The following is a 142,234-nucleotide window of genomic DNA, read 5'->3' on the forward strand; positions in this document are numbered from 1 at the left end:
ACATCATTTAACACTAAAGAAAGAAATTGAAGAAGACAGTAGAAGTTGGAAAGACCACTTATATTCATGATTTGGCAGAATTAACATCGTGGAAAAGGCTAGAGAGCCAAAAGTGTTCTACGGATTCAATTCAATCCCCAGAGAAATTCCAGTGACATTCTTCACATAAGTAGAAAAGCTAATCCTACAAATGAATATGGAAGCACAAAGGACCCTGAATTACCAAAGCAATCCTCAGCAAAAAAAAAAAAAAAAAAAAGCAATGCTGGAGATAGCACAATATCTTATTTCAAATTACACTCAGATCCATAATAACAAAATTACCATGGTACTGATACAAAAAAGGACACAAAGGCCAAAGGAACAGAATAGAGGACCCAGAAATAAAAGCATACAATAACAGCTATCTGATTCTCAACAAAGGTGCAAAAACATATGGGAGGAGAAAAGGAAACTTCTTCAACAAATGGTGCTGGGAAAATTGGGTATCTACATGTTGGAGATCAAAACTATATCTCTAGTTCTCACTCTGTATGAGTATCAGTTCAAAGTGGATCAAAGACCTGAATATAAGACTTGAATCTAGAGGAAAATATAGGGAAAACAATTCAAGATATAGGCATAGGCCATAACTTTCTGAGTAGGACTCAAAAACTCAGGAAGTAAGAACAATTTCATCAAATCAAAAAAGCTTTGCACAGCAGAGAAAAAATTACTAGCATGAACAGATAGTGTATTTAATGGGAAAAAAATTCTTGGCTGGGAATGTGGCTTAGTGGTAGAGTGCTTGCCTAGCATACATGAAGCCCTGGGTTCGATTCCTCAGTACCACATGAACAGAAAAAGTCAGAAGTAGCACTGTGGCTCAAGTGGTAATTTGCTAGCCTTGAGCAAAAGAATCCAGGGACAGTGCTCAGGCCCTGAGTCCAAGCCCCAGGATTGGCAAAAAAAAAAAAAAAAAAGAAGAAGAAGAAGAAAGAAAGAAAGAAAGAAATCCTTAGCCAGCTAGTCATGTGACAAGGGATTAATATTTAGAATATATAAAGAACTCAAAAAAATTAAACACAAAAGAACAAATAACTGAATCAGTAAATCCACCAGTGAATTGAATGGATAAATAGCTAATAAATAAATGAAATAATGCCCAACATCCTCAGCCAAAGGAAAATGCTAATGAAAATGACATTGAGATTTAATTTTTTAAATTTTTTGCCAGTCCTAGGGCTTGGACTCAGGGCCTGAGCACTGTCCCTGGCTTCTTTTTGCTCAAGGCTAGCACTCTACTACTTGAGCCACAGCGCCACTTCTGGCTTTTTCTGTTTATGTGGTACTGAGGAATCGAACCCAGGGCTTCACGCATGCTAGGTGAATACTCTACCACTAAGCCACACTCCCAGCCCCATGACATCTTGAGGTTTTATCTCAGTCAGAACAGCTATCATCAAGAAAACAAACAACAGATGCTGAGGGGGACACAGGGAGAAAGGAACTGTTGATGGGAATGTAAACTATTATAGCCATTCTAGAAATCAGCTTGGAGGCACTTCAGAACACTAAAAATAAGACTACTATATTTACATATGCACATTCCTAAGCATATATCTGAAAGGATGTAAGTAAGTATATAAAGTACAGATATCTGAACAGCCATATTTATTGCAGCACTATTCACTATAGCGAAGTTATACAATCAGTCTTAGTGCATCAATGGATAAATGGATTAAAGAAAATGTAGAGAGCTGGGAATGTGGCTTAGTGGCAGGAGTGCTTGCTTAGCATGCATGAAGCCCTGGGTTCGATTCCTCAGCACCACATAAACAGAAAAAGCCGGAAGTGGCGCTGTGGCTCAAGTGGTAAAATGCTGGCCTTGAGCAAAAGAAGCTCAGGAACAGTGCCCAGGCCCTGAGTTCAAGCCCCAGGACTGGAGAGAGAAAGAGAGAGAAAAAGAGAGAGAGAGAGAGGGAGAGAGAGAGAGAGAGAGAGAGAGAAGGGAGGGAGGGAGGAAGGGAGGAAGGAAGGAAAGGAAGGAAAGAAAGAAGGAAGGAAGGGAAGAAGGAAAGAAAAGAAAGAAAATGTGGTTATATATACACAATGGAGTTTCATTCAGCCATAAAGAATAAAACTATGTCATTTGCAGGAAAATGGATGGAAAAACCACATAGTAGATGAAATGAGTTAGACTTAGAATAACAAATGTTGTAAGCTTCCTCACACATGCAAAAATCTAGATTTAAGAAAGACATGAAAGTAGAGGGGTGGCTATTTGAGAATAAGAATGGGTTCAGTAGGAGCAGGAATAGGAACAAGAGAGGGCAATGAGGTGAATATGCTCAAAGTATGTTATGTACATGGATGAAAATGACATACTAAAGCACTATTTTGTATAATACATTAAAAAGAGTAATATTAAGCCAGGAACAGATGGTTTATGCCTGTAATCCTAGCTACTCAGGAGGCTGAGAGCTGAGTATTAAGGTTCAAAGCCAGCCTGAGCAGGAAAGTCCGTGAGACTCTTATCTCCAATTAACTACCAAATAACAAAAGCCAGAAATTGAACTGTGGCTCAAGTGATCAAGTGCTAGTCTTGAGCAAAAAAGTTCAGGGACAGTATCCAGGCCCTGAATTCAAGCCTCACAACCAGCACCCAAGGAAAAAAAAAGTAGTATTACTTATTGACCTGAATTTATCTATTTATTTTTTCATATGATTTTTTCCCTTTTGATAACTACATAAATTTCACAGTACACAGTTTAACCTTCCCAATAATGGACATCGTCATTCTAATCTACAAAGCTTATGAACTCTAGGAACATTAACAATAAACCTATTTCTTCCAGATCAGGTGATATGTACATTTTTTTTACTTAATATCATCTGTCCCCTCTTTTTCTCTCATTTCCTCCCTCCCACCATCACCCTTGAGTTGCTTAGTTTGCTTTCATCAATTTGACTTGAATTTATTAGAAAACAAAAAATGAAACAACCAAAGCAAAACAATAGGATCCTGGAAAATTTTTGTCCAAAACCCAAGTATTAAACCTAGATACCTTCTAGTCTAATGACTTAAAAAAAAACTCAAGTTGATTAGATCCATATAAGAAGGAAATAGGAAGTGGCAGAGAAACAAAGTTCATGAAAATATCTTTTACAAGGCAGGCCATTTAAGACATAAACCTTTTTATAAAATAGATATACTTTGAAAGAATGTCCAGAAACACATCCATTGTCAAAAACCATCCTCCCCAGATTACCTTCAAAAGGGTGACGTTTCTTCTCCCCTTGTTGGAATGTATGTAGCAATGTTTCTCTTACGATAAATCCAGTTAAAATGAGCAGGGCATCTCAGAAGAAGGCTGTATTCAGGAAAGGGGAGCACATTTCAGGCTCTTCTTGTTTTCTTTGAAATACATTTCAGCACCTTAGCCAGGTATTGTTTTTTTGAATCTAACCACTCCCTGTTGAAGCCTGCTCTGGGTTTCATGTTTGTAGGTTCAGGAAGTGATGTGTTTAGATGGATTTGTGAGTGTGTGTGTGTGTGTGTGTGTGTGTGTGTGTGTGTGTGTGTGTGTGTTGCTGAGGTTCAAACCCAGGGCCTGGTGCATGCTAGGCAAATACTCTACCACTGCCATCGCCCCTAATCTCTAGATGGATCTTGATCTATTTGTTTCCAAATGATTTCAAGAGAACTTCTTTCTCAAAAACTCCGTGAGCTAACACTGCTTCCTTTGTGCTATAATATTAAGTGAGTTACTATAGTCTGAGTAGGAATGGACTTTAGGTCTGATTGACCCTGGGTATTCATCATGTTATGTCATGATGAGGTATGGTCTAGGTTTGACCTTCCTGTAATAGTCAGGGTGGGGGCAGTGCTAGTGCCAGCATATTATGGCCCATCTTTTGGTCCGGGTCTGAAGCATTCCTTGGCGCGAAGCATAGGAATGAGCATGTTACCATCCTATAAGCTAATCTGAATGTCTGATACTTGCTGATGTGACAGTGGCAACTTGTTTACATGGGCTTATTTCAGTCTAGTCAAATCTTTTTATCCCGTTACATGGCTCCCCATCAGGGAGTGGCAAATCAGCCTGAGAAATGGAAGTTGGAGATAGAAAACCCAAGAGAAAGTGAAAAATGCCAACAGCTTTCATAAGTCTGCAGAGAGAACACAATAATAGAAGCAAAAACAAAAGCAAGTGCCTAGTGACACTGAGCTTGTACCAGTGCATCACAGACACATGGACACACACCACACACACACACACACTTTTTAGGAGTTTGTAGTTTATAGATGAGGCTGACCTCAGACATGGATGACTTACCCTTATTTCCTTCCAGTGTTAGAATGTGGCATGCTACAGCTCTACACACACACACACACACACACACACACACACACACACACACACACACACCCTTTGGCTTGTCAAAGATGACACTCACATCAATGACAGAGTGACCAATCCTCTTGAGGTGATCATAGCTCTCACGCTGAGCCATGCCACCCAGCCATCTCCACCTGTCAGGTGCCATCTCCCTTCCAAGCCCACTCTCTTCTTCTTCTTCTGTCTGCTTTCACCCTTCTCCCTACGGGCTTGGCAGTCACACGTGGTTAGGCAGGTTTTATTTCCTTTTCTAACTAAAACGCATTTCCTCTTGTTGGCTTCCTAGAACATCAAACAAATGGACTTCTTGTCCTTAAGAGGGCTCTGCAGGCTAGTGTAGTGTCTTTGGGACTCACCCGTCTGTCCTACCTAAAAGGTGGGGCTCCCAGGGCCTTTGGCTTATGCCATCACTGGCTTCTGGATAGGTAGGAAAATGATTTTTTTTTTTTTTAAAGTCTCTGGATGGTGTCTCTGAGCCATGTGGGACCCTGAGGAGAGATGGGGACGTTGTAAGACAGTCCCCTTCTGAGGAAGGATTTTGGAAAAGAAAAGGCAATGTCTGTGTTGGATTCTATGTTTCCCTTGAGAGCGACAGGAAGAGGCTCTGATGTCTTCTCAGAATGCAGTGAGTGAGTCAGTTCGCTGTTTGTCGGCCTCTGAGAGTGGCAAACCCAGCATCAATGAGTTTTTCCAATTAACGGCAGCATATTGAAACCAAAGGACCCATTTTGTTCAGGGCCTCCCTGGGCACTGATCGAGTGAGGTGGACAGAGGGAAGTCCCAAGAACCCCTGGGGTGTGGGTGTCTCTGTGCTGTCTCTCCCTGCTTTTGATGAGTGGAAAATCCCTCTTCCTGCATCAAGGCCCATTTCCCATCAGGTTCTGCCTCTCCCTCCTTCCTCTTTCTCTCTTCCTCTTAAGTATTTACTGAGCTTTTAGTATTTCTGTGCATCATATTTTTTTCCTTTTTTTGCCAGTTCTATCATTTATTATTACTTTATTTTTTTCAAAATTTTATTATCAAACTGATGTACAGAGAGGTTACAGTTTCATATGTTAGGCATTGGATACATTTCTTGTACTGTTTGTTACCTTGTCCCTCATACCCCCCTCCCCTCTCTCCCTTTCCCTTTCCCCCCCTGAGGTGTTCAGTTCACTTACACCAAACAGTTTTGCAAGTATTGCTTTTGTAGTTGTTTGTCTTTTTTTTTTACCCTGTGTCTCTCACATATTTTTTTCTTCCACCATTCCCTGCCCCTAGGTAGCTTATAATTCATGAATTTTCATAAGTTTTCTTCAGATGAGAAAGATGTCACACCCATTCTCTGTCTTGGCAGGATAATGTAGAGTTGGTTAGGAAAACGGTCACATCTCAGAGCTCAAGCAAGACAACTTAACTTGACCCAAGATAAATCCTCAGATGGTCAGGGTAGAAATGGGGTGGTAAGCCCAATATCACACATCCCAAATACATACAGAGTTTTAAACAAAAACCAATCTTGAATCATTATTGCTATTCTCTGAAAAATCAAATCAAATAAGCCATGTAGTAAACCCATAGAGAAGAAATCATTTCAGTAAAACACCTCATTTCTCAACCAAGCACATACGTACTCACCTCTTTCAGCAGCTGCGACGCTGAGCAATCAGTAGAAATGAAAAGAGCAATTCTGATTTAGCAAACCAGATTCTAGTCCTGGCTTCCTGTTCTTTGGTCACATGATCTTGGAGAAATTACCTTTATTCTTTATGTCCTTATCTATAAAGAGAAGTGGATATACTAAACAACAAAAAAAATAGGCTCTGGTAGCCAAAATTGTGCTGTGAACCATCAAATGGGGGCGGGGGGGCTAGATCCAGTCTTTCTCTGCTCCATTGTACAGTTCTGTACACATCAAATATTCTCCCATTCTCTTTACACATTCTCTTTACCATGATCAGAGTCCTGCTATCATCCTTAAGAGCAGCTAGGAAGTGGTAGGAGAACCATTTTCCCCAAAGCCGTTCTCCTTAGTTCCAAGGTCAGCCAGAAACAAGAGAATGGGAGGAATCTTATTGAGAAAGAGGAAGACAATGTGTTCTGCAGGAAATGTGCTCACTCTCTCAATAACTCACATTGGAAAATGGGGAGACATCGTGGGCTCTTGTTCCTTCCCCTTTCCTCCTTTTCTCTTCCTCCCACCTCACCAGGCGCCACATGCCCTCCACTTTCCCTTCAGAAATCTCTCATCTCTGTGTCTTCCTTTAGTCATCTCCATGCCTCACTCCAAGTCCATCCCCTTCTGTCCCCTTCTCCTGCTGCCCCTCCCCCTACTCATAGCTCCTCCTCTCTGTCCACAAACTTCCACTATCCACAGGACAAGTGTCAAGTGTTAGCTAAGGTTCTATACTGCATAAACATCTATTTATCAAATAGCACATGCCTGTCCTTTACTGAAGCTCTTCCTTCCAGAAAACCTGGTCATTCTTCCCAGACACAATTCTTACTTCTATACCTTTCCCTCTACTACCCTCCATGCCTGGCTCACCCTCTTCCTCTTCCTTTTCCTGCCTCCTCCCCTCCCTCCCTCCCTCCCTTCTCCCTCCCTCCTCCCTCCCTTCTCCCTCCCTCCTCCCTCCCTTTGTCTTTGCTCCTCTCTCAGTCCAGTGTCTAATCTCAAGGGCTATCTTCTTCATAAAGTCTTCTTGGTCTGATAAGCTTTGAAAGTCCATTGGTTCTTTTCTCTTCTCCTCTTTGTGCTTACACTTTCTTTTCCTTCCCCCTCCCTCCCTCCCTTCCTCTCTTCCTCCCTCTCTTCCTTTCTTTCCTTCCTTCCTTCCTTCTTTCTCTCTCTCCCTTTCTCTCCTTCCTCCCTGCCTCCCCCCTTCTTTCCCCTCCCTCCCTCCCTTCCTTCTTTTTTCTTTCTTTCTTTCTAGCTCTCTCTTTCCTCCCTTCCTTTCTTCCTTCCTCCCTCCTTCCCTCCCTCCCTCCCTTCCTCCCTTCCTCCCTCCCTCCCTCCCTCCCTCCCTCCCTCCCTCCCTCCCTCCCTTCCTCCCTCCCTCCCTCCCTCCCTCCCTCCCTTCCTTCTTTCTTTCGTTTCTTCCCACTGTTACATTTGGACCATACCTTCAGCCTGCTTTTTTTCCTTCTGGTTATTCATGGAGACTGAAATATCTTGAGAGTTGAGAAGTCCACAGAGGCACGGTTAAAAATGACAAAGGCGTTTTATTAGCCAGCCAGCAACTGTCCTGTCCTGTACTCCCATAAAAATCTGAGAACAAAGGGCAGCCTCGACCCCTAGTGGGGCAGGTTTATAAAGGCCAAAAAAACATAGGCAGGTGCAGGTGGTGAGGTGAGTTTTTCAAGCAAGCAAGCTGATTCATCAAAATTAAATTTGCAGTTAGCCTTATCATAAGCAATTTTTGTAAACAACTTAAGGTCATGCAGCTTCATTGAGAGCAGGGGACCCTTCTGCAGCTGTTCCTGGACAACTGAGATAACACATGGGGGGGTGTCAACAGCTGTGGTCAGACCCAGGTGGACAGCATTTTGCTGCTGCTGCTGGAGGCTAGAGGTACGAGCTGTTTCAGGACCAGGGGAGGGGAGGGTGTTAACAAAGGCTACCTTTTCTAATTCGGGGAAAGGGTTGAGGATCTAAGATGGCTTATTTATTTATTTATTTTTATTTTTTGGCCAGTCCTGGGGCTTGGACTCAGGGCCTGAGCACTGTCCCTGGCTTCTTTTTGCTCAAGGCTAGCACTCTGCCACTTGAGCCACAGTGCCACTTCTGGCCATTTTCTGTATATGTGGTGCTGGGGAATTGAACCCAGGGCCTCATGTATATGAGGCAAGCACTCTTGCCATATTCCCACCCCTAAAATGGCTTTTTTAAAATGACATCTAAAACTGGGTTCTTACAGAGAGCAAGTCTCATGAACTTTTCTGCCCAAGATGGCTTTAAACGGAGATCCTCCAGATCTCAGTCTCCTCAGTAGCTAGGATTACAGGTGGGAACCTCCTTCTCTTAGCATCCAATTTTGATATGTATCTTCCCTATTGTCTCAATTATGTCAGAAATTCCCCAGGAGCTCTAAACTGTGTTAGGCAATCAATAATCCTTGATGATCAAGATGATGACACTGGTATAGAATCAACTTTTGCTTAACCCAGTCATTCTAGTCTTAACTACTGGTTCTCAAACTGTGTGTGGAAACCACGTTCTAAACTGATTGAAATGATATAGCTATGTAAAGTATACAGATGGCATCATCACAGCAGTTTTCTCTTTTTCTTCCTTTCCCCTAAGAGGTTCCCCACCCCTACTCCCCACCCCAGTTTGTCACAGAATCAGAGAGAACCAAGAGCATGAGGAGGAACCTTTGAATCTTGGTGCACTTGCATTTGGAAGGAAACAGCAGCTGGAACCCATTTATCAATCTAAGAAGGAACTTCCATTTCGTTTACCAGATGCCCCAAGAATCTTTCAGAAGCAGGGGGACCCATGTGCCCTCACTCTTGTGCAGATGCTTTCTCAGACCTCTGAGCCCGATGGAGGCTGGAGTTCTGAATGGACATCCCCAGAAGGCTTCCTGCTTGCTGCTTATTAGCCGACCATGTGGAAGGCTGCTGGCTCTACAGTAAATGACAGGTCTCTCTCCTCCCCTGCTGGGACCCCACCCCATGATGCTGAGCACACCAAGTAATTGCTCCTCTGGAAGACTGTGGTAGGAGCTGGCATGAAGTGAAGAGCTGGAACAGACTGCAGTGGAATTTCTTCTATTCTGTTAGGAACTCTACTCACGGTGCTAAGAAAAGGATGGAACCCAGGCAGGGGAGTGGTAGAATCATTACCATCCTGCCCTGTGTTCTTCCAGGCTTCCTCCTTTCCTCCTCCTTCTCCGATTCCTCCCTCCCTCTCCTTCACCTTGTTCCTCCTCTTCCTTCTTTTTTGTTCTCTTCTTCTTTCTCTCTGTCTCCCCCACCCTACAAGTACCGGGGTCTGAATTCAGTCCCTTGCACTGGCTAGGCAGATGCTCTACCACTTGAGGCATTCCCATAGTCCTTTTTAGTTGTGTGTGTGTGTGTGTGTGTGTGTGTGTGTGTGTGTGTGTGTGTGTGTGTGTGCTCATGGGGCTTGAACTTAGGGTCTGGGCACTATCTCTGAGCTATTTTGTTCCAGGCTACCACTCAAGCCACAGTTCCATTTATGTCTTTGGTGGTTTATCGGAGATAAAACTCTCATGGACTTCCCTGCCCAGGCTGGCTTTGAACTATAATCCTCAGATCTCAGCCTCCTGAGTAGCTAGGATCGCAGGTGTGAGCCACCATTCTCAACCTCCTGTTTTCTCTTAGTGAATACTTGTAAACATTTGGGGGGGGGGGATGTCACTCTGCTCTGTGAACAGCAGGTAGTGACAATGTTTTCCAAAAAATGGACTCTAATGTAGCTCAAACAGAAATGGACTGGGATTAGGTGCCTTTGGAAAGAGCTGAGATTCCAATTTTGTGTGTGTGTGTGTGTGTGTGTGTGTGTGTGTGTGTGTCCTGAGGCTTGAACTCAGGGACTGGGTGCTCTCTGAGCTTCTTTTGTTCAAGGCTAGTGCTCTACCACAGGGCCACGTCTGGGTTTTGCTGAGTAGTTTATTGAAGACAAGAATCTTAACAGACTTTCCTGTCTCGGCTGGCTTTGAACTGCAATCCCCAGATCTCAGCCTCCTGAGTAGCTAGGATTACAGGTGTGAGCAACAGATGCCCAGCAGTATCTCATATTTTTAACAAGAAAAACATTAATTCTAGGGCTGTTTTGGACACATAGTATGACTACAAAGATTGTACTAAGAGATCTGGACAACACCACCCTTCTTTTCTACTATCATCAACATCTGACTTTAATATGGTATATTTGTGACAGCAAATGAACAAATATTATTGTTTCTTTGTTTTAGATTGGCCTCAAAAATTATAATTTTCTTGTCTCAGACTATCCAGTGTTGGGGCTTCAGGCATGGTATCATTGGAGTTAAGAGTCTCATTCTCGGGGCTGGGGATATAGCCTAGTGGCAAGAGTGCCTGCCTCGGATACACGAGGCCCTAGGTTCGATTCCCCAGCACCACATATACAGAAAACGGCCAGAAGCGGCACTGTGGCTCAAGTGGCAGAGTGCTAGCCTTGAGCGGGAAGAAGCCAGGGACAGTGCTCAGGCCCTGAGTCCAAGGCCCAGGACTGGCAAAAAAAAAAAAAAAAAAAAGAGTCTCATTCTCCTGCCTTAGGCTGGCTTTGAACTGTGATCCTCAGGCTAGGATTATAGGCATGAACCACTGTTGCCCAGCTAATTTCTCCTATTTTAACTTAAGAAATTATGCTTCTGTGGCCCACTTGAGAACTTACATGTTTTCTTTACACAGATATTTAAATTTTTCTTCACAAGAAGCCAGGCAACAGTGGTGCTTGCCTATAATCCTAACTACTCCAGAGGCTGAAATCTGAGGATCAAGGTTCAAAGCCAGCCCAGGCAGGAAAGTCCGTAAGACTCTCATCTCTAATAAACTACTCAGAAAAAGCCAGAAGTGGCACTGTGGCTCAAGTGATAGAGCACTAGTGTTGAGTACAAGGAGTCTCAGGGACAGCATCCAGGCCCAGAGTTCAAGCCTCAGGACTGGCAAACAAAACAAACAAAACTAAACACAGGGTAATATGAACGACATATAGCTGGCACTTGGTGTTAACTGGGTCATTACTGTGGTCCTCTGGGAAAGCGTCCAGCCAGCTTGGGCAGCATGAGTTGCTGAAGGTGAGCTCAGGGGTCAGGGAAAATCTCCCTGGCCCCTGACAGTCTGGTCCACAGTTATGGGAGTCCAGGAGAATGATGTGGTCTCTGAAGTTCAGTTTCCTCTCTGACAAGTGAAGGTGCTAACTCTCAGGGTGCTGTGAGGATCAAGTGGGATGCATATGTAGACACATGATGTGTGATTCACACACGACAGCCTGGTTATCAAAGTAATTTTGGAGTCATGGGAAGGGACTGGGTCCTGGGGGGTGTTCCATTTCACACTATCGGAATCTCCACTTAGTATTCGGATAAAGGTCAGAGCGAACACTGAGAAGGAAATGGCATACACCCCTGGTCCTTGTTGCGGTTTTTGGATTTCCTTTGCATCCTCATGAATTGTACATCTCCTGTGGGCTGCTTGCTGTCGGATGAAAAGAAAGAAGGTGTTGAAGAGCACCTTCTCCCGTCTAGGTTTTCTTTTCTTTTCTTTTTTTTTGCCAGTCCTAGGCCGTGAACTCAGGGCCTGAGTTCACTGTCCCTGGCTTCTTTTTTGCTCAAGGCTAGCACTCTACCACTTGAGCCACAGCGCCACTTCTGGCCATTTCCTGTATATGTGGTGCTGAGGAATCGAACCCAGGGCCTCATGTATACGAGGCAAGCACTCTTGCCACTAGGCCATATCCCCAGCCCCTCCCTTCTAGGTCTCCTTTCCTGAGTGTACATGGGAATCTCTAGCCTGAGCAGAGGCCCCAAGCAGCTTGAACCCGGGAGTCTAGGCTACCTGTTCCCACTGCTGAGAAGAACTTGCGTGGCCACTTGGCTGTTGCACACCTGGTGATGCCAGACCTCAGAATAAAACCCAGCAGCAGCTCTCAGCCTTGCATCCGAGACCTAGCTCATCTGACTTCCAGTAACTCACATTCCTTGCCCTCTCTCCCTCTCTTCCGCCTCCCTTTCATTCCTTCTCTTCCTTTCTCCCACATTCCTCTACTTCTTTCCCTCTCCCTTTCTCTCCTTTTCCCTTTCTCCCTCCCCCTTCTTCCCTTTTCCCTTTTCTCGATTTCTTTCTTCCCCCATCCCTTCTCTCCCCTGTCTTGTGCCAGTCCCTGAGTTTGAGCTCAGGGACTGGTGCTCTTACTTGGCTTTTTCGCTTACTGCTAGCACTCTACCATTTGACCTATACCTTCACTTCTGGATTTTTGGTGATTAATTGGAATAAGATTCCCATTGACTTTTCTGTTTGGGCTGGCTTTGATCCTCAATCCTCATATCTCAGCCTCCTCAGTAGATAGGATTATAGGCATGGTCACCGGCCCCCAGCTACCATGTTTTCCTCCTTCTGGCTGCAAACTTTCAGGGGCCCATCTTAATCTAAGCATTCAGGCCCTGGGATCAACAGCTTCATTGTTAGCCTCTCTTGTCAGAACCTCTTGTCAGAACCCTGGACTTTTGCCCTGACTCTCAGCCCAGTGCTTGGGGCAGTGTTATTCCTGATAATCTACTTCAGTTCAGACAATTCAAATAATTATGTTTCAAGTTTGGGCTTACGCAAGGATACAAAGATAAACTGAGCCTGGATCTTCCTTTTAGGAAGCTTATTGATTAGTGGAGCAGAAAGACATAGGAAAGAATTGTTCACTTGTTCAATAAATACTTGCTATGTGCCAGGCGCTTAAGTTCAGTGGATGTCAGAAAGGCAGGATTTATGTCACCATGGAACTTGGAATTGATAGTAATTAAAAAAAACAAACAAACCACATGTCCATGACATAACTAGCTTAGAGTTGATAGTAATTGAAAACAATAATAAACCACATATCCATTATATAACCAGCTTAGAGTTGATTGTGATTTTAAACGATAAACCACATATTCATTATATAACTCAAAACTGGGAAAGAGGAGTACCAATAGTCTAAGGGCACATAACAATCAGTCTCACCAGTTGAGACTGAGACTGTGCTGATTAATAGACATCTGAGGTAAGAAGGGAAAGTGGAATTAAGTAGGGAGGTAGAGGAAGGGAAGAATATCAGGTGAAACATGCATGGTGAACTTACGGTGGGATAGGAATACCCTTGGGCCAGGCACTGGGGGCTTATCACTATAACCTAGCTACTCAGGAAGCTGAGGCCTGAGGATTAGGATTCAGAAGCCAGCCTAGGCAGGAAAATCCATGAGACACTTATAAACTACTTAGAAAAAGCCAGAAGTGGGGCTGTGGCTCAAGTGGTAGAGCACTAGCCTTGAGCACAAAGAGGTTCAGGGGCAATGCCCAGGCCCTGAGTTCAAAGCCCCAGAACTGGCAAAAAATAAAAAATAAAACAGCTGAAAGTGGAGATGTGGCACAAGGGATAGATTACCAGCCTTGAGTGGAAAAAGTTAAGGCATAGTGCCCAAGCCCTGAGTTAAAGCCCCAGTACCAGCACAAAAACATAGAGAGAGAGAAGAAAGAAAGTAACTGTGGGTACTGGAGAGACACTGGAGGCTACCCAGAATGGTGGGAGTGTGGGTGAGATGGCCCAAAGACAGTTTACCTATTTTACCTAGTTACCTACTTTTCTTCCTTTTAGCTTGTGCTATCTGCCGGAGCACATCTTTCTGGCCTTCCTTTATACCTTTTTTTTTTTTTTCATTCACATTATCACCTGCAGCCCAAAATGGTCCTCACTGGATTCCACATCTTTCTAATTCATATGGCTCTTGTCTTGACCTCTGGTGATGGGAACAAACCCAGTTTTAACTTCTACAACACGGTCCCTGCCACCTCCACGAGTATTTCTTTACATAGCTGTCAAAAGAGGGAATAAGGATGGCGACTGTGTGTGTCAGGTGAGTTTGCATCATGGTGACAAATACCTGAGGCAACAACTTGAAGGGAAGTAAGAGTTATTTTGTCTCATGGTTCCAGTGCATGTTCAGCTGGCTCCATTTCTGTGGGCAGCCTATAGTGAGGCAGAGCATCATGGCAGCAAGAACACAAGGAAGAGTAAGGTCCTTAATCTCATTGTGGCCAGAAGGGAAGAAGGTGGGGCAAGATCAAACCTCCAAGGACACACCTCTACCCTGTGACCTACTTCCTGTAGCTAGGCCCCACCTCCTCAAGATTCCAGTACCTCCTCAAATAATGCCACTAGTGAAAGACCAAGCTTTCAACACATGAGCCTCAGGGGGACATTTCATATTCAAATAATAACAGTGGGTAAGAAAAACCTGAATTGCTTAAGCCTACCATATGGTTGTGCAGAATTAAAATTCTCTAAGTTCCACTTGGGGCTCAGGGATTCTCTCTAGCACAGCTATAGCAGGAGCCTGAGGCTCTGACCCCTGCCAGCTCACTTTGGGCGACTGATTCTATTTGTGAGGTGTTTTCAATGCATCATACAACTCCATAGCCTTGCTTTTTTTTTTTTTTTTTTTTTTTTTTTTTGGCTCTCTGTGGAAAATTCTCCAAGAAACTCAATGTGGAAGTTCCTCTTCCTCTTTCGAACATAATTATACAGAATCATTATGGATTGAGGAAGCTGAAGAAACTATTAACTGAGCTATTTTGAGAGCACAATGTAAGTCTGATCAGCAGCAAGATAGAAAAGGCTCTTCTCTGGAAAGGGGCCAGGGAAGGTCTTAGGAATCATACACAACAAGGAAATGTTCTGACCCTAGTGTTATTGATTTAAATGTAGCAGAAGTTTAGTCAGCCTGGCTTTGTGCATCATGATTAATGTTTGTGAGATTTTTAAGCAATTATTGGAAAGTTTATTTTAAAAATACAGGTGTCCAGACCCTGTTTCTAATCGATATAACTAGAATATCTGGCATTGAAGCAGGAAAACCTTTATTTCAGATAAAACATCTGGGCAAGTCTGACATACAGGCAGGTTGGAAACTACTAACCCAGCTGAACTTTCTGTCCAGTGTAGGTTTCACCTCTCCACAGGTGCTATTCAACATGTGGTCCAAGGATGTGAGATCTTCTGGAAGCTATCAAAATCTGAATCTACAACTTTACAAGATCTTTAGGTAGTATCTGTTCACGTCAAAGTTGATAAATGGCCACCAATTTACTGCCTGAATACTTTTTGGGGTTTTTGCCAGTCCTGGGGCTTGAACTCAGGGCCTAGGCACTGTCCATGAGCTTTTTTTGCTTAAGGCTAGCACTCTGCCACTTGAGCCACACTGCAACTTCCAGCCTTTTCTGTTTATGTGGCACTGAGGAATCCAACTCAGAACTTTCTGCATGCTCAGAAAGTACTTGAGCACTAAGCCACATTTTTTCACTAAGCCCAGCTCTTCCTTTAAAATAAAAAAATTGTTATTATAAATGTGATGTACAGAGGAGTCACAGTTATATAAGCCAGGGAAAGAGTACATTTCATTTTGGACAATGTCACCTTTTCCCTTGCTCTCTCCCAGTTATTCCCTCCCATCTGATCTCTTTTTCTTATAGTGAGTTCATTGACTTAGTCACTCATGCACTCATTCATTCTACAAAAATGTGCAATTTCTAAAAAGTTGACCAAGATAGGATCATATTGTTATATTCCAGCCCCCCCCCCCTTTTTTTTTTGGCAGTACTAGGGTTTTTAACTCAGGGCCTCATACTTTCCAGCACTCTGCCATTGAGCAATGCCCTCAACCCTTTCTTCTTGGCTTTATTATTATTATTTTTTGATAGGGTATCACTTTTACCCAGGGCCAGCTTTAGATAGTGATTCTCCTGTTTCTACTTTTCTGAATAGCTGGGATTACAATCATGTCCCACAACCAGAGAGAACCTTTCTTTACAAAGATAGGTTTCTCTTTTGTTTTCACATGGGCCAGTTGGGAAGAAGGAGAATAAGAGGAGACTTGTGGATTCCTGACACCTGCAGTGATGTAGGAATTGCTTGTTTTCTTATCTTGGAGACACAGGACCAAGAAATAGGGAACTTCAACTCCCATGCAAGTTTCCTGAGTGGAGCAGGATCTTCAATGAGGATATACATGGATATCTGGGACTCAACCCTAGGGACTGTGGTCTCTGGGCAATCAAGTTGGTCATGGAGAAGATGGACATGATGAGCAGAGAGCCACCTGCCCAACTTTTGAGTTTGGGCCATAGGCCATCCTAACACCACCCAGGATAGCACCATACCACCATAGCATAGGGTCTCTACATTGAGTGCAGGAAATGAGAAAGGTCACAATACTGACTCACACGAGCACTTTACAAACTTTGCTGAGAGAGAGCATGGAATCAGAGTTAATCTAATCATATATATATATATATATATATATATATATATATAATTACAATGCAGATGAGTGTAAACATAATGCATACCAGTACCTTACCACCTGGTGTTGTCTGCTGGAATGTTTTGGGGTTTTTTTTTTTGGCCAGTCCTGGGGCTTGGACTCAGGGCCTGAGCACTGTCCCTGGCTTCTTTTTGCTCAAGGCCAGCACTCTGCCACTTGAGCCACAGCGCCACTTCTGGCCATTTTCTGTATATGTGGTGGTGGGGAATTGAACCCAGGGCTTCATGTATACCAGGCAAGCGCTCTTGCCACCAGGCCATATCCCCAGCCCAGAGAGAACACATTTTTTTTTTTTTTGCCAGTGCTGGGCCTTGGACCCAGGGCCTGAGCACTGTCCCTGGCTTCTTCCCGCTCAAGGCTAGCACTCTGCCACTTGAGCCACAGCGCCGCTTCTGGCCGTTTTCTGTATATGTGGTGCTGGGAAATCGAACCTAGGGCCTCGTGTATCCGAGGCAGGCACTCTTGCCACTAGGCCATATCCCCAGCCCTGTCTGCTGGAATGTGAAATCTCCAGACCACTATGTGACTACTTCCTCACTGTCTTCAGGGATTTGCTTAAACAACATAATTTCAGTGTGAGTTTCTTGATTCCCTTTTAAATTTTCTAACTCTTCTCCTCCCACAGTTCTTACTATCTATCCTTGCTTCACTTTTCTTAATTGAACTAACCACCATATAGTATAGTATAATATATGTCCCTTCTTAGTTTCTCTACTTCATTTATAATGTAAATTCTATGAGATTGGAAACTGTTTTGTATACTGCATACCCCAAGACAACTAATCAATAAATATTTGTTGAATGAAATAATGACTTGTGGAGCAAACCTTTCTTTTTTGTCAGTCATGGGGCTGGAACTCTGGGCCTGGGCCCTATCCATGAGCACTTCAGCTCCAGGCTAACACTCTACCACTTGAGCAACAGCACTACTTCTGGTTTTCTGGTGGCTAATTGAAGATAAGAGTCTCACAGACCTTCCTGCCCAGGCTGGCTTTGAATCTTGATCTCAGATCTCAGCCTCCTGAGTATCTAGGATTACAGGCGTGAGTCACTGGCACCCGAATGGAACGCACTATTAACTAACACTTCTCATAGTTTCAGACAGGATTATGGAGGGTTTGCACTCAAAGTAACTTGAATCACCACCAAATTTAAACTCCAATTGCTACAGACAAATTATTCTTTAGGAGCATAGCCAAAACATTGACTCAAAGTCATAGTAGTGGATATAAACTTTTTTTGGTCAGTCCTGGGGCTTGAAACTCAGGGCCTAAGCACTGTCACTGAGCTTCTATTGCTCAAGCTAGCACTCTTCCACTTGAGCCACAGCATCACTTCTGGATTTTTCTGTGTATGTGGTACTGAGGAATCAAACCCAGGGCTTCATGCATGCTAGGCAAGTACTCTACCACTAAGCTACATTCCCAGCCCTGGATATAAATGCTGATTTTGAAAAGACTCCTCATGATTTGGAGCATCTGGGTAGGAATGTAATGCAATCAAACTTGGAAGTATCCTACAATTGGCAGAAAGTTACAGAATAAGAAACTGAGACCACCAACATTAGTATTTTATTGAAGTGTTCTTTGAACTCCTGGAAAATATTAAGAAAGAGAGAAGCATAGAAAGTGGATATTTATTTTGTGCCAATCTTGGGACTTTAACTCAGGGACTCAAGCTCCCCTTGACTTTTTAGCTCAAGGCTGGTGCTGCCATTTGAGTCCCACTTTCACTTCTAGCATTTTTTGTTGTTGTTGTTAATTGGAGATAAGAGTCTTTTGGATTTATCTGCCAAGGCTGGCTTCAAACCTTAGATCTTGAAGAGCTAGGATTGCAGGTGTAAAATACCAGTGTCCTAGCCAGCTGCCAGTGGCTCATGCCTGTAATCATAGCTATTTGGGAGGCTGAGATCTGAGGATCACAGTTCAAAGCCAGCCCAGGCAGGAAAGTCCGTGAGACTCTTATCTCCAATTAACCACCAGAAAACCGGAAGTGTCGCTTGGCTCAAGTGGTAGAGCACTATCCTTGAGCTGAAGAGTTCAGGGACAGTGCCCAGGCCCAAAGTTCAAGCTACTCACCAGAGGATTCATCCTTATTGAGAAAGAAGGCTTTGAATGTGAATGGATAGGAGAAGTAGGGCACCTTAAACTTGATTTGTTCATGGAGTGGCTACTTTTCGCAACTGTCAATGGTCTGGCCCATTCTTGGGTTCTATCCACTCTCAAACAGTGTGACTTCCCTGAGTGACACTGTTCCTGAGTCACACTTTCAAAGGAATCTTTTTTCTTTGCTTTCCTTTCCTTTTCCTTTCTTTTTTTTTTTTTTTGCTAGTCCTGGGGTTGAACTCAGGGCCTGAGCACTGTCCCTTGCTTCTTTTGCTCAAGGCTAGCACACTACCTCTTGAGCCACAGCACCACTTCTGGCTATCGCTGTTTATGTGGTGCTGAGGAATCGAACCCAGGGCTTCAAGCATGCCAGGCACTGTACCACTAAGCTACATTCCCAGTCCTCAAAAGAGTCTTGGATATTCAGTCTAACCAGAATTTTGAGACGTTGGTTGCTGTACCTTCTGGTTATAGCTCTGGTTGGGGCTTGCCATAGGAGGATGAGAAATCCTGGGGTGAGAGTGTTATACTCAGAATCTGGGGAATACTCAAGACCTTTCTTTGTCCCCCCCCACCCCGACCTCCGCCCCCAGTTCCCTTCTCTCTACCCACCTCAGTTCCAGTGCTGGAGGAATGCCTTCAGTCTCTGGAGAGCCCTCCCTCTGTCCCGCCCCACCTCCAACACAGAGGGCATAAAAGCTCTGATTCAGTGAGAGGAGATGCCACTATCAGGTGAGCTGTGGAGCTGAGGCCCTGGGGGACTGGCGTCTGGCCTGTCTTTGCCTATAGGCCACGGAGATGGGGCTGGGGGTGAAGATGGGAGTAGAGTGGGAGGGGGGTGCCTATCTTCTCCCACACACACTCAGGGTACTTTCTGGGCTGGACTGTCATTCCAGAGATGAAGCTGTTGCTGACTGTCACAGGGCTCCTGGTCCTTCTGGCCATGCCCCACAGGGTCACTCCAGGTAATCACTCAGAAAGGAGGGCAACAAGGGTGCACTGTGGGGGTGGTTGTGGGTCCAAGGGCTCCTTCTCAGGGCTGGTCCCCCTGGTTCTGGAGCCTGGCGAGGGGCTCTGGACCCACCCCTGATTGTGTGATGTGCTCTGGGCAGCCGTCCCTGGGGAAGTGGAGACCTCAGTGGTACTGACCTGCATGGAGGAGGCCAAGCGGCTAGTGGACAAGGCTTACAAGGAGCGACGGGAAAGGTGGGGGTCCTAGCCTTGGCCGGCCCTGGTCAAAGCTGTCATAGGCCTTTCTGAGGAGCAGGCAGTGGGTGGGGAGTTGGCTGTGATGAGAGGTGAGGGCTCCCTGTGGGGGAGGGGAGCTGAACCCCATGTCTCTCTGTTGTTACATCTGTGGGATCAAATCATCTTAAAGAGCCATCTCTCCCATGTTCTTGCTTCTATCTATACACTTGGGTCTCCCCATCCCCCGCCGTGTATGTGTGTGTGTTGGAACTGGAGCTTGAACTCAGGGCCTGGGTACTGTCCCTTAGCTTTTTCATTCAAGGCTGGTGCTCTACCACTTGAGCCACACCTCTACTTCTGACTTTTTGCTGGCAATGGAGGTAAGAATCTCATGAACTTTCATGCCTGGGTTGGCTTCACACCACAATGCTCACCTCGGCCTCTTGAGTAGGTTCTTTGTCTTCTTTGCTTTTTTCAAACCTCAGAATTACCCAAACCTCAAACATTTTGTTGTTGTTGTTGGTTGATCATGGGTCTTGAACTCAGGGCCTGGGCACTCCCTCTGAGCTCTTCAGCTCAAGGCTAGTACTGCTCTACCACTTTGAGCCACAGCACTACTTCTGGTTTTCTGGTGGTTAATTGGAGATAAGAGTCTCATGGACTTTCCTGTCCCAGCTGGCTTTGAACCACAGTCCTCAGATCTGTTTCCTGAGTAGCTAGGATTACAGGTGTGAGCCCCCAGGTCAGGCACTCAAACCTTGTTATTAAAAGAATCCTTGGGGCTGAGAATATGGCCTAGTGGCAAGAGTGCTTGCCTTGTGTTGCCTCGTGCGCCTCATGTACATGTAGCCCTGGGTTCTATTCCTCAACACCATATATATAAAAAGGCCAGAAGTGGCACTGTGGCTCAAGTGGCAGAGTGCTAGCCTTGAGAAAAAAGAAGCCAGGGCCCTGAGTCCAAGCCCCAGGCCTGGCAAAAAAAAAAAAAAAGGGGATCCTTCCCATCAGTGGGTCTGTCTATACTGTCCCCCTTGCCCCCTCCACCCTGCCCTGTTTCTCTCCTGAGTGTCTCTGCACCCCTTCTCTGGTCCTCCTTTTGCAAGCAGCATCAAGCAGCGGATGCACAGTGGCCTGGCCAGCCCCATGGAACTCCTATCCTACTTCAAGCAGCCGGTGGCAGCCACCAGGACAGCCGTGCGGGCCGCTGACTACCTGCACGTGGCCCTGGATCTGCTCAAGAGGAAGCTGCAGCCCCTGTGGCACAAGCCTTTCAATGTCACCGGTATGCGGCTCTGTCTAGGCCCAGGCCCTGCTCCCAGTGACCCAGGGACGCGACCCTCCAACCCTTCAACTCCTAGACAGCCGAGCCATCTCCTCCATTCCTCGGCTCTGCTCCCCTCCCAAGGGCTTGAGACGGGTGCAGCTCCCATGATCCTTTCTTCACCTTGCAGACGTGCTGACACCTGCTCAGCTGAACCTGCTGTCTAAGTCAAGCGGCTGCGCCTACCAGGACTTGGGGGTGACGTGCCCCAAGGAGGACGAGTATCGCACCATCACTGGGCATTGCAACAACAGGTGTGGGCCAGGGGGCCTGGGGTGGGCGTGAGGGAGCTCAGTGCAGGGCCGGTGTGGGCTTGGGGGAGCTCAGTGCCGGGCCGGGGGTGGACTTGCGGGGCTCGGTTCGGGCCCAAGGCTCGGCTTGTGGGGGCTCAGTGCCGGCCCAGGGGCCGGGGCACAGCTTGCGGTTGCTCAGTGCGAGGCCGGGGATAGGCTTGCTGGAGCTCGGTGCGGGGCAGGGAGTGGGCTTGCGGGAGCTCAGTGCGGGGCCGGGGGTGGGCTTCCGGGTGCTCAGTGCGGAGCCGGGGGTGGGCTTGCGGGAGCTCAGTGAGGGCCCGGGGATCCATTTGCGGGGGCTCAGTGCGGATCCAGGGACTGGGGGGTCGGCTTGTGGGGGCTCAGTGCGGGCCCGGGGGCTGGGGGCCGGGGATCGGCTTGGGGGAGCTAGGTGTGGGCCCAAGGCTCGGCTTGGGGGGGCTCAGTTCGGGCCCAGGGGCCGGGGATCGGCTTGGAGGGGTTCAGTGTGGCCCAGGGTTTGGCTTGGGGTTGCTCAGTGCGGGGCCGGGGGTGGGCTTGCGGGAGCTCAGTGCGGGGCGGGGGTGGGCTTGCTGGAGCTCGGTGCGGGCCCCTGGGGTCCTTAGCGAGGCCCGCGGCCGCCCCCTGGCGTCAGCATGCTGCGTTCCGGTGCAGGCGCAGCCCCACGCTGGGCGCCTCCAACCGCGCCTTCGTGCGCTGGCTGCCCGCCGAGTACGAGGACGGCGTCTCGCTCCCCTTCGGCTGGACGCCGGGTGTCAAGCGCGGCGGCTTTTCCGTTCCCCTGGTGAGGCGATGTGTCCCCGGCGGCCTGGGGGCCCTGGCACCGCGCCCGCCCCACGCCCAGTGACCCCCCCCCCCCCCCGGCGTCGGTGTCCCCGCAGGCCCGGGCCGTCTCCAACGCCATCGTGCGCTTCCCCACGGAGCAGCTGACCCCGGACCAGGAGCGCGCGCTCATGTTCATGCAGTGGGGTCAGTTCATCGACCACGACCTGGACTTCACCCCCGAACCGGCCGCCCGGGCCTCCTTCCTCACCGGCCTCAACTGCGAGACCAGCTGCCTGCAGCAGCCGCCCTGCTTCCCGCTCAAGGTGCTGCCTTCTTCCCTTCCTTCTGGGGCCCGGGGAGCAGAGGAGGAAGCTGGCTTTGGAAAGGGACATGGCCCTTCTGTGCCCACGTTTTCTCCCAAGGCCCTGAGTGAGGCTGGCTCCAATAATGTTCGTCCCCAAGGTCTCGCCTGTCCCCCTTGGCAGGGCCCTCTGTCAGCCAGGGCAGCCCAAGCCAAGGGAGCACAGTGTGGGGGGGTTGGCACTCAGAGTGGTGAGGTGACAGGGTCTCTGCAAGGCTGGGACAGATCTGGGATGGGGTCATGGTCGCCGGTGTCCCTCACACCCTCAGTGTAGGAGCCCAGTGCCCCAGCTTTGTTTCCTCCCCACTGAGGGTCCTTCCCCCAATGCCATAACACAGGACTGGGGCCTTGGGGTAATCAGGTTGAAGTACCTGCTTCGTAGAGGAAAGGGAGGAGAGAGGTTTGAGAGGGAGGCAGAGAACAGACAGGAGGCAGAGGAGAGGAGAGGGAAGGGGAAGGTAAAAGGAAGAAAGAGAGCAGAGGGGACAAATCCACAGAAGAGGGAGGGAGGAGAAAGATAAGAAACTTAATAAGGAGGGCTGGGAATATGGCCTAATGGCAAAAAGTGCTTGCCTTTTATACATGTAAGCCCTGGGTTCGATTCTCCAGCACCACATATATAGAAATGGCCAGGAGTGGCACTAAGCCAGGGACAGTGCTCAGACCCTGAGTCCAAGGCCCAGGACTGGCAAAAAAAAAAAAAAAAAAAGAAAAAAAGAAAAGGAGGGATCAGATGATTGGCTCCCCCCCACACCCCATTCTCTGTCCAGTGTCCTCCTCATCATCCTGACCCTCAGCAGTACTGTGCTTGTAGAGGCCCAGACAGGAACTTGAGAGGCCTCCCTGCATGCTGAAGGGACCAGAAGTCATGGGGTCAAGGTGCATACTTCCTGCCCTCAAGAGCAACCATTCAGCCTCCCTCTGTGCTGCAGATCCCTCCAGATGACCCCCGTATAAAGGACCAGCAGGACTGCATCCCCTTCTTCCGCTCCTGTCCAGCTTGCACCAGGAGCAACATCACCATCCGCAACCAGATCAACGCGCTCACCTCCTTTGTAGACGCCAGTGGGGTGTATGGCAGTGAGGGGCCAGTGGCCATGAAACTGCGCAATCTGACCAACCAGCTGGGGCTGCTGGCCGTCAACACCCGCTTCCAAGACAACGGCAGGGCCCTGTTGCCCTTTGACAGTCTGCATGATGACCCTTGTCTCCTCACGAATCGCTCTGCACAAATCCCTTGTTTTCTGGCAGGTCAGCTCAGGGACTTGAATCTGGGGTGCTTCTAGGAGGTGTTCCCTGTGGGGAGCCATGGGGAGCCTGTGTGTGAGCAGCTTGTGGGTTTGTGATGAGAGACACTGTCCTCACCAATTTCATATTAGTCCAGTTGCCTTGGAGACAAGTTGAATGGAGACACACAGGCAAAAAAAAAATTCAACCCATCCCCAATCTAAGATGGAGTCGCAGGGATTGCTGGGGAGCCTGTCATCTATTCTTGCTTCTGCTCTGCATTCTGGAGGACAGGAGCATTGAGTCGCTCAGGACCAGAGAGAAATGTGTGGTACTCACCCTCTTGAACCCATACTGTCTAATAGACACATGTGGCGATTTTAACTAGTATTATTTTCCGAGTGTCAGACTGCGGTTTGAACTCAGGGCCTTGCACCCTTGCTTGGCTATTTTGCTTAAGACTAGTGCTCAACCACTTGAACCATATCTCTACTTCCTGCTTTTTTTTTTTTTTTTTGCCAGTCTTGGAGCTTGATCTCAGGACCTGGGCACTGTCCCTGAGCTTCTTTTGCTCAAGGCTAGCACTCTACCACTTGAGACACAGCAGTACTTCTAGCCTTTTCTGTTTTTGCAATTGATATATGGTAAGGGTGGGATGAACATCTCTGTTGCAATGGTGGCGGCCTTTTGGGATTCTGTGTTGAGAAGGATTCTGAGGCTTGGGGCTGGGAATGTGACTTAGTGGTACAGTGTTTGCCTAGCATGTATGAAGTCCTGGCTTTGATTCCTCAGTATTACATAAACAGAAAAGGCTGGAACTGGGCTGGGAATATGGCCTAGTGGCAAGAGAGCCTGCCTCGTATACATGAAGCCCTGGGTTCAATTCCCCAGTACCACATATATGGAAAACAGCCAGAAGTGGAGCTGTGGCTCAAGTGGCAGAGTACTAGCCTTGAGCAAAAAGAAGCCAGGGACAGTGCTCAGGCCCTGAGTCCAAGGCCCAGGACTGGCAAAAAAAACAAAAACAGAAAAGGCTAGAACTGATGTTGTGGCTCAAGTGGTAAAGTGTTAGCTTTGAGCAAAAAGAAGCTCAGTGACAGTATCCAGGCCCTGAGATCTAGCCCCAGCACTAGCAAGATGGGGGAGGGGTGGATTTTTGAATTTTTGTCTGATTTGAGCAGAAACAAATGCTGGCATCATTATCTGTGCCAATATGAGCATGGAAATTGGTTGTGCTAACATGCATGCTACTTTCTGGCTTCACTTGAATCATGACGAACAGCTGACTAGAAGGTAGCATTGGTGGAGTTTACACTTTTTGCTCACCCCCATGTGACAATGTGTGTGGTAGGAGGAAGGGAGAAAAACCAAAGCCTCAGAGAGCTGCTAGGATCAGGAATAGGATGATGGCCAGTCCTGGGGTGGGCCTAAGGCCTCCTGGATGGGGCATGATGAGGCAGCAGTGTCTCTGAGTAGAGAATGAAGACTCAAGCAGACTGGGACATCAAGGGTGGCCTCAAGAGTGTAAGCAAGCCTGGGGGGAAAGGATGATGTCTGGGAGACATTGCAGGCCTTGGCTGGATGGGGAGCTTCAAACAAGCCAGTGTTTCTTGGATGGAGGCCATGGGAATGCCGGTGGCTCTGCTTCCCTCCCTCAGGGGACACCCGCTCCAGTGAGATGCCCGAGCTCACCTCCATGCACACCCTCTTTGTTCGAGAGCATAACCGGCTGGCCACACAGCTCAAGCACCTGAACCCCAGGTGGAGTGGGGAGAAGCTCTACCAGGAGGCCCGGAAAATTGTGGGGGCCATGGTCCAGGTAGGCTGTCCTGAGCGTTGCACAGACTTGCCACCGACACCCAGCTACACATAGCTTTTGATGATCCAATGCCCCTCTTCTCCTGGGTTCTGTTTGGGGAGGGGTGCGGTGAAGGTGCTGTGGGTTAAGTGTATTATCCACATTAAACATACGGTGTGGTTCCTTTCAGCCTCAGAGGAAATTCTAGAGTCTACAATACCGATTGAGACTGTTCTCCATCTTCCCTCTGTTTTGGGAGAAATCTTGCTAGAGCAGCCCCCTTTGTCCTTCTTGCCTCCTTTCCTCCCACAGAACATCATTAACCCTTCCTATCATGAGCTAGACTTTTGCTGGCCACTATGAACAATTCATTTCCTGTTTCCCTGGTTCTAAAGGACGTGGTAATAAGATAGTGAGAGAAATGAGACATTAATAATTCAAAGGTCATTAGTAACAATGACTAATAGCATAATCATTCCTAATTTACATTCTGGGTGCAGAGAGGAGAATAAGTGACCCAATGTCACACTGCCAGCAAGCAGCAGAGCTCTGTTTATGCCCTTCAGGACCACTCTGTTAGTACCAGTGCCTCCAATGGCAGGGATCCCCCCATGCTAGGGACAGCAGAGACTGCAGGGAGGAGGGGTAGAGATGCTGTTTCAAGTCACTTTTCTTTAGATCATCACTTACCGAGACTACCTACCCCTGGTGCTGGGGCCAGTAGCCATGAGGAAGTACCTACCCACATACAGAGGCTACAATGAGTCCGTGGACCCAAGGATCTCCAACGTCTTCACCAATGCCTTCCGCTATGGCCACACCCTCATCCAACCCTTCATGTTCCGCCTGAACCACCAGTACCAGCCCCTGGGACTCAACCCTCGAGTCCCACTCAGCCAGGTCTTTTTCGCCAGCTGGAGGGTGGTGCTGGAAGGTGAGAGGGGGGCCTAGGCCAGCACTGGGCCGGCCCCAGAGGGTGGGCGCATAGGCTTGCAGGCAGATTGCTGGGATGAGATTTCTCTTGATTTCTTGGGGATCTGGCCTGGCTTTGCTGGCGCACTGTGCCTACTCTGCTTCTGGACCCGAGTGGGGTGGAGATGGCAAACAGAGGAGATGCGTGTTTCCCATGCGTTATGGAGCTCTGTGATCCAGGGGTTTCATGGGGCATTCCCGTGCTGGCCAGACTGAAGGGCACAGTTCCCTGAGACCTCGGTGCTTCCTGGATCCTAACACCTGAGGGGAGGAACTTTCCCACTGGTGTTGCACAGCCTTCTCCAGTCCCCCTGGTTCTATCTGGACTTGACCGACTCTTCTTTTCCCCTAGGCGGCATTGACCCTATCCTTCAGGGCCTTATGGCTACCCCTGCCAAGTTGAATCGCCAGAACCAAATTGTGGTGGATGAGATCCGGGAGCGATTGTTTAAGCAGGTCATGAGGATTGGGCTGGACCTGCCAGCTCTGAACATGCAGCGCAGCCGGGACCACGGCCTCCCAGGTAAGGGCTTCAGAAATCTCCCTGCTCCTCCACGTAGCTGCTCTTTGCCCTCAGAGCCTCCCTCCTTGCCAGGGGCTCCAACTGCTCAAAGCTTCTTGACCCTACACCAGCACTTAGACCTCTGGAAGCTCCCAGGTCAGGCCCTGCCTCTCCCTTGGCCACGCTTCTCTCAGCTCCTCAGCCTGCTGGAATCTTCCATCTACATCAGTATTGTACTAACAGTAACTCACACTATGGAACCCCATCTCCATCATCAATTCATACTAACTCTGTTCATGAACTCTGAGGGGAAGGGATGATCACCCCCTCTGTTTCTTCTTTTCTTTCTTTTCTTTTTTGCAGCTCTGGGGCTTGAACTCAGGGCCTGGGCACTGTCCCTGAGCTTCTTTTGCTCAAGGCAACACCACAGAACCACTTCTGCCTTTTTCTGTGTATGTGGTACAGATGAATTGAACCCAGGGCTTCATGCATGCTAGGCAAGCACTCTACCACTAAGCCACATTCCCTTCCCTCATCTCCTCTTTATTGACAAGGACACCGAAGCCTGGAACCATTCAGAACCCTACCTGGGACTCTAGACAAGTCAGTGACAGATCTGGAACTTGGACTAGTATCAATCTAATCCTAAAGCCTGTGTTAGGGGGTGTTCCCCGAGATGCATTTCACCCCTCATCACTCACAGGCAGATGTAGGATTGCTCGAGAGGACAATCAGGTGTCTCTCTTTTTAATTTTTTTTAGGGTAGGTGGTAGGACTTGAACTCAAGGTCTATGTTTTGCCACAGGCCCTTTCACTTAAGGCTAGACTTTTTTTGTCAGTCTTGGGGCTTGAACTCTTGGCCTGGGCACTGTCCCTGAGTTCTTCAACTCAAGGCTAGCACTCTTACCACTTGAGCCACAGCACCACTTCCAGTTTTTCTGGTGGTTAACTGGAGATACGAGTTTCATGGACTTTCCTGCCCAGGCTGGCTTTGGTGTGAGCCACAGGCACCTGGCAAGATACATCCATTCTTGAACCTGGAAGGAATTATGACAATCTAGGGTTTGTCTTAGGGTGGGCAGGCAAGAGAAAGACAGTGAATGGCCAGAGAAGTCCTGCCATCCTCCTTGTCCTGAGGCAAGGGCTGAACTTCCTCTTATCTATAGCCCAGTGTGTGAGAAGGCGAGTCTTCTGGGTTGCAGACCTCCATGTCCTTGCCATCCCCAGAGATCTCCCCACCTTGCAATGAGGAGCTCTACCTACAGCCACGTCTCCCTTCCTCCATGCAGGGTACAATGCCTGGAGACGCTTCTGTGGGCTCCCCCAGCCCAGCACTGTCGGTGAGTTAGGCATGGTGCTCAAGAATCTGGACCTGGCACAGAAGCTGATGGAACAGTACGGCACACCCAACAACATCGACATCTGGATGGGTGGCGTGGCTGAGCCCCTAGAACCCAACGGCCGGGTGGGCAAGCTCCTGGCCTGCCTCATCGGCACCCAGTTCAGGAATCTTCGTGATGGAGATCGGTGAGTTGCTGGCATGGGCCACCCATCCCCGAATCACCTCCCATGCCCTGCTTTCCCCCAGTAAATAGAAGGAGGGAAAGAGTGGTTTTCCAGTGTGTTCAAGGAGGCTTGGGGTGGTCCCTGTGAGGCGCAGCAGGGGAAACTGGAACTCTGGTGGGGACAGGAAAAGCCTACGGCTCTTCCTCTGTCTTGGTCCATGTGTCTAGGAGCAGTCTCAGCTTTCTCACACTGTTTCTCATCATTTCACTGTGGTCCTGACATTGCTGTCTGGAGATCTTACTTAGCCTGTATTGTACCTCTGGGGATATTAGCAGAAAAGAAAGAAAGAAAGAAAGAAAGAAAAAGATCACATTGCCCCCTCCATGCACACTTGTGTATGTGCATGTGAGCACATGCCAGGGTTTGAATTTCAGGGCCTCTCCCTCAGCTTTTTCTGCTCACAGTGCAGCCAAGCACTCTATTACTTGAGCCTCCAGTCCCAGCTTTTTGATGGATAGAGAAATCAGAGTCTCCTAGGTTTGTCTGCTTGGGCTGACTTCATGGTCCGGATTCTCACATCTCAGCCTTCTGAGCAGCTAGGGTTATAGGAGTGAGCCACTCATGCTTGACTTCCTACTTGATTATTATTGTTGCTATCATTATAAGCAGTTGTACAGGTTTTTATTTTGGTGTGTGGGGGTCAGTCAGGGGCTTGAACTCAGAGCCTGGGTGCTGTCCCTGAACACTTTTGCTCAAGGCTAGTGCTCTACTGCTTTGAGCCGCACTGCCACATGCAGTTTTCTGGTAGTTAATTGGAAATGAGTGTCTCATGGGCTTTCCAGCCCCAGCTGGCTGTGATCTGCAACCTTCAGGTGGCCTCCTGAGTTCTAGGATTACAGGTGTGAGCTACCAGTGCCTGGCTATACAGAGGATTTTATTTTGACATGTCCATATATCATAGAACATACTTTGATCAGACGTATCCTTTCTGTCACCCCATCTCCTCTTTCTCTTTTCTCAAATTAATTTCCATAAGCTTCACTGTTCCCCCTTTTTCCACAAGAACATGAAGTCTTTTGGCCATATTTACCCTCTCCTCTGTTTTCCCTCCCTCAAACACCTACACCTGTCACATCAAGGACAGTACCTGTTGTTCAAAGGGATTGCACTGGTGGCATTCACACATCGCACATATACAGAACTTTAATCAAATCTATCTCTCACTAAACCCTTGCAGTGACTTTGTGTTGCTGTCTTTATTTATAGAGGAAATGGTTTGGGACATTGATTCCTCCTCCCATCGTTCTCTCTTCAGCTTCTTGGGGGACAAATTGGAAACTCACTCCTGTGTGGGCACAGCTCCAGGCCCAGGGCTTCAGGAGGGCAGGGTGGGGGTGGCTCCCTCCATAGCATGAATGATACCTGAAAGGATTTTTAGGTGGGAGGAGAGGCAGCAGGTAACTGTGCCCTCACTTTGTACTCAACGCCTGAGTGAAGAGCCCCCCTAACTTCCATCCCTAGGGTCTGAGGTCTGCCTTGTGCTGCAAGACAGAGTCTTCTGTGGTCCTCTTGCATCTGGGAGCAGCTCAAGTCAGGTGACACCTTCTCAGCCCAGGGGATACCAGGCCAGGACCCCCTTGGGCACAGCGCCTTTGGTGCTCCTCCCGCAGGTTCTGGTGGCAGAATGCAGGTGTATTCAGCACGCGGCAGCGCCAGGCCCTGGCCAGGATCTCCTTGCCCCGTATCATCTGTGACAACACAGGCATCACCACCGTGTCCAAGAACAACATCTTCATGTCCAACTCATACCCCCGGGACTTTGTGGGGTGCAGCTCTCTCCCGACGCTGGACCTGAGTCCCTGGAGGGAGGCCTAGGGGCTGGGTAAGGGCCCATTGCACTGCGGGTACACGTGGGCAGGCTGAGGGCAACCACAGGAAACTCCCTTCCCCAGGAGAACCCCAGGCCTGCATTTGGGTGCCAGCCGAGGAGATGTGCTTGTGAGTTGACGTGTGTGCAAGTCAGCCTTTCACATGCATGCATTGTCTGTGAACACAGGCGGTGTTGGATGTACTGTGGCATGTGTGTCATTTGTGTGAGTATGCGCTTGCTGCTTCTGAGAGTATTAAGGACATGGATGGGCAGCAGCCAAGGTGATTGGTGAGAGGCCCAGCTTAGGGCAGACTTCCTGGAGTCACATCCTTGCTCAATAGTGACCTGGAGCAAACTGCCCAATTCCCTTAAGCCTGGGTTTTCTTCCGTGTGAATAACTGTGGTTATGTCTCCTTAAAGGGTCCATTTGCAGCCCGTAGCCCTTCATTTACTGAGCAACTTCTCCATGTCAAGCACTGTCCTGGGCATTGGAGACATAGAGAGGCAAGAAAAAAGTTCCTCAAGGAGCTTACTCCTTGACCATGTCCTGGTTAGCAGAGATGACCAGGGGCTTCTGGAAGGATGACCCTTTAGCAGCTGGGATTATGGGAATTGGCACTTGAATTATGGGTCAAAGCTAGCCAGGCTGAATCCATGGCTCCCCCTTATTCTTGTTCTCTTGCTTATTCACAGGAACCAGATGGACAGAAACTGGGGCTCACTGGCCGTTTTGTATCATATGTTTGTACCTGACATTTATAGTAATAAAGCACTGCCGATGGGGATCTGCTTGGCTTGTGTCGGGGAAGGGGCTGGGGCCTTCGTGGGAGGCTCCCACTGAAACCTGCACTTGAGCAAAGGTGTTCGGGGTCCTCAGTCTCTGGACTGGGGTGTGGGTATCAGGGCGTGCTCCATACATGGAGGGTAGTCAGGCCCTCACCCCAGGCTTCCCACCCAGCCCTCTGTGATACAGGAACAAAGTCCCCAAGCCTTGGTGTTTGTACATGGCTCTAGGGCACGATTACTTTGTGCTCACCTCCTGTCCAGTCCTGGGACACAGAGGGGACAAAACACTGTCCCATGGGTGAGAATGAGCCAAGGTCTGGTTGGGAGGGATTCCCAGATGATGGGCGCCTCTATGTCCTACATACCGAGAAAGGTTCAGGGGACCTTCAGAGCAGTAGTCCCCTCGCCCCATGTTTCCAGTGACTACATCAGAGAGCAGGGACTGAGGGGTGGCAGGACTGCATGTCCCTAGTGGCCTTGCTTGGAGTGGGACCCCTACATCTAGCTGGTGGGCACCTTCCCCCTCCCTCCCTGGATTCCCCCAAGTGGGGAAGGAGCACGCACAGCTAGAAACTGATGGTACATGGATCATGGGTCTGATGTACTGTTGGGGTCCCTGGTAAAGCTAGGCTATCACAACGGTGAGCAGTAGAACAAATACAGGCAAAGAGAGATTGCTCAGAAAGGGCAATGCCTCTTCAGAGGTGGAGAAGAAGTAGGGGTGCAGGTCCTCTGCCCTGGGCACCTCCCCACAATGGCAATGTGCTTTCCACTCTCACCATGCCAGGCAAGGGGTCTTGAGAGCGTGGCTTCACTGGTCTTACTTGCCAGAGAATTTTGTGTATATGTGCATGTGATGGTGCTGGGAATTGAACTCAGGGACTGAGTGTTGTCCCTGAGCTTTGTTGATCAAGGCTAGTGCTTTACCACTTGAGCCACAACTCCACTTCTGGCTTTTTGGTGGTTATTAGAGATAAGAGTCTCATGGACTCTCCTGCCTGGGCTGGGTTTGAACTTTGATCTTCAGATCTCAGCATCCTGAGTAGCTAGGATTACAAGTGTGAACCACTGGTGCCCAGCTCCTGCAGAGTCATTTTAATCAATGAATTACCTATTTTTGTGTGTGCTACTGGGGTTTGCATAGGAGGGTCGCTTGAAAAGAAGAATGTAAGCTAGGTTTGTTAGTGCATGCTTGCCATCCCAGCATTTGGGGCGTGGCGGTGGGGGGAAGGAGAATGGGAGATATCCATCTGAAACTCAGGAGGATTGAGAATTCAAGATCAGCCTGGACTATGTAGTGAGACTCTGACTCAAAAAATTAAAATGAAAGAGGAATTATGAATAGACATTGGGCAGCGGCTCAAGGATTGTTCTAGAGCTGTCCTTTCAGAGACTTAGAAAAGGGTATTGCCTGGCACAGGTGGCTCAAAACTGTAATCCTTGCTACTCAGGAGATTGTGATCTGAGGATTACTGTTTGGAGCCAGCCTGGGCAGGCAAGGCTATGAGACTCCTATCTATACTAAAACACACACACACACACACACACACACACACACACACACACACACACACAGAGCCAGAAGTGGAGCTGCTGTGGCTCAAGTGGTAGAGTGCTAGCTTCAGCAAAATAAACTCAGGGACAGTGCCCAGGCCCTGAGTTCAAGTCCCAGGACTAGCACACGTGTGTGTGCACGCGAGCACACACACACACATACACACATACACACACACACCAGAAGAAGAAGACAGAAGAAAGAACAAGAACAAGAAAAGGAGGAGGAGGAGGAGTGGGGAGGAGTAAGCAGAGGGGGAGAGGAGGAAGATGTAGTGGTGGTGGTAGTGGAGGAGGAGGAGAAGGAGGAGAAAGAGGAGGAGGAGTAGGAAATGTACTTCCAGAGGGATGGAAAAGTGATTACTTTTAGCTGCAAGGAAACCCTTCTATTTTACTCTATGGCATCCACCTGCAATGCCTCCCCAGGCCCCTGTCCTGCCACTCCATGGCATTGTTTCTTTTCCCAAGCTTCCTCCCTTCTTCTAGACCTCTTGGCCCTCCCACCCAGACACCCCTCTTCCCCAGCAGACCCAGACATAAGACACCCCAACAGGAAGATACATGGGGACTGTAAACATGTTGTATCTTCTTTGGCAGTGGTCCTGAGTCCTGCCTTTGGAAAGGAACCGAGTCACTGCCAGCATCTTCGGTCAACACCAGATGTTTATTGAGCACTAAGCTACCCGAGTACCATGGCCAGGCCCCCGGCTGCACTCACACACAGGCAGACGTCTAGGGCTCAGGAAGCCTACAATCTAGTTTGGAAGGATGGGGGAAGGATGAAGTCTACAGCCTCAGCCAGGGAGAGGAAGGGTGGCACCTGTCAAGCCAGGTTAGAATGCCATCCCAGAGGGCCTGGATGTTGTCAGAAAGGAAACTTTCCATAGGCTAAGAGGTTGGAAGTGATGGGAGCCAGGTGGAAGACCCAGAAACGTGGCTACCATTGGCCTTGGTCCAACAAATGCAAGAGAGGTCTAGCTGGAAAGGAAGGTTGTGGGACTGAGATCTGCAGCTCTAAGGGACCGGGGTTATCTCACTTGCTTGAAATGGCAGCATGGACCAAAGGTAGATTCCCAATGCCACGTGGAAGGCCATGGCTTCTAATTCTCCACTGAGGCCCAGGGGGAGAGGTCCAGCTTGTCAATGGCTGAGCAGTCCACAAAGGCCTTGGGGTTGCTGTGGACCAGCAGTGGAGAGAGGCTCAAGTCCAGACCAGTGGCACAGGGAGGCCCAAGTCCAGGCCTGGGGAGAATGGAGGCTGGAGTGGCCTAGCTCTGGGCCGGGAGAGAGGAGAGGCCTCCAGAGCCGAAGCCTGCTGAAAGCCAGAGGCCCCAGGAGAACCGACAGAGAGTGGAGTCTAATGGAGCTGACAGAAGCGCTGTGCCTGTCAGAGGAGTACAGCAAAGCTAAGCTGGTCAGAGGAGCTGAGTGGAACCTGAGGCCTGTGAAGGAACCTGGAGCCTGAGGCCTGTGAGGAGTCCAGAGCCTGGTGTTTCTCGAAGGAGCGGAGATGGAGCGGAGCAGAGACAGAGCCTAGTGGAGGCCTGTGGAGAGCAAAGGCTGGTGGAGAGAAATGTAGAAAGTGGAGGCCCTCAGAGAGGGGAGAGGCTTATGGAGAACAGAGGCCTGTGAAGAGTGAGAGGCTCATGGAGAGCCCTGTGGACAGGAGAAGCCTGTGGAAAGGAAGGAAAGAAACTTGCCCCCTGGAGGCTGTAACTGCTCCTAGCTTTGGGGTAGCCCAGGGCAAGGCAGTTGCACACTGACTAATAAAAGTCATTTGTCACCTTTAACAGTGCTCAGTGGATTATCTCGCTCCCCAGACTACAACAAGATGATCAAGGAATCAACATTAGATTCCTGAGTCCAGGGGACAATAGTTTCCTCTGTTGGGGGAGCAGCAGACATCAAATGCTGATAGATGTTAGCTTTGCAGTGGTGCCAGAATTGAGGTTGCGTCCTTCTTTTGATAGTCCAATGAACCATTACTTTTGAATGTCACTTGGTTGGATTTTCAGAGGCCAGTGCATTGATGTAACTCTCCAGCAATAACACACTCAGGGGAAGAATAGGTTCATGAAAACATCTTTCCTTCCTTACTACTGAATTCCTTGTTTGTTTGTTTGTTTAAAGTATTTCTTTTTATTTATTTATGTTTATTTATTTATTTATTTTTGGTGCCAATCCTTCCTGGGGCTTGGACTCAGGGCCTGAGCACTGTCCCTGGCTTCTTTTTTGCTCAAGGCTGGTACTCTGCTACTTGAGCCACAGCGCCACTTCTGGCCGTTTTCTATACATGTGGTGCTGAGGAATCAAACCCAGGGCTTCATGTGTAGGAGGCAAGCTCTTTTGCCACTAGGCCATATTCCCAGCCCCTGAATTCCTTGTTGTTGTTGTTTTGTTGTTGTTGTTTTTAACCGTTGGCTTTCTCATTTGTTCTTTCTCTAGCTCAGTACATACCAACATGACACATTTTTTAAAATTCCAAACGTGTTTTAGTGCTTGCTTCATATCTTCCCTAACTGCTTTAAGAATAATGTGTGTATTATTATTATTATTATTATTGTTATTATTATTAACTATTTTGGCAATCAGTCATGGGGCTTGAACTCAGGGCCTGGGCGCCTGTCCCTGAGCTTTAGGGCTCAAAGCTAGTGCTGTACTGCTTTGAGCCACAGCTCCAGTTCTGATTTTGGGGTGGTTAATCGGAGAAATGAGGCTCACAGATTTTCCTGGGCAGGTTGGCTTTGAACCCTCATCCTCAGGCCTCAGCCTCCTGACTAGGATTACAGGCGTGAATCACCAGCGCTGGGCATTGTGTGTATTTTTTTTTTCAAGCCATATCCACCACTTTTCAGGCCAAATTTTCCAAGTGTTCAACGAAAGAAACCTGTGTCACCTGGGCCTGAGGCCCCATCATGAGGCCCCTCCTTGCGCCTGCGTGAGCGTCGTTCACGCACACTGTATGCCGGAGACGCGGGTTGCGCGCGCAGCCTTCCTAGCATCTCCGTCGCTAGGGAAACCGGCGGCGCGCTTTCCGGCGCCTCCGTCGCGCGTCGCCTCGGGGCTGTCATGGCGGAGACCATCTGGAGCACCGACACAGGAGAGGCCGTGTACCGCTCCCGGGATCCCGTGTGCAATCTGCGTCTCCGGTAGTCGCACCGCCCTAGCCGCGGGACCCCCCACGCTTTGTATACTGTTAAGATTGTCCGAGCCAAAACTTTTTCTGGTTCCCGCCGTTCCCACTTCCGCTTACGATTCCGACTACTTCCGGTCGGGTCTCCTCCGGTCCTGCTAAGACCTTCCTCCGCCCTCAGCTTCGTAGCACACCTTTCTCAGACCATCCAAGCCCGTGCTGTTCCCAAGCCCCTCAGACCCCCGTCCCCACACACCCTTTCTAAATCCCCAGCTCCCCCCCGCCAGGCCCGCCCACCGCCTCTCAGGGCCGTGCGTGCCCCCAGCCGTGGCCACTCCACCTCCTTTGCATTCACCACCTCCTCCTGGCTCGGTCGCCTGGTGGTGTGCCTTGTAACGTTCATTTGGAGCTTGTCTTTTCTTGACAGAGTGCATCTGCAGAGAATCACTTCAAGCAGCTTTCTTCACTATCAGCCTGCTGCCCAGCCTGGAAAGGACCTCATAGACTTGGCCACTTTTAGGACTCACCCAACTGCCAGTGGGTGTTAGGGTGGTGATGGGACTTCTTAGAGTTTCAGAAAGGGATCTGGGGCACTAAAATTAACTTTTAAAAGAATAAATGTGCTTTTTTTAAAAAAAAAAAGGAGAAATGGAAGGTATAAAGAGGTAGAGTTCTTTGCCTAACATCACATAGATAGTAAACGGTGGAGCTACGGCTCAAACCTAGAAAATTGTAATTACTACATCATATTATGTGTGAAAATTAAGACATTTCTGCTATCAAGATACTGATCCAGATTGTGGTCCAATGTAGAGAAATAACAAATACCATACATTTGATATGTCATAAACTTGCCCGACAACCTCAATAGCAGCTGTGACATTTTTTATGTAATAGAAAATATTCTCCAAGCTTTTAAGTGTACTTATAAACATTTTAGTTACTAGTCTTCCTTCATCCCTTACTTCTTCCCTCTGTTCCCTCCTCCCTCCCTCCTTTCTTCCCTCCTCTTCACTTTTGTGCCTGTGCCTGGGGCATAAACTCTGCCTTGAGCTCTTGCTTGGCTTTTTCCCCTCAAGTCTGGTGCTCTACCACTTTCATTACATCTCTGTTGCTGGTTAATTGGAGATAAGAGTTTCACATTTGTCTGCTTGGCTGGCTTCAAACTATGATCTTCAGATCTCAGCCTTCTGGGTAGTAAGGATTACAGGCGTGAGCCACTGGCACCCAGGTTGTTTTATCCTTCTATTCAGAAATATTCCTGGGAAAGAGGATGGGCTAATGGCTGTAAAGCACGTATCTCTAAAAATGGCACACTCAGGCAGGGATGTATTAGATTTACTTTAAAGATTAATTTATTAGACTTTCTTTTCTGGATGCTCAATCACCTTAGTGTTTAGGATTCTATATGTGGCCTCTGGAATAGGAAAGTTAAAAACAGCAAGGTTGTTTTTTGTTATTGTTGTTGGTAGTGGAACTTGTAATCATCCTGTTTGCTGTCTCTGGACTGTTTTTGCTCAAAGCTATCACTCTACCACTTTGAGCCACAGTTCTACTTCTGGTTTTCTGGAGGTTAATTGTAGATGAGAGTCTCCTGGATCCTCAGATCTCAACCTCCTGAGTAGCTGAGATTACCAGTGTGAGCCACCAATGCCTACATTACTTCTTGGTTCTTATCTAGCAAACACAGACAAGATTGAAGAAGGGCTGTCTTTTCAGCTTATATCTGAATCCCACTTCCTGATGCTGAGTTAGATAAACTTTCTAATTTTATCTAGAGGTATTCATTTACTAGGTAGGAAGGAATACCTTTTCTTTAGAGTAATGATAAATACTTTTCAAATTCTAATCTTGCATTCTGTTCTTATTAACTGGAGTATATACTCATAGCCTCACTAGCCCAAAAGATTGCCTAGGTTGAACTCTTAATAAATCACTGAAAAATACAGTAGATTTTGTAGCAAATATAAGAGCCATAACTTTGAAGCCAGCCACGTGATTCACACCTGTAATCCCAGCCCTCAGTGGGCTGAGGTAGGAGAATCAAGAGTTCAAAGCCAACCTGGGCCAGCAAGACCCTATCCCCCCAAAATAAAAAGAATAGAGACTTGGGCTATAGATGTGCATGGAGCAAGAAGTAGTGCTGATTTGATTCAAGTGTTTGACTGACTCGCTGTTGTGTTTGGAGGTGGACACCGCCCAGAGGAGGAGGAAGAGGAAGAGCTTGTGATTGGATGGCAAGAGAAGCTTTTTAGCCAGGTGAGCCAGCAACACTTTTGTGTTTAGTCTACTTCCCTGCCTCTCCCTGGCTAGTGATAAGTATTGTCAAACTGATTTCCAGAAAAGTTTGACAGTTTATTTTTTTCCCCTGTTGTGTTTATAAGGAGGAAAATAATATGGCTGCCATTGTCCTGTCACCCTTTAGCTCTTAATATTCTTGGATCTCCTGCTTTCCATTAATTAAACAAAGGAAAGTTGGTTATAAAAACATGTTAACCAGGGCTGGGGATATGGCCTAGTGGCAAGAGTGCTTGCCTCGTATACATGAGGCCCTGGGTTCAATTCCCCAGCACCACATATACAGAAAATGGCCAGAAGTGGCACTGTGGCTCAAGTGGCAGAGTGCTAGCCTTGAGCAAAAAGAAGCCGGGAACAGTGCTCAGGCCCTGAGTCCAAGCCCAGGACTGGCAAAACAACAACAACAACAACAACAACATGTTAACCAGAATCAACTACTTAGCCAGCATCACAGTTGTAGGAACTAAAGTCTGATATAGCTGTTTCTTTGTGGTGACCCCAGTTTGAAGTAGATCTGTACCAGAATGAAGCAGCATGTCAGAGTCCTTTGGATTATCAGTACCACCAAGAGATCCTCAAGCTGGAGAGTTCCGGTGGCAGGAAAAACCGACGAATCTTTACCTACACCGACTCCGATAGATATACCAACTTGGAAGAGGTATCATTCTTTGTGAGGCAGCATCGTTTCCTTCTTTGTCTTACTTAGTTTTCTGGCATCACTGGTTCTCTGTGTTAAATCAGAAGCCTGGTATGGGGATAGAGGTAGCTAGTCTCAAAGCGGCAGGGAGCTGATGGAAGCCAGGCTGGAGTAGACCAGGCATAGTTTGCAGGTGGTATGGCTACTGCACTCCTCCTGCTGGAGTCTAGGGAAGCTGGAAGTAGGTAGGTGCACCCAGGTGTAGACCTGTTTTACCTTTTTCTTCAGCCATTGTATCTGTCTTGTTTTCGCAGGGATATTTAAAACATCTTGAGGGTTGGGTGCTGGTAGCTCACATCTATAATCCTAGCTACTTAGGAGGCTGAGATCTGAGCATCGTGGTTTTAAGCCAGCCCAAGCAAGTATTTTTCCACTGAGCTACATCCCAGCCCCACTGATAGACTCTTATCTCCAATTAACCAGCAAAAAGCTGAAAGTGGAGGTGTGACTCAAGTGGTAGAGTGCCAGCCTTAAGCAAAAAAGCTAAGGGACAGTGCTCAGGCCTTGAATTTAAGATCCAGTGCTGGGAAAAACCAATAACAACAAAGGAGGATAGAGCCTGTATTTTTTAATTTCTTTTTCCCCTTATGGCCCTTTAGATGTCTGCAAGGAGCAGATGTTGAATGAATAGTTTTGAAAGATGGGCATGCTTTCTTCTGGAGTTGGTAGCATATAAAATGAGTTATCTGTTTTGGAAAAGCAAATTAAAACATATTTAGTGCTTTGTTATCCATGTGAATTCTTTCCCATTTGGCATTATCCTAACCACCCAGTTTATTTCAATATCTACTAAGAAAGTGAATCCAGCTTTTTGTCAGCATATGTTCAGAATATAGACCAATTTTAAGATGAAGGTGAATAACATTTCTAAATCCTAGGGCAAACACCTTGACCCCTTCTTGGGGTTGTTGTGTCATGGCTCCCCTTCATTTGCATGTGTAACTGTGAGGCTGTCCGTGTGAGGTTCAGGTCTGGGAGGAGGTCATAAGAGGATGGGCTCCCTTCAGGTGCTTGGTCCTATATGGTCCCGGACCAAATGGCCTTCACAGTATTTCTCTTTTTCCAGCACTGTCAGAAAATGACCACTTCAGCCAGTGAGATGCCATCGTTTTTGGTCGAGCGAATGGCAAATGTCAGGCGGCGGCGGCAGGACAGGCGAGGGATGTGAGTGCAAGTGTGTGGGGGGGGGCATGGAAGGCCTTTGTGGTCAGTCCTCTTATAACAGGGTTCTCGGCATTTCCACCAGCTCAAGCTCCTTATTCTGCTATGAGCCTCCACTGGGGTATGTTCCCCTACATTCCCCTTCAGGCTTTTCAGGAGGTACCCAGGGGAGTGACTCTTGCTCTGGTCCCTTCCAGGGAGGGTGGCATCCTCAAGTCACGCATCATCACCTGGGAACCCTCAGAGGAGTTCATCAGGAACAACCATGTCATTAACACCCCGCTTCAGACAATGTACATCATGGCAGACCTGGGGCCCTACGGAAAGTAAGTGCAGCTTCTCACTGTCAGCTCAGAGCCTGTCCTTTTCTACCACTCACCTTCTCCTTCCTGGAGCATGTAAGCGGGGGAGGGAGAAAAGTAAAGAGGAAAGGGGGGGGGAAGACCTTTTTCACTGTCCCTGTATCCTCTGTCCTCCCCCTGAAGCCTCTTTCTTATTCCCTGGAGAGAATCTTGATGGTGATTTGTGTGTGTGTGTGTGTGTGTGTGAGAGAGAGAGAGAGAGAGAGAGAGAGAGAGAGAGAGTGTGTCATGGGGCTTGTACTCAGGGCCCGGGTACTGTACCTGAGCTCTTTTGCTCAAGACTAGTTCTCTACCACTTTGAACCACAGTGCCATTTTCAGTTTTCTGGTGGTTAATTGCAGATAACAGTCCCATAGACTTGCCAAGGGCAGGCTTTGAACTGTAATCCTCAGATCTCAGCCTCCTCAGTAGCTATGGTTATAGGCATGAGCTACCAGTGCCTGGCTTGATCGTGATTTCTTGATTCCTAGGCTTGGCTATAAGACATATGAACACGTTCTCTGTACTCTGAAGGTGGACAGCAACGGTGTGATCACAGTAAAACCTGACTTCACTGGTCTCAAAGGACCCTACAGGTGAGAGGAAAGAAGAGGTGGCAGAAACTAGCATTCCTTCCTTGGATTTTTATTCTTTACTCTAGTTGAACAGACTTCCAGAAAGCCCTTCATCTGTTCCCAAATTCCCAGGCAGTGGTTCATAGTCAATCCTGGATCATATAGGCCTTTAAGGATCTACCAGAAAATGTGCAAGAAACTTGAAAAAAATCATATTAGCCATGTACATAAGTAGAAGGGATTCTCCACACTGCTGAGGTAGGAATGACCACAGTGGGGGCGGGGGGGACTCAGCCAGGCTGGGCCAACTCTTCTTCATCTCTGTTTGAGACAACAGAACTGTAAGTTAGAAAGCACTTACCAACTGTCTCTTTTCAGGCATAAGGACTGGGTGCCAAGGATGTTGTGCAGCCAAGGTTTCCCTGGGACTTGTTCTCTGGTGCCCTTTCTGCTTTGTCACTTTATTTCCTTCCTTCTCCTGATGATCATATTTTGACTGTCTTCATTGCATTGTACTTGGAAGTGAACTGTGTGGCCAGTGACGCTGAATCCCTGGGCTGGGTGTGGAGGGCCTCATCTCTTATCATCAGAAGTGGTGCTTTTGTGGCTTTGATCTCACAGAATCGAGACTGAGGGGGAGAAGCAGGAGCTGTGGAAGTACACCATCGACAACGTGTCCTCCCTTGCCCAGCCTGAGGAGGAGGAACGGGAGCAGCGCGTGTTCAAGGATGTGAGAGCTAGCTCATTCTGTGTCCCAGGGGGAGGAGTCATGGTGCCTGGAACTGAGGCCTGGTCTCAGGCGGGTGTCCATGGTTGCTGGGGAGGACCTTTGTTCCCCGAAGCCCATCCAACCCAGATGCATAGTTGACATAGCAGAAGGAAGGCTTTGATCTCACTGTAAGAGCAGTGGCCATACATTTATACATCAGCTATGCTCTATGCACAGCATATATTTCAATTTGATCTGTTAGCAACTGATTTAGGCAAATGCTTTTATTATTATCACTTCATAAATGAGACAGAGATTGAGTTGCCAGATTCGGTCCCAGACCAGCTGACTCCAGAGCCTCTGTACTTCACTTCAAAACATCAGTGGCTCAAGTGGCAGAGTGCTAGCCTTGAGCAAAAAGAAGCCAGGGACAGTGCTCAGGCCCTGAGTCCAAGCCCCAGAACTGGCAAAAAAAACAACAACAACAAAACAAAACATCAGTGGCTGGTGGCTGGGCTGATTGGGCCTCCTGCTCACCCTGGTCTTCTCCCTCCCATTCAGCACTGACCCCTGGCCTGGCTGGGGCCACATCTTGAAATTTGGCTTGGTTTGTTTCCTCAGCTTTATGGGCGACACAAGGATTATCTGAGCAGCCTCGTGGGCACGGACTTTGAGATGGTAGGTAGCGTGGCTTCCTGCAGCACTGTGAGCTGTGTGAACCAGAATATTCCATGGACATGGAATAGTATCTCTCTTAAAGGCCTCCAAGACACACACTGATGCTTAAAAAGAAAGTCAAAGACTTGATTTAAAACACTACATGCGAATAGGAAACTGTCACTGCATAGGGAGAGGCAGGATGAGAGGTTGTAGTCATATTGGGTGGTGAGAAGAACCATGAGGGCTTTTTGTTTCTCCCAAATTTAGGTGGCTTTGAATTTTTATCAGTAATGCATTTAATGTTGCTTTATCATTCATTAAAAATAAATATAAGGATGAAAACTACCTTTCTTACCCTTCATGTAGGTGTCTTTCTGGAATGTTCCTTTTGAGTTGAATGCATTTCTACTGGTCAAATATTTTGGCTCTTTCAAAACCAACATGGTTTAGGTCAGTTATTGTGTCCTGTTCTATCTCTTCCCTCTTTCCAGTTCCATTTCTAGATCTACCAATAAGGATGGAACTAACAACTGATTTCCCCATTCCTGTCTTAGTCTCTGAAAAATTAACTTTTTTTTTTTTTTTTTGGCCAGTCCTGGGCCTTGGTGAACTCAGGGCCTGAGCACTGTCCCTGGCTTCTTCCCGCTCAAGGCTAGCACTCTGCCACTTGAGCCACAGCGCCGCTTCTGGCCATTTTCTGCATATGTGGTGCTGGGGAATCGAACCTAGGGCCTCGTGTATCCGAGGCAGGCACTCTTGCCACTAGGCTATATCCCCAGCCCTGAAAAATTAACTTTTATTATTTTGTATTGCTTGTGCAAAAGACATTCTTGGTAAAAAGACAAGAGCCAGGTGTCAGTGTCTCACACCTGTAATCCTAACTACTCAAGAAGCTAAGATCTGAGGACTGTGGTTCAAAGCCAGCCAGACAGGAAGGTTCTTGAGACTCTAGTTAGCTGGCAAAAAAAGAGCTGGAAGTGGAGCTGTGGTTCAAGAGCTAGCTTGGAGCAAAAAATACCCGATTGACAGCACAAGGCCCTGAGTTCAAGTCCTAGTACCAGCACTCCCCCCCGCCAAATTATATGAGATAGACACACAAATAGTTTAAAAAGAAAACTTAAGTTTCTTGACCTCAACCATCTAAAGGGTTTGAACTTCCCTTTGCATGCGAAAGGTGCTGTTTTTTCTTACCTGGGTAATTTCCCATACTGCATTGCCCTCCCTGCCATTTGAGTGCTTTTCTCCTATGCATCTTAGAAATGGAGATGGTTCTGTGTTCAGAGTGGGGAGAAAGGGCAGTAGCGGGGTCCAGAATCTTGTGTCAGTTCCTCTGGATATTTGTGGGTGGGGCTGGGAAGTTGCTGGTAACTTCCAGGCCTCCTGATCTTCCACTTCTCTCTACCTTAGACAGCCCCGGGTGCCCTCCGGCTCTTTGTAAATGGAGAGGTAGGTAAGTGTCTTGTCTGAGAGACTTCTAGGTGCTTAGGCAAGAATCTGCAGGAACTGTGAGTAATCTACCCCATCATGGGTTACCCCATATCTTGGTTTGTGTTAAAAAATAGTGAATGAGACTTTTCTGGAACCACAAAGGATTCTGGGTCCTAAAAAAATCTTGTTTCCAGAACATGTGGGCTCCTTAGGACTGGGTTGCATGTCAAAGGTCATAAGCTAAAATAATTTCCTGTTTTCCCTTTTAGTTTCAGCCCAAGGCTATGAATATGACAATCTCTATATCCACTTCTTTGTGGAATTGCCAACTACTAGTAAGTAATATCTTTATATCTGTTCTTATACTTTGACAGTTCTACAGTCATTCAACTAGGCTTCCTTTCCCACTCCCACTGGTACCATTCTTTTCAAAGTCATAGCTCACTCACTCATTGCCAGATTCAGTGACTTCTGTGGTTTCACGTTGCTGGACCTGTCACCTTTATTCTTACTACGGCATCCGTCACAGCTCTCTGCTTCATACAACACTGCGCCACATTCCTGTCATCTCACTGGGGGTTCATGAGGCACTTGGTAGATCCTTTCCTCCTCTTCTGTTGATTTTAAATTGTGACTGATTTGTCCTAAGTGATCACATCTATCCTATGGCTTAAATTCTATCTAGATGCCACCGACTTCCAGACCCTATCACTCACCTTAACCCCTTCCTTCACATCAGACTCATATCCATTTACCTCTTGGTCATTTCTGTATAACATGACCAAGAAGTAGTTTTTGTGTGTGTACGCGTGTGTGGTGTAGGGGTTTGAGTTCAGGGCCTCATGCTTTCTAAACAAGAGCTCTCACTTGAGGTATACCCCTAGCCATTTTTTTTAATGTGGTTATTTTCCAGGTAGTGTTTTTTTTTTTTTGCTCGGGCTAACCTCAGACTATGATCTTCCTACCTATGGCCTCCTAAATAGCTGAGCTCACAGGTACGTGCCACCGCTCCTGGTTTACTGGCTGCAATAATTTTTAATTTTTGTTTTTGCTAAAGCTGGCTTCGAGTTGTAGTTCTGCCAGTCTCTGTCTCCTAAGTAGCTGGGATTACAGTCATGAGCCACTGTGCCTGGCCTCAAGGAATAGTCTTAATCCTCCCTTCCTCCCTCACACTTCCCTTCCCTGATCTTCCTCCTCTTAGCAAAATGATGTCAGTCCCTTAGTGGACTTCAAAAACCTAGGATATATCCTCAATTACTCACTTTCTCTAGCTCCTTAAAGTCATAGATGACTCTGTCTTCAAAAACTGTCCCGAGCCAATGCTGGTGGCCTGTGATTGTAGCACTCAGAAGGCTGAGACCAGGCCAGTCCCAGCAGAAAATTCCGAGAGATTCCACCTCTAAAATAACCAGCAAAAAGCTGGGCTTGAGATGTAGTTAGCATGAGGCCCTGAGTTCAAACCCCAGTATTGGCAAAAACAACAGTAACAAAAATGTTGCACTGGATTTGTCTTTTTTCCCCAGCACTCTGCACTAAGCTACCACCATCTTTTGTGTGATCCAGTGCCTTGTTTCTGGCTTATCCTCTTGCTTCTTCTTTCTTGCCATTCATCTTCTACATATATAATACCTACCTTAAGCTTTTTCAAAATGCAAACAGACTGGGCACCAGTGGCTCACGCCTGTAATCCTAGCTATTCAAGAAGCTGAGATTTGAGGATTGAGGTTCAAAGCCAGCCTTGGCAAGAAAGTGAGATTTCCTATAGCCAATGAACTGCCAAAAAAGCCAGAAGAGGAGCTGTGGCTCAAGTGGTAGAGTACTAGCCTTTGAGTAAAAGAAGCTCAGGGACAGTGCTAAGGCCGAGTTCAAACCCCAGGACTGTCATCCCCAACACACATAGAGAAGGCAAACTGGTTGTGTCTTGAGTTGAAAACCCCAACAGCTTCCCCTCCCACTTAGAAGAAATCCAAAACTGACCCCTAAATGAACAGTTTATTTCTCTCTTACAGCATTCCAGTTATTCTTCCTGTTCTTGGACATTGCCAGCTTCATTCCCATTTTAAGCCTTTTAAGGACCGTTTCCTTTCTCTGGAGCCTTTTCTGCCATATGTTTCCATGGCAGGTGCTTCTTGAGTTTAGGCTTCTGCCTGTGTCACTTTTAAGAAGCATTCTCCCACCCCCACTGTGATTGAGCATCTAAGTCTCTCTGTGTCTATTCAGTTCCTGATAGGGATCTTTTCTCTTTGATTACCAAGACATCCCCAAGACATTCCAGCACATAGCAAATACCCAGTAAATGAATGACACATTGTAGGAATTAATATATGAATTATTCACACATAGTGTGAATAAATGAATCTTCCTTTTTCTCAGTGTCTTATTCTCCTCTCAGATGACTTTACTGTATCTGGTCTTTGATTTTCAGACTGGTCAAGTCCAGCTGTCCAGCAGCTGTCAGGAGTGACACAGAGCTGTGCCACTAAGTCCCTGGGAATGGTAAGGTGGCTGAGTGAGGATTTCTGGAAGGGGATGGGAATCTGTTCCCACCATAGATTTGAGGCTTCTCAGGCTAGTGGGCATGCACTTGGGAGGAGTTCTAGTTGGGCCCCACTCCTCTGTGGGCTCCCCAGAGCTGCCTGGGTTAGGGGCCTCTTTTGGTCTTGGGGAATGGTGGAAGCTATATTTGGCTGTCCTTTTGTGTCTCATGAGAAGGTGACCTTGTCATTTGGCCCCAAGGAAAACAAATTCCCCAAGCAGAGGCCTGGCCTACCCTGTGATACCAAGTATAAAATGTGACATTTCAGGCTGGGAATGTGGCTTAGCGGTAGAGTGCTTGTTTAGCATGCATGAAACCCTGGGTTATAAACAGAAATAGTCAGAAGTGGCACTGTGGCTCAAGAGGTAGGGTGCTAGCCTTGAGCACAAAGAAGCCAGGAACAGTGCCCAGGCCCTGACTCCCAAGCCCCAGGACTGGCAAAAAAGAAAGAAAAAAAAAAGTGACATTCAGTGACATTTCTGGTTTTAGGACAAGGTGGCCTACTTCTCCTATCCATTCACATTCGAAGCCTTCTTCCTCCATGAGGATGAATCCTCTGGTGAGTAGCTCAGCAGTTGATGGTGGCCTCCATTCTCCTCATCCAGTTCCCTCCAGGGCCTGACAGCCCCCTCTCTGCTTCCAGATGCTCTCCTGGAGTGGCCTGTGCTCTACTGTGAGGTGCTCTCCCTGGACTTCTGGCAGCGGTACCGGGTGGAAGGCTACGGGGCTGCAGTGCTGCCTGCCACCCCAGGTAACCTCTTGTCCCTGCCCTTCAGGGGGTCCATATGCCCCCCCCCCCCGAGATTCAAATGCTTCTTGTGAGAAGTAGGGCTAATTAGGAATTAGGAGCATTCACTCGAGCCATTCCTTCTTCCTTTGGGGAATTCTCCCCCTCCATCGAGACACCGGAGTGGAACTGGACTTTGTCACAGTTGAGCAGCCTGACAGCCTGTTATCTGTTCTGTGTTCCTGTGACAATCATGGCCGAGGGGGAGAGGCTGCATGGTAAAAAGGCTCATGGCGTTCATTCGGAAATAAAAGTGACAGGCCATGACTGTGCCAGACATTGTGCTAAATGATTCTCATCTTTCTACCAACCATTCTGTAAGGTATAGATGTTGCCATTATTTCCATTTTACTAGATAAAGGAGAAAGAGGCTTACAAAGGTTGGCACCCTTTTCTGGACTCACAGTGGTGGCTGGCAGAGCTGAGATTTCAATTCCTGTCTGATTGATTTCAGATTGATGTAAGGAACTCCTAACCACCACGCTCACTCACCAGAGATCAAATCACCACCAGACTGGGTGCTTCTGTGGCACTGAGGCCTGTGTCATTGCTGGGGAGTCAGTGTGGGGCTGCAGGCTCTTTGTGGACCTAGCCTCCCCCTCCTCATCCCTTGCACAGGTGCACATACCCTGACGGTCTCCACATGGAGGCCCGTGGAGCTTAGCCCCGTGGCAGAGCTGCGGAGGTTCTTCATTGGCGGCTCTCTGGAGCTAGAGGACCTCTCCTATGTGCGGATACCGGGGACCTTCAAGGTGATGTCTCTCTGGGGAGACTTCATACTGGGAAGTTAGGTTCCTGTTTATATGTTGTAGAAGGTGAGGCCCAGATTAAGGGCCCTCCCTTCGGTGTTCCTGGTGTCCATGTTATTTAGCCCTTTCCTTCCTATGGCTGGGAGCCTGGTATACCTAGCCTTTGGGTGGTGGGATGTGAGAGATAGAATGAGATTTCCTTAGAGTTGCTTTCTATAACCATGGAAATAAGGATGGTAGCAAAGCCAGTGTGGTTCTCAGGGTGGAGACTGCAAACACTGATCCTGTCTCCACTGCGCAGGGGGAGCGCCTGAGCCGCTTTGGACTCCGCACCGAGACCACAGGAAGTGTTACCTTCCGCTTGCACTGCCTGCAGCAGTCCAGGTGAGTGGCCCTGGCCCTTGGCCTTGAGCATCTTGTCCCTGAGTGCTGAAGAAGATTCCTGACCATGTGGTGGGCTTCCCTGCAGGGCCTTCATGGAATCCAGCTCCCTCCGGAAAAGGATGCGGAGCGTGTTGGACCGTCTGGAGGGATTCAGCCAGCAGAGTTCCATTCACAATGTGCTGGGTAGGTTCCTCCTGCCCCCATGGGGCCACCCAGGGCTGTGTTCCTTCTGCACTACAGCAGCTGACTGCATGGCTCTGTCTTCTCACAGAGGCATTTCGTCGAGCCCGGCGCCGCATGCAGGAGGCCCGAGAAAGTCTCCCCCAGGATCTAGTGAGCTCCCCGGAAACTTTGGTCTCTTGACTCACTGCATCCCTGGCTTCCAGCCAAAGGACAAGATAAGGGATGTGTGTGGCCAGTGCTCTCCCACCTCGTGGTCTTTCTTATTAGAGACCACATTGGCCTGCCAGGAACTGGAAGAGCTGGGACATTCCCAGGCTGGCCTTCTGTCTAGTCTTCAGCAGGGTATTCTTCCTGCCATGTGAAGGTAAAGTTAGGGACCCTAGAGACTTCTCTTCAGAGTTCAGCAACTGTAAGTGGACATCATAACAAAGCAGACTTTTGGGTTGAAAGTAGTTTGGGGGGAGCCCTAAACTAGCCTGTCCTTGATACAACCTCTCTTCTGGTCTCAGTAGCAGAGAACTACAGGGATCTCCTATTCCACAGTCTAACAAGGAAGGCTGCCTCCTTCCAAGAAAGGAGGTGAGAAAGAGCTCAAGTCCCTGGCCTGTGAGTCTCAGCCATCTTTTCCAGGCCAGCATTGTTCTGCTGCTTAGGGCTTGCTGAGTTTAGGATATGACTTATTTCTATAGTAAAAGAAGGCTGAAGGAAGTTTTAGTTTTTATTGCTAGCTGGATAGTATCCTTTATTGTTCTTTGTACATAAAAACTTTTTACTGACTGATGTTCTGTGGGTTGTTATTCTTCCTAATGTCAAGGCCCTCTTAACCCAACCCAGGTCTCCTCTTAGCTACAGAAGCCTCATGTACTTCACCAGGCTGACAAATTCATCTTGGGAATATTGCTGCATCTCACAAAGCCCTGAGGTAGATGTTGGCCTTAAAGAGAACCCTTGAAATGATGCTGATACCAGTATCATGATTCAAGACAAGGAAGTTCAGCTTAGAGTCCTGTGTTGTCTCTTGGTAAAAACACCCATTTGCATTACCAGAATCTACCAGGAAGTCAAGAGATGTTGGAGAAAGTTTGAAGGGAATTATCTTACAGTGAGCACCTGTCAAGTGCCAGGTACTATACATACAATATTTCATTCCATTTTCACAAACTTCCTACAACCTTTATAAATGAAGACACTTTATAGTTAAGAAACAGGTCCAACTGGGCATGTGGCTCAAGTGGTAGAGCATCAGCCTTGAGCAAAAAAGCCAATTGAGAGCATGAGGTCTTAAGTTCAAGCCCCATTACCTGCAGAAAAAAAAACAGGTATGGTTTTAAATGAACAATTAAGGCAGAGGGTGAAGGTAGGGGTAGAGTACTTGCCTAGCACCCATGAGACCCTGGATTCAATCGTGGGGATAAAGAAAATAAAGTGGCTGGGAATATTGCCTAGTGGTAGAGTGCTTGCCTTCCATACATGAAACCCTGGGTTCGATTCCTCAGCACCACATATGTAGAAAAAGCCTGAAGTGGCGCTGTGGCTCAAGTGGTAGAGTGCTAGCCTTGAGCAAAAAGAAGCTAGGGACAATGCTCAGGCCCTGAGTTCAAGCCCTAGGACTGGCAAAACAAAAACAAACAAAAAATAAATTGCTAAAATGAACAAGCAAATGTTTGAAGTGGAAGAAGTTCAGTCTTAAAGATATGATTAGACTTTTTCTTTTTCCTTCCCTTCTGTCTTCACATCCTCCATCTCATGCGGGCTGGCAGTTTGCTCTCTCCTCCACTAAACTCTTTTCTGCCTGGAAGAAAAAATACAATTAGAATTCAGCAAACTATTTTATACGTGAAATCAAGTTGACAATTAAGGATACTACAGTTTATACTTATTCACTGTTTCACAGTTTAAACGTAAGTTAAAACTCTATTGGCTCAGGGACGGTGCTCGGGCCCTGAGTCCAAGGCCCAGGACTGGCCAAAAAAAAAAAAAAAAAACTCTATTGGCCATATAAAGTGACAGGATTGAAGACACTCAACTTATATTTTTGTCTTTACAGTTAGTGTACTAGCTTCATTTGTATCCACCCAACTGTTTAACACAGGGTGTGCAGTGCTATGGGGCAAGAGGCTGCCACCTGCAGTCAAGGCCTGCTCAGATCTTCTTAGGCTTGCAGCTCCTTTTTTAGAACTTAACATCAATGTATACATCATCTACATATGTCCCCGTGGTTGGATTTGATGAAGCTCCAGCTCCCTGCAGGTCTATGAGTGCCATACAAATCAGAGACATACTTGTTTTCTGTTACTCACATAGTCTCCATGTGTAACAGGCCCATTGGGCCCGAGTATGATTTATCAAACGAGTGTATTTGTTCTGCCCTAGCCCATCATAGCTCTTGGATCAGGAAATGGATCTGTGCCTTACATTTGTCAAAATCTGGTGCTTTGGGCCAGGCTGGTGCTGAGTCAACAGATGTTGTTGCAAGCCTGATCCTGACATACTTATATCTAGATGTTGGGCCATGAAGGAAGCCTCCAGCTTTTTTCAACTATAATATCCAAGAACCTCCCTCTTACCTTCCTCTGGTCAGCCTGAAACCAGCTGCAGTGGAGCAGCTGGCCACATCCTGATTGGATCTATCTACTCTGCTCCAACTGCCCCCATCAAGACAGTGGTAACGGAACAGGGCTCAGGATCTACCTCTGTCCCCATGGGTTCTGGAAATGGAGTCCTTGGCCCTATTCTCATGATCAGAACATTGAGGTGGACAAGAAGTGACCCAAGACGGGCAAATGCAACTTTTATAGTCAGTCATGGGTCGGACGGGGGAGGTGTTCTTCCCAGACAGCATTGAGGACTGCTGTTATGAGGTCCCAGGTAGCTGCTGGTTGGGTAGTAGGTGGGGTTATCTGGAGGGGCTATAGACAGAGTCATCTAAAGGCCTTCTAAAGTTGTAATGGCCAAAGAGGAGCCTCCTGAGGAAAAGCCACTGTTGAAGCAGGGCTGTGACAGTTTGATCTTCCAAACTAGAACAAAAACTTTTTGGGGTGCCTATGCCTGAGTATTAGAATCTTCCTGAGGAGACAAGTCAGTCTCTCTCACTCTCGCTCTTTCTCTCTCTCGCTCTTTCTCTCTCTCTCTCTCTCCTTCCTCTCTCTCTCTGTCTGCCACTCCCTTAGTCTCTTAGCAGGGGTTGCCTAGATAAGCACTCTAACACCATTCCAAGGGTTTTTTTGTTTTGTTTTATTATTTTTTTTATTTATTTCATTTATTGCCAGTCTTGGGCCTTGGACTCAGGGCCTGAGCACTGTCCCTGGCTTCTTTTTTGCTCAAGGCTAGCACCCTACCACTTGAGCCACAGCACCACTTCTGGCTTTTTCTGTATACGTGGGGCTGAGGAATCGAACCCAGGGCTTCATGTATATAAGGCAAACACTCTTGCCACTAGGCCATATTCCCAGCCCTTTTGTGTGTGTGTGTGTGTGTGTGTGTGTGTGTGTGTGTGTGTGTGTGTGTGTGTGTGTGTGTGTTTAATATAAGAACTGATTAGGGGCTGGGAATATGGCCTAGTGGCAAGAGTGCTTTCCTCGTATACATGAAGCCCTGGGTTCAATTCTCCAGCACCACATATACAGAAAATGTCCAGAAGTGGCACTGTGGCTCAAGTGGCAGAGTGCTAGCCTTGAACAAAAAAGAAGCCAGGGACAGTGCTCAGGCCCTGAGTCCAAGGCCCAGGACTGGCAAAAAAATAAAATAAAATAAAAAAAGAACTGATTACCCTGAGGACAGCCCAAAGAACAGTGGAGGAAGTAGCTGCTTGACTGACCACTCCATTGGCCACTGGGAAAATGGCCCTGTGAAGGCGGGACAGCTGCCACATGGCAGGCAGGAGCACTAGTAATGTGGTTACTAGATGACAGCAGCACTGCCAATCCAGCCTGGGTCTCTGCAGGTTCTGAAACCATTACAAGATTTCATCCCCTGCTGCTGTCACCTCTGGGACCTGATACATGGGAAGCATCTGGCAGCTGTTGGTCAAGAGGCTCACACCTCTAATCCTAGCTACTCAGGAATCATGGTTGAAGCCAGCCTGGGCTGAAAAGTCCCCGCGAGATTCTCATCTCCAATAAACTACACAAAAAGACAGAAATGGCACTGTGACTCAAGTGGTAGAGTGCTTGCCTTGAGCACAAAGAGGCTCAGGGTCAGTGCCCAGGCCCTGAGTTCAAGCACCAGGACCAGCAAAAACAAAAACAAACAAACAAAAAAAAAGCTACATCACTATCTTCCAGCCATCTTGGTCTATTCCTGGCCTTGACCAAAAATGGATATGAGAGGCTGAAATCCAGCCTGTATTATGATTCCACGTGGTATGTTCTGATATCAAATTATATCAAACAGATGAAATGGATTTTTTTATTCCCATAAAGGCACTGTGTCATCTGTGTTCTTGCCACCATATTGAATATCAAATTAATAAAAAAAAAGAACTCTACACAAGGACACAGACAGCTCTCAGCTAGACAAGAGGAACATAAAAGAAAAGTATGGCCGAGGTTGAGATGCAGAGGGTTGTGATTTGAAGCCAACCCACACGGAAAAGTCCATAAAACTCTTCTCCAAAATAACCAGCAAAAACCTAGGCTAGAGAAATGGTCCAAGTGGTAAAGTGCCAGCCATGCATGACACTCAACAAATATGAGGTCCTGAGTTCAAACCCTGGTATTGGCTAAAAAAAAAACTCCCAAATGAAAGAATTGATTTCAAGATAATAATGATTTTTTACATGAGTTCTATGATTTCCAAAATGTTTTTCCATACAATTTTTATTTGTATCTTTTTTTTTTAATCTGACATTGTTGGGACTGGATTGTTTTATACCGATTTGGTGAGGAAGATACCATAAGACCAACAGTTGAGGTAGATCATCCAAGCACATCAGTTTGGTAGCTGAAGATGAGAGCTTCCTGCTAAGGACTAAGACTAAAAATCATTAGCTATGTCCACTATTCTCAACTCAAGCCAAAAGGAGATGCTGAGAAGAGACACAGCAGGAAGTAGCAATGCGCTCAGGAGGAAGTGCTGTCATCATAAGAGGAAACTACATTGATCTGGAAGGAACAAGAGAGAATGTGATTCTCCAGGAACAAGCAAATATTTCTCATATTTGCAAGAGTGTTAAATGCTTTATTACAAGCCCTTACACAAAGATAACACTTTCATTTGACTAAAAATGAGAGTATACTCCTAAGGTTCAAAACCCATTCCATATACATACATATATATATATATATATATATATATATATATATATGAGGCTGCAAATACAGACACATTATGAATAAAGCAGCTAGAGTAGGCTTGTCCACCTGCCAAAAGAACAGGCAAGCCAGGCACAGATGACTGGCGTCGGTAAACTGAGCTACTCAGGAGGCTGAGACCTGAGTATTATGATTCGAAGACAGCCAAGGCAGGAAAGACAATGAGACTCTTATTGGCAATTAACCACCGAAAAGCCAGAAATGAAGCTGTAGCTCAAGTGGTAGAGCATTAGCCTTGAGCAAAAAAGCCCCAGGGACAGCGCTCAGGCTCTGAGTTCAAGCCCTAGGACCAGCACAAACAAACAAAACAGTCAAAAGAAAAGAGGCCTACCCAGGGTCATTCCTTTTTACAAAGCAGCTGATAAATCCCTAATCTCTTCAATGCTGTCTGCATCTCCTGGTTCTGTAGGGTGTAGATCATGGGGTTGAGCATGGGGGGTCATGACTATGTGGCTGATGGACACGGCCTTGTCCATGGGGAAGGCAGTGAACGGACGGGCATAGAGGTAAATGCTTGGAATGAAGATCATGGACACCACGATGATGTGCGTGGTGCAGGTGGAAGCCGCCTTCCTCCTTGCCTCCCCTGGGTGGGACCTGAGCATCACCAGGATGATCAAGTAGGAGATGAGGAGGAGGAAGAACCAGATGACATCCAGCATCCCACTGTTGGAGATCATGAGCAACTCTAAGAGGGAGGTGTCTGTGCAGGCCAGCCTCTGCACTTGGGGGACATCACAGTAGAAGTTATCTAGGACGTTGGGGCCACAGAATGGCAGCGGGAGCATCAGAGTCAATTGCACAATGGAGTGGACAAAGCCTCCTACCCAAGCCATCACCACCAGTCCCACACAGAGCTGAGCATTCATGATGGTGACATAGTGGAGAGGCCGGGAGATGGCAACGAGGCGATCATAGGCCATCACTGAGAGGAAGAAGACCATGGCACCCCCCAGGAAGTGGAAGAAGAAGAGCTGGGCCATGCAGCCCCAGTAGGAGATGGTCTTCTTCTCTGACAGGAAGTCCACCAGCATCTTGGGGGCGGTGACTGAGGAGAAGCAGAGGTCTAAGACAGCCAGATTGCGAAGCAGAAAGTACATGGGGGTGTGGAGCCAAGTGTCTGCAGTGGCGGTGACGATGATGAGAAGGTTTCCCACCACAGTGGTGGTGTAGACACACAGGAAGACCAGAAACAGGACGATCTGGAGCTCCCAGGTCTGGGACAGTCCCCGCAAGACAAACTCACACCCACGTGAAGTTCTCTGCCCCCATGCTGTCTTCTCCATCAACCTAGAGGGAAGGAACCACAGACATAGATGCACAAGGTCAGCGCCTGAGGCTCAGAACCAAGTTGTTCAGTTCTGTGTGAGGGTGAACCTCGTGGGCAGACCCTAAGCTCTGCAGCTGCCTTGTGTCTGGAGAGCTGACGAGTGGGTGCTGGACCTACCTGAAGACCCTCCTGGAGAACATGCAACCTGCCATTCATAGTAGACACCGAGGTGGGAAGGCCCTTGAATTAAGGCAGATGAGGAGTGGAATTCATGACTTCCATTTTCTTCAGACTTCACTACTCACTGGTTTTATTGAGAAGTCCATTTCCACATGTGTCAGGTGGCCACTGAGGCTCAGCTGAATTTTCCAGGGGCTTAGAAAGAGTCACATGAACAGGCTAGAACAATAGATGGCCATCACTACTGTGTGAAGACTCCTCTCAAGACGTCCCTCTGCATCTGAGCTTTAGGTTTAGAGTAGGATTTACACATTAAACACATCCAACTGTCAACACACTTTCCACGTACCTATGGTTTTAGTGCACAATTCAATTAAAAGTCCTGGGGTCCTGGTCTAAATTTCCCTACTTGTTTTGTGCCCAGCAGTGCCCATCCCTGTCATGGTCAGTACTTGCTGTGGAGCTAATGGTGGATGCAGGGTAGGTGAATAGTTTACAAGCTATGCAGATTTTTGCAGGGTACCTCTGGATACATGGTTTATGTGATTCCTTTCTGTTTCCCAGTGAAATAGCCTCTCACCTGGAGGCTCTTGTGGACATATGTGTAGACAAGATGGACACAAATTGGGGAGATTCATGAAATTTAAAACCTGTGATGAACATTGCTTGAGGAGCACTTGGAGAGCTCTTCTGAAAGGACTTTTTTTTTAAAGCAGATGTTACAAAACCTAAGGGTAAAGGACAAAGATGTTATTCAACTCCCAAGAAATTGGAATCTATGAGTAAGGGAAGGCTGAAAAGGACCATAGAAGAGATGAAAGAGGGAGACAGAGAACATTGGGGTCCAGGAGGGAATAAGCCTTATTGGAAAAGGAGATAAAGGGAGAGAGATGGTGACCAGGTGAGATGAAAGAGGTCTCTCCACACCCCTGTTCAATTTCCCCTGGTCTGTTGCAATCTATCAGCTGCTGCTGACCTTGCTTCTACTGCCATCCACCTTTCACACAGCAGCCCAGGAGAACTTCCTAAACCCTGAAGTGATTTTGTCTCTTTCTTGTTATAATCTTTGCTGGCTGTCTAGTGCCCGTAGCTTCAGTTCCAACTAATAAAAGCCCCCTAAAATGCTCTCTATGGGTAGAATCAGGATTGAGCAACATACTTACACATGTGCATGCAGCTCTGTCTCAGCATTGCTTAACAAGGCTAGGAAGGCCTCCCTTATTACATCATGTATCAGCAAGAAAGCCACAGCTGCCTAAGAAATCTATAGTTCCTATGTCAGCCACTTTACTGGGTGTTATTTCCACATCCCTTGCTAATAATACCTTGTTCCCAAACTACCTAGCACTTTTTTTTCTTTGCCAGTCCTGGAGTTTGGACTCAGGGCCTGAGCACTGTCCCTGGCTTCTTTTTGCTCAAGGCTAGCACTCTACCACGTGAGCCACAGCGCCACTTCTGGCTTTTTGTGTTTATGTGGTTCTGAGGAATCGAACCCAGGGCTTCATGCATGCTAGGCAAGTACTCCACCACAAGGCCACATTCCCAGCCCCTACCTAGCACTTCTGAATAGCTCCTTCCTTTGTTTCTCTGAGAAAACTAATTCTTCACCAATAAGATTCCAAAAGGGCATCATAAATACATCCATTAGACACAAAGAATTTTTCTGTTGTCTTTCTTCCTTAGATTCCTTTTAAGTTCAATAATATTGTGGATACATAATTTATGACGGAAACTGATTTCGTAGTTGCACTACATGGGTTTTCCAATAAGATCTTAGCAGACAAGGATGTGATTTTGCTAAGTAGGATTATATGGAGAATTTCGTGGTGATTTTCCTTATTCTTTTCATCCTTTGCCCTCAACATCCTCTCTCTAACCCATAAGATGAATCCTATGCTTGCTTGCTCTCACAGGTGAACTGGGGCATCTGCTTTGAACATCCATTCCCCCTACAGGACTTCCCAAATGTCTCTTCAGCTTTAGACTTACACCCATAAGGTCCCTGTCACTGCAGCCTTCACACAGCTGCTGCAAGATCCTTCATAAAGCTGACCTCGTGCAGGCCAGCAAACCCATCTCTCACCTTCCTTCAGGCCAGCCTGGTCTTCACTCTGGGTCTACATCTTCTGGGAGAACCTTTGCTGCAGCTGCAGCTTCCCAGCCCCTGGCTGTCCCTCCTGTGCTCCACCAATGTGGGGGACCCGAGAGGAAGAGGGAACCTCCTTGAGGAACACCTGTTGGACAGGAGTCAGGAAGCAGAGCTGGGCCCATCACCACTGGGGCCAATGCAGCAATGGGAGTTGTTAAAAAGTTTCCATATGTCTCAAAACACACACTGCTTGAGAAGTCTTCCTTGGGGACCCAGAGTAGCAAGAACACTAAAAAAACTTAGACATTTGTGGGATGTGGGATTTTCAGGCCAAGAACCAAAGGACAAGAGGATTTGAAATGAAATTGAATCTGGGAGGCTCTGAAGAACCTGTTAGAGCAGTAATTCTTCACCCTCATGAGAATTGCCTGAAGGATTGTTAAAGGACAGGTCCACATGCCAAGTCAAGACCTTGACAGTAAGTAAGTCAATGGTGAGAGAAGATGTAGTATTTATAAGAGGTTCTCAGAAAAAAAACCCAAAATATTTTTTATTCACCTATTTCAAAGACCAGACCTTGAGACCCCTTGGCTTTTGTTCATCAGTACAAAGGACAGTTCTCTATCATGGAGCCATCAGGTTAACAGCTTAGATTTCCATTTTCCTCTCTTTTTATCCAAATAAAATCACAGATGGAAAATTGTAGACAACAGAAACTTAATGCCCCACCAACGCTGTCTTTCATTTTGCCAACAAGACCACTATAGTGTATTTACCACTCAAACCCTCCACTGTCTAAAGAGCCATCATTCTCCTCATGTGAATTATTCATCTTTGGAAAGCAAATACAGGTACAGAAAGGCAGGTGCCAGCCAGGCACCAGTAGCTCACACCTGTAATCCTAGCTACTCAGAAGGCTGGAATTTGAGGATTGTGGTTCAAAGCCAGCCAGGCAGGAAAGTCAGTGAGACTTTTATCTCCAATTAAACACCAAAAACCCAGAAGTAAAGGTGGCTCACATGGTAGAGCACTAGCCTTGAGCAAAAAGCTAGGGACGGACAAGTTCAAGCCCCAGCTGGACACTCACAGAGAAAGTTGGTACAAAGCCACGTGCTGGTGATTTGTGCCTGTAATCCTAGCTACTCAAGAGGCTGAGATCTGAGGATTGGGGTTCGTAGCCAGCCCAAGCAGGAAAATCCATGAGATTCTTATCTCCAAAAAAACTACTCAGAAAAAGCCTCAAGTGTTGCTGTGGCTCGAGTGGTAGAATGCTAGCCTTGAGCCAAAGAAGCTCAGGGATGGTGATCAAGCCCTGAGTTCAAGCCCCAGCCCTGGCCCAAAGGAAAAAAAAAAGAGTTGGTATAGAAAACTCACATGCATTCTCACTATCAGGAGTTAAGACTGGAATTAAATGGCAATGTAAATTTGATGTGCTCAGAGAGCAGTGAGATCTGTCTCTGTCTCTCTCTGTCTCTCTGTCTCTCTGTCTCTGTCTCTTTCTTTCTCTTTCTTTTTGCGAGTCCTGGGGTTTGAACTCAGGACCTGAGCACTGTCCCTGGCTTCTTTCTGCTCAAGGCAAGCACCCTACTACTTGAGCCACACCACCACTTCTGGCTTTTTCTGTTTATGTGGTGCTGAGGAATAGAACCCAGGGCTTCATGTATGCTAGGTAAGCTCTCTACCACTAAGCCACATTCCCAGCCTGAGCAGAGTGATTTCTAACACAGAGTTCTCTTCCAGCCTTGACGGTAGGAAAGGAAGACCTTTCCTGTACATGAGAAGGATATGAAAGTCACATCCTGAGGAAGGGCCTATGGGATAAATGGGGCTGATGTGCCATCTTTTCAAAAATATAGTATCCCTTAAATCCTATTTGTTAAGCTCTATTTTTTTAAACTTCCAACATTTTCTCATTCTTTGATTGTAACTTCATAAAATGGCATCTCAGTCTGGTTTAATATTGTCTATAACATTTTATACTACTTGTGGATATTACCTATAGTTTCGTTTTGTTTTGCTTTTTGCCAGACCTGAGGCTTGAACTCAGGTCCTGAGCACTGTCCCTGGCTTCTTTTTGCTCAAGGCTAGCACTCTACCACTTGAGCCGCAGCGCCACTTCTGGCCTTTTCTATATATGTGGTGCTGAGGAATAGAACCCAGGGCTTCATGTATACAAGGCAAACACTCTTGCTACTAGGCCATATTCCCAGCCTGAGTGAGGGCTTTCTTGTCTTATTATCATCACTTGATGGAGGGTACCACGTGGCTGTGTGTGGTACCTATCAGCTCAGCCACTATGATTACTAAAGTAATCATAGGGGTCCTACCCTCACGCTCTCATCTAACCCTAAGTACCTCCCCAAAGGCCCTCTTCTAAATACCAGTAGTGAGCTAGGAATGTGGCTTAGTGGTAGAGTGCTTGCCTAGCATGCATGAAGCCTTGGATTCAATTCCTCAGTATCACATAAACAGAAAAGGCTGGAAGTGGTGCTCAAGTAGTAGAGTTAGCACTCTACTCTACAGAGAGGCTCAGGGACAGAGCCCAGGCCCTGAGTTCAAGCCCAAGAACTAACAAAAACAAAAATAAAATAAATACTACCAGCAATGGGTGAATTTAGCATTTATATTTTCCCCAAAGCATATATGTCTGAGAGACACGTTAAAACCATAGCAGGTAAGGAGCATGGCTTGAAGATGTCCAAGGAGTATCTGGCAGAGAAAGAGGAAAAATAAAGGGCAAGTGCTGTTATGGGAAATATTTAGACAATGTTGAAAATCAGACCACTTCCTAAATACTATGGAGGGGAATGAGGTGGGAAGACAAGGAACAGAAAAGAATTCTACGGTGCTGGAGTTAAAATGAAGCAAATAAGCACTGAACATAGATATAATCAACAGATAAGGGATTCTGCAGATTTTTAAGGAGGTTGTAGGACATTCTGAGTTTTTCAATAATCTCCATATTTGGCATCTGATCTTCAAATTAGTGAAAGCACGTTTTACCATTCACTTGCTATTATCATTGAGCAAGTCACTAAGTTCTGAGTGTTCTTACAAAAACCATTTAAGATGATGATGATGATGATTATTATATTTTCTGTTAGTTTTATCTCTATTTTGGGATACTGAGGTTAGGATTCAGTGCTATACACTTACTAGGCAGGCACTCTGCCTCTTAAGCCATACCTCTAGCGTGTTTTTCTTGTGGTTACTTTTAAAATAAGGTCCTGCTTTTTATCCAGGGCTGGCCTGGGACCTTGAGCCTCTTATCTAAGATTCTCGTGTAGCTGGAATTACAGACATTTCGCAGCAGGCTTGATTATTTGTTCAGACAGAGTGCCACTAACATTTTGTCTCAAGTGGAATAGAACTCCTCTCCTCCCAATATCTGTCTTCCATTACTGCAATGGCAGGCATTGGCCATCACCTCTAGCCTATCCACTCAGAGTTTTATGAGATTGTGTCAAAGTGCAAAAGTACCTGAAATAGTAGTAGGTCCTCAAGATTTATTGACTTTTAAAGAGATTTTGCCACACTTTCCAATGAGATATCACAGTTTCACAGGAATGTGTTATTTAAGAGCAACCCATTTGGAGTTCATTACTTGTTCCAATTCAATAGGCTCTGGGCTAATCGATTCATGGCTGCCTTCATCTCCTGGTTCCGCAGGGTGTAGATCATGGGGTTGAGCATGGGGGTCATGACTGTGTGGCTGATGGACACGGCCTTGTCCATGGGGAAGGCAGTGAACGGACGGGCATAGAGGTAAATGCTTGGAATGAAGATCATGGACACCACGATGATGTGCGTGATGCAGGTGGAAGCTGCCTTCCTCCTTGCCTCCCCTGGGTGGGACCTGAGCATCACCAGGATGATCAAGTAGGAGATGAGGAGGAGGAAGAACCAGATGACATCCAGCATCCCACTGTTGGAGATCATGAGCAACTCTAAGAGGGAGGTGTCTGTGCAGGCCAGCCTCAGCACTTGGGGGACATCACAGTAGAAGTTATCTAGGACGTTGGGGCCACAGAATGGCAGCGGGAGCATCAGAGACAATTGCACAATGGAGTGGACAAAGCCTCCTACCCAAGCCATCACCACCAGTCCCACACAGAGCTGAGCATTCATGATGGTGACATAGTGGAGAGGCCGGGAGATGGCAACGAGGCGATCATAGGCCATCACTGAGAGGAAGAAGACCATGGCACCCCCCAGGAAGTGGAAGAAGAAGAGCTGGGCCATGCAGCCCCGGTAGGAGATGGTCTTCTTCTCTGACAGGAAGTCCACCAGCATCTTGGGGGCGGTGACTGAGGAGAAGCAGAGGTCTAAGACAGCCAGATTGCGAAGCAGAAAGTACATGGGGGTGTGGAGCCGAGTGTCTGCAGTGGCAGTGACGATGATGAGAAGGTTTCCCACCACAGTGGTGGTGTAGACACACAGGAAGACCAGAAACAGGACGATCTGGAGCTCCCAGGTCTGGGACAGTCCCCGCAAGACAAACTCAGACACCCACGTGAAGTTCTCTGCCCCCATGCTGTCTTCTCCATCAACCTAGAGGGAAGGAACCACAGACATAGATGCACAAGGTCAGCGCCTGAGGCTCAGAACCAAGTTGTTCAGTTCTGTGTGAGGGTGAACCTCGTGGGCAGACCCTAAGCTCTGCAGCTGCCTTGTGTCTGGAGAGCTGACAAGTGGGTGCTGGACCTACCTGAAGACCCTCCTGGAGAACTTGAAACCTGCCATTCATAGTAGACACCGAGGTGGGAAGGCCCTTGAATTAAGGCAGATGAGGAGTGGAATTCAGGTCTTCCATTTTCTTCAGACTTCACTCACTGGTTTTATTGAGAAGTCCATTTCCACATGTGTCAGGTGGCCACCAAGAGGCTCAGCTGAATTTTCCAGGAGCTTAGGTAGAGTAATTCATGTGAATGCTACAACACAGTCTACTCTAAAGACTTCTCTCTGCTTCGGAGCTCTAAGTTTATTGCAGTGTCTGTGCATTTAACATGTCCCAATGTCAACAGACTTTCCATGTACTCTATGGTTTTACCACACAATTTAATCAAAAGGTTGGTTTTTGTTTTTTGCCAATGCCGGGCCCTGAGACTCAGGGACTGAGCACTGTCCCTGGCTTCTTTTTCAAAGCTAGCACTCTACCACTTGAGGCCACAGTGCCACTTCTGGCTTTTTCTATATATGTGGTGCTCAAGAATCGAACCCACGGGCTGGGGATATGGCCTAGTGGCAAGAGTGCTTGCCTTGTATACATGAGGCCCTGGGTTCGATTCCCCAGCACCACATATACAGAAAACGGCCAGAAGTGGCGCTGTGGCTCAAGTGGCAGAGTGCTAGCCTTGAGCAAGAAGAAGCCAGGGACAGTGCTCAGGCCCTGAGTCCAAGGCCCAGCACTGGCCAAAAAAAAAAAAAAAAGAATCGAACCCAGAGCTTCATGTAAAGGAGGCAAGCACTCTACCACTAGGCCATATTCCTAGTACCTTCAATCAAAAGTTTTAGGGCCATGGCTGTGCATTTTCTTGTGCTATTCAGTACTTGCTGAGGAGCTGCCATTGGCTGCAGGGTGGGTGAATAGTTATAGGATATGAAAATTCTTACTTGAAACCTGTGGGCACAGCTGGATACCTGGGCTGTGTAAATTTTTCTCACTTTCTGTGCAGGATCCTCTTAATCAGTACACAGGACTTAAGTTTAGACAGAAGAAACATGGGGCAAATAGATTCATAAGATGGAAAAATCCATGATGAAACGACTCATCCTTATCATTTTAGCTGAGATGGGGAGGATCTTTTGGGGTCTAGACAGAGAAGTCCATAGGACTTCATTTCAGTGATAGAAGCAGGGTGTGGTGGCGCTTGCCTGGGAAGTTAAACATAGAAGGCTAGCCTTGCAGGTGTGCAGGTGGGCATGAAGTGAGGCCCTGTCTCAAGAAGCAAAGGGTGGGGAGGGGGAGGAGAGACTGCTCCATGGTAGATTGCCTGCCTAGAAAATCATGGCTCCAAATTCCAAGACCAGTACTACCCCTAAGAAAATCCATAATGATTGCTTGAAGAAGACTGTGATGTTATGTCAAAACATGAATTTTGTACATGTTTAAAATAATCTAAGGGTAAAGTAAAGAAGGATCTGGATATAAATAAATGGGTATTGATGAAGTAAAGGAAGATTACAAGGAAGAGAAGTGGGAGAATAGAACTGATGGAGGAGGGGGACATGGAATGAAAAAGTGGATCCATTTGCAGAAGCCAATAGATGGGAAGAGAGAGTTTCAGGGCAGTCTCTCCTCTCCAGGTGGCCTCTTTCCTTCAGGTTGCTACAATCCCTTATTTACTGGTGACCATCCTCATGCTTCTTCTTCTCCTTGCATCCACTCTCATATTTCTTTCACACATTTGCCCATGAGACCTTTTTGAATACCAATCTGTTCATGCCTCTTTCTTGTTTGTAGTACTGGGGTTTGAATTCGGGGTCTCTTGTGAGTTAATCATGTTTTATACCACTTGAACCACATACCTGGCACTTTTGTTTTAATTATTTTTCAAATAAAGTCTTGAATTTTTCCCACTTTGGGCCTTGGAATATGATTCTCCTACCTGCCGTCTGTGTAGTTGACATTACATGTGTTGTTACTATTTGTAGCTTCTTCTGTTGAAAGAGAGTATAACTTTTTACCCAGGCTGGCCTCAAATCATCATCTTCCCAATCTCTGCTTACTAAGCAGCTGGAATGTAAGCCACAATGCCCAACACTGTGTGTGTGTGTGTGTGTGTGTGTGTGTGTGTGTGTGTGTGTGTGTGTGTGTGTGTGTTGGTCCTGAGGCTTGAACTCAGGGTATGGGCCCTGTCCCTGAGGTTTTCTTGTTGTTGTTCAAGGATAGCACTCTACCACTTGAACCATAGTTCTACTTCTAGCTTCTTGGTAGTGAATTGAAGAGAAAGCTCTCACAGACTTTCCTACCCAACCTGGCCGGGCCTAGAACTGCAATCCTCAGCCTCCTCAATAGCTAGGATTTCAGGTGTGAGCCACTAGTGCCCATCTTCAGCCTTCTTTTAATCATCTTTATTGGCTGCCTAGTGCTCACAGCTTAAACTTCAAGTATTAGAAGCCACCTAAAATTCTCTGTAGAGAGAACATATGTATGTATGTATGTGTACATATATGCATAGATATCCCTCCATATACCTTTTAAATCTATATACCTTTTAATCAGTATTCTTGAATCCCAGGAGCCAATGGCTATTAGGGAACTTGTAGTTCCTTTGTATTCCATCTATTTGGCATTTCTATATCTTTACTAACAATTTGGTTGTGTGTGTGTGTGTGTGTGTGTGTGTGTGTGTGTGTGTCTGTGTGTCTGTGTCTGTGTGTGTGTTGGTCATGGGGCTTGAACTCTGGGCCTGGGCACTGTCTCTGAGCTCTTCAGCTCAAGGCAAATGCTCTACCACCTTGAGCCACAGTGCCACTTCCAGTTTTCTAGTGGTTAATTGGAGATAAGGGTCTCACTGGCTTTCCAGCCCAGGCTGGCTTTGAACTGCAACCCTCAGATCTCAGCATTCTGAGTAGCTAGGATTACAGGCATGAGCTACCAGGTGCCCTGCTAACAATTTTTTTTGTATACTTCACTATATTTTTTTAAATCAAGAAGCATTGATATATGTACTTCTGTTTGGCTCTTTCCCCATTTCTCCCCTGAAGGATTAATTCTTTATTTCTATGGGTTCCAACAACACTTTGTAAACACATCCACTTAGCACTACTCCTTTTTCATCTGTTAACTAGATTGCAAACGCAGTAACAATGTAAGCCTAGCACGTGTGACAGAAACTGTGATTTAGTAATAAACAATATTTGCAGGGTTCATGTATTAGCATTGCAACTTTGTTTTGTAGAATTTTATGGAGAATTTCGTGGTGATTTTTCCTCATCCTTTTCATCCTTTGCCCTCAACATCCTCTCTCTAAACCATAAGATGAATCCTATGCTTGCTTGCTCTCACAGGTGAACTGGGGCATCTGCTTTGAGCATCCATTCCCCCTACAGGACTTCCCAAATGTCTCTTCAGCTTTAGACTTACACCCATCAGGTCCCTGTCACTGCAGCCTTCACACAGTTGCTGCAAGATCCTTCATAAAGCTGACCTCGTGCAGGCCAGCAAACCCATCTCTCACCTTCCTTCAGGCCAGCCTGGTCTTCACTCTGGGTCTACATCTTCTGGGAGAACCTTTGCTGCAGCTGCAGCTTCCCAGCCCCTGGCTGTCCCTCCTGTGTTCCACCAATGTGGGGGACCCGAGAGGAAGAGGGAACCTCCTTGAGGAACACCTGTTGGACAGGAGTCAGGAAGCAGAGCTGGGCCCATCACCACTGGGGCCAATGCAGCAATGGGAGTTGTTAAAAAGTTTCCATATGTCTCAAAACACACACTGCTTGAGAAGTCTTCCTTGGGGACCCAGAGTAGCAAGAACACTAAAAAAACTTAGACATTTGTGGGATGTGGGATTTTCAGGCCAAGAACCAAAGGACAAGAGGATTTGAAATGAAATTGAATCTGGGAGATTCTGAAGAACCTCTTGTTAGAGCAGCAAGAGAGCTATTAGAATGACACCCAAGAGAACCTCCCAAAGGGCTTGTGAAAGGCAGATGAGTGCCCTGCCACTCAGCAGGTCAAATTTGAGACAAGAGCCTGCATTGGTAACATGTTCTCAGATTCAGATAAAATGTGTTGCACCAATGTAGGGACCAGACCTCGAGATTGCACTTCAGCACTATGGACAGTTCTCGCTCATGACTCCATGATGCTGTTTAGATTTTCTTCCCTACTGTCTTCTTCCCCTTAAACCCAAATGAACTTTACCAAGATAAAGTCACAGATGGAAAATAGTTTATATACAACAGAAACCTCATAAATCACAAATCTTGTACTTCAGTTTGCCGACCAGACCACTATAGATGGTTCACTACCAGGCTCCAATTTCTATTTGCATTACCTATTAAGAGCCAGCAGTCTTTTTTTTTTTTTTTTTTGCCAGTCCTGGTGCTTGGACTCAGGGCCTGAGCACTGTCCCTGGCTTCCCTTTTGCTCAAAGCTAGCACTTTACCACTTGAGCCACAGCACCACTTCTGGCCTTTTCTGTTTATGTGGTGCTGAGGAATCAAACCCAGGGCTTCGTGCATGCAAGGCGAGCACTCTACAGCTAAGCCATATTTCTAGCCCCAAGAGCCGGCATTCTTTCAATATAAATCATGATTCTCTTCAAAGCAACAACTTTTTTTCATTCTCCGATTGTACCATCCTAAAAGGGTTTAGGAATCCTCTTTCATACATTTCTTGATATTATATGGTTTAAAACTTTTCCTGTTCTGTGCCTTGGCAGTATCAGTGTTACTATTCTCACTGTGATATCATCATTTTTTTTTGTGCCAGTCCTGGGGTTTGAACTCTGGACCTGGGCTCTGTCCCTAAGCTTTTTGTGCTCTACGCTAATGCTCTAAGACTTGAGCCACAGATCCATTTGCAGCTTTTTGTGGCTAATTGGATATAAGAATTTCATAAACCTTCCTGCCTGGACTGAACTATGATCCTCAGATCTCAGCCTCCTGAGTTGCTAGGATTATAGGCATGAGCCACTGGTACCCAGCTATATTATCATTTTAAAATGTATTTCTAGGGCTGGGAATGTGGCTTGGCGGTACAGTACTTGCCTAGAACCCATGAAACCCTGGGTTCGATTCCTCAGCACTACATAAACAGAAAAAGCAGAAGTAGTGCTGTGGCTCAAGTGGTAGAGTGCTAGCCTTTAGCAAAAGGAAGCCAGGGACAGAGCTCAGGCCCTGAGTTCAAGCCCCAGGACTGACAGAAAAAAGAAAGAAGGAAAGAAAGAAAGAAAGAAAGAAAGAAAGAAAGAAAGAAAGAAAGAAAGAGAGAGAGAGAGAGAGAGAGAGAGAGAAAGAAAGAAAGAAAGAAAGAAAGAAAGAGAGAGGGAGAGAGAGAGAGAAAGAAAAGAAAGAAAGTTATTTCTATCTTAGTCCATTTGACTGGCTACAATGGCACATCATAGACTTAGTGGTTTTTTGTTTTGTTTTGTTTTTGTTGCTAGTCCTGGGCCTTGGACTCAGGGCCTGAGCACTGTCCCTGACTTCTTTTTGCTCAAGGCTAGCACCCTACCTCTTGAGCCACAGTGCCACTTCTGGCCATTTTTCTATATATGTGGTGCTGGGGAATCGAACCTAAGGCTTCATGTATACGAGGCAAGCACTCTTGCCACTAGGCCATATTCCCAGCCTGACTTAGTGGTTTTAATTATAAGCAACCGACATGTATTATAGTTCTGGAGGTTGGTCAGTATGTATTAAGGTGCTGGTAGGTTAGATGTCTCATGAAGGCCAGCTTCCTTCTATAGACATTTTCTTTTCTATATATTCTCAACATATCAGAAGGAAGGGAAACCTTTCTCCAGGATCTGTTTAATAAGGGCATAAATCTTATTCAGATTATTTGACTTAATCACTCTTGAAATCATCAAATTAGTTTTATTTCTTCCTTCCTTCTTTCCTTCCTTCCTTCCTTCCTTCCTTCCTTCCTTCCTTCCTTCCTTCCTTCCTTCCTCTCTCTCTGTGTCTTTGACTCTCTCTTTCTTTCTTTCTCTTCTTCCTTCCTTCTTTCTTTCTTTCTCCTTTCCTTCCTTCCTTCCTTCCTTTCTCTTTCTTTCTTTCTTTTTCTTTCTTTCTTTCTTTCTTTCTTTCTTTCTTTCTTTCTTTCTTTCTTTCTTTCTTTCTTTCTTTTTGCCAGTCCTGTGCCTTAAACTCAGGGCCTGGTTGCTGAGCCTGAGCTCTCTTGCTCAAGGCTAGCACTCTACCATTGAACCACAGCTCCATTTTCAGCTTTTTTTGATAGTTAATTGGAGATAAGAGTCTCACAGACTTTTCCTCCCCAACTGGCTTTGAACTGTGATCCTCAAATCTCAGCCTCCCAAGTAGCTAGGCTTATAGGTGTGAACCACCAACACCTGGCTTCAAATTCATTTTAATACATGAATTTGGGAGAAAGAAAATATTTTCCTCTAGCTGTCACCAAGGGAGAAACTGAACAAATGGTACCTGAAAGCTTTCTATTATTCCTTACAACTTCAGGTTAATGTATATTACTTCAAATATAGACAAATTCAACTAAAATAAAAACATTTTAAAAGTTGGGTTCTTTTCCTTGAATCATATCTGTTTTCTTGGAATTCCCTTGTTTCTCATCTCCCTTGTTTCAGCGTCTGTCTTTTAGGTTGGAGCTTCTCTTCACCTGTTTGGTGGTCTGTGGCTAAGCATTCGTATTGAGAATGAACCCACAAAAGAGCTTGCTGGACCCACCATGCGTTAGCAAGGCCTGGGAACTTGTAGCCTCTTCAAGATCATCAGCTCAGTTGTTTTGTAAGAAGTTCCTCAAATGATAACTTGGAGCAATGGCCAGGATCTGTCTATTACAGGCACTTCATATCTCTAAGTAAAACCTTTCCAGCTGCTCTGTTAGCACTTAGCTGTCGGAAGCCTGTGTTGAGTGAGGAAGAGAGCTCGGAGCAAGTTTCCTTTTTACTTGGACTCTGCAGCTTCCCTAGGCTCCTCTGGGCTCATCATTCACAGGACTTGTCAGCTTGCTTAGACATCCGGCTTTATGGCCTCCATCCATGAAAGATTTTTCTTATTTTTGTGACTTTGAATGCCAATCAATTATTCCTCTTTCTGCTACCAGAGGCTTATTTTCACATGGCAGACATTGCCATTCTCAATCTTCTGTTTCCTGGTTGAAAAGTCTAGACATTCACTTTTCCATTTCCCTAGACTGGCTTGATGCTATGAGTCAGTGCTGGCTAGCCAGGTCATATGAAAATTCTACTACGATGCTTCTAGGAAATTCCTGCATTTCTCTCCCACAAAGGAAAACACTTCCCTTCTCACTGTATTACATTATCTGAGTATAAAGTTATGGTAGTTGGAGCTTTGACAGCCAAATTGATCACGAGGGAAACATTTAAGGCATTGAACAGCGCTGAGCCAGTGTAGAGACATAAAATTTCTTTTTTTTTTTTTTTTTTTTTTTTTTTTTTTTTTTTTTTGGCCAGTCCTGGGCCTTGGACTCAGGGCCTGAGCACTGTCCCTGGCTTCTTCCCGCTCAAGGCTAGCACTCTGCCACTTGAGCCACAGCGCCGCTTCTGGCCGTTTTCTGTATATGTGGTGCTGGGGAATCGAACCTAGGGCCTCGTGTATCCGAGGCAGGCACTCTTGCCGCTAGGCTATATCCCCAGCCCACGAGACATAAAATTTCTGAGCTACTGAATTCACTAACTTGATATTGCTTGTCCTCTGGTCTTCAACTTGAATAAGATAATTGGCTAAGGTAATTTCCCCAAGCTGGGCACCAGTGGCTCATGCCTATAATCTTAGCTACCAAGAGGATAAGATCTGAGGATCGTAGTTCAAAGCCAGCTAGTAGGAAAAGTCCATGAAACTCTTTTTTTGTTGTTGTTCTGTTTTGTTGCCAGTCCTAGGCTTGAACTCAAGGCCTGAGCACTGTCCCTGGCTTCTCTTTGCTCAAGGCTAGCACTCTACCACTTGAGCCACAGTGCCACTTCTGGCTTTTTCTATATGTGGTGCTGAGGAATTGAACCCAGGGCTTCATGTATACAGGGCAAGCACTCTACCACTAGGCCATATTCCCAGTCCCTCCTTTCTTGTTCTTATAAAGCCATTATTTCCATCATCAGGGTTCCATCTTTATGTTTTCATCTGACCCTAAGTATCCTCTAAAAACCCCTCTTCTAAAAATCAATAACAGGTGAATTTGGGAATTAAATTCCACAAACATCTAAACTTCTGGGGGACACACAGCAGGTAAGGGGCATGGTTTGAAGATATCTGAGATGTATCTGGCAGAGAAAGGGGGAAAACAAGAGGCAAGTGCTGCTGTGGGAAATGTTTTACACAATGTTGAAAATCAGACCACTCCATAAAATACTGGGGTGTAGAATGATGTGGGAAGACAAGGAACAGAAAAAAAAATATGAATGTCCTGGAGTTAAGATGAAACATGACTATTGGACATAAAGATAATCAACAGAGGTAGAACATGTTTTCTAAGGAGGTTAGAGAGTCTGAGTTTCAAACACCTTCATATCTGGCAACTGAACTTAGAGTCAGTGGAAGATTGGTCACTTTCTTGCAGCAAATTTGCTATACTTGGAATTTTCTCATTTTCAAAATTAACACTTAATAGTAGCAGTGGTGGTGGTAAATATAGTGACTTTTTTTGTTTTGTGCCAGTCCTGGGGCTTGAAATCAGGACCTGGGCACTGCCTCTGAGCTTCTTTTACTAAAGATTAGTGCTCTACCACTTGAGTCACAGCCCCACTTCCTCCTTTTTTGGTGCTTAATTGGAGAGAAGAGTCGCATCGGCCTTCCTGTCTGGTTTGGATTTGAACCTTGATCCTCACAGCCTCCTGAGTAACTAGGATTACAGGCATGAGCCACTAGTGCCTGGCTACAGTGACTATGAGAAAAAAACGATTAAAGGTGTGTAAATGCAGCTGGGTGCTACTCAGAAGTACTGAGATCTGAGAGCAAGGTTTGAATCCAGTTGGGGCAGGAAATGCTGTGAGACTTTGAGACTCCGGTAAATTACTCAAAAAAGCCAGAAGTGGCACTGTGGGTTAAGTGGTAGAGTACTTGTCTTGAGCAAAAGAAGCTCAGGGACAGTGCCCAGGCCCTGAGTTCAAGCCCCACAACTGGCAAAAACAAACAAACAAAAAACACAGGTGTGAAAATGTCTGACATGGGAGTAGGACTTGAAGAAATCTTGGCATCATCAGATTTATTGTATTTAAAAAATAATTTGTACCACTTTTCACCTGGGCTATCTCCAAGCTCCCGCAGGAAAGAGATTCGTCCTTTAAAGTCCATCTGTCTGAAGTTCACTCCCTACTGCCATTGGTGAGATGCCGGGCTAATCTCTTCATGGCTGCCTGCATCTCCTGGTTCCGCAGGGTATAGATCATGGGGTTGAGCATGGGGGTCATGACTGTGTAGCTGATGGACACAGCCTTGTCCAGGGGAAAGGGCGTGAAGGGTCTGGAGTAGATATAGATGCAGGGAATGAAGATCATGGACACCACGATGATGTGTGTGGTGCAGGTGGAAGCCGCCTTCCTCCTCGCCTGACCTGAGTGGGACCTGAGCATCACCAGGATGACAGTGTAAGAGACAAGGAGGAGAAAGAACCAGATGAGAACCAGCATCCCGCTGTTGGAGATCATGAGCAACTCTAAGAGGGAGGTGTCTGTGCAGGCCAGCCTCAGCACTTGGGGGACATCACAGTAGAAGTTATCCAGGACGTTGGGGCCACAATAGGGCAATGGGAGCATCAGCGCTAGCTGAACAATGGAGTGGACAAAGCCCCCTAGCCAGGCAGCCATGATCAGCCCCACACACAGGCGCGTGTTCATGATGGTGATGTAGTGCAGGGGCCTAGAGATGGCTATGTAGCGGTCATAGGCCATCACTGAAAGAAAGAAGACCGTCCCACCGCCCAAGAGGTGGAAGAAGAAGATTTGGGCCATGCAGCCCTGGTAGGAGATGGTCTTGGTCTCATGAAAGAAGTCCACCAGCATCTTTGGACAGGTGACTGTGGAATAACAGAGGTCTATGACTGCCAGATTTCGGAGCAGAAAGTACATAGGCATATGGAGGCGGGGATCGAGAGTCACTGTCACCATGATGAGGAGGTTCCCCACCACCGTGATGATGTAGATAAGCAGGAACACTAGGAACAGAAATTTCTGGAGCCCTCGGGTCTGTGAGAACCCTAGGAGGACAAACTCTGACACCCATGTGGTGTTCTGTGGTTCCATGGGCTTTTCCCCTTGTGCCTACAGAGAGAGCAAACAAACAAACAAAAAGCAACATACAATTTTAATCATTTTTCTTTGGAGAATTGGATTGCATTGATCAAAGTCACTCTGATTCAGCTTAGCAAAGCCTTTTTTTAAAATTTTATTTTATTTTTATCTTTTTTGCCACTCTTGAGGCTTGGACTCAGGGCCTGAGTACTGCCCCTGGCTTCTTTTTGCTCAAGGCTAGCACTCTACCAGTTGAGCCACCAGCACCACTTCTGGCCTTTTCTATATATGTGGTGCTGAGGAATCAAACCCAGGGTTTTGTGCATGCTAGGCAAGCACTCTACCACTAAGCCACATTCCCAGCCCCTAGCAAATCCTTTTGTAAGGATAAATACATCCTTAGAGCTCCACAGATTCATGCTCCTAACCACACCCTACATAAACCATAATCCATGCATTTATATGTAAGATTTTTTTCTCACTTCAGACCATGCTGTCCTATGCTCAGATTTACCTCTGATTCCTTTTCATACCTGCTACGCCCATCATCTTGCCACGTGAACCACAGACACCCCTCCCTATCTACTTGAATCAATTAATGGAGGAACAAATATGTCAGCATGTACCCAAGACCACAAACCTTACCAACCTGTGTGAAGAAATGGTGAGATGATGCAAAATAGAGAGTAAGGATTTAAATGAACAAATGCTTCATGGCAGGAGTTAGAAGACCCACCCAAGCTTTATTGCTGAAGGGAGAGAAGTAGGTGTTAGAAGAAAGTATTATGTACAAATTCATGTGTAAAGATGAAGGGGGGTCAGAGGATGGCTCAGTTGGTAGAGTGCTAGTCGGTGAGAAAAAGTATAAAGTATCGAGTTTGAGTTCCAGTCTTGGACCAAGAAAAAGAAAAGAAAGATGAGGTAAGGAAGCTGGAGTGATTAGTGCTTCCCACCTTTTTCACATAAATATTTCTCTAATGATGTTTGTTGACATTGGCTATTTCAAGGAGAATCCAAAGAAGCTCAAAACAAAATTTCTGCAAATGTCCTATAAAACACATATCCTTGGACACTCTTTAGGAACATTTTAGGAATTGTGGCTTGTAAAACTTTAATGGAGCTGGAACTGTGGCTTGCCTAGCATGCATGAAGCCCTGAGTATAATTCCTCAGTACCACATAAACAGAAAAAGCCAGTGGCTCTGTGGCTCAAGTAGTAAAATGCTAGCCTTGAGTAAAAGAAGCTCAGGGACAGAGCCCAGGCCCTGAGTGCAAGCCTCAGGTCTGGCAAAACAAACAACAAACAAAAATACTTTAATGGGCAAGACCAATGTTACAATAAAAGATACAGGAAAACAATTCTTCAGTTCACTAAGCAAAAACTCTAGAACACACACTTGAAAACACAAACAAAAGAAACTTGTGTTTTTAGTGTTAAAACCCATTTCTTTGGATTACAATGTTTTTTTCAGGAAAATGTGTCCTGAGGTTCTTCTCTAGGAAGACAGAAGAACATGGAAAGATCTCTCATCCATGGTTCTCATTGGATACATTGAAGGACCACAGCGAAGGCACTGATATTCTTCCAAGAAAAGTGAACACTTATTTTGTAAAAAGCATCACCACCAATCTCTATAGAGAACTATAGAACAGAATTGTCACTTCAATGATCTACGAGGGATTGCAATACCAAAAATATTGTCATGTTTATCTTCATATATATCCTTAGGTATGTATGTAGAAATGATGCTCCAAGAAGATGCTCTTGGTTTATTCTGTGATTTCCCCCAACTCAACACATATGACAATTTGAAAAGCATCCCCACGGGTCACTGGGAGCCCCTGCAAGTCCTTCGGTGGGAAGGATGTGCTGAAACAGGGGTCAAGTGGGCTTATTCATGCACATCAGAGAAGGAAGTGCAGAGACAGGCAAAAGTGGGCAGGCATTTCCTGAGGCATTGTGAAACAACACAACAGAGGTCAGTGTGCTCTGTCTCTGGCCTTGTGTCCCTGCCCTACTGCATCGCCAAGGTTAAACTGCATGGGCAATAGCTTCAATGACATGGGTTCTCTTTGAGAAAACTCTGATCCCTGATCCTATACCCTAACCCTAACCCACCCACTTGGTTGCTGACTACTGAAATGCCAACGGCATATTTCATTATCTTTGGTTTTTATTCTGTTGGTCATGGGGCTTAAACTCAGGGCCTGGGCACTATCCCTGATCTCTTTTGCTCCAAGCAAACACTCTACCACTTTGACCCACAGCTCCACTTCTGGTTTTCTCATGGTTAATTGGAGATAAGCATCTTACGGACTTTCCTATGTGGGCTATGAATGAAGATCCTCAGATCTCAGCCTCCTGAGTAACTAGGATTATAGGGATGAGCCACCAGTGCCCAGCTCATTATCTTACCTTATGGCATTTGTCCTTATTAAGATTACAGCCATTGTTAAGTTACAACATAGTGCATATGTCTGCTCCTAATACATATCTTCCCCTATGGCTCAAAATGTTTTTTTTAAGGATTTTTCAGGGCTCTTTATATAGATGGATTTGAGTTCATATGTAGATGGATTTTTCAAGTGTTTCTTTGCAAACTAGCTCCTACCATTTCCACCACTGGTGGCAATAATAATCATCTATTGTTATTGGAGTCATTTTTCATCCTAGTAGTAAAAGTTTATGGAGTGTTTGTTATGTGCTGGGCATTACACTAAACATTTTATAAACACTATCCTATTTAAGGCATCTAAAGGCATGCTACATACTATGAATTACCTCCACTTTACACCTAAGTAAACTGAAGCAGAAAAAGATCACACCAAGAATCAGTTGCCACGTGAAAATTCTGAACCAGGGCTGATGGACACAGAACCTTCTCTCCTCACGACATTCCTTTTCTTCTTGCTCGGGCTCTACACTGATCCTGGCTCCTCAAGTTCCAGCTCAGTACCCCACCCAGATTCTTCGGATCCTATTCATCTATCTGAATTCTACTCTTCTTTGGAGGTTCAAGAGAGATTCGAAATGCTTCTGTAGCATTTCTATGAACTGGAATTTCTCCACAAGGGTTGAGAGATGTCTCATGTGTGATTTCAATAAAAGTCCAGTTCATTGCATACTACAGAGTGTCTTGTGCACACAGAGCCCATTACATAAATGGTCTCCAATAGAATACTTGGTAGTTTGAGAGTGGATAGAATCTGAGAATGAGCCAGACCATTGACAATTGAGAAAAGCAGCCACTCCATGAACAAATGAAGTTTAAGGGACAATGAAAGGAACTGAAGAATCCTAGTTCCTAACATGACAATGTTTGTGGATCTAGGAGCATCCTCTTTGCAAGGTTAGCATTCTTTCCACGAATTCGTAAGAATCTTGGGGAATGCTTCCTCTACCTATGTGCACAGAGAGTAGATTAAAGAGTGGTTCTAAACAGAAAACAAAAGCAAGAGACATGAAGGAGGGATGTGTGTATGCCTGGGTGGGGAGGATTCCAGATTCCTTTCTGTTGTTGTTACTCATCCGCGTCTCCCATTAGACTTTGTTCTGAAGAAATGGGTCCACATAGGACTGAGAGAGAGGAGGTGAGAAGGGATGCAAAGTGAATGAAGCATGTGGTCATCTTGGGAGCAATTGTAGCTTTTATTAGACACCAGATTTAACAGCAGTGAGGGATATGGTGGAGGAGTGGCCACATGTGAGAAATGAAAATCTGGAGTGTGCGGGAGAAAGGTAGGCAGGAGAAGGAGGAAGGTGGAGGAAGAGACGAAGATGAAAAGGGAAACAGCAGAGGGTGGAAAGTGTGAGAGTAAGACCAAGTTGTGTTTTCTGCGAGGTGTGGGAAGAAGCTGCGGTAGGGATGTGGGAGGCCAGGGAGAGAACAGTATGTCTATATTCTGCTCTCCCTACCACCCTCGGTCCTCAACTCTGCCCAACACACAAGCCAGTATGGCAAAAACCAACTGTCCTCAGCTCTCAGTTCTCCAGCATTCCTTCTATTTTCCCCATGCTTGCTTGGCAGCGGCTCTACCACTGGAGCCACGCCTAACACTGTTTGGTTGTTGTTTTACCTCTTGTTTATTTTAGTTATTTTTCGATTATGGTCTTGCACTTTGGGCCCATCGCCAGCCTCACACTGCACTCTTCCTGCCTCTGCCTCCCACAGAGTTCTGCTTCCAAGCATGAATCACTCAGCCTCGCTTGGTTGTTGAAATGGAGTCGTGCTAACTTTTTGTTCACGTTGGCACCTTTAACCATGATCCTCCTGCTCTCTACCTCCTAAGTAGCTGGGATTATGGACATGAGCTGCTGTGCTCCTTCCAGCATTCTTGCCTGGTGATGAATCCACACCTTCCTTCCAGCCTGTGTGTGTTTTACAATGGGTTTGCTTCAGGGTTGACTTGACTGTGGGAAAGACACCAGAGCTGGCACTCACCTCCAGCCCCAAGTGGCCAAGTTGACTTTAGAGCCTTCCATCTTCCAGGCTATCCTTCAGCAGCTCCATTCTCCTCCTGTCCTCATTCAGAACATGGACATCTATAGGATTGGCTCTAAGAAAAGGGCCATTCCTCAGAGGACAAAACTTGAGCTTAATTCCTGAAAGCAAGCTGAGCTCAGGCTGATGAGGAAACAGGAGCAATGGGAGTTATTAAAAAAGTGCATGCGTTGTTGCATCAGATGCACTTAATCACTGAGAAGCTGTCTTGGGGTTAATGTTTGAGTACACATGCTAGGACCAAGATAAAGAATAGGAGGGAAATCAATTCCCAGTGGGGATAACAAGAACCAAAGCTGCACCATAGACATGCTAGGATTCTCCTTCTCCCATCACCACATTAGTAGGAAAATTCACCTACGTCCTAAGTCCACAGTCCTGGCCATCCCTTTCCAGAGTAAACCCTAAAGCCTCGCTCACGTGTTTTCTCTCATCCCAACTCCTGATCCGCTTTCTTCACAGCCCGAATGGTCACCTCAACATATATGGACTAAGTTCACACTCAAGATACAATTCACATATTATAAAAATGTACCATTTTAAGCCGGGTGCTCATGTCTGTAATCCTAGCTACTCAGGAGGCTAAGATCTGATGATCGTGGTTCAACCCAGATCAGCCACCAGAGAACTGGAAGTGGTGCTGTGGCTCAAAGTGGTCAAGCAGAAGAGCTCAAGGACAGCACCCGGGCCCCGAGTTCAAGCACCATGACTGACCAAAAAAAGCACCATTTTAAAATATTCAATTTAATGAGGTTTAGTATATTGATAAGCTTGAGTATGCGTCATCAATATTTAACACCAGAACATTTTCATCACCCTGAAAAGAACCCTATCTTGTGTCTTTCATTTATGTCTTCAAGTAGCATACTTCACTCCTATTTCTTACTAATATTACATTGAATGTATATACCACTCTTGTTTAATTATTTGTCAATTCATGGATGTCTGAGTTATTCCAGTGTTTGACTACTATGAATAAAACTTCTAGGAAAGTTCACGCACAGTATTTTGTACGGATTTAAGCATTCATTTCTCTAGGTGTACACCTAGGTATGGAATTGCTGGGTTTATGGCAACTATGCTAACCTTTTGAGGAAGGGCCAGACTGTTTTCCAAAATGAATTCATAAATTTACATTCCTACCAGAAGTTCGTAGAATTAAAATGTCTTCATGTCATCGCTAGTCCTTCTATTATTTGTCTAGTTTCCTAGTGGAAATGAAGTAGTATCTTGTGTTTTTTTCCACTTATATTTCCTTAATGGTCAATGATATTAGTCTTTTTATATGCTTATTGGTAATTGTGTATCTTTGGAGAAATATCTATTCAACTCCTTTGTCTAGTTTTCAAATTGAGTTTCTTTTTTGTTGTAGCTGAGTTTGCAAGTGCTCTTCATAGTGGTGACAATAAGCCCTTAGACGATGTGTAATTGACAAGTATTTTCTTTCTTTCTTTTTTTCTGTAGGTTATCTTTTCAAATATCAAGATGTGTGTGTGTCTTAAGAATGTGTGCATGCACACTTCTGAGATGGTGTTGCTATGTTGTCCAAGCTGTCCTGGAACTCATTATGTACCCTGGCTGGAATAAAATTCACAATCCTTCTGCCTCTGCTTCCCTAGTGCTGGGATTCCTTGTGTGCCACTATACCTGGCTGCTTTTACATTATTAATAAAATAATTTGGATCACAGAATATCTTAATTTTATGAGATCCAATGCTTATTTTATTGTTGATTTTACAATTTGGGTGTCCAATTTAAGAATCTACTGCAACATCTGAGGTGGTAAAATTTGTTCCTAAGTTTCCTTCTAAGGGTTTTATAGTTTTAGCTTTTATACTTACTTAATTGATTCATTTTTAGATAATCATTTCATATACAGTCCAACTTCACAGTTTTGCATGAAGTTGTCAGATTAGGCCACTTCTCTCTTTTGAGAAATTATTCTCCACTGACTGGCCTTGCTAAAAATCAGTTGGTTTATTTATGGACTCTCAATTCTATTCCATTGGTCTGCATCTGTATTTTTTCCCAGTCCTAGGCCTTGAACCTAAGGCCTGGGCACTGTTCAAAGCTAGCACTCTACCACTTGAGCCACAGTGCCACATTCAGCCTTTTCTGAGTGAGATAAGAGTCTCACGGACTTTCCTGCTCAGGCTGGCTTCAAACTGCAATCCTCAGAGCTCAGCCTCCTGAGTAGCTAGGATTACAGGTATGAGCCACTGGTGCCCAGCTATATCTTTATTCTTTTTTTTTTTCAGTTCATGTCAGATATGTAACATGCTTGGGAAGATGGCCTAGTAGTAAGTTGCTCATCTCGTATACATGAAGCCCCTGGGTCCGATTCCTCAGCACCACATATATAGAAAAAGCCAGAAGTGGTGCTGTGGCTCAAGTGGCAGAGTGCTAGCCTTGAGCAAAAAGAAGCCAGGGACAGTGCTCAAGCCCCGAGTTCAAGCACCAGGACTGGCAAAAAACAAAACCAAACAGATGTGTAACATGCCCACATCATAATAACAAGGTTTAGAGGAGGCACATGTCACGTAAACATGTGAGAATCCAATCATCATGCTTATAATAGTACCACATTGTTTTGGTTACAGTAGCTTTGTAATTAGTTTTGAAATTGGAACATATAAACACTAATTTGTTTCCCTTTGTCGACTTTTTTTTTTCTACTTGGGGTCCTTTTCAAGTATATATAAATTTAAGAACTGGCTTTCTGCCAAAAAAAATTCTACCAAAAGAAATTTTTTTTTTTTTTTTTCCGAAATGCAAAAGAAAGGCTTTATTTAGGCGAGCTGCAGCCTGGACCTCGTCCTACACACCGACACAGCGGAGGTTAGGAGGAAGGCCATGAGCAGAGTTTTATTTTTATAATTTTTTTTTCAAAAAAAAAATTTTTTTTTGGCCAGTCCTGGGCCTTGGACTCAGGGCCTGAGCACTGTCCCTGGCTTCTTCTCGCTCAAGGCTAGCACTCTGCCACGTGAGCCACAGCGCCGCTTCTGGCCATTTTTTCTGTATATGTGGTGCTGGGGAATCGAACCTAGGGCCTCGTGTATCCGAGGCAGGCACTCTTGCCACTAGGCTATATCCCCAGCCCCTCAAATTTTTATTATCAAACTGATGTACAGAAAGGTTACAGTTTCATACATTAGGCATTGGATACATTTCTTGTACTGTTTGTTACCTTGTCCCTCATACCCCCCTCCTCCCCCTTTCCCTTTCCCCCCCTGAGGTGTTCAGTTCACTTACACCAAACAGTTTTGCAAGTATTGCTTTTGTAGTTGTTTGTCTTTTTTTACCCTGTGTCTCTCAATTTTGGTATTCCCTTTCAATTTCCTACTTCTAATGCCAGTATACACGGTTTCCAATATACTCAGATAAGATTACAGAGATAGTGTAGGTACAACCACAGGAAGGTGATACAAAAACATCATCAATAATAGAAGCTAGATACAGATGGGACGTTGAAAGTAGTTACAACTGTGATATAACAATCGTTTCCATAACATGGAGTTCATTTCACTTAGCATCGTCTTATGTGTTCATAAGGGTATAGCTATTGGGCTCTTGTGATGCTCTGCTATGACTTGCCTAAACCTGTACTAATTATTCCCAATAAGGGAGACCATAGAGTCCATGTTTCTTTGGAGCCAGACCCAAAGAAACAAAAGAAATATTTTTTTAAAAAGAGCCATTAGAGTTCCAACTGAAATTCTATTGAATTTGTTGATCACTTTGAGGGTTATTTTCATCTTTGCAACACTAACCTTTCCAATTCATAGAAATAGAATGATGGTGTTTCCTTTTTCAGGTTTTCATTAATTTCTTTCAGCATGTTTTATCATTGTTGTTTGTTTTGATCATTTCCTTCCTTTCTACCTTCCTTCCTTCCTTCCTTCCTTCCTTCCTTCCTTCCTTCCTTCCTTCCTTCCTTCCTTCCTTCCTTTCTTCCTTCCTTCCTCTCTCTTTCCCTCTGCCTCTCCCTCCCCCCGCCTCTTTCTCTCTTTCTTTCTGTCATTTTGCCAGTCTTGCAGCTTGAACTCAGGGCCTAGGCACTGTTCCTGAGTTTCAAGGCTAGCACTCTTATCACTTGAGCTACAGCACCACTTCCAGCTTTTTGTTTATGTAGTACTGAGGAATCAAACCCAGGGCTTCATGTATGCTAGGCAAGCACTCTACCACTAAGCCATATTCCCAGCCCCTTGGTCATTTTTTAAACACACAATCTTGGAAGTGGATGTGTGGCTGAAAGATAGGGTGCTAGCCTTATACAAATAAAACCAAGAAATAGTGAGAGGCCCTGAGTTTTTGTTTTTCCAGGCCTCCCTCTTGAACTCAGGGCCTGAGCACTGTGCTTGGCTTCTTTTTGCTCAAGGCTAGCACTCTGCCACTTGATCCACAGTTCCACTTCTGGCTTTTTCTATATATATGGTGCTGAGGAATCCAACCCAGGGCTTCATGAATGCAAGGCAAGAAAAGCACTCTATCACTAAGCCATATTCCCAGCCCCAGGCCCTGAGTTTAAGGCTCAGTATCAGCATCAAAAAAGAAAGGCAGGCAGGCAGGCAGGCAGGCAGGCAGGCAGGAAGGAAGGAAGGAAGGAAGGAAGGAAGGAAGGAAGGAAGGAAAACAAAGAAAAGAAACAAAAAATTAACATAAATGGAATTGTTTACTTAACTTTCTTTCTTGACTTTTTGTGTGTTGGATCTTTGACCAAGAAACCTTGCTGAATTTATTAGCTCAAATATTTTTTGTGGAATATATATTTGCATAATCTACAAACAGTGATAGTTTTACTTTTTCCTTTCAAATGTGAATGTCTTTTATTCCTTTTCCTGCTTAATTGCTCTGGCTAGGACTCCTAATACAATTTTTAAAAATAGCAATGACTAATGTGAGAACCTTTTGCATCTTACCTTAAAAGAGGAAAAGCTTTTAGTCTTTCACCATTGGTCAAAATGTCACCTGTAGGTTTTTCACAAAAGCTACTATTCTATTTCTAATTTTAAGAGTGTTTTTGAATCACGAAAGTATTCTAAATTTTCTTTCCAAATGTTTCTGTGTTTTTATTGATATAATTATGTGGATTCTTTATTATGTTATTTGTGCTATATTACATTGGTTGATTTTTTTTTTTTTTTTTGCCAGTCATGGGGCTTGAACTCAGGCCTGGGCTGTGTCCCTGAGCTTTTCTGTTCAAGGCCAGTGCTCTACCACTTTGAGCCACAGTACCACTCCCAACTTTTTCTTTTTAGTTTATTGGAGAGAAGATTTGGCTCTGTTTTGCTTTTCTGAGCTTGAAAGTCATTGTTGTTGCTTAGTTGAGCTCTTTGATTATTTTTAAATTCAGGCATTCATAGCTACAACCTTTCCCTGAGCACTGCCTTTGCTATACCCAAAGAGTCTCACAAGTTGTGTTTTCCTTTCATTTGATTCTAGAAACTTGCTGATTTCCTTCCTTATTTATTTAAAGACCTTCTATGTCTATTCTATCTAATTTTGCTTTGAAATTTGTTTTGTCAGATATGAGAATAATACTTCTACCTACTTGCATGCTTTCCATCCTTTCAGTCTAAGCCTATGTTTGTCTTTGCCTTTACAACAACAAATGATCAGGTTTTGTTTAATCCAATCTGCCAGTCTGTATTTTTTTGACTCAAGAATTAAGCCATTAACATGCCTATCAATACTAATTCTTTATTACTCAAAGTCGTGAAGTAATTCCTGCCATTTTTTATTGGCTTTGTTGTACTTTATTTTTCCTTGCTCCTAATTTGCCCATCTTCTCATCTAGTGAGATGCATTACTTCTCAAATTTTCATGGTGTTTATTATCCTCTACTTTGTGTGTAAAATTTAGGTATCTTCTGCAGTGCTGGTTTAATAGTCATGAATTGGTCTAGTTTTTGTTTATCATGAAAAGTTTTTATTTCTCCTTCAATTATGAAGGAAAGCTTTGCTAGGGCAGTATCTGGGTTGACAGTTACTATGTTTCAGAGGTTGAGAGTCATTATTTTATGCTTTACTTGCTTTTAAAGTTTCTGGTGTGAAATCTGCTGTTATCACGAAGGGGTTGGCTATAAAGATGACTTAGCAATTCTCTCTTGCAGCTTTTAATCTTCTTTCCTTGTGGATGCCTAATGTTTTAACGATAATAAGACATGGAGAGAGATTCTTTTCTGGCCTTGTGCATGTAGAGTCTTAAAAGCCTCTTGTAGCTGAGCAACCATCTCTTTCTCAAGATTTTGAATGTTTTCACCTATTTGTAAATATACTTTCTTCTTTTTCGTTTCTTTTCTTTTTTTTTTCCTGGCCTGGCACTGTTCCTGAGCCTCTTTGTGCTCAAGGACAGCACTTGAACCACAGCACTAATTCCAGCTTTTTCTGAATAGTTTATTGGAGATGAGAGTCTCATGGACTTTCCTCCCTGGGCTGACTTTGAACTACTATCCTCAGATTTCAGCCTCTTAAGTAGCTAGGATTACAGGCATGAGCCACTGTCTCTTCTCCTTTTATGCCCATGATTCACAGGTTTGGTCTTTTAATAGCATCCCAGCTAAGTTGCATATTTCATTCCCACTTCTTTAGCATTTTTCAGATTTTTCAGATTTTCTTTAGCATCTGTTCTATTTCATCATCCACCTTGTCTTCAAACCCTGAGATTCTGTCTTCAGTTTGATTCTGGGTGCTAGAATGACTTGAACTGAGTTTTTTGACGTGAGCTTTTCATTTTCAGAATCTCAATTTAATCCCTGCCCCGCCCCCCCCCCCATAATTTCTTCTATATCATATTGGCTTTCTTATTTCATTCAGCTCTTATTTGAGTGTTCTTGGAATTTGTTCAGGTGTTTATTCATGTCCTCTTTGAAAATTCTTTGTGATTTCAACCACTTCATTGTTGTTTTTTTGTTACCATGGAGTTGTTGAGTTTGTTGTTGTTATTTTGAGAATTGTGTTGTCTGTTCTTTTCCATACATCTTGTGTTTCTGCATTGTGCTGTGCACATCAAGGCTAGGTCATTGGTTGGAAGTTCTAGTTACAATCTTTCGGTTGAAATAGTCTCACTGTTCAGGCAGAACACTGTAGTGGTGAGGGAGGGGGGAAGGAGCTATTTCTTACTACTGGCCTGGGAGGTTATGGTTCAGTAGTGAAGCATTCATCCACACGCTCAAGGCACCAGACCTGATTCCCCAGAACTGCTAGTAAACCAGCTAGAGGCTCATGTAGAAGGATGGGTCGTGTGCTCCCGAGTTTCTTTCTCTTATAGAAGCTTTCCTTCTTTGTGTATATGAATCTACTCTGACTCCAGAGAAGTTTACCAGTGAAGTCACCACTTGCTCCACAAGCCCCTCATCTTGTCTCCACAGGGACAGCAAATGTATAAGCTGTGGTAGTGATTTCTGAATGAGTCTGAGAGTGGAGGGAGCAGACAAATTACTGTGTTCTACACTTGCTGGGGATAACTGAGGACTTGCTTGCTGTTTTTCCTTCAGAGAAGATGCTATGGAGGTTTCATGACTCAAAGGCCAAGGCAATTATTACCCATGCTCTCTCTATTGTCACATGCCACACCTCCACGTCCTCAACTGTACAGTGAGCACAAAGATTACAGGTAGGCCCCACACAGGCCTCTTCAGTTCCAGGTAGCTCCTTTTTACTCAGGAGGCTGCAATTTGCAAATTACCATTTGAAGCCAGAAGCCAGCCAAGGCATAAAAATCCAAAAGATTCATCTCCAACTAGCCAGCAAAAAGAGAGAGAGAGAGAGAGAGAGAGAGAGAGAGAGAGAGAGAGAGAGAGAAAGCCAGAACTAGAGGCATGAATCAAGTGGTAGAGAGCCAGCCATAAGTGAAGTGAAATTTTCAAGCAATGTGCAAGACATTGAGTTCAGGCCCCAGTACTTAAACACACACACACACACACACACACACACACACACACACACACACACACACACACTACCCTAAAGCCACAGTAATTGAGATATCATGAGATTGATGACAGAATACACATATAGCCTCCTGAGAAGCTAGGGTTATAGGCATGGGTCACCAGTGCCTGGCTATCTCACTTTTTGAAGAGCTGTGTGGAGTCACATTTTATTCTGTCCTTACCAAAAATGCTAAAAATAAAATGATAATGTTTTGGCCCCTTTCCTTTCAATATTTCTGCCTCTTATATTCCAAAGTTAAGTGTAAACAGTTTTTATTATGTTGCTTTGTTTCTATTCATCCACAGAGCCCCAACATATTCTTTCTGTTCCATCAAGTCTTTCTATGGGCAGGAAGAGTAGAAGCCTCCGGATTCTGGAGGAAAGAATTGTCATGGGTTATTATTAAATAGTCCATGGTAGAATACTCTGGATCCCCTGCACTGGACCAGGCAGGGGAAAGGAGAGAGAGAGAGAGAGAGAGAGAGAGAGAGAGAGAGAGAGAGAGAGAGAGAGAGAGAGAGAGAGAGAGAGAGAGAGAGGGATCACTGAATTCTAGCCAAGATTATACCCCAAATGATATATGTATCTTTGAGTAGGGAATAAGATCATAGAATTCTGGAACTCTATGGAGACTTAAGAGGCCGACTTTCATCTTTTAATGCAGGAACTGAGGTTTGGGACATTAGACAAGTTGTTCCAAGTCACACACCGTAATGGCATCACTGAGGTTCCCACATAGGACTATCCTACCAATGCTGTCTCTATGACCCCATGCCAAGCCCCCATTTTTCATCTGTACAATGAGCACAATAAGGATTATAGATAAGGCCCACCATGCTAATGGTGACATAGGAGTTTGGCAAATGGAAAGTATCATTCAAAGAAGAGATTACTGATGTCACTGGCAATCCCAACTGGAAATTGATGCATTTCTGTGCCCCAGTGGAAGGTCAGAGCCCAAAGGACATCTAAGCTGGCTTGCCCACCTCTCCTGGGGTCTTCAAACTTTTAATGGCAGTACTAAATAGACAGCCAAGGCTTTCTGCTGCTAATAAGGCCCACTGGAACCACTTTAAAAGTTGTGCTCAAAAATATTGGCAACAAATAACAACAAATGTGTTAAGGGAGGTGGGGTTATAAATGGTTTATCTTAGTGGGAGAGGGAAGGGAAGGAAAACCTGGGAGAAAAAGAGAGAGAGGGTGACCCTGTTCAAAATGTACTCAATACCTGACTTATGTAATTGTAAGCTCTCTGTACGTCATCTTTACAATTAACATTTTTTTAAAAGAATTGTTTGGCTAGGAATGTGGCTCAGTGGTAGAGTGCTTACCTAGCATGCATGAAGCCCTGGGTTTGATTTCTCAGTACCACATAAACAGAAAAAGCTGAAAGTGGTGCTGTGGCTCAAGTGGTAGAGTGCTAGCCTTGAGCAAAAGAAGTTCAGGGACAGTGCCCAGGCCCTGAGTTCAAGCTCCAGGACTGGCAAAAAAGAAAAAAGAAAAAGAAAGAAAATTTGTTTATCTTCTCACTTTCTGCTTTACAAATTGATTGCAATGTCATTTATTGTTTTGTATATTGTACCTAACATATTCTGCCAGATTCAGTATACAAGCAAATTCTTGTTGAAAATACAATCAATTTTTTTCTTTTTTGATGTTCTTCTTTTCTTTTTGTTGTTTGTTCATATATATAAATGTCTTTGAGAGGCATAGAAATGGAGGGACAAAGGCTGAACAAATGAGCAGTGGTACTCACTAGATACTTTGTTGAAAATGAACTCTATAACTTGTGAGTGGGAATGGGAGGGAAAACCTAGGAGAGCAGGAGGGAAGGGGTGACAGTGTCCAAAAAGAAATGTACTCATTACCTGAATTGTGTAACTGTAACTCCTCTGTTCATCACCTTTATAAAAAGCAATGAAGTTTTTTAAAAGGAACCAGGAGTTTAAAATAAAATTTCTTAAAGAATAAGATAGAAGCTTGTCTGGAAACACTTCTGTGCTCAATGTGGGTGATTATTTTTTGTGCTGGTACACTTGAACTCAGGGTCTTGAACTCAGCTATTTTTGCTCATGGCTGGGGCTCAACCATTTGAGCCTCCTTACCAGCTTTATTGCTGTAATAGAATTTAGAATTTAACACTTTTCTGCCTAGGCTGGCTTTGAACTGCAATTCTCAGATTTCAGCCTCCTGAGTAAGAAAGATTATAGGTATGAGCTATGGTGCGCAGCTTTAATGTGGTTGATCTGGGCAGGGAGGGGGTACAGGGAGGACCTCTTCTTGTCTCAAGGGACTCACAAGTTAATTAGGTAGAGAGACTCAGATACATATAAAGGCACTCAAGAGTCAGGCATTGTGGCTCATGCCTAAAATCCTAGCACTTGGAAGGCTGAGGCTAGAGGAACCACCTGGGCTACATGATAAGATCCTCTCCCAAGAAACAACGCACACACCACCACCACCACCTAGAAAGCAATCCTACTAGGGAACGAGGCAAAAGTTACAGGATGAGAACTTAGCCGTGCTTGGGAGGGAAGGGAGGAGTTCAGCAAAGGAAGGACAAGTGTGATTCTGGCAGGCTGAATAAGATGCTGAGATGAAATAGCACAGCATACATCGCAGAAACCCAAGCACTTCACCAAGCCTGGAACACAGCCCATTGCTGGGAAATCAGGGTGGAGAGGAGTGCCAGAGAAGACTAGTAGCTTTGAGGGACCAGCTTGAGGAATTCAGATTTGTCCTGTAGATGGAACTAGTGGGAAGATGTTACTCAGGAGAATGATACACGGGAAAAAGCCTCTTTGCCAAAGGAGGAGATGGGAGAGTTAGGGCAACCTGAAGGGGGCAGCTCCTTTGTTTATTCATTGCCTATCTTGTTTGAGAAAAGATTCAATGACACCAGTGATGGCTTGAAACTCTATGTCTCTGACTCATCTTACCTCAGCTTCAGACCCTTCGTAAACATTGCATTCATCTGATAGTGCATCGCTGCAACATAATACCTCACATAAACAAGTCAAGGAAGGAATGAGATACTTTTGCTCATGATTTCAGAGATTTCAGTCCATGGTTTGCTGGCTCCATTACTTCAAGCCTGAAGGGAAGGGTAACGTTATGGTGGTGGGAGTGTGTAGAGGCTGTAAGATTTATAACAATATGAGGATTGAAGGAAGAAAGAAAAAAAACACCACTCTAAGCCAAAAACAATTAGGCACCCTTCAAATGAGTGAGTAAATAAACCTACTGGAGCATATCTATATAATAAAATCCTGTTCCATTATATAAAGCAATTGAGGGGCTGGGGATGTGGCTTAGTGGTTGAGTGCTTGCTTAGCATGCATGAAGCACTGGGTTCAATGCCTCAGCACCACATAAACAGAAAAGACTGGAAGTGGTGCTGTGGCTCAAATGGTAGTGTACTAGTGCTGAGCAAAAAGAAATTCAGAGACAGTGCCCAGGCTCTGAGTTCAAGCCCCCAGAATGGCTAAATAAATAAATAAAATAAAGCAATTGAATATTGATACCTGCTATCGCTGAATGAAAGAAGCAAATAAAAACTTTAAAAAAAAATTAACCAAGGTTTCAGGTTTTGGCAGAGATGAAGAAGAAAGTCTGGCCACTAAAAAGTACAATGAAGGACTTTTTACCCCCTTTTCAGGAGATGAAACTGTTCTGTATCCTGAGGAGACTACATGAATCGACACTCATTAAAATTCACAAAACCAAGGAGAGAGAAGATGGCTCCATCACGATAGTGAGGCACCCCAACTCGCTCCAATGGAATAGTGAGCTGGGAGCTCCAGCACCCAACACCCCATCAAGAATCCAGCAAACCCAACAACCAGAAGCAACAGGGGAACTCAGGAAATGAAAACGAACAAAAAAAGAAGAGCCTATAACCTACACTGAGCCAGAAAATCTCTGGGGTACCCCTACCCACCCGCCGACCCTGGCCCAAACAGGGCCAGGCTAGGAAAGGGGACCCGGCGCCGGCAAACCAACAGCCGAAAAGTCACGCCAGGAGTGCAGAGTCCAGATAGCAGGAGCTCCACAGACCCCAGGGGGAGCGCAGACCGACCAAGACACCAGAGCTGCGGGACCGAACGGCTGGGATCAGACATAAGCATCAGGGGAACTGGAGGTGCAGACAGGGAGAGCCGGGGCCGCCACCACCAAATGACCTATCGCCGCACCCCAGCACCACAGCCCCAAAAAGCCCACAGCAGCGCGGGACACACACTCAACCCAGGACCAGTAAGTTCCCCATTGCCCCCGCCCCCCACAAATGGGAGACCAGCTCTAGCAGAGACCCAAACCCTACAAAGAAGCTAGAGCTCCTTCCCTTCCCCTCCTTACCCCAAGGGAACAAAGCAGCTCCATAGCTGGCGGCGCTAAGACCTCTGGGAGGATGCGGGAACTAACAGAGGCGGAGCAGCGCCAAGGCATCCCTCCCAAAGCCCCAGCAGATCCGCCTGAACCTGGCCACACCGGCTCCACCCCCTCCCCAGCAGGGGCCCTGGGACTGGTAGGCACTGGAAGCCGCAGGCTCGCTGGTGAGCAACACCAGCACAGCAGGGCCAGCTGGGCCTGAACACATGCCCCACACACAGCGGAGGCACAGAGAGTCTGTGGGCACCAACCCGCGCCTGAACACTTGATCCTGCTGGGGCCCACGCATACTGCCCCCAGCAAATTCACGAGAGGACACAAGCACCCTCCAACAACTTGGGGCAACACAACCCCAAAGGAAGCACTAGAGTGCACATGCACGCGCCCCCTGGAGGGCCAGCGTGGGCCAGCGTGCTAGCCCTCCAGCAGGAGGACCTCTTGCCCAAACCCCTGCGGGAGCACACAAGTGGACACAAGTAAGGGTGACCACCTCAGCAACAATCGAGAAGGTCACGCTCACCCATTGGGCAGTAAGGTTCAACAGCCAAACTCAAACCCAGAGCCAGGACACAAACAAGTCTCCCATTGGTGGACCAGCGGGAACCAGCACAAAGCCAACCCAGGGAAGCCACCCACAGATCTCCAGATGCACAAATAACAAAGAAATATAACAAATTTCATCAAAGGACAAGCCAACTCACCAGCTCCAAAAAGCAGTACTACCGAAGAGGAGATGGAGAATAAAAAAACAACTGAGGCTATGATAGCAGAAATGATGGAAAGCCTCAGAAACAAAATCAGAAAACAATTCCAGGAGTTTAGAGTGGAAGTCTCGAAGGACCTTCAGGAAGCCAAGAAAGAAATGGAAGCAAAAATGGATACAGTGCAAACCTCCATTAAAGAAGACTTTAACATCCTGAGAAATGAAATGCATGAAAAAATAGATTTAAAATACAACTCTTTAAAGGAAGATATTTCCACGATCAGAGCTGATCTGGCAACCATAAATAGCTCTCTGACATCCATAAACTCCACACTTGAATCCACAGCACAAAGAATTGACCATATTGAATCCAGAATCTCTCTCGGACGATGATGCAGCCAATAAGAACCAGAAAATTACCACACTCCAAGAAACGGTAAAGCTCCAGGGCAGACTAATCCAGGAGCTAGTGGACAAAGACAAGAGATATAATCTGCGCATAACTGGAATAGAAGAAGGAGCTGAGTACCAGAGCAGAGGGCTTCAACATATTTTCAATAAAGTGATTGCAGAAAACTTCCCCAATCTCACAAGGGACCTCACCCAGGTAACCGAAGCCTAAAGGATGCCTGGCAAACCAGACCCTAGAAAAGCCTCACCCAGGCACATAATAATCAAGACTTCAGATCTCAAGAATAAAAAGCAAATTTTGAATGCAGTCAAAGCGAAGAAAGAAATTTATTACAATGGGAAGAGGATCTGAATAACAGCAGACCTCTCCACACAAACCTACCACGCGCGAAGAGAATGGAAAAACACCATCCAAGTCCTACAGGCCAACAACTGCCAACCTAGAATAAAATATCCAGTGAAGCTAGAGTTCATATTCGAGGGGAAAACCAGATCTTTCCATAGCAAAGAGGATCTAAAGGAGTATGTGAATAAAAAACCAGCCCTACAGCGAATTCTAAGAGGGGAACCCCACCCAACAGAAATTGTACAGGACACACAGACAGAAACAGAAAGAAACTACAATAGCCAGAGCCTAACAGAAAGAGCAGCTCACTAAAGACAAGAAGAAAAAAGAGAGAGGAAAAACAGCCTAACAGGAAAATGTAAGGAGAAAAAACACTCTTATCCTTGATCTCTTTGAATATAAACGGTATAAACTCTCTGATAAAGAGGAGCAGACTGGCAGAATGGATCCGCAAACAAAAAGTTGCCATCTGTTGTCTACAAGAGACCCATCTTACATCAAGGGATAAAAATAGGCTCCGAATGAAAGGATGGAACAAGATCTTCCAAGAAAACGCACCTACCAAAACGGCAGGAGTAGCCATCCTGATCTCAGACAAGCTGGACTTCTCATTAAAATCAACTCAAAAAGACAAAGAAGGACACTACATTTTAATACAAGGAAAAATCCAGAATCAAGACATCACGGTGATAAATGTATATTCACCGAACAAAAGAGGCCCTACATATGTCAAGCAAATTCTCACAGAACTACAGAACAAGATAGACCCAAACACAATCATAGTGGGTGACTTTAATACCCCACTCTTTCCAAGAGACAGATCCAACACCCAGATGATTAGCAAGGGAGCTGAAGACCTAAGTAACACCATATCCCAAATGGATCTGACAGATCTATACAGAATCTTCCACCCTACAGAGACCCAATACACCTTCTTCTCAGCAGCCCATGGATCATACTCCAAAATAGACCATGTCAGAGCCCACACAAAGAACCTCAGCAAATACAAAAATATTGATGTTATCCCATGTATTATATCTGACCACAGTGGAATAAAGGTAACCCTCAATAACAACGGTGGCCACAGAGGCTATACACATTCTTGGAGGCTAAACCCCACACTGTTATCCAACACTTGGGCCAGAGACCAAATTAAAGATGAAATTAACAAATTCATAAGCCACAATGACAATGAAAATACATCACAAAGAAACCTATGGGATATAGCTAAGGCAGTACTGAGGGGCAAGATCATCGCCCTCGGCACTCACATTAAAAGAATGGAAACAGAGCAGGTGAATAACCTCACGATGAAACTAAAACAACTGGAGAAACAAGAAATGATCGAATCTAAAATGACTAGGAGGAGAGAGATCATAAAGATTACAGAAGAGATAAATCTGATTGAAAATAGAAAGACCAATCAACAAATAAATAAGACTAAAAGTTGGTTCTTTGAGAAAATAAATAAAATCGACAGACCTCCTCGCAAGACTTACAAAAAAAAGAAGAGAAGAGACTCATATACGTAAAATCAGGGAATCCACCGGAAAAATTACAACAAATACACACGACATCCAAACAATCATAAGGAACTATTTCCAGAACCTCTACTTACTAAAAAACAATAATTTTACAGAAATGGATCAATTTTTAGAGAAGTATAAACTGCCCAAACTGAACCAAGAAGAAATAAATCAACTAAATAAACCAATAACATAAAGCGAGATACAGGGGGTAATCAAAAACCTCCCAACAAAGAAAAGCCCAGGCCCAGACAGATTCACCAACGAATTCTATAAAACCTTTAGTGAGGAGCTAATACCAATACTCCTCAAACTCTTCTGCGAAATAGAAACAGAGGGAGAAATCCCAAACTCATTCTATGAAGCTAATATTATACTCATCCCCAAACCAGGCAAAGACCCAACAAAAAAAGAGAACTACAGACCAATATCACTAATGAACACAGATGCAAAGCTCCTCAATAAAATATTAGCTAACAGGATCCAGAAATTGATCAAGAAAATTATACATCATGACCAAGTAGGCTTCATCCCACAGTCACAAGGATGGTTCAACATCCATAAATCAATCAATGTAATACACCACATCAACAGAACTAAAATCAAGAATCACATTGTTATCTCAGTTGATGCCCAAAAAGCCTTTGAGGGCTGGGGATATAGCCTAGTGGCAAGAGTGCCTGCCTCGGATACACGAGGCCCTAGGTTCGATTCCCCAGCACCACATATACAGAAAACGGCCAGAAGCGGCGCTGTGGCTCAAGTGGCAGAGTGCTAGCCTTGAGCGGGAAGAAGCCAGGGACAGTGCTCAGGCCCTGAGTCCAAGGCCCAGGACTGGCCAAAAAAAAAAAAAGCCTTTGACAAAATACAACATCCATATTTATTAAAAACTCTGGAGAAAACAGGAATAGATGGAACATTCCTCAAAACAATAAAAGCCATATACAACAGACCAACTGCTAACATCTTATTAAATGGGGAGAAACTAAAATCATTCCCCCTAAACTCAGGAACAAGACAAGGATGCCCACTCTCCCCACTTCTTTTCAATATAGTGCTGGAATTCCTAGCCATAGCAATAAGACAAGAGGAGGACATCAAAGGGATCCACATCAGCAAGGAAGAAATCAAGCTATCCCTATTCGCAGATGACATGATCTTATATCTGAAGAACCCAAAAAACTCCCCAAACTCCTACACCTAATAAACCATTTTGGCAAAGTAGCAGGATACAAAATCAATCCACAAAAGTCAGCAGCTTTTCTGCACACCAGCAATATACAAGCAGAAAAGGAAATTATGGAAATGATTCCTTTTACAGTAGCCAAAAAAAGAATAAAGTACCTAGGGATCAACCTAACCAAAGACGTGATGGACCTATTTAATGAGAACTACAAAAATCTACTAAGGGAAATCAAAGAAGACACAAGGAGATGGAAAGACCTCCCATGCTCATGGGTAGGCAGAATCAATATAGTGAAAATGGCCATATTTCCCAAATTGTTATACAAATTCAATGCAATCTCCATCAAAATCCCAGCTACATTCTTCACTGAAATAGAGAAAGCAACCCATAAATTCATATGGAACAGCAAAAGACCTAGAATAGCCAAAGCAATTCTAGACAAAAAAAGCAATGCAGGAGGTATCACAATACCAGACTTCAAGCTCTACTATAGGGCCATCATAACAAAAACAGCCTGGTATTGGTATAAAAACAGACTGGAAGACCAATGGATTAGAACTGAAGATCCAGAAATAAAACCGCACTCTTATAGTCAGCTGATATTCGACAAAGGAGCTAAAGACATACAATGGAATAAACAGAGCCTCTTCAACTACTGGTGCTGGGAAAACTGGGCAGCCATATGCAGAAAACTCAAGGTGGACCCTAGCCTATCACCATGCACCAAGATCAACTCAAAATGGATCAAGGACCTCAATATCAGACCTGAATCCTTGAAACTACTGAAGGACAGAGTAGGAAAGACCCTAGAACTTATAGGCACAGGAAGGAACTTCCTGAATAGAGTCCCAGGGGCACAACAGTTAGGGGAGAGACTCAACAAATGGGACTACTACAAAATAAAAAGTTTCTGCACAGCTAAGGACATAGCCACCAAAATAGAAAGACAGCCAACCATATGGGAAAGGATCTTTACCAGTACAGCAACAGACAAAGGCCTAATATCTGTCATCTACAGAGAACTCAAAAAACTAAGCCCCTCCAAGCCCAGTAAACCAATTAGGAAATGGGCAAAAGAGCTAAAGAGAGACTTCACAAGAGAAGAGATAAAAATGGCAAAGAAACATATGAGGAAATGTTCAACATCCCTGGCAGTAAAGGAAATGCAAATAAAAACAACCGTGAGATACCACCTCACTCCAGTTAGAATGGCCTATACTCTGAACTCAGGCAACAATAAATGCTGGAGGGGGTGCGGGGAAAGAGGAACCCTTCTCCATTGTTGGTGGGAGTACAAATTAGTACAACCACTTTGGAGAACAGTATGGAGGTTTCTCAAAAAGCTCAACATAGACCTACCCTATGACCCAGCCATACCACTCCTAGGCATCTATCCTGAATAACAGGTCCCAAGATATCAAAAAGACATTTGCACTTCCATGTTTATTGCTGCACAATTCATAATAGCCAAAATATGGAAACAACCCAGATGCCCCTCCACAGATGAATGGATCCAAAAAAATATGTACCTATACACAATGGAATATTACATAGCGATTAGAAATGGTGAAATATTGGTATGCGCAAGGAAATGGTCAGAACTTGAACAAATAATGTTGAGCAAGACAAGCCTAGAACACAGAAGACAAAGGGGCATGATCTCCTTGATATATGACTGTTAAGGAGGGGGAAGGGGGAGACAGTAGAGACCAGGTCTGCGAAACCAAAAACTTCTTGTCAAATGGTGTAGGTCAGCAACCCTACATTATGTAACTAAAACCAAACAACTACTCAACATATAAAGGTCAAAAATAGACCTCTCAGTGGATCACAACAGCTCAAAAGCTATGTATCTACATTCATATAAGACTATTGTTGACATATTGTCTACTGTCAACATTACATTTAAAGCCCTAGGCGAATTTTCTTTGGCATAGGCCACGTGGCTACTGTATATGTTCTCAGTACACTGTGTATTATATATATGTCTACCTGACCTAGGGAAGGGAAAGAAAAACAGAGTGTAAGATAGCACAAGAAATGTACACACTGCCCTACTGTGTAACTGCACCCCTGTGCACAACACCTTGTCAAAAAATTTGTGTTTAATTAATAAATAAATTACAAAAAAACCCTAAAATTTTTTTGTTTAATTAATAAATAAATTATTTTTTAAAAATTCACAAAACCATACACCAAAAAGTCAGCTTTACTGGAAATTAACTTAGAATTAAAATTTTTAAAGCTGTGAAAACATAGATAGATGTGCCTATGTTTTAGAAGATAACCTCCCACACACCATTTCTTCTAAAGTAACTGAAAAATATGTTCCCGATGTCATGATAAAAAGAACAAATAGTTGGGCGTCATGGCTCACACCTATACTCTTAGCTGCTCAAGAGACAAGAAAGTCTGTGAAAGTCTTATCTCCAATTAGAAACCAAAAAAGCCCAAAATGGAGCTACGGCTTACTGTGGCCCAAGTGAGAGGCCCAGCCTTGAGTAAAAAAGCTAAGGGACAGAATAGGTAAATGAATGAAAAAAATAAATAAATAAAATAAAGCTCCAGGACATCACTGGTATTCTGAGTTCAAGCCACAGGACTAGCACAAAAAAAGAAAAGAAAAGGAGGAGGCACTAGTCACTGGTCACTGGCCTAACGTCATTTTGTCCCTCTCTGGTTCTGTCTTGCCTCAAACTGTTTCTTGTGTTTTTCACTCTCTTCTCAGTTATCTTGGGTCCTGGGAATAGCAGGACTGATAAATAAGCATCTTCATAACCAGGGACTGAAACCATCCCCCAAGTAACAGCAAACCACATAGGACCATCACCCTGTGATGTGATCACACACTAAATGAAGGCCATTACCCATGAAGCTAAGTCTGCACCTAGAGCTGGAGCAATCTCAGGAGAACCAGATCACTCCCTCCAGTGAAGACAGTGGCAAGCACTTCTCCAGAACCCCTGCCCAACCATAACTGACCAAAATTACCAACTTTATCAACAAGGCAGACCTCAGTATTCTTTTGTTTCAGGAGGATACAGTCTAATGATGATGTCAGGCAAAAAATATAAGACCCTACTTGAAAAATAATTAAGGCAAAACAAAGAGCTAGAGGTAAAGCACAGTGATTGCATAGGGAATGAAGCAGAACTCAAGCTTCTGTTATATTATTCTGGAAAACCACTTTGAGTTTTGTGTTTAAATATAGGAACACAAGCTGAGAACTAGTGGCTCATGCCTATAATCCTAGCTACTCAGGAGGCTGATATCTGAGGATCGCAGTTCAAAGCCAGCCCAGGCAGGAAAGTCTGTGAGACTCTTATCTCTTATCTCCACAAAAAGCTGGAAGTGGTTCTGTGGTTCAAGTGGTGGGGTGCTACCCTTGAGCTAAAGAGCTCAGGGACAGTGCCCAGGCCCAGAGTTCAAGCCCCATGACAGACAAAACAAAAAAAAACAGTAGACATACTAGTTATTAGAAAATTATTTACCTAAAAATATAATCATGTCAGACTATAATCAAAGGATAATATTTTTGTAGCTATAAGAATTGTTAGATAAATAGATGCGCTTTTTCTGTCAGTTGGAATAGAATTTTTGCTAAACTAAAAAAAAAAAGAAAAGACTCAAAAACTAGAATTAGGCTGGTGATGTGGCTTAGTGGTAGAGTATTTGCCTAGCATGCATGAAGCCCTGGGTTCAATTCCTCAGCACCACATAAACAGAAAAAGCTGGAAGTGGCGCTGTGGCTCAAGTGGTAGAGTGCTAGCCTTAAGGAAAAGAAGTTCAAGGACAGTGGCCAGGCCATGAGTTCAAGCCCAACAACTGGCAAAAAAAAACACCCCAAAACTAAAATTAAAACCAACTGAACAACTCATGGGGGGACAGGGAAAAGGGGGAGGGGAGAGGGGGGAAATGAGGGAGGAAGTAACAAATTGTACAAGAAATGTACCTTCTGCCTTATGTATGAAACTGTAACCCCTCTGTACATCACTTTGACAATAAATAAGTAATTATTCAGAAAAAAACTAAAATTAGAAATAAAAGAGGAGACAGAAACACAAAGGATCCCACAGAAATACAAAGGATTATGGAAGTTTTTAATTTTTTTTTCCTCAGTCATGGGGCTTGAACTCAGGGCCTGGACGCTGTCCTTGAGCTGTTTCGTTCAAAGCTAGCACTTTACCACTTTGAGCCACAGTGCCACTTCCAGTTTTCTGGTGGTTAATTGGAAATTAGAGTCTCACAGACTTCCCTGCTAGGGCTGGCTTTGAACTGTGATCCTCAGATCTCAGCCTCCTGAGTAGCTAGGATTACAGGTGAAAGCTGGGTGCTCAGGTCTATCTAAATCTTTCTTGCTTGTACATACAAACAGAGAGAGCTATATTTACAATTATGTTTAGCAGACAACTGTTTTAATTGAACCTAAAATGCAGGTATAGTTTCACAGCAGAAAAACTGAAATCTTATAACGCAGTACCTGCTGGGCAGATTGCAGCCTGAAGTAGTTGTCACTGCTGACATCTTCTGGAAAGATAAGGCAGCTGCAGTCACCAAAACTCATCTGGGTCTCCAGCTTGGGAGTCCATAGACAGAGCTAAATATGCTTTCAAGAAGCACAGTATTGAGGTTGGTGGTGTGGCTTAAGTGGCAAAGCCCCTGCCTAGAAACTCTAAGACCATGAATTCAAACCACAGTACATAAAAAGAAAAGATAAAGAAAAAATGTTGTAATATCAATGTTCATGATATACAAAGATTGTATTCATATGCACAGAATTAGGTGACTGAGTCAAGCATGAGTCAGAAGAGTCAAAGCCCAAGCCAGGCACTGGTGGCTCATGCCTGAAACCCTAGCTACTCAGGAGGCTGATCTGAGGATTGAGAGTCAAAGGCAGCCCGGGCAGGAAAGTCCATGAGACTCTTATCTCTAATAAACTACTCAGAAAAAGCTGAAAGTGGTGCTGTGGCTCATGTACTAGAGCACTAGTCATGAGCACAAAGAATCTCAGGGAACAGCAATCAAGCCCTGAGTTCAAGCTCCAGGACCAGAAAAACAAAAAAGAGTCAAAGCTCCAAATGTAGAAGTGATTTAGAACTCTCTAGGACTAATTTTTTAATCTTTACTTGTAAGTACTGTATTTTAAATTTTACAAATAAATAACTCTCCACCCCTGCCCCTCCCTAGCCCCTTGATAGTTATGGAGCTTAAACTAGAGGGCTTCCTACTCTCCCTTGTTATTTCACTGATGGCTGGCACTAGTTGATCCATGCCCTCAGCTTTTTGCTGGTTAATTGGAAAAAAGAATCTCACAAAGCTACTCAGGAAGCTGAGATCTGAAGATCACAGTTCAAAGCCAACCAGGCAGGAAAATCCAGGAGACTCTTTTGTTCAAGTAACCACCAGAAAACCAGAAGTGGCACTGTGGCTCAAAATGGTAACATGCTAGCCTTGAGTAAAAGAGTTCAAGGACAGCACCTAGGCCTTGAGTTCAAGCCCTACCACCAGTAAAACAAAACAAAACAAAAAGAATCTCACAGATTTGTCTTTTGGGCTTTGAACTGAGATTCTCAGATCTCAGATGCCTAAGTAGCTAGATTTAGGCATGAGTCACCAGCAACCAGCTATGAATACTTCTAATAGAGATATTTTGCTAAAAATTCTAGGCAATAAAAACATTGTACCATGGTTCCTTTGCAAATATTTTTAATGCTACAAAAACAGTTTTGGTGCTGGGGATGTAGTTCAGTGGTAGAGCACTTGCCTAGCATGTGTAAGGCTTTTGGTTTAATAGCCAGCAATTCCTGCCCCCTTCCCCAAATTGAATTATAATCCAAACCTAGAATTATTAAATAGAATGTGTGTGTATGTGTGTGTGTGTGTGCACGTGCGCACGCATGTGCTGATCCTGGGACTTAAGCACAGGGCCTATGCACTGTCCCTGAGCTTTTTTGCTCAAGGCTAGCATTCTACCACTTGAACCACAGCTCCACTTCTGGCTTTTTTGGTAGTTTAGTGGAGATGAGTCTCATGGACTTTTCCGGCCTGAGCTAGCTTTGAATTGTGATCCTCAGATCTCAGTCTCCTGAAATGCTAGGGTTATAGGTGTGTACCACCAGTGCCCTGCTTTCTCCTCCCCATTTTAAACAATTTTAATTAGTTTCATTATCCTATTTTCATGCATGTATATACTTATATTCACACCACCACTACCTTTTCCTTTTGCCCTCTCCCCTCTGACTGGTTTCTTCCAAACACTCCCCCTTTTACATACATGTCATAATTTTTTAAGGTCTAGATTTCACATATGAGAGAAAACATTCAGTATTTGTCTTTCTGAATCTGTCTTTCTGCATCTGATTTTTTTTTTTTTTGCTTAACATGATGATTTTTAGCTCCACTCATTTTCCTGCAAAAGACATCATTTTATTCTTCTTTATGGCTACATAAAACTCTACTGTGGGAGGCTGGGAATATGGCCTAGTGGCAAGAGTGCTTGACTCATATACATGAAGCCCTAGGTTCTATTCCTCAGCACCACATATATAGAAAATGGCCAGAAGTGGTGCTGTGGCTCAAGTGGCAGGGTGCTAGCCTTGAGCAAAAGAAAGCCAGGAACAGTGCTCAGGCCCTGAGTCCAAGGCTCAGGACTGGCAAAAAAAAAAAACCAACAACACAAAAAACCTCTATTGTGTGTGTGTGTGTGTGTGTGTGTGTGTGTGTGTGCGCGCGCGCACACATATATATATTTTTTTTTCTTTATCCATGAGTTGATGGGAACCCAGGCTAATGCTATAATTTGGCTACTATGAAAAATGCTGCTGTAAAAATGGGTGTACAGGTATTATATATTATTATATACTGACATGCATGCCTATGGATATGTATACCCAGGAGTGACATAGTACTATCATAGTGTAGTTCTATTTTTAGTTTGTGATCTCCATAGTGACTGGACTAATTTACATACCCACCAACAGTGTGTAAGGATTTCTACTGCCATCAACCCACAATCATTCTTCAACAACATATGCTGCATTCTGACCAGCTTATGTTGTTGCTGTTTGTTTTCTTGATTATAGCCGTTCTGACTGGGTGAGATAGAATCTCATTGACATTTCTATGTGCCTCTCCTTTTTGGCTAAGGATGTCGAACATTTCTTTGTGTATTTATTTAACATTTTTTACTTTTTCTTTTGAGAACTGTCTTTGCTGGCTGATTAATTTGATTATTTGTCCTTTTGGTGTTTAGTTTTTGGAGCTCTTTATATATTCTGGATTTAAATTTCCTGACAAATAAATACATTTTCTCTCCTTTTGTAAGCTGTCTCTATTATGGTTATTGCCTTTGTTGTGTAGCATGGCGGGGGGGGGGGGGGGGGGGCGGGAGGGCATGGTCGGTCATGGGGCTTTAACTCTGGGACTTGGCGCTGTCCCTGAGCTCTTCAGCTCTACTACTGTGAGCCACAGTACCACTTCCAGTTTTCTGGTAGTTAATTGGAGATAAGAGTCTCACTGACTTTCTTGCCCGGGCTGGCTTTGAACCATTATCCTCAGATCTCAACCTCCTGAGTAGCTAGAAGTACAGGAGTGAACCACTGATGCCCCTGCTTGTGTCAGTTTTTGCTATTATTTCCTGAACAATTGGAGTCCTAGTCAGAAAGTCATTGTCTATACCTATATCCTGAAGCGTTTTCCCTGTTTGAAGTTTTGTTTTGTTTTGTTTTGTTTTTTGGCCAGTCCTGGGCCTTGGACTCAGGGCCTGAGCACCATCCCTGGCTTCTTCCTGCTCAAGGCTAGCACTCTGTCACCTGAGCCACAGCACCCCTTCTGGCCATTTTCCATATATGTGGTGCTGGGGAATCGAACTGAGAGCTTCATGTGTAAGAGGCAAGCGCTCTTGCCACTAGGCCATATTCCCAGCCCTGAAGTATGTTTTGAAAGGTATGAGTATAGATACTCCTGTTAGATTTTTGGCTCCAGTTTCTCAGTTTCCTAGAACGTCTTTTCCTGTTCTTTCACCTCAAGTTTGGGTTTATTTCTTTGCCCCCCCCCCCAAAAAAAAAGGCTCATGGACTTTGCTGACTGAATTGGCTTTGAACCACAGACTCAGATCTCAACCTCTTCAGTAGCATTGAGCTAGGATTATAGGCATGAGCCACCACCACCCAGCTAGGTCTTGTTTTTTTAATCTAATCCACCAGTTTGTTTTTCTATTGGAGAATTGATATCATTGACATTCAGAGTTATTATTAAGCAATGTACAATAATTCCTGCCACTTCATTGTATTTGTAATGTTTAATTTTTTCATAGTCCTCATTTGCTTACCTACTGTTTTAGTGAGATTTATTATTTTCCTATGTTTTATGGTTGGCTTTATCTTTTTCTTGTGTGAGTTGGATTTCTTCAAATAACTTTCTTCAATGCTCATATAGTAGACATGAATTGCTTTAGATTTTATCGTTGAATATTTTTTTTTTTTTTTTGCCAGTCCTGGGGCTTGGACTCAGGGCCTGAGCACTGTCCCTGGCTTCTTTTTGCTCAAGGCTAGCATTCTGCCACTTGAGCCACAGCGCCACTTCTGGCCGTTTTCTGTATATGTGGTGCTGGGGAATCGAACCCAGGGCCTCATGTATATGAGGCAGGCACTCTTGCCACTAGGCCATATCCCCAGCCCTCATTGAATTTTCTTTCTTTCTTTCTCTCTCTCTTTCTTTCTTTCTTTCTTTCTTTCTTTCTTTCTTTCTTTCTTTCTTTCTTTCTTTCTTTCTTTCTTTTTTTTCCAGTCCTGGGGCTTGGACTCAGAGCCTGAGCATTGACTGTCCCTGGTTTCTTTTTGCTCAAAACTAGCACTCTGCCTCTTGAGACACAGCACTACTTCCAGCCTTTTCTTTTTTTTTTTTTTTTTTTTTTTTGCCAGTCCTGGGCCTTGGACTCAGGGCCTGAGCACTGTCCCTGGCTTCTTCCCGCTCAAGGCTAGCACTCTGCCACTTGAGCCACAGCGCCGCTTCTGGCCGTTTTCTGTATATGTGGTGCTGGGGAATCGAACCCAGGGCCTCATGTATATGAGGCAGGCACTCTTGCCACTAGGCCATATCCCCAGCCCTCATTGAATTTTCTTTCTTTCTTTCTTTCTCTCTTTCTTTCTTTCTTTCTTTCTCTCTTTCTTTCTTTCTTTCTTTCTTTCTTTCTTTTTTGCCAGTCCTGGGGCTTGGACTCAGAGCCTGAGCATTGACTGTCCCTGGTTTCTTTTTGCTCAAAACTAGCACTCTGCCTCTTGAGACACAGCACTACTTCCAGCCTTTTTTTTTTTTTTTTTTTTTTTTTTGCCAGTCCTGGGCCTTGGACTCAGGGCCTGAGCACTGTCCCTGGCTTCTTCCCACTCAAGGCTAGCACTCTGCCACTTGAGCCACAGTGCCGCTTCTGGCCGTTTTCTGTATATGTGGTGCTGGGGAATCGAACCTAGGGCCTCGTGTATCCGAGGCAGGCACTCTTGCCACTAGGCTATATCCCCAGCCCACCTTTTCTAAGCCACATTCCCAACCCCTCATGTGATATTCTTATTCCCTTTAATTAGGAAGGACAGCTCTGGGGGCTGGGAATATGGCCTCGTGGTAGAGTGCTTACCTCACATACACGAAGCCCTGTGTTCCATTCCTCAGCACCACAGGTGTTTATTTTTTTATAAAAAGCCAGAAGTGGCACTGTGGCTCAAGCTTGAGCTCTGGGCCTGGGAGCTGTCCATGAGCTCTTCAGCTCAAGGCAAGTGCTCTACCACTTCAGCCACAGTGCCACTCCTGGTTTTGTGGTGGTTAATTGAAGATAGGAGTCTCATGGACTTCCCTGTCCAGGCTGACTTTGAACCATGATCCTCAGATCTCAGCCTCCTGAATAGCTAGGCTTATAGTCATGAGCCACCAGTGCCTGGCTTATTTAATGTTTTGAGAAAAAATATGATATATAGAGGTTTTCTGGTCTTGTGTGTTTGGGGTTCTAAAAGTCTTCTTCTTCCAAATGGTCACTTCAAGATTTGGGACATTTTCTGGGGCTGGGGATATAGCCTAGTGGCAAGAGTGCCTGCCTCGGATACACGAGGCCCTAGGTTCGATTCCCCAGCACCACATATACAGAAAACGGCCAGAAGCGGCGCTGTGGCTCAAGTGGCAGAGTGCTAGCCTTGAGCGGGAAGAAGCCAGGGACAGTGCTCAGGCCCTGAGTCCAAGGCCCAGGACTGGCCAAAAAAAAAAAAAAAAAAAGATTTGGGACATTTTCTGCTATTATATGTTCTCTATGTCTTTGGCTTGCCTCTGTTCTCCTTCTTCTTTGCCCAGGCTTCATAGGTTTGATCTTTCTTTTTCCTTACCATTGTCTGAAAAGTTCTAATTCATCTACTTTACCTTTGAGCCATGATACTCTGTCTTTGATTTGATCTAGTCTATTATCAAGGATTCCAGTTGAGGTTTATTTGACTTATTAAGCTTTCCATTTTCAGAATTTGCGTTTTTCTTTTTCAGGATTTCAATATCTTTCTTGAATTCCTCTTTCATATCCTGCATTGGTTTCCTTATGTCATTTAGCTTTTAATTCGAATGCCATGGAATTCATTCAGGGGTTTATTTGTATCCTCTTCAAATTAATTGGCCATCCCCTATAATCATTCTTTGAAATTTCACCCACTTCGCTATTGTTAGAATCTGTTATTGAGGAATTGTTTGCTTTTGGAAGGATCATGTTGCCTTGGATTTTCATATTTCCTGTGTTTCTACAGTGGGGTTTGTGCATCTGTAGCCAAGTCATTGCTTGGGGGTTTCCATCATGTGTTCTCAATGTTCACACAGGATTGAATAGTGGCGGGAGGGTTGATAAGTAGTTTATCACCCTGGACTTGGGTTATAACACAGCAGCTAGACCTTTATGCTTAGGGCACCAACTCTGTTCTCTAGCACCACTCAGAGAAAAGAAAACTAGTTGGAATTTCCCTTGTAGTTCTCTCGTAGTTCCTAGTGTGCAGGTTGGTGCTATATATATGTGAGCAGGTGAAATGTCCACTTCAGGGTGCCTCTCACTTTAGCAGCTTCCCTTCTTTGTATACTGAAGATTATCCTGACCACAACAAGCTTTGCAGCCTAGATTAGGCAGGCTTACACTTTCTCACTAATACCCTCTGTTTGTGTATCCAGGGTCAGAAAGCCTAAGTGTGTCCCCTAAATTTGTCAGAGAGTAGGGAAAGCAAACAGAGCACCAAAACCTGGACTGGACTGGGCACTGGTGGCTCACGCCTGTAATCCTAGCTATTCAGGAGGCTGAGATCTGAGGATCATGCTTTGAAGCCAGGTGGAGCAGAAAAGTCCCTATGAGACTCTTATCTCCAATTAACCACTCAAAAACTGGAAGTGGTGCTGTGGCTCAAATGGTAGAGTGCTAGCCTTGAACACAAAGAGTCTCAGGGACAGTGCCCAGGCTCTGAGCTCAAGCCCTGTTGGGCTCTGGCTATAACTTTAAGGGGAAGTCCCGAGAGGCCTGCCTCTTCTCCCGCCCTGGGGCTGCGTGGCTGTTAGTCACTCCTACCCCCTTCCGGGTCCAGAACCGGAAGAGGTAGCAAACCAGCCCCGCCTTCCGCCTCGGCCACGTGTGTGTCAAAATGGCACCAGGCCAGGCCCAAGGGGCGGTCCTATGGGATGTGATGACCGCCCATAGAGAAAGTTCTATGACATCACTGTGATGGGCAGCTTATCAGCCTATCGCTAGTATGCAGTTAGTCCCTCCCCTTCCTGCCGCCATTACTGTTATATAAACCCCTCCCCTGAGTAAAACCAGTGGAAGTTCCAGAAGCTTACCCAGAAAGCCCGCATGACTCCCGTGTCATTCTTTAAGTATGCAAGGGGAGGAGGGGCGTCTTGTGACTACACACCGCCACGGTTTGCACATTGGACTGCACTCCAGCTTTCTGCCCAGCAGGACAGGGTGAGACACGTGCGAGGGTGAAAGGGGTCCCGACAAAGCCCCACAACTAACCAAAAAAAAAAAAAAATCTGAAGTAGAAAGAGAAAATGGAAGGAATCAAGACCTTCAGCTGGGCTGGGGATATAGCCTAGTGGCAAGAGTGCCTGCCTCGGATACACGAGGCCCTAGGTTCGATTCCCCAGCACCACATATACAGAAAACGGTCAGAAGCGGCGCTGTGGCTCAAGTGGCAGAGTGCTAGCCTTGAGCGGGAAGAAGCCAGGGACAGTGCTCAGGCCCTGAGTCCAAGGCCCAGGACTGGCCAAAAAAAAAAGACCTTCAGCTACTGATCTGTGGCTCAGAGCTCTCAACCCATCTGGTAACATTCCACACACAGCTGAGAGAGTCAAGCCAAATACTCTGCCAGCCATGGGCCCAAAGTTCTGCTTCTTTTTTGGGAGGGAGGGTTGTTGTTTTTTTTGCAGTAATTCTCAGGAAACAAGGCTCACCTTCTCCAGAGAGGGCGAGGCAGCCAACCATGGTACCTGTCACCACCCTAGCTCCTCACTACTTAAATACCTCACTAGGTCCACATCAGCCCCTCCCACTCTGCACAGCCCCTCTTGTGGCTAGCCTCCATCCAGATCCTATGGCCAAGTGTCTCCAGGCTCCCTGGGGGCACAGTTCCCGTGTTTTCAGATGTCCAGAGTAACTCAGTCTCTAGCAACAGAGCCCTCTGCTCAAGATGGCACAACAGATCCCTGAATTGGCCTGAAGACATGTGGGAAGTGTGGGCTTGTCCCTGGCCAGGGCTGTTTTCCTTGTGTTTGACTTCCTCATAGGAGAGACAGGCTTGGAGCACAAACTGATTCCTACTTTTCTCTGCTGCCTTTCTGCTTCTCTCGGGCTTTTCATCTGTTCTGTCACCTCTTCTGTAAGTCCAGATGTTTTCCCTCTCTTTCTTCAGATTATAATCTCTTCTTTGTTACCCTAATTCTTACCATTCATGGAGCCAAACAGAGGGAGCTTCTACTCTGTCATCTTCCTTTACCTCTTGAAATAAGGCATTTCAGTAGGAATACTGAATTTTTTTTTTGCTTTCTTTAAACTATTCCATATAGCCTACTTTTATAATAAATACATTATGAAAAATAATCTAATATTATAAATTAAAAGTAAATATACTACATATGATATAAAATGTGTGTGAACTTCTCTAGAGGGTTTGACTTTTATTATGGATATTTTGCTATAGTAACTGATACTTTCTTTGAACCATCTTGATACTGGCCTCCCTGTTTTGTCTGTACTCACCCACCTTTGTTTAGCTTGCTGTAAAAAAGTTCTCCACATTCTTCAGCTTTTCAGTATTTGTGCCATAGTCTAGGTCTAGGGTAGTTTCTATCATAAAAATGGAAATGAAAGCTAGATGCTGGTAGCTCATGAGTGTAATCCTAGCTACTCAGGAGATTGAAATATGAGGCTCATAGTTCAAAGATGAGATAGAGTAGGAAAGTCTGTGAGACTCTTTCATTAATGAGCAAAAAGCTGAAATTGTGTGGGGCGGGGGGGGGGGGAGAGTTCAAGTGGTAGAGTTCCAGCTTTGAGCAGAAAAAGCTAAGGGAGAGTGCCCTGGCCCTGAATTCAAAAAGTAAATAATGGAAATAAACATTTCAAAACCAACACTATGTTGAAAATAAACTATACAACTTGTGGACGGGGATGGGAGGGGAAAACTGGAAAGCAAGGGAAGGGGTGACATTTTCCAAAAAGAAATGTAGTCTTTACTTGACTTTTGTAACTGTATCCCTTCTGTAGATCACCTTTATAGTAACAATAAAAAAAATTAATTTCAAACCTGCTGGGCACTGGTGGCTCATGCCTGTAACCCTTGCTACTCAAGGGACTGAAATCTGAGGATTTCGGTTCAAAGCCAGCCCAGGCAGGAAAGTCCATGATACTCTTATCTCCAATTAACCACCAGAAAACCAGAAGTGGATCTGTGGCTCAAAGTGGTAGAGCTTTATCGTATATGTGGTGCTGAGGAATCGAACCCAGGGCTTCAGACATGCAAGGCAAGCACTCCACCGCTAAGCCATATTCCCAGCCCCATTCTGTACTCTCTTGGGGACTAATACTTTAATGCTTTGTGTGCTCATCATACTTCACATACTCTTTTATCTCTCTTTTCCCCTGCCTTTCTCCTCTTTTCTTCTCTCCTCTCTCCCTCTCTTCTCCTGTCTCCTATTTTTCTCCACTATCTTCTTTGTTACTTCTTTCAGGATCTCTGAAATATAACAGACTTGAAGCACCAGAGCGCTTGGATTATAAGATACAATCATGTCCTTAAAAATCAAGGATGGGGGCTGGGGATATGGCCTAGTGGCAAGAGTGCTCGCCTCATATACATGAAGCCCTGGGTTCGATTCCCCAGCACCACATATACAGAAAATGGCCAGAAGTGGCGCTGTGGCTCAAGTGGCAGAGTGCTAGCCTTGAGCAAAAGGAAGCCAGGGACAGTGCTCAGCCCCTGAGTCCAAGGTCCAGGACTGGCAAAAAAAAAAATCAAGGATGTTTGTGGCTTAGTTATTGAGTGCTTGCCTAGCATGCATGAAGCCTTGGGTTCAATTCTTCAGTACCACATAAACAGAAAAAGCCAGAAGTGGCGCTGTGGTTCAAATGGTAGCGTGCTAACCTTGAGCAAAAGAAACTCAGGAACAGTGCCCAGGCCCTGAGTTTCAGCCCTGGGACTGGCAAAAAAAAAAGGAGGAGGGGAGGTGAAGAATGGGGGTTCAGAACCATGGACAGTGGCATTTAGCCATGGAAACCCAAACAAGCTATTCCTTACTCTGCAGCTCTTTCTAGTAGAGCCAGTCAAGGCTGGCAATGGGCACCTTGTAGGTCAAACCCAAAGTCTTCCTCAAAACCAGGCTGAGAACATTCCCCATAGAAAGATATCACTTAGGGCTTGGCATGTGGCTTAGTGGTATAGTGCTTGCTTAGCATGCATGAAGCCCTGGGTTTGATTCCTCAGTACCACATAAACAGAAAGAGCAGAAGTGGTGCTGTGGTTCAAGTGGTAGAGTGCTATCCTTGAGCAAAAGAAGCTCGGGGACAGTGCTCAGGCCCTGAGTTCAAGCCCCAGGACTGGCCAAAAAAAAAAAAAAGATATCACTTACTAAATGTTTATGTCCCATAAACATTTGGTTGATGGAATTAATTAAATAATTGATAATTGATAAATTAATTTATTACAGCAAAGGATCATACCTATGTGCTCATTAATTCATTCATTCAGCAGCTATCTATTGAACCACTTACAGGAAACTTTTGGAAAGGCAGGTTTTGTGTCCGAGGACCCTGTTCATTGGTGTGTGGCCAGTGCCCTGTGAGGACAACAGGGAGACCCACATGGGGCTGCTTGGCAGCCGCATAGATCATAGAAAAAATAGTTTGGCCTATTTTTTTCTGCTACAGTTCTGAACCACTTGTTTGTCCTTCTGTTCTCCTTTCATGATTTTTTTTTTATCAGTTGTGGGGCTTGAATTCAAGGTCTGGGTGCTGTCCCTGAGCTCTTTTGCTAAAGGCCAGTGCTCTACCACTTTGAGCCACAGCTCCACTTCTGGTTTTTGAATGGTTAATTGGAGATAAGAGTTTCACAGGGACTTTTCTGCCCTGGCTGGCTTTGAGCCACAACCCTCAGATCTCACTCTCCTGACTAGCTAGGATTACAGGCATGAACCATCAGCACCTGGTTCCTTTCATGATGTCTATCCATCTTTCAGAGCTCCTCCCTGGACTGAAAGTACCACACAGAGATAGGGCTTCCCAGATCCCTCCCAAGGCCTGGCCTTCCTCCTATAGCATCAGTGGGGTGGGGGTCTAGGTGCAAGCCGGGACCCAAGGCTGGGGGTGTATGATGCTGGAGGCAAGGCCCCTCCCAGTGTTACTGAAGCTGGGACTCTGCCAACTGGGGAGCTGCCTGGTGGGTTTGAGGTCTTTACTGACATCCTTCGTCCGGGCCCCTATCTCTTCCGGGGGGGGCCTCACTCCCCAGCACCAGCCATATATGCAATCAGAGGATTTTCCCCCAGGTCTGGGATCCTGTGAGCAGCCTAAGGATGTGCTGATCCTCACATAGCACCTCCTCTCTATGCTGCTCAAATCCCTAAGGTTTCTAATAGCCAGGGCCATCAAAATGACCTAAGAATTTAAGCTGCACCAAGTCCTTCTGCTCTGAACCTGCAGAGTGAAAGCACTATCTAGTCTTCCTGTCCTAAACAAGGCCTGGGGAACAGCAGGCCTGCGGCAGGTCCCGCCTTGGGTGGGCAGCATGACTCTTGTGTTATTGTGCTCTGTAGCACCTCAGTGAACACCAGCTGGGGACTTGGCTCTGTGACAGGATCTGTAACTGCTCAAGCACAAATGAGACAGGACCTGTTCTCTCTGGAAGTTTTGGGCTGATTGGAATGATTGACATCACCTACAAACTACAGGAGGGGCAGGAGGGGCCAAGGAAGTAGGATTGTGCATGCAGAGGTGGAAGAGAAGGACAGTCGGGGGCCAGGCTTGGGAGGAGAAAGCCATAGTGCCCTTGGTTAAGTGATGGGAGAAGGGGAATGAGTGGTAGGAAATAAGGTAGGAAAGTACATTCAGTGAGGTGGTAGAGGACCTGGGTGTCTGGAAAAAATGAGGTTAGCTTTTATCCAAGAAAAAATCATCCGAAGCTCCTGAAGGACTGATGATGGTAAAGTGGCAATCAAATGTGGATCTCCCTGCACCCCACCATGTGGCTTTGCCCTAAGGAGGGAAGGGGACCAGGACCATGGAGTCAGGGATGCTTGTGGAACAGCCCGAGCTCAGAGAGGAAGGCAGGGACCAACTCACTGAGTAACAGGCTGACTGGAGACAGCCATTAGTGTCTCCCAGTGCCCCACACCCAGAAGCCTGGTTCAGAACTTCCATGAGCCCCACAGGCCCTGAGAGGACAGACCCCAGGGTAAGGCCTTCTATTTGGGGAGAGGTGATAGGCTAATGTCTAGAAGAGTCCAGCACCTGGGCAGCTGAGGAAAAACCCCACAGCAAAGACCAGAGTGGGAGGTGAATAGTTGAAGACCCACCTAAGCAGAAACACACACACACCTCTTCTCTCTCCCTCCCCTCCCTCCCTCCCTCCCTCCCATCTTCCTCTCTCTCTCTTTCTCTCTCTCTCTCTCTTCCCTCTCTCTCTCCCATCCCCTTCCTCTCCAGTTCAAGTATATGACACAGTGGCTAGAGCAAGGGCTAATCTCACCTCTGCTGTGAGATCTTCTGCAAGTTTCTCCAACTCTTTGAGGCTCTGTTTTCTCAGTTGTATATTGCCAATGACAAGATCCATCTCCTGGCTTGTTTGTGGAGGTTAAAGTGAAATAATTACAGCTATGATAGACCTCATAAATATGGCCACACATTCCTGCCCTCCTGTATAAATGCATTTGCAAAAGGTGAAGTCTATTTCTCAGCCTCTTGAATCAGAGTTGGTAATTGCCTTAGGCCAAAAGGAACATAGCCAAAGTGAGCAGAGAACAATAGCCAAGATATGGAAACAACCCACATGCCCCACTACAGATGAATGAATCCAAAAAATGTGGTACCTATATACACAGCCATTAGAAATTATATAATAATGGTGTTCACAGGGAAATGGGCAGGGCTAGAACAAATCATGTTGAGCAAGACAAGCCAAAAACAGAGAGACAAACAGCACACGGTCTCCCTGGTATGTGAGTGTTAGAATCAAATAGTAATGAGATATGACAAAGCAAACAGGACCCAAGATAACAATACACAATGAGACCAAAAAAGGACAGACTTTGGAGAAAAGCACCAAATAGTAAGACCCAAGCACTACCTCATGGGTACTTAAAATAATATACAGACTGAAAAGAACTCAAAAGTTAAGGAAACAAAGGACCTCTCCTAAATTAGTCTTATAATATTTAGAGAACCCTATATTCTTTACCTCACATATGGTGTATACATGTGCACATCTGAGGGAAGATGGGAGGAAGGCACAGAATGAATGGAAAGCGGGTGAAAAAAATACATTAGAGGGGGCCCAACAGCTGCAATGGACATGGATGAAAGCAAACTAAGCAACTCAAGGGCAGTGGGGGGAGGGAAGAAATGAGAGAAAAAGAGGGAACAGATGATACTAAGCAAAAGGGAAGAAATGTACATATCACTTGACCTGGAAGGAATTGTCATATTGTTAATGTATGTACCATTCATAAGCTTTGTAGATTAGAATGACAATGTCCATCCTTGGAAAGGTTAAGAAAAAAAAAGATAAAAGCAGAGGGGTGGGTTGGGGGGAAGGAAAGTGGGAGAAAAATGAGGAGGGGTAACAAGGATGACCAGAAATGTATTCACTACCTTAAGTGTGTAACTGTAACCCCTCTGTACATCATCTTGACAAAAACAAACTGAGTGTGGAAGAGCCCTGCAGAGTGCTCAGCACAAGAGCTTGCCGCTCGTGCCATGTCAACAAGCCCAAGCTGAGCTGCTGGTGAGGACAGACACACAGTCCCGTGGCCTTCACAGCTCCATTCAACAGCCAACCAATGTACAGAAGCAGGACCACCATCTATGGCTGATGCAGACCCGTGGGTTGGCACAGATATAAGCAGTGCCACCTGCCAAACCATGAGCAAAGAATTTTGCTGCTTGAATCCGCTGCATGTTGGGTTGTTCATTATGCTACAAAACCTAATTGATATCCTTCTGTCTAAGATGAAGTAACAAGAACCAGATTAAGCTTCCTGCCTGAAGCAACCGAAATAATCTGGATGTTGGGTGAGTAACAAAACAGCATGACCACTGAGTGCAAGGAAGAGCCACGTACACGCTCTGACCACCCAGCTCACTGCCTAGGAAAAGGAAGGAGTCATACAGATCAGAGGCCCCAGAGGGAGATGGGAACTCCTGAGCTGGAGACAAGAGTCCAGAAGACAGTGGTGTTAGAGGTCTCAGGACAGAGTACTAGAGAGAAGAGGGTTGCACAGAAAGAACCCAGGAGATGTGCAAATGCCCTAAGTATCCTGCAAAGTACTGGTGGGGCTACCTGGGTCCTGCAAAAGAACTCATGGAAAGGATGACAGAACTGCCTGGCTCTTTTGTGTACGGGGCCAGAAATGGTGTCTGCAGCCAGACTGAGAAGACCCATGATTCATGCAGCAATGAGTAAAAAACTCAGCAAGGGGGCTGGGAATGTGGCCTAGTGGTAGAGTGCTTGCCTTGCATGCATGAAGCCCTGGGTTAGATTCCTCAGCACCACATATACAGAAAAAGCCAGAAGTGGCGCTGTGACTCAAGTGGCAGAGTGCTGGCCTTGAGCAAAAAGAAGCCAAGGACAGTGCTCAGGCCCTGAGTTCAAGCCCCAGGACTGGCAAAAAGAAAGAAAACTCAGCAAGGTCAGGCCTTATAGTACTAAGGAATAGAAACTCTTCCAGACCTACCTGATAAAAGACATCTAAACGATCAGACTGTCTCTGAGTAACTGCATCCCAGAAAAATCTAAGTTACCTGAAACTAAAATTTATAGTATTCATTTTTTTCGAGCAACTATACATTTATGCAATCATTTTACACACACTACCACATTATATTTTATATATCCTATTCAAAAAGTCACTAGTTATTAGCTCCTTAGTACTTATGACTAAATACATATACAGAGCCTGGCATTCAGCATGTTCAACAAATGTTTCCCACAATTTTCTTTCCATCCTTTCTTTTTTCTTTCCTTCCGTCTCTTTTTCTTTTTTTCTTTCCCTTCCTCTCTTCCCCCTTTCTCCCCACTCTCTTTTCTTTCTTTCTTTGTCCTGGGGCTTGAACTCTGGGCCTGGGCACTGTCCATGAGCTTTTGTACTCAGGACTACAACTCTACTTCTTGAGCCACAGTTCCACTTCCAGTTTTTTGTGGTTAATTGGAGACAAAAAAAAATCTCACAACTGGGCTGGGAATATGGCCTAGTGGTAGAGTGTTTGCTTCGTATACATGAAGCCCTGGGTTAGATTCCTCAGCACCACATTATAGAAAAATCCAGAAGTGGCACTGTGGCTCAAGAAGTAGAGTGCTAGCCTTGAGCAAAAAGAAGTCAGGGACAGTGCTCAGGCCCTGAGTTCAAGGCTCAGGACTGGCAAAAAAAAAAAATCTCACAACTTTCCTCTCCATGTTGTCTTCAAACTGTAATCCTCATATCTCAGCCTCTTGAGTAGCTAGGATTACAGGCATGAGCCACCAGTGCCTAGCCATTTGTCCCTCTTAAGATTCATTTCCTTCTGAGCACTGCCTGTAATCCTAGCTACTCAGGAAGCTGAGATCTGAAAATCACTGTTTAAAGCCAGCCCAGGCAGGAAAGTCCCTGAGACTTTTATCTCCAATTAACCCCCAGAAAACTGGAAGTGGCGCTGTGGCTCAAGTGGTAGAGCACTATCCTTGAGCAAAAAGAAGCTCAGAGACAGTGCCCAGGCCCAAAGTTCATGCCCCAAAACTGGCAAAACAAAACAAAACAAAACAAAAAAAACCAAAACCCCAAATCTTTGGCATTTAGGAGGAAATTGTTGTCTGGAAGAGTCTAAAATGAACAAACAGAGTTCTGGTTCCAGCTTGGATCTGTAACTACCTCCAGGTAGCCTTGAGCCAGCTTTCACCTTCTGAGCCTGATTGTCTCTGTGCAACGTAATATGGTATGTGCAGGTGTGTGTGCATGAAACTAGATGTCCCGTTCACTCCGAGCCTCAGGATGCCTCGAGTCCTTAGGCTGAAATTCTTAACAGTGGGAGATGAAAAAAAAAACAAAAACAAAAACAGAAAAGTGCATTTACAAGACACACACACCTTTTGCTTTTCTATCTTCTCCCAGAGCCTTTCCATCCCCTTGCGGCATTACCCACCTAGGACAGAAGGTGGCACTGCTTCTCTGTGCCTGTTCTACATCCATTTCAAATTTGAGCACTTTCTGTATCCAAAACAGTGTTTCTTAGCTCCAGAAAACAAGTACAAAACAGATTATACTGTATGGACTTTGTTTTCTAGAACCTTGCGCTGAAGTCACAAATGATAATATGAAATTAGAATAGAAATGAGACTTCTGGAAGAAAAAAGTGCTCAAAAGCACTATGCTAGCTGCTTTACAATTTGTTTCCAAATTGGGTGCCAGAGGTTTACACCTCTGTAATCCTAGCTACTCAGGAGGCTGAGATCTGAGGAACATGGTTCAAAACCAGCCCAGACAGGAAAGTCCATGAGACTCATATCTAGTCACCAAAAAGCCAGAAATAGAGCTGTGACATAAGTGGTACAGCACTAGCCTTGAGCAAAAAAGCCCAGGGAGACAGTGATTGTGGCTGACACCTATAATCCTAGCTACTTGGGAGGCTGAGATCAGAGGATCCCATTTGAAGACAGCCTGGGCAGGAAAGTTTATGAGAGTCTTATATCCAATAAACTACTCAGAAAAAGTCAGAAATGGCACTGTGGCTCAAGTGGTAGAGTAGTAGTTTGGATTTCTCTTGCTTTAATGGTTCATCCAGCATGTTTGGTATACTCAGTTCACTTCAATCTTTAATCTTCTGCCCTACAAAAGGCAGAAAAAGATGAGGGCCGCAGAAGCCTTGAAAACCTGTGTACCTTTAATCCAGGTGTGCTTGTGGGGTACAAGAATCTCTAAAGTAACTTTTTACTTTGTGTTTTCATTTCTATAACCTTTTTTTTTTTTAATGGACTCAAGTGGCCATATTAACTAAGAGTTGCCTCCCCATTTCAGTGTCCCTGTTTGTGGTTGCTGGTAGCTTTGACTACTTTAATTATTCAGTGCCAAGTAGGGAGTGGGGGGAGTTTCAGAGATAGACCTGATACCTAATGGTGCTCTCACGTTGCAAGGAAACCAAATGGCCTCTGATGTATTCTTACAAGGGAAGGCTGTAGGGGGCTCAAGCCACAGAAAAGTAGGGGGAAATAAGCGATGACCAGGCGCACACACAGGATATGCACAGGAGATGAATCTGGGACATGGCTGGCAGCAGGCACTCATTTCTGGTAGGAAATATGTCTTTGAATCACAACACAGAGAAACATTAACTAGTATCATTCACTTGAATTTCACAGTTTTGCTATTTTTCTATTTAATTTGTAAATTTGCTTCTAGTTTCATAGTCACATGAGAGCTTTATGCATGTTTTTTTTTTATCCTGTTTCATTCTTTGTTTGTTTTTGTTTTTTTTTGGCCAGTCCTGGGGCTTGGACTCAGGGCCTGAGCACTGTCCCTGGCTTCTTTTTGCTCAAGGCTAGCACTCTGCCACTTGAGCCACAGCACCACTTCTGGCCATTTTCTGTATATGTGGTGCTGGGGAATCGAACCCAGAGCCTCATGTATATGAGGCAGGCACTCTTGCCACTAGGCCATATCCCCAGCCCTCCTGTTTCATTCTTATGCACGCTTAATATAACAAAATTATCTTATTAGGAGTTCCTGGAATTTCTTATTTTTAATGGATCCCTCTAAGTAGCTCAGGCTGGCCTTGAACTCATGATTACAGATGCACATCACCAACACTTAGATAATTTCTTTTCTTTTAAAACATTGCATGCACTTTCAGGTCAATAAATCCTCAACTCATTCTTTTCTTCTTTCTTTTTGGTGCCAATCCTGGGGCTTGAACTCAGGGTCTGCACACTGTCCCTTAGCTTTTTTACTCAAGCTCAACTTGCAGCTTCAGGGTGATTAATTGGAGATAAGAATCTCATGGAATTTCCTGCCCTGGCTGGTTATGAACTACAATCCGCAGATCTCAGCCTCCTGAGTAGCTGGGATTACAGGGGTGAGCCGCTGGTGCCCAGCCTGAACTCATCCTTTAAGAGCCACATACTATTCCAGGGGATGGATGTATCACAATTCATTCACCCATTCCCCTAATCCATCCTGCTGTTTCCAAGGTTGCTTCCCAGGCTGTTATCAGCAATGTTACATGGCCTTGGACATGTGGCTTTCACCTCCACTCTGCTTTTTAGGATGGATTTCTAAAAGTAAGCTAGGGGCATTTTTTTTAAGTTTAATAGCTGTTTCCCACCTTATTATTTGCTCTTTTCACAAATGCACACTTGGAACCTGCAATGTGGAGGTTAAATGTATGGAAGTGAACAAGACAAGTGTGCAAATAGTAAGAGGTACTTGTATGGTTAGAGGGATCTGAGGGGGCTTTTTCTAGCTGGGGCAAGTACTATGTACTGCTACCATTTGTTATAGTGTCCTACTATTGCTGTATGTTTCACATATATTCCCCATTTGTACAAATCCTTACGGACTCCGTGGATTAGTTAGTTATCTATTGCTACATAAATGACTTCAAAACTTAGTGGCTAAAAGCAACAAACATTACCACACAGGTTTTCTGTGGCCTTCTTTTCATCCAGCATGTGGGGCACTAGCAGTAGCCACAGTCCCTAGCTGCTACTCAATTCAGGAGGGTGAACAACTGCTCTAGAGAAGGCAAGGGAAGAGAAGGGTATCTCAGGGCTTCACATTCCCGGCCCACACTGCAGGAATGACCTGGAAGCTTCTAGGCCTTTCCTGAAATAAGTCCTTGTCCTTGTCAACATATTCTCTAGCATTTGCACCTAGCTTTTGGTATAACAAATGCTTTGTGTTTTTCAGTGCCTGCTAGTAAAGACCCTAGGAGCAGTTTGCTCTCAGCTGTTGTGACCTGCATCAGGAGTAACTCTCCAACCTGACACCAAGTGCTACAATGGCTACATGACAGCGGCAAGAGGGAAAATTCACCTTTTGTACCTTTGGGATATTGAATGTGACTGTATTGTCTAGATTAGGGATGGACATACTATGGTCCACAGTCAAATCTTGCCCCTTGCCTGTTTATTGGGACACAGCCATGCACATCTGTTTATATATTGTCTATAGCTGCTTTTTTTTGCTAGGGTGGTAGTTCAGTAGGCAAGATAACTACATAGACATATGATATGGCCCACAGGCCAACAATATTTACTATTTGACCTTTTAAGAAAAAGGAAAAAAATGTCAATTCAGTCTAGATTTTAATACACAGAAAAGTAGAGCCTGGCATGGCTATAATCTCAGCTACTCAGGAGGCAGAGTTGGAGGATCACAAGTTCGTTAGCCCAAGCAAAGTTACCAAGCTTCCCATAGCAAAAGGGGAGTAGTGCTGTAGCCCAAGTGGTAGAGTGCTGGCCTACTGGAATTCATTCCTACCAAGATGGGGAAGGGGATATGAAGAGTGACTACATTAGGTACAGGGTGTCTTCAGGGTGAAAATGTTCTGGAATTAGTGGTCCTGGTGGCACAAGTTTGTGTATATATACTAAAACCTAATAATCTGTATGTGCGGCACCAAGTACAGGCCCCTCCAGAGTTCAGCAGAGGAGTCCGAACATAGTGATGAACTAGTCCCTCTTGTTACCTCAAGCCAGGATCAAACCTGGCCTGGGAGTCAGGAGACTTAAGTTCCACGTTCTAAATGCTCCCAAGTATCGGTATGACCTTAGATAAATTTGTCAGGTCTTTGATTCCTTTCCCCAAAATATGTGTGTGGCTAGGCAGGAAGAGAGATGGCTGGTGTAATGGATTGTGGGGAGAACTGGGAATGGGGACACTCAGGGAGTATCTATCTAGAACGTTTATTTTCTCTCTAGGCTTTATTAGACTCCCTATTATCTTCATCTTCATTTAAATAATCATCATCCCTTCCTAATTTCAAAGCATTTTCATATAAGTGCCATTTGTTTCTCCAAACCATTCCCTAGAAAAGAAACCTTTTATCTATTTTACAGATGGAATTGAAGCTTAGAGAGCTCAAGCAACTTGTCCAAGATCATACAAGTGTTGAAACTGGGACTCAATCCCAGGTCTTATGATTCTAGGTTCTGTATTCTTCCCACACTACCAGTTTCTGCAAAACCCAAGGTAGCCAGCACCTTGTGGTTGCTACTCCTGGGGCTTGAAGTCGGGGCCTGGATGCTGTCCTTGAGCTTTCTGCTGTTGGTTGTGAGACTTGAGCTCAGGGACTGAGTGCTGTCCCTAAGCTTTTTGCTCAATGCTACTCTACTACTTTAAGACACAGCTCTGCTTCCAGTTTTCTGGAGGTTAATTGGAGTTAAGAGTCTCATGGACTTTCCTGTCCAGGCTGACTTTGAACCATGATCCTCAGATCTTAGCCTCTTGAGAATCTAAGATTATAGGCATGAGCCACCAGTGCCTGGCTGGTGGTTCACACCTGTAATACTAGCTACTCAGGAGGCTGAGATCTGAGGACCAAGGTTGAAGCCAGCCCAGGAAGTAAAGTTCATGATATTCTTATCTCCCATTAACCACAAGTGAAAGTGGCACTATGGCTCAAAGAGCTTAAGGACAGTGCCCAGGCCCTGAGTTCAAGCCCCATGTCTGACCAAAAATTAAAGAGACAGAGAGAAAAAGCACTCATGGAGCTTATATTCTAGTTATGGGTGAACAAGTAAACAAGTAGGTCAAGCATTGACAGGAGGTATACAAAATTAAGTGAGTAAGGTAGATACTGATGGGCTCCTCTGTTAAAAAGGATGTTTGACCAAAGATCTGAAAGTGAAGGGAATTAGGGCACACACCTCAGGTCTCAGCTAGAGGCCACTAGAATTCATAGAACAAGGACTGACCACACCATGGCAGCAAACATTTCTGCTGGTTAGATTCAGTTTGTCCCTCTTAAGATTCACTCCCACTCTCCTCTTGCTTATCGTCCCTAGGAGCTAGGGTGGGGAGGGTGCGGGAGGACAATGACCCCTGAAGACTGCAGCCCTGGCATCATGTTTGTAATCTGCTTTATAGTTGGATTCAGTTAAATGGAGATCTCAGAAGACTAGAGATTGAGGGGCTGGGAATATGGCCTAGTGGCAAGAGTGCTTGCCTCGTATACATGAAGCCCTGGGTTCGATTCCCCAGCACCACATATATAAAAAAATGGCCAGAAGTGGCGCTGTGGCTCAAGTGGCAGAGTGCTAGCCTTGAGCAAAAAGAAGCCAGGACAGTGCTCAGGCCCTGAGTCCAAGGCCCAGGACTGGCGGGAAAAAAAGACTAGAGATTGAGGTAAGACAGACATGGATATTGACACTTGGACATCGTCTCTGTCCAGCCTGTTGTAACTGAATGCTGCAATTCCACAATTCCTGGCTATACTCCACAGCCCCTTCTGTGACCCACTCTCACATCTCCCCCTTCCAGGGCCCACAAGATGGCTGCTGCTCTCCAGAAAGCCCTATAGGATCAGCCTTCCAGGAGTGACACACCTACTTTGGCAGAATATGTCATCTACAGATGACATCTGACATTACTTCTATTAGAACAAGTAGTAGATGAGTTCTGGCCCTAGAGCTATCTATCATCACAGATAAAGTCCAATGTGGTCTAATATATTCTGCCCCTTACCCACAAGACTGCAGCCCTATCATTTTTATCATTAACTGTATCTATTATACCAGCAAAGTCAGTAACAGAAGTTTAGGTTCTATAGTCAGTTTTATTTTGGCAGTACTGGGGAATGAACTGAAGGCCTTGCATGTGTCTTGCTTTTTGAGACTGGGACTAACTGAACAACCCAGGCTGGCTTGGAACTTTTGGCCAGTCCTGGAGTTTGAACTCAGGGCCTGCATAGTCCCTGTGCTTCTTTTTGCTCAAGCACTCTGCCACTTGAGCCACTTCCAGCTTTTTCTGTTTGTGTGGTACTGAAGAATGGAGCCCAGGGCTTCATGCATGCACGGTAAGCACTCTACCACGAAGTAGCCATATTCTTAGCCCCAGTGTGGAACTCTTGATCCTCTAGTTGCATCCTCCCAAGTGCTGGGATTACTGATGTGTACCACCACACCATGTCCCAATCACTTTTCTCAATTTCTTGGGACCTTACCGTCACTGTCTAACATCAGTCAATAGAGATAGGAACTCTCTACCTACTTCTAACAGTTCGCTGGCCATTTTGTTTCCTAGTTAACACATTATTCTTCTATTCCACCCTAGGTACTTGTCTCTCTCTCACACACACACACAAACACACACACATATACAACCCCACCTCCTCCCCTCCCCTCCTCAGTATGTAGCATCAATGCTATTCAGCCAACCTTTCACTCTCCAAAAAAACCCAAACAGTTTAGAGGTGCATCAATCGACCTTTAATGTCCAAAAGAGGCATGGATGCAGAGCATAGGAGATGTGGCAGGGTCTCAGTCCTGCTCCAGAAATGAGGGAGAAATGAACACAAACCAGACACTTCCAACTGGCCACACAAAGTTTGGGAGGGCAGGAAGAAACACAGATTTGGACATTCATAAAAAAATAAAACCTAAAATCAAACAATTTTGTACCCACTGAAGGGCTTGAATGGGGAACTCAGTCACCACCCTAGTTCCCACCCTCTCCTGATAGCATTAAAAAGAAGACTCAGCATACACTAAAGAGCTTGGGGAAGGGACATTCTGCTTCCTCACCAACCCCAAGAATGGACTGGAAAAAAAGAAAAATGAGCTAAATCCCCCAACCCCACCCTTCAGTGTCAACCCTACAGATGAATTTTGAATGGGATTCATCAGAATCAGCAGCTCAATCAGCAATGACAACCCCACCCCATTCCTAGGTCTTCAATAGCCAAAATTTTCTTTGCATCCTCCTGAGATCTCCTCCCACTCAGCTCCACTAATCTACTAATATGTGGGACTTCATCACTGCAAGACTCACCTCCACTGAAGCTCTTCCCTGCCCTTTATTACTTCCATCCTACCTCCCCACCAGAGGCTGTAACCATCTGCAAAGTCACTTTTCCCCTCCACAGAGACCCAGCTCCAAGGCAGACAGCAGCATAGCCATCTTGTCCCAAAGCCTTCTCAGGGAGCAGGCAACCAAATAGGGCAGAAAATCTGATCTAGATGACTGGGGAGTGGGAGGTGGTAACACTTGTATCCACTCCCACACAGACATGCCAAAAGACTCACTTAGAACTAACCATGCCCCCTACCTACCCATACACCTAGATTCCACCTGTTCTGCCCCCTCCCTCCCCTCTACCCTGAACGAACACACACACACACACACACACACACACACACACACACACACGAAGAAACATAAAGGGAGACATTGATTTGGTTTGATTGCTAAGACCTAACTAAGGAACTACAGTCATCAGAAATTCCCTTGCCAGCCAACTAACAACAGGGGCTGCTCTAAGAGAACTCCAGAGGAATGAGAAAACCAAGGGTTAAGCAGGGAGCAGACAGAAGAAAAGAACAAAGAAAACAAATCAAGCTAAATCTATCCCCAACATCTTCCTAATGTGATCTCTGGCAGGAAGAAAAGGTAATCCACAAAGACACAGCCCTTACTTAGAAATCCTGACAAAGACAGCAAGACAAGTCTGCTCCCCACTCCCACACACCACAGAGGAACACATTGCAGGGCCCTTTAAAGAATCCACCCCCACCCCACACCCTGCCCTAAGCCATAAAATCACAGTTCAGTGGAATATTCTCCCTGGTACTAGATCAATTCCCCCCACCCTCCTCCTCCCTACCACTCTCTCCTTGTGAATCCTAATGCAGTCCTCCAGCAGTCTCCCAGGCCCTCCTCCTAAAGCAGCATCCACCACCAGGAAGAGGAAGCTGCAGTTAGTTCTACTTCCAGATATCTGTTTTCCTCAGCCCTCCTAGTCTTTGAGGCTTTGTTGAGGAACTTTTATTTTGTATAGGAAGAGAAAGAGAAAAAGGAGGAGGGGGGAGAGATTCCTAGTGCAATACAACCAAAAAAAAAAAAACAAAACACTTTTTTTAAATTTCAAAAAATAAAACATAAAGCAGCCTTCTTCCCCAGGCAACTAAACAGAAAGAAGTTTGGTTTTGTTTACTGCGACATACACATGAAATCGAGTATACAGTCCATGCAGTAGCACAGCCATTGGAGAGGACATCCTGATGCTGGCCCCAGTGCAAAACAGTCCCAGCAACGCCGCCTGCTTGCCATCGCTGCCGCCGCCACTGACACCTTCATCATGGCCACCTAGCCTGACTTGAAGAGGAGGATTGCAACTTGACCCAAGTAAAAATAGATGAAGTGCTTTGTCTCATGTGTGACGTAGCTGCCAAAATTTCGGCCAACAATACAATGCCAGGTAGGGTTATATTTCTTGTCAAATTCCTAAAGAATAAAAGGGGGAGAAGAAGGGTGATTAACAGAGCTTAAAGGATAAGAAATCAGAGTTAAAGTCTCTCCCTTCCTGCAACTCCAGCACCCACATTCAGTTGTTACTATCCTACTCCAACCCCTAGGCCAAGGCCTCAGCTACCAAACCCTAGGAGCTCAGTTTCTAAGTTTGGTTAGGACACTCCTCTCCTTATGAATAATGGAACATCACAAAGGCTCCATTATTCCTGTGTGCCAACTCTCTAGCACTCTACACCCTGATCATCTCTCCTTCCTCTATCTTATTCCTCCCCCTCACACCACCACTAGCACACTCAGTAAATCTTCAGCAAAGCAATAGGAGGAGCCAGTGGATGAAGGATGACTTCATTTCCATATAGTATGGTCAATAGGAACTGGTCTACTACTGCTTCACATGTTATTAAACTAGCACTTATAAATGCCAAAGCCAAGACAGCAATTGAGGACCAACTATCAAAATTACCGAGAAATAGTTCTATTAAGTCAATGTTAAAGGCAATCCGATAGAAGCACCATGCAGGCTCTAGATATCAGAACAAGGATCTACATGAGTTAAGCAATTCCCACACTTCTACCAGGGGCCCCAAACCAGCTAGATCCTTGTGAGCTAATCAGACAGACAGCTCCCTAGCACTCTGTGGCCCAGCCTGCTTAGGTCTAGATGCATCCTGCTGTGGCTGTGAAAAGGCAATAACTCTCCACCACAGACCAAGCAATGCTGTCAATCTTGAGGCTCTCTGTCTCACATGGGTGTCCCACATACAATGTTTGGCTTCCTAACAGCTCCTATCATCACACAATTCCAAGCCATACTAAGAAACAGGAAACCAAATCAAATGTCCATCTTGAATCTAGACTCTGTAGAAATACAGTAGTCACTTGCTTGGGTCTCTTATTTCAGAAACAAAACAAGAAAGCTGGACCAGATAATCTAAGAATTCTTCTAGCTCTGAATCTATGATTTTGCATTCTCTCCCCTAAACAGGTTGGTAAGGCCATCACTTAACATGAAGCTGCCATCTCCATTGGTTCTGTACCCTCTATACACATACACAGGTTTCTTTCTTAGGACTCCAGTTTCCTCCTCTTATCCCACCCACCTGGGGAGAAATTCTGTAATTCAACCTACCATATCCTAGTGGTATGGACCATTTTTTCTGAGGTGATCAAAAACTGGGTCTATGCTTGTAGTAGACATGGATTCTGGCTAGGAGTCAGGTGGCCCAGGTACCCATTTCTTTCTTCTGGCTCAGCTGCTTTTTTTTTTTTTTTCAGTGTTAACCTTTTTCATTTACACATTCACTAAAATTTTTCAGGAACCAAGTGTGTGAGAGTGTGTGTGTGTGTGTGTGTGTGTGTGTGTGTGTGTGTATATATATATATATACATATTTTTTTTTTTTTTGCCAGTCCTAGGTTTTGGACTCAGGGCCTGAGCACTGTCCCTGGCCTCTTTTTGCTCAAGGCTAGCACTCTACCACTTGAGCCAGAGCACCACTTCTGGCTATTTTCTATAGATGTGGTGCTGAGAAATTGAACCCAGGGCTTCATGTATACTAGGCGAGCACTTTACCACTAGGCTATATTCCCAGCCCCTAATATTAATAATTTTTTAAAAATTATGTAGTCAGGGGCTGGGGAAATGGCCTAGTGGCGAGAGAGCTTGCCTCGTATACATGAGGCCCTGGGTTCGATTCCCCAGCACCACATATATAGAAAACGGCCAGAAGTGGCGCTGTGGCTCAAGTGGCAGAGTGCTAGCCTTGAGCAAAAAGGAAGCCAGGGACAGTGCTCAGGCCCTGAGTTCAAGGCCCAGGAATGGCCAAAAAAAAAAAAAATTATGTAGTCAGCTCTATGTGTCTGCGGGTTTTACATCTATGGACTTAACCAACCATAGATTGAAATATTCAGAAAAAAATTACATCTGTATTGAATATGTAGAGTCCTGTCAGTCTCTAAACAATTCAATATAACTATACAGTATATTTGCACTGTACTAGGCATTATATGTAGGTATTTAAAGTATGCATAGGTTATATGCAAATAATACATCGTTTTGTATGAGGAACTTTATATGAGGAACATTATTTTATGTAAGTACATGGGGGGCTGGGAATGTGGTTTAGTGGTACAGTGCTAGCCTTGAGCACAGAGAGGCTCAGAGACAGTGCCCAGGCCCTGAGTTCAAGCCCCAGGACCGGCACACACACAAGAAAGTACAGGGCAAAGGGTGTGTCCTGGATCTGAATTCCCCACAGAAACCAAGGGAGCATATATTCAAGTCCATTTTTACCTTAACACTATAGGGAGAAGAGGATGACACAGTATCTAATACTTTTTTTTTGGCCAGTCCTGGGCCTTGAACTCAGGGCCTGAGCACTGTCCCTGGCTTCTTTTTGCTCAAGGCTAGCACTCTGCCACTTGAGCCACAGCGTCACTTCTGGCCATTTTCTATATATGTGGTGCTGAGGAAATCGAACCTAGGGCTTCATGTATATGAGGCAAGCACTCTTGCCACTAGGCCATATTCCCAGCCCTCACAGTACCTAATACTTTTGCGGCAAACTCCCTACCTCATGATGATTACTTTAAGGACATCCTATTTTAAGTGGTACAGTTTCCTGAAAACTTACAAATGACTTTATCCTAATGTTAATTCTAAATAGTTCTGAGCTGAGCCAGTAATATTTAATTCTGAACCTTTGCTACAGTCATTCCCTTCCCATGCTTTGTAGTCACTAATTATCTGTGAAAGGAACACACATCTCCAGCAGAGCTCCTATTAAAAACTCCTAATTGAGATAGATGGGATAGGAAAAGAATGATAACAATGATCAAGATGATCATGATGTACTGTATTCGTAAGTTAACATGTTGAATTGAAAATTCTTTGTACAACTACTTAAAGGCATGACTATGTATATTTTTTTTTCTTATACCTTTTTGATATAAGCAGCAATGTCCTTCTCTATGTTGTACTTCTCCATGGCCTGCGTGGCACAGTCAACAGCATCCTGTTGCATGTCCTCAGACATGTCTGCGTTCTTGATCACTGCCTTCCGGTCAGACATTGTGACACTGCAGTAAGAGAAGAGAGGTGAGGTTGACAATATCATGCTCTAGGCAATACACATGAGCTGCTAGGAGTGAGGCCTCAAAAGAACCCGGGAGTACACAGGGTAAGTTCTACCCCCCCACCCCAACCCCCACCCCCATCATGGGGCTTGAACTCAAAGCCTGGGCACTGTCCTTGAGCTTCTTTTGCTCAAGGCTAGTACTTACCATTTGAACCAAAGCACCACTTCTGGCTTATTATGTTTATATGGCACTGAGGAATCAAACTGAGAGCTTCGTGCATGCTAGGCAAGCATTCTACCACTGAGCCACATTCCCAGCCCCAGTACAGAGGGTAAGTTTAAGGAAAACACAGACATGAGGCATTAGGAGAGGCAGCTCCTAAGCTTTTTAGCAGAAACATGATCCCTACCCCCTTGGAAGCACTAGAAGTAGGAAAAAACATAATTGGCCACAAGTTTTTAATTCTGATACTCTAGACAGCACTGATATCCAGAATATTACAATCTATTACTGAGCTGCATCTTTAGCCAAGTCACTCAGTTTTTGTTTTTGCCTGTCCTGGGGCTTGAAACTCTGGGCCTGGGCAGTCCCTGAGCTTCTTTTTGTTCAAGGGTAGCACTTCTACCATTTGAGCCACAGCTCTCCACTTCTGGCTTTTTTCTGTGATTAACTGGAGATAAACATCTCAGACTTTCCAGCCCCTGCTGGCTTGAATAGTGATCCTCAGATCTCAGCTTCCCTGCTAAGTTACTCAACTTTTGTGTTTTCATGTCATTAACTAGAAAATGGGGACTCTAAGAGCTATCCTAAGGATAAAACTGGTGGCATAACACCCAAACAGACTATCCCTTAGTAGTGCATCATTGGTATCAAAGCAGAATTAGAAAGTAATTTCTGATCTTTGTGCCTTAGGTAAGTCCTCTGGACTAACTTGTTATCATTACTCTCATTTTAACAATGAGGTCAGCTCTCTATTGGGGGTTATTAAAAGAATGAACTACAGTTATATGAAAGCAGCTACCAACACGAAAGAATTCTATACCAGGGGCTAGCAGCCAAATTCGGCCACCACTTTTGTAAAATATAGTTTTACACTAACATGCTACAATGGCAGAGTTAGTAGTTATGAGTACATTCCATACATTCATACATTCTGGGCCATCCACGTCTGGTAGGTAGGGAAGATAACAGTAGCTTTCTCTCACCCAAGGCTGATATGCCCCTATAAGATAGAGAAGCTGGAAGTGATGCCATCATATCCTGTCCTTCATTCTGCCTCTCCACTTTTCTCACTAAATGTTTAAAACTCAATGTAAATTTTTGGAAGTTCTGGACACAGTTCTAACCAATGACTTGTCATTTCCCTGAATTTTTGCTTCCACATGTAAAATTTATTCACTCAAAAAATATCATCTAAGGATAGAGAAAGTTATCGTATTGTTACCTTATCCTTAGAAGAATGTTGAGACTGGAAGAAAAATGGAAATAGCTTTTCTTTACTTTTATAAAGTACCATAAGAACAGCCACATTCCTATGTCTGCTACTTCCTGGATCACAGCATTGTTGGAGAGGACTCTCAAGAAGACCAGCCAGTGTTGCCTCACTGTCTACAACACGGAGGTACTTTGCAGGAAGATGGAGCTACTGACAAAATCCTGCCCTTGGTCCTTGACCAACACACAGAGAGCAGCAACAATTCCCCTTTCCTATCCCCCAAAATACTACTCTGTGGCCAGTCCAGTGGCAGTTCATGCCTGTTTGACACAAGACTACAGCCTGTGTCCAGCCTGCTCAAGGAAAGGTCCCTTTAATCCTTCCAACCACTGAGTCCCCACTAGCCTCTCCACTGGGTGAACTGAAAGAGAAGGGACTCATGACTATTATTTCGGCCTGCACTAAAAGCACAGGCTGCATGCACACAACCTTCCAGCCCTTAACCACATCCAAGGTCTGGCACTGTCAAACTAGGCTGGGTCACTTCAGCAAGACACTGTTGGGGCAAAGAGATCAGCAACCTCTACCCCTACACCTCAGAGGGGGAAAGTTAGTGCCTCCAAAAGAGTGAAAGCTGCCTGCTTGAGGAAAGGTCACAAGAATCCAGTTCAAGGCCTGCCTATGTGACCTTGAGCTAGCAAACATCTTCATTTTTCCAAACCAAAGGTTGAAATGGAAATAAATGGGGCAACCTCAACGAATTTTGAGCAAAGTACAAGAGTGGCATCAATGTGGCTTTTTATTAGTGAAGTAGTGTCACCTGGTGGTCTATTCCAGGTTACCACTCAGAAGGGGGCACTGTTTACAAATCCAGAGGTGGGGGTGGGGCCTGGTCGGAGATGATGAAGTACAAATGTGAGCTTGGCACCATTTTCCCAGCAAGCTCACCTGCTCCACTGCCTCATCTCAAAAGTCCAAAGGAAGAACTTTGTCACAGTAATAAAAAGCCATCTTACTCTCCAGGAGTGAACTTGTAGTTACATAATGCTGGTCTTGTGACTACAATGCCACGATTCTTCACCCCTGGCCCCTCTGGAGTCTGATAGAGGTTAAGGTCCAGCCCAAACTACCCCTGCCCAAGGTGCCGGGGGAGGGGGAGGTAAGGATAGGGAGATTGCAAGGTGCCAGGGAGAAAAAGATGGGGAGATGCCCGGCCTAACCCCTCCTCCGGGGAAAAGAAAAAAAATAAATAAAGCAAAGGATCAGGGCCTCCAGATTGACGGATGGCCAGAGGGCCCGAAGCCAGCCGCCTCAGTCACGAGCCAGAGGCTCCTTTGAAAAGCAATGGGGCACTCCAGGGCAGCTCCCAGCCTCAGTCCGTTTTGCGATTAAAAAAAAAAAAAAAAAAAAGGCTAAACCTCGGCACGACACGGACCGCCTTTCCCTCGGCCAACACACACCAATGTACCTATTCCATCCCTCCGGACCTCCAAGGGGGCCGTGCCCTCCTCCACCCCGTCCTCCCAAGGGCCGCGGCCCCGAAGGGCAGCCCCGGTGGGGGCGGGGGAGGGACGGAGAGAAAGCATCCGCCTCCCCGCCTCCCCCACCGCCCGCCGCCCGCCCTCGCCGCCCGGCCGGGTCCGCAGGCCGCGGCCCGCCCGCCGCCCTCCCCCTCCAGGCCCAGAGCCGCGCCGGAGTGACGGGGCGTCCTCGGCGGCAGGAAGGACACCCTGGAGGGTGGCGGCGGCGGGAGGAGCCGCGTCACGCCCGAGCCCTCTCCACCCCTTCTTCCCCCAGACACCCCGCGGCCTCCACGCAGCACGCCGAGCCTCCCGGGGTGGGGGAGGGCGGCGGCCCCGGGCCTCCCCGCGGCGCCACGGGGGTCGCCGGGTCACGGGGTGGCGCGACAGGCAGGGAGGGGCGCCGGCTGGCCAAGCCGGGTCTACTCTAGGCCCCGGGGACCCCGGCGTCGCGTGAGGAGAGCAGGCCGCAGGGGCGCCGCGCCCGCAACCACCCGCTCACCTTCACGGAGTCGAGTCCTCACGGGCCCCGGGGGAGCCGCGAAGGGCTGAGGCAGAGCGCAGACAGGGGCGGTGTCCCCTGGGCTTGTCCTCCTGCAGCCGCCGCCGCCGCCCGCCGCGGTGTCCCGCGTCCCCGAAGCCCGGGCCGAACGCTCGCGCCGCCGCCCGCCCGCCCTGCGAGCTTCCTTTCTCCCCCCCGGCCACCCGCGCTCCGCCTCACGACGCCGGCCGGCCCGCCCGCCCGCCTCTCGCTCGCTCGCTGCTCGCTGGCGTCTCGCCGCTGCGCGCTGCTCCGCCGCTGAGCGCGGCCGACGCGCGGCCCCCCCTGAAATAGCGCCCCTCCCCCGCCTCCCCCCCGCCGCGCGCGCCGCCGTCCGCGCTCGCCATTGGCTGCGCCCGGCCGGCCCCGCACTGCGGGCTTCTCCCCGCGCCGCTCTCGCCCCACATCTTGTTTCCTCCCACAATGCCTCGGGGCGGAGGGAGGGCGGGGGGAGGGGGGAAGGAATGGGGAGGAGGGGCAAGAAGGTGTGGGGCGGGGGAGGGAGGGAGGACGTGAGGAGAGCCTGTGGAAGGGAAAGGAAGAATGCAGACTCCCTGCGCCCAGGGCTGGGGAGGCTTAGGAGACCCAGCCGAGGGACAGAAGGAGGGACGGGGCGGGGGAGGGGCAGGGGCGAGACTGGAGACCCCAACTCCAAGGAGGAAATAAAAAGGAGAGGAAGGATGGAGTTGTCACACTCGGGGAACAGATGGGGAAGGGATTCAGATACCAACCTCTAAGGAGACTGGAGAGGCCACGAAGCCACCGGCCTGGGATGAAAAGACAAGACACCCCTTTTTCCCCTAGCGCCCCAAATCTGTGGGAAGGAGGAGTACAACCAGCTTTCAGATGAAAGATACAGGCATGAACGGCCCCAGGGCTCCCCTCCCCTCCCATTCCAGGAAAGTCTTCTCTGTCCTCCCAGCTAGGGTCTTTGTTCCTGAATCTGAAGGCCTCTCCCCAGAACTCTGATCTTCAACTTCAGGCACCGTAGAGAGACCCTCAGCACAATTGTGGAGTGGGGAGCCTTGTTTTGAAAAACAGACCTGTACTGTGCTTGCAGGTTTATGCCCGCAGGTCCTTTCCTGGATGGAGGTAACAGTAAGCTGTGTTGTCATCTGTCCCATTAGGACCGGAGGGGAGTGAACAGAACCCCCTAGATGTGCAAACCAAAGCCTGTGAGGAGCTGGCACTGGTGACTCCTACTTGTAATCCTAGCTACTTAGGAGGCAAAGATCTGAGGATAGTAGTTCAAAGCCATCCCAGGCAGCAAAGTCCTGAGACTATTGTCTCCAATTAACTACCAAAAAGCTGGAAATGGAGCTGTGGCTTAAGTGGTAGAGAACTAGCCTTGAGCACAAAAGCTCAGGGAGAGTGCCCAAGACACTGAGTTCAAGCCCCAGTACCAGCACACACACACACACACACACACACACACACACACACACACATCACTCCACCTTATCCCTCACTTCATAGACAGAACCAGGCTCCAGAGAGGTTAGAGCCTTTGCCAGATCAGCTCAGGTTGGGCTAGACTTGGCTAGTAGACTGAAGAGTGGCACACACAGAGAGTGCGTGCACATTGGAAGTATGTCTGTCCCATATGATCCGCATTCCTCCCCTAAAGACACCTAAAAATTAGGTTTTTCTTCCCAGACTATGTCATTCACCAGGTGCCTACCTAAAGGAGTAGTAAGCCTTCACCAGTAGTAATTCTGCCCACACTGGGGATTAGCAAACTACTAGAGATAGCTCATGTCCATCTTTTTCCCCTTCCCTACCCTCAATCGTGATCTTAAGTCAGACTTATTCGGGGCCTGACCTGCTCTGACTGAGAGCATCGTAACTTGGTGTTCAGTTCATGTCTTGGAAACTGTCAGGTCTGGCCTCTGCTTCCTTCAGCTCTGTCTTTTCCCAACCACCACAAGTGACTCCTGAGGCAAGGCCCTTCACACAAAAGGTATTCTGACTTCAGCCTCCCAATTCATGAATGGAGGGTGGGGCAAAGGTGGGAAGGAAAGGGAGGAGGAAGGTTGGTTTGTCTGCTGTGGCTTTTTGTTGGGTTTTGTTGGGTTGTTTGGTTTGTTTCGCCAGTCCTGGGCCTTGAACTCAGGGCCTGAGCACTGTCCCTGGCTTCTTTTTGCTCAAGGCTAGCACTCTACCACTTGAGCCACAGCGCCACTTCAGGCTTTTTCTGTGCTGAGGAGTCAAACCCAGGGCTTCATGTATACGAGCCGAGCACATTACCACTAGGCCATATGTGGCTTTTGGGATGCTTGGAGAAAGAGAGCGCTTTCACAAACAGCTATTAGCTTCTAGCCCATTTCAAGTCCTAAAGGTCAGAACTGCTGTGTATCCCTGTGCAGGATGTTCACTGCCCAAGGACTACCAATGGAAGGATCTTGTGAGGGCTGAAATGGAGCCTGCACTCCATGTTTATGTACATCGATACAGGGGAATGACCAGATGACCTTTTTTTTTTTTTTTTTGGCCAGTCCTGGGCCTTGGACTCAGGGCCTGAGCACTGTCCCTGGCTTCTTCCCGCTCAAGGCTAGCACTCTGCCACTTGAGCCACAGTGCCGCTTCTGGCCGTTTTCTGTATATGTGGTGCTGGGGAATCGAACCTAGGGCCTCGTGTATCCGAGGCAGGCACTCTTGCCACTAGGCTATATCCCCAGCCCCCAGATGACCTTTTATAAGTGTGCACAACCCCTTCCCTGGAATAGACTAAGGAAAGAGTGGTTGTAATTTGTAAGATTAGGAAAATGAATCTTTGAGATGGCGAATAGCTTGAAGAGATCTGCAGTGTGGGTTGTGGTGAGGTGAAAATAGGGGGCTAAGAACTTCAACTAAGAGGATAACAGGAGTTAAAGCCAAGACTTGATTTTTAAGAAACAAGGGTAATGGGCTAGGAATATGACCTAGTGGTAGAGTGCTTGCCTCGTATACATGAAACTCTGGGTTTAGTTCCTCCGCACCACATATATATAAAAGGCCAGAAGTGGTGCTGTGGCTCAAGTGGTAGAGTGCTAGCCTTGAGCAAAAAGAAGCCAGGAACAGTGCTCAGACCCTGAGTTCAAGCCCCAGGACTGGCAAAAAATAAAGAAAGAAGAAGAAGAAAGAAAGAAATGTGGGTAGTGGTGTGTGTGTGTGTGTGTGTGTGTGTGTGTGTACTCAGGGCCTGGATACTCTCAGCTTTTATTTGAGGCTTGTACCTTGATCACTTGAGTCACACCTCCACTTCTGGCTTTTGGTGTTTACTTGGAGATATGAGTCTCACAGACTTTCCTGCCCTGGCTTCCAACAATGTTTCTCAGATCTCAGCCTCCCGAGTAGCTAGAATTACAGATAAGTCACAGGCACCCAGCTCAAAAACCATTCTTTATCCAAACATTTATCAACATCTTCAGGAACTACTATTCAACCAGACACAGTTTGGGACACTTGTGATCTACAAATTATTGCCATTTATGTAAAATGCTTTCTGTCTAGGATAATTACTATACAATGGGTTAACTATGATAATTAACATATCTACTTAACTTGGTAGATGTCTCTATTTGACACTACTTTTTAAGATTGCCCACGCTTCTGATACCCAGATAACAGTCATGTCTTATCAGTTTAAAAACCAAAGATGACTGTTGTTTTGGGCTCTTATGGGGGTCCCTTAGCCTACTTTAATTTCCGGGGTCTCCAAGGTCCAGTTACTGCTCAGTTTAGAAGTTTCATCTACATGCATGGTCTTTGCCATTGTCTGGATCTTGGGACGTTGCTATGCCCAGACCTATCTACTATGGGTGCCTTGAGGCTCTCCAAACTCTTCACATAAACCCCACAGTATTGTTCTGGAGTGAGGATGCCTTGATTCTAACCTCTTTCCATCAATCACAACTGTGCAGATTTGCTCAAGCTATTCATCATCTCAAAGTTTCATTTTCCTAATCTTACAAATTGACAACAATAATATCTACTGTTAGAGTTGAAGAAACATGCACAAAAACTCTTGGCCCAATACCTGGTCCATATAGATGATGAATAAACATTTGCTACTATCAACAACCAACTCCCAAACTTGTTTCCTTTTTCCTGTATCTCTTGCATTCACTCACAGCCCCACGATTCACCTACGTACTAGTCAGAGACCTAGGCGCTTCCTCAGATTTGTACCTCTCTCTTGCCCACCACATCTCCATCACTGCTTGCTGCTTGGCTGTTTTCCCAACCCATGCCTTTCATTCTCATGACAAAAGCCCTACATCAGGCATTTACCACCTCTTCCACTTGTTTCCCTGCTTCCATTCTAGGATCTTCTACCCCAAACCTACAATGTAACAGTCTACCAAAACTGCAGCTTGACAGATGCCTGTTATCCTAGCTACTCAGGAGGCTGAGATCTGAGGATCTCTGTTCACTGCCAGCCCAGGCAGGAAAATCTGTGAGACTCTTATCTCCAATTAACCACCAGAAAACTGGAAGTAGCACTGTGGCTCAAATTTGTAGAGAGCTAGCCTTGAGCTGAAGAGCTCAGGGACAGTGCCCGGGCCTAGAGTTCAAGCCCCATGACTGACAGAAACAAAAAACACAAAACACAAAACCTGAAGCTCACTCCTAGCTACTCTGGAGGCTGAGATCTGAGGATCCCTGCTCAAAGCCAGTTCAGGCAGATAAACCCAAATGACTCATCTTCAACTAACCAGCAAAAAGCCAGAAGTGAAAGTGTGGCTCACATGGTAGAGCACCAGACTTTGAGTGAACAAGCTAAGGGAGAGCATGAGGCCACAGTTCAAAACCTTGTGTGGCACAAGAAAAATACAAATCTCTACAACTTTCCACTTCCCTGCTCAGAATGAAGGCTATGTTCTTCCCCCTAACTTACAACCTTCCTTTGCTCCTTACACACCTGCCATACACCTGCTTCTTTGTTTTGTCTCCTCACACTTTGCATCTCACTCATCCTGCTTTAGTAGCACCATCCCTGCAGGAGTTTCACACAGCCAGATTCCGCACCTTTGTTGAAGTGGTTCCTTTACCCTCAGGCTTATAGCTTGCTTCTGGGCTTACTTCTTTGTTTGGGTGTCATCTGTGAGGCCTTCCCTGAATCCCAGGTCATGTGGGGGAGGAGGGATACATACTGGTTTGTAATTTCCAGAGCTTGTCACTGACCACTTCCTATTAAACCTGAAGATTAAAGTCTTACATTTGTCTATGTAATTCCTTGAAGGCATGGATTACATCTTCTTACTGTGTGGGCTGCAGGATTTAGTACTGTTCTGAACACACAGCAAGTTCTCTAAGTATTGGTGAATCTGGTCCTGCCTGTCAATGGCTGAAAAGCACAGCTAGAACATTCTCTCTCTCTCTCTCTCTCTCTCTCTCTCTCTCTCTCTCTCTCTCTCTCTGTGTGTGTGTGTGTGTGTGTGTGTGTCATGGGACTTGAACTCAGGGCCTGGGCACTGTCCCTTAGTTCTTTTGCTCAAAGCTAGCACTCTACCACTTGAGCTATATACCAACCAAGCACCACTTCCAGTCTTTTAGAGGTTCTGTGGAGATAAAAGTCTCACAGACTTTACTGCCTGGGCTATCTTCAAACCCAGATCCTCTTATCTCAGCCTCCAGTGGCTAGGATTACAGGTGTGAGCCATTGGTGCCTGGCTCATTCCTTCTCTTTCTTCACCCAAGAATGGTGTCTAGGCTCTTCAGTTTCTTTCCCCAGATCTAGTAACACATACATTACATTGGGCCCTCCCTGCCCAGAACAAATTGCCAGCTAAGATAAATCACTACCAGTCCTGGGGAAAGTCCAACCTTGTTTCCTGAATTGACTTCCTTCTCATACTTACTGGGTATTTGACTGAAATCTGTAAGTAAAGACAGTCCAACTCCAGCTGACTAGGTCGCCTAGAGGAAAGAGACAATGGAGGTGACAGAAGTCAAATGACCTGTTCAAAGACTCCAGGAAACTGGAAAAGGGTAGAAAATACACACACTGACATCCCCATCACACTGCAACTCTTGATACCAGTCCTCCAAACAAATCTCCAATGGAAAAAAACCTAAGGAAGTAAACAACATCACTAGAATTGCCAAGATCTGCTCCAGTTCTTCAAAAGCTCTGCAAGACACATTTCCCTGGGCAACTATTAACCAAGCCCCAAATATTGCCCCTACCTCCTCCACAAACTCCCTGAGACCTGGAGGGGGTCAGCCAAAGTCAACTTAGTGACTGCCAATGAGGGAGGCAAGCACTGGAGGAGGAATCAGGGAAGAAGCCCCAAGCCCAGTTTGGTTGCTAGTCATTTTGCTTTTCAGAATCTTTAGTCTTTTCAAGAACATGTAGGACAGATCATCTAGAGACAGCCACACAGTCTATGATCATCTGATTTCAATACTCATCATGAAAGGTACTTTCCACAAGGGAGCTTTTACCTCTATTTATATTTATTAATTTTTTTTTTTTTTTGCCAGTTCTGGGGCTTGGACTCAGGGCCTGAGCACTGTCCCTGGCTTCTTTTTGCTCAAGGCTAGCACTCTTCCGCTTGAGCCACAGCGCCACTTCTGGCTATTTTCTGTATATGTGGTGCTGGGGAATCGAACCCAGGGCCTCATGTATATGAGGCAGGCACTCTTGCCACTAGGCCATATCCCCAGCCCCTCTATTTATATTTAAATACCCTTGTTTTCTGGTCCACTCAGTGAGAATATATACCAAATGAATTTCCTAAGAGTTGGGATATCCCTTTGTTCATATTTATATTCTCCCAATGTGGGGCTATAAGCTTTCATTTTTCTTATGTATATGCCTAGGTGTGAAATCGCTGGGGTTTATGGTAACCCTAACTAAGATAATCCTTTGAGGAATAGTTTTCCAAATCAACCAAGAGCAGTATATGAGGGTTCCAGTTTCTCTACAACCGTAACAAGACTTACCTGACTCTGTGTGTGTGTGTGTGTGTGTGTGTGTGTGTGTGTGTGTGTGTGTGTGTGTGTGGGGTTTGAACTCAGGACCTGGGCTCTGTCCCTGAGCCTCTTTGTGCTCAGGGCTAGTGCTCTACCACTTTGAGCCACAAACCCATTTCCAGCTTCTGAGTGATTTATTGGAGATAAGAGTCTCATGGGGACTTTTTGGCCTGGCTGGCTTTGAACCAGGATCCTCACATCCAGCCTCCTAAGTAGCTAGGATTATAGGCATGAGCCACTAGTGCCTGGCTTATCTGATCTTTTTTAGTTGTTTTTTTTTTTTGTTTGTTTGTTTGTTTGTTTTTTTGGCCAGTCCTGGGCCTTGGACTCAGGGCCTGAGCACTGTCCCTGGCTTCTTCGTGTATCCGAGGCAGGCACTCTTGCCACTAGGCTATATCCCCAGCCCTAGTTGTTTTTTTTTTTAATAGTTATTATTAAGGAGTTGTACCAAGGGGTTACAATTGTATGTCAGGTAATGAAAAGAATGCTTCTTGGGCAATGTCATCCCTTCCTTCACTTTCCCTCATTTCTCCCCTCTTGTCCTTGCCCCCAAGCTGCATAATTCATTTTTTACATAGTATATATTGAATACCACGAGCACATTTGTTCACCCTTTCCCCCTCCCTTCCTGTGCCTTTTTTTTTTTTTTTCTTTTTTTGTCCCTGGCTTCTTCCCGCTCAAGGCTAGCACTCCGCCACTTGAGCCACAGCGCCGCTTCTGGCCATTTTCTGTATATATGGTGCTGGGGAATCGAACCTAGGGCCTCGTGTATCCGAGGCAGGCACTCTTGCCACTAGGCTATATCCCCAGCCCTCCTTTACCCATTTTTAAATTGACTTTTTTTTTTTTTTTTGGCCAGTCCTGGGCCTTGGACTCAGGGCCTGTGCACTGTCCCTGGCTTCTTCCCGCTCAAGGCTAGCACTCTGCCACCTGAGCCACACATAGTGCCACTTCTGGTTTTCTGGGTTTTCTGGTGATAAGAGTCTCATGGACTTTGCCTGGGCTGGCTTTTTTTTGGCCAGTCCTAGGCTGTGAACTCAGGGCCTGAGCACTGTCCCTGGCTTCTTTTTTTTTTTTTTTTTTTTTGCCAGTCCTGGGCCTTGGACTCAGGGCCTGAGCACTGTCCCTGGCTTCTTCCCGCTCAAGGCTAGCACTCTGCCACTTGAGCCACAGCGCCGCTTCTGGCCGTTTTCTGTATATGTGGTGCTGGGGAATCGAACCTAGGGCCTCGTGTATCCGAGGCAGGCACTCTTGCCACTAGGCTATATCCCCAGCCCCCCTGGCTTCTTTTTTGCTCAAGGCTAGCACTCTGCCACTTGAGCCACAGCGCCACTTCTGGCCATTTTCTGTATATGTGGTGCTGAAGAATCGAACCCAGGGCCTCATGTATACGAGGCAAGCACTCTTGCCACTAGGCCATATTCCCAGCCCTGGGCTGGCTTTTAACCACAATCCTCAGATCTCAGCCTACCGAGTAGCTAGTATTACAGATGTGAGCCACCAGTGCCCAGTTTATATGTGCTCTTCATATATTCTGGATACTAGACCCTCATCAGGGTCTAGTGGTTTACAGTTATTTTCTCTTATGGATTATATTCTTAATTTTTTTGTGTCCTTGGAAGCACTAATTTTGTAAAAAAAAAAAATTTGATCAAATCAACTTGTCTATTCTTTCTTATGTTACTATTTGTGCTTTTTGTATTGTGTCTCACAAACCATTACTTGACTCAAGATTATGAAGATTTATTCCTTTTTTCCTAAGAGATTTAACTCTTCCATGAAAGTCAATGATATGAGTTAATTTTTTAATACAGTGTGCAATAGGCTTCAATATCATAAGTTTTCATGTGGATATACTATTTTATGCCATTGGTGGAAAAGACATTCACCACTAAAATTATATTGGCAACCTTATCAAAAATAAGTACTCATGAACTAAATGGAAGCTTCCTTCCTTCTAAGCTGGTTGCCACTGCTCTTTTATCAGAGACAAAAACTAACTAACCAAACAGGATTTGGGATAGCAAAAGAACTCTACATTGAGTCTTTCAGGCTCTACTCTTGTAGAAGCCAGCAAGACATGACTGCCTTTTTCAACATTCATGCCTCACTGCTAGGCACTCACCAAAGCTTCTGGCTCTTCCTTTCAGACTCTTTTGAAGGCTACTTTTCCTCTGCGCATTCTTCAAATGTGATGTTCCTCAGGGTTCTGTTGTAGATTCTTTTCTCTTCTTCCTTGGTGATGGCAGATGTTGCCATGGCTTCAAATGCCAGCCATGGAGTGGTAACTCCCAAATGTACAGATGGCCCATGCAGACCTTTCTCCTTGAGATCTGTAGACTCATTGGATCCAACTACCTTTTGGACATCGCTGTCTTCATTATCTTTAGATCTAGCCGTGATTAAAGGAACATATTGTGTAAAATAGTTCCAATAAGGTAGAAGTCTACTTGTGTTTTAGATCAAAGTTGTCTAGAAATCCAGACCTGCTTCATTGATTCCACAGTATCAGAGTCTCCAAACTTCTCTGTTTTTCTACCATCCTCATGGTTTTCTCTCCCAGTCTAGAATGGCTACTCAGATTCCAACATCCTTTGTCTTTGGGCACTTTCCACAAGTCATACCATGTGTGTTTATGTCCAACCGGCCAGAGCATAGTCAGAAAACCAGTCAAGGCTACAAAGGAGTTTAAATAATTTTTTTTTATTCTGAGTGGCCATATGACAGAGTAGAAAAAAATGTAAAATATAAGTACTACATAGCTAAACCATGAGTATATCAAAGGCAATATAGCCAAAACAGAACTGGTTGCCTTTTAATCCGTCCACTCTCACCCACCCCAACTTCTTCAATTCTTTGTTTTATAGCCTGTTGTTTTCTGATTTAAAAGCTGTCCCTTATCTCTATCCTTATCTCTACCATCATCAACTGCAAAATCTATTCCTCTCAAGTGCTTCCTGTACATCTGCATTGTTTAATATTGTAGCCATCAACCACAGGTGCTACTGAGCATTTAAAAGGTAGCTAATCCTGCTGGGTGGCAGTGGCTCATGCTCCTAATCCTAGCTACAAAGGAAGCTGAGGCTTAATGATTGTAGTTTGAAGCCAGACAGAGCAAGAGAGTCTATAAGACTTTTCTCTCCAATTAACTACCAAAAAGTTGAAAGTGAAGGTGTGGCTCAAATAGTAGAGCAAGAGTTTAAAGCCCTGAGTTCAAGTTCTAGTACTAGCATACACACTCACATGTATGTGCACACACATACACATAATCATATGGGATTAGCTGTTTTGCATATGTGTGTGAGTGTGTGCTCACACATGCCTGCATCAGTCCTGGAGCTTAAACTCAGGGCCTAGGTGCTGTTTCTGAACTTTTTTGCTCAAGGCTAGCATTGTAGCCTTGAGACATAGTTCCCCTTCTGGCCTTTTGGTAGTTAATTGAAGATAAGAGCCTCAAAGACTTTCCTGCCCAGGCTGGTTTCAAACCAGGATTCTTAGATCTCAGCCTCCTGAGTAGTTCAGATTTCAGGCATAGGGGCTGGGGATATGGCCTAGTGGCAAGAGTGCCTGCCTCATATACATGAGGCCCTGGGTTCGATTCCCCAGCACCACATATACAGAAAATGGCCAGAAGTGGCACTGTGGCTCAAGTGGCAGAGTGCTAGCCTTGAGCAAGAAGAAGCCAGGGACAGTGCTCAGGCCCTGAGTCCAAGCCCCAGGACTGACCAAATAAATAAATAAATAAATAAATAAAAAAGATTTCAGGCATGAGCCATTGGCACCCAGCTGAAATGTGTTTTAAATATAAAATACCAGATTTTGAAAGATTCGTATAAAAATACCTTATTAATGTTTTTGTATTGATTATACATTAAAATAATGTTTTAAAATATTGGATTGAAGAAAATCTGTTATTTTAAATTAAATTCTGCTTCATATATATATATATATATATATATATATATTTTTTTTTTTTTTTTTGCCAGTCCTGGGCCTTGGACTCAGGGCCTGAGCACTGTCCCTGGCTTCTTTTTTGCTCAAGGCTAGCACTCTGCCACTTGAGCCACAGCACCACTTCTGGCCATTTTCTGTATATGTGGTGCTGGGGAATCGAACCCAGGGCCTCATGTATACAAGGCAAGCTCTCTTGCCACTAGGCCATATCCCCAGCCCCTCTTCTTATATTTTTAATGTGGCTAGTAGAAAATTTTACATTACATAAGTAGTTCCTATGTGGCTCTCCTATTTCTAAAGACAGCACAATTCTACAAAATAAAAATGTATGCATATTCATGTGTGTGCACACAACACTATGTTTATATACGCACATACCCACCCCCCATACACACACACACACACACACACACACACACACATATGAAAGGAGTTGTACTGGGGAGTTTGAGCCACATTCCCCAGTGGGGGTGGGGGGAGGGAGGGAGGAGTGAGGGGGAGATTGTGCTGGTACTAAGGTTTGAACTCAGGAACTTGCACTCTGAGCTTTTTAACTCAAGACAGATGCTCTACCACTAGAGCTACACCTCCATTTCCAACTTTCTGCTGATTGATTGGAGATAGAGTTTCCTGGGCTTTTCTGACTAGGCTAGCTTTGAATCAAGATCTTCCCATCTCAGCCTACTGAGTAGCTAGGACATCAGAGGGGAAAATAAACAGAAATCTGAGCATGTCTTATATCATCTTTAAACCTTTCCATTCAGGTATAGTGATCCATGTCTGTAATCTCAGCCCTTGAGAGGCGAAAGCAGGAAGATGGAAAGTTTGAGGCCAGTATAGGCCACATAGTGACTCAATCTCAACAAAATAAAGCAAAAATAAGACATGGCTCACCATATCTTAGGTTAAAGTTCATTTTGGTACTGGCATTTGGGCTTGAACTCAAGGTTTGGGCACTGTTCCTCAGTTTTTTTCATTCAAGGCTAGGGCTTTACCAGTTCTTTATTGAATCACAGCTCCACTTCCAGCTTTTTGCTGGCTAATTGGAAATAAGAATTTCATGGGCCTTCCTGCCTAGGCTGGCTTTGAATCATGTTCCTCCCATCTTCCATAGTAGTGAGGATGACAGGCATGAGTCACCAATGCCCATCTCAGAAGAGCATTCTTGAACAAAACCTATGCCTTTAAGTGGGCATACTTCAGGCTCTCTGCTCAATACCTCGCATCTTGGAGTATCAATTATCCTTTCCCAATTTATAAGGAAGCCCATTAGATTCACTCTATCTTTAATCCATAGTGAGATGGAGACCCCAGCACAGAAAACATGGCTAGATTCCCATCTGCCCTACCACACCTGAACCTTTTTATTTTCCTCTTGGCGCAGGAACTAGAACTCAGAGTCTTGCATGTGCTAAACATACATTCCACCACTGAGCTACACCCTCCCTCCCCAAAAGTGGATTTTGATGATGAGATGCACACAGAAAGCCCTTGCTCTTAGGCTAGGCCTTGCAATATGAAGAGGCTTTGTTATCCTTTTCTCTCCTTCCTTTCGTGCCCTATCAGATCACACAAAGCAATCAGTAGCCCCTGCAGTAGCTGCTGGCAGCTGCCAACACAAGAGGCTCTGTAATTACACACAGACTCCATTCCTTTCCTTTCCCAGAGTGCCTTTGAAAAGGAAATGGAAGGCTGAGCCTTTCAGAAAAGCAAGTTCTGACTCCCAGTTCCATGGTGGGAAGGCTTTAGGCCTTGCTATGATTCAGATCCATTCATTCATGTGCTCATTCCTTCATTCAAAACACAGTAAAGGACCCCAGCCTGTGCTTGCTGTGGGCCTGGTACTGGGGACACATTGAATGTGACTCTGCCTCTATTGTTGAAGAGTCACAGTCTAGTTAGTAAGGAGCTTAAAGGATAGCTACAGTGAAAACTAAAAGATGATGTGTGGTAAGGAAGGTATGAATCAGATCGTAGGCAAGAGAAAGATAATGTTGGTAAGGACAACTTCTTGGGTACTGTAAAATAGTGGCTGAAAGAACAGGCCCTGAAGAACACAAGACTGGGCTCTTTTTAACTGTGTAACTCTTAAGAAACAATGAGAAGGCTGGGAATATGGCCAGAGCGCTTGCCTCCTACACATGAAGCTCTCAGTTCGATTCCCCAGCACCACATATATGGAAAACGGCCAGAAGGGGCGTTGTGGCTCAGGTGGCAGAGTGCTAGCCTTGAGTGGGAAGAAGCCAGGGACAGTGCTCAGGCCCTGAGTCCAAGGCCCAGGACTGGCCAAAAAAAAAAAAAAAAAAGAAACAATGAGAAGAATATTGTGCTTATTGGGGAGTTAAAGTTTAATGTAAAGTAGCTCAATAAATGCTAGCTGCTATACAAGGGAAGGTAGCATATAACAAGAGTATTTTACTTGTGTGGAAGAAACCTGGAGTTTTGTAAAATGGAGCAAAGGAGAAAACTGTAGCATTTGTACAGAATTCCTTTTGACTACTGCATAGCCTATG

General features: G+C 45.5%; 5 protein-coding genes, 1 long non-coding RNA gene, 1 other non-coding gene and 1 pseudogene across 8 annotated transcripts; 2 read left to right on the plus strand and 6 right to left on the minus strand.

The window, feature by feature from the left end:
• The first annotated feature begins 19,247 nt into the window (after positions 1 to 19,247).
• LOC125366055 (myeloperoxidase-like) lies at positions 19,248 to 31,100 on the plus strand. Its single transcript, XM_048366451.1, has 14 exons — positions 19,248 to 19,266; positions 19,431 to 19,499; positions 19,647 to 19,740; positions 20,829 to 21,004; positions 21,174 to 21,297; positions 21,970 to 22,099; positions 22,197 to 22,403; positions 23,374 to 23,692; positions 25,327 to 25,487; positions 26,145 to 26,400; positions 26,791 to 26,961; positions 28,230 to 28,467; positions 30,117 to 30,328; positions 31,010 to 31,100. Exons 1-13 carry the CDS (start codon positions 19,254 to 19,256, stop codon positions 30,319 to 30,321), a joined length of 2,163 nt encoding a protein of 720 aa, XP_048222408.1. The 5' UTR covers positions 19,248 to 19,253; the 3' UTR covers positions 30,322 to 30,328; positions 31,010 to 31,100.
• A 4,561-nt stretch (positions 31,101 to 35,661) lies between these two features.
• Mks1 (MKS transition zone complex subunit 1) lies at positions 35,662 to 49,073 on the plus strand. 2 transcript variants are annotated; one of them, XM_048366110.1, is made up of 18 exons: positions 35,662 to 35,805; positions 36,217 to 36,326; positions 37,978 to 38,048; positions 38,590 to 38,745; positions 39,851 to 39,948; positions 40,143 to 40,271; positions 40,778 to 40,882; positions 41,483 to 41,591; positions 42,192 to 42,248; positions 43,638 to 43,680; positions 43,928 to 43,993; positions 46,084 to 46,154; positions 46,684 to 46,753; positions 46,838 to 46,945; positions 47,600 to 47,733; positions 48,032 to 48,114; positions 48,200 to 48,297; positions 48,386 to 49,073. In XM_048366110.1, exons 1-18 carry the CDS (start codon positions 35,726 to 35,728, stop codon positions 48,475 to 48,477), a joined length of 1,680 nt encoding a protein of 559 aa, XP_048222067.1. In that variant the 5' UTR covers positions 35,662 to 35,725; the 3' UTR covers positions 48,478 to 49,073. The 2 variants fall into 2 exon arrangements, with proteins under 2 accessions (XP_048222067.1, XP_048222068.1); XM_048366111.1 differs by lacking the exon at positions 42,192 to 42,248 and having other exon boundaries at positions 35,689 to 35,805.
• A 4,873-nt stretch (positions 49,074 to 53,946) lies between these two features.
• Positions 53,947 to 54,881, minus strand: LOC125365826 (annotated as a pseudogene).
• Positions 54,882 to 60,748: 5,867 nt separating this feature from the next.
• On the minus strand, positions 60,749 to 61,681 carry LOC125365770 (olfactory receptor 4D2-like). Its single transcript, XM_048366003.1, has one exon. The coding sequence runs from the start codon at positions 61,679 to 61,681 to the stop codon at positions 60,749 to 60,751; it is 933 nt and encodes a 310-aa protein (XP_048221960.1).
• Positions 61,682 to 71,050: 9,369 nt separating this feature from the next.
• Positions 71,051 to 72,071, minus strand: LOC125365795 (olfactory receptor 4D1). The gene has a single exon (XM_048366036.1). The coding sequence runs from the start codon at positions 72,046 to 72,048 to the stop codon at positions 71,113 to 71,115; it is 936 nt and encodes a 311-aa protein (XP_048221993.1). The 5' UTR covers positions 72,049 to 72,071; the 3' UTR covers positions 71,051 to 71,112.
• A 6,947-nt stretch (positions 72,072 to 79,018) lies between these two features.
• On the minus strand, positions 79,019 to 79,127 carry LOC125366622. The gene has a single exon (XR_007213914.1). It is a non-coding gene; the product is annotated as a small nucleolar RNA U13 (small nucleolar RNA).
• A 36,878-nt stretch (positions 79,128 to 116,005) lies between these two features.
• Positions 116,006 to 121,626, minus strand: LOC125365550. Its single transcript, XR_007213722.1, has 3 exons — positions 120,756 to 121,626; positions 117,169 to 117,172; positions 116,006 to 116,018 (listed from the first exon to the last, which is right to left on the minus strand). It is a non-coding gene; the product is annotated as an uncharacterized LOC125365550 (long non-coding RNA).
• A 106-nt stretch (positions 121,627 to 121,732) lies between these two features.
• Dynll2 (dynein light chain LC8-type 2) lies at positions 121,733 to 128,940 on the minus strand. Its single transcript, XM_048365697.1, has 3 exons — positions 128,769 to 128,940; positions 125,173 to 125,311; positions 121,733 to 122,207 (listed from the first exon to the last, which is right to left on the minus strand). Exons 2-3 carry the CDS (start codon positions 125,302 to 125,304, stop codon positions 122,070 to 122,072), a joined length of 270 nt encoding a protein of 89 aa, XP_048221654.1. The 5' UTR covers positions 125,305 to 125,311; positions 128,769 to 128,940; the 3' UTR covers positions 121,733 to 122,069.
• Positions 128,941 to 142,234: the final 13,294 nt, after the last annotated feature.

This window comes from Perognathus longimembris, chromosome 17 (assembly GCF_023159225.1).
Source record: "Perognathus longimembris pacificus isolate PPM17 chromosome 17, ASM2315922v1, whole genome shotgun sequence".
Classification (NCBI taxonomy): domain Eukaryota; kingdom Metazoa; phylum Chordata; class Mammalia; order Rodentia; family Heteromyidae; genus Perognathus; species Perognathus longimembris.

Coding starts and splice junctions, on each gene's coding strand:
- LOC125366055 (XM_048366451.1), top strand. Junction 26,401..26,790: donor CTGGAGGGTGGTGCTGGAAG/GTGAGAGGGGGG, acceptor CTTTTCCCCTAG/GCGGCATTGACCCTATCCTT. Junction 28,468..30,116: donor AATCTTCGTGATGGAGATCG/GTGAGTTGCTGG, acceptor CTCCTCCCGCAG/GTTCTGGTGGCAGAATGCAG.
- Dynll2 (XM_048365697.1), bottom strand. CDS start 125,304: ATGTCTGACCGGAAGGCAGTGATCAAGAACGCAGACATGTCTGAGGAC. Junction 122,208..125,172: donor TTGCTGCTTATATCAAAAAG/GTATAAGAAAAA, acceptor TTTATTCTTTAG/GAATTTGACAAGAAATATAA.
- LOC125365770 (XM_048366003.1), bottom strand. CDS start 61,681: ATGGGGGCAGAGAACTTCACGTGGGTGTCTGAGTTTGTCTTGCGGGGA.
- Mks1 (XM_048366110.1), top strand. CDS start 35,726: ATGGCGGAGACCATCTGGAGCACCGACACAGGAGAGGCCGTGTACCGC. Junction 39,949..40,142: donor CGGCAGGACAGGCGAGGGAT/GTGAGTGCAAGT, acceptor GGTCCCTTCCAG/GGAGGGTGGCATCCTCAAGT. Junction 48,115..48,199: donor CACTGCCTGCAGCAGTCCAG/GTGAGTGGCCCT, acceptor GCTTCCCTGCAG/GGCCTTCATGGAATCCAGCT.
- LOC125365795 (XM_048366036.1), bottom strand. CDS start 72,048: ATGGAACCACAGAACACCACATGGGTGTCAGAGTTTGTCCTCCTAGGG.